The sequence below is a fragment of the Ixodes scapularis genome, unplaced genomic scaffold, assembly GCF_016920785.2.
Source record: "Ixodes scapularis isolate PalLabHiFi unplaced genomic scaffold, ASM1692078v2 PGA_scaffold0__279_contigs__length_252992795, whole genome shotgun sequence".
Classification (NCBI taxonomy): Eukaryota; Metazoa; Arthropoda; class Arachnida; order Ixodida; family Ixodidae; genus Ixodes; species Ixodes scapularis.
The window spans coordinates 224,760,120-224,894,049 of record NW_024609835.1 but is presented as its reverse complement, the minus strand read 5'-3'; the positions used below and the strand labels follow the sequence as shown (position 1 = coordinate 224,894,049).

Here is a 133,930-nt window from a genome sequence, read left to right as displayed (position 1 = left end):
AATACAAAACTTCGCATTAAAATATATCCTTGCGATATCCGAATCAATCCTAAGTCCGTGCAACGCAGGGTCGCTTTTGACTCTTATGTGGAAGCATCCCCGCCTATTGCCGGCGAAAGGCTCACTAAAGTTTTATTGCTCCGTATTTGCCCGGTATGCCTACATAAGAGATCACGCTGAACTCTGAAATCGCCTTCGACTGACTTCAGATGAATGCTTCCGCATCTCAAAATCAATTTACTCGGACCAAGGACAACGAACAAGGCATGCGACAGGCTCAGACCCAGCTGGGACCCACACCGCCTGGGCGGTGTGGGCCCCAGCTGGTCAACTTTTACCTCTTACGTCACGTATTTGGCTAGGTCACGTGGCGATTAGTCACATTTCCATAAAATAGCGTCGGGCCCACTTGGTGTCAGGGGGCTGCTGGGGTTACTTTCTTCTGCGCACCTAGATCCCGGTTTATTTTTCTAGGCCCGTCTACCTCGTGGGATGAACCATAGAATTATGATTAAAAAGAAAAATACATGTTGTTGTGATTTTTCGAAAACTTCGCACACAGCGGTATTGTTGACGGAACACTCTCAAATGTCGGACTTTGAGCAATGGGCTACAATGCGATCCCGTTTAACGCACTACATGTTGCACAGAAGCAAATATCTATAGATTTTTTAGTAATTCTCAAATACTGTTAAGCGGGTGTTTTGCCAGTCTCTTAAATTTTTTAGTGTGTTTTGGACACATTTTCTTATTGCTGTCGCAGCCAAGTTGCCCGCGTTTCAATCTGTGCAAAAAAAAATGCTATAAAAATGCGGTTTGATGTTAAATGGTTTTAGGCGATTTTCTAGCCTTTATTTCATTTTTGTAGAACTATTCATTTACCGTGTTTCTGAAGTACAAATACAAATCATCATGCCTGTTTGTGTCACGGGGCAAACAATAAGAGTACCTTTAGAGCACAAAGAGGGCTTAACAAGTTTACGAAAATGCCCTACCGCGTTCCACGTGGAGGCAACACCTACCATTGCCTCCAAAACACCCCTTTCGAATACATCCCGCCTCCGTGCCTCCGAAAGACATGCCGGATTCGGGCCGTGATTAGCATTGCTCCCCAATATTAATAAGACCCGGGGTTCAAACCCACTTCACGCCCAATGCTGCCTTAGAGCGGCTTTCTAACCTTCATTCTTATTTACAACCCCCCCCCCCCCCCCCCCCCCCCCCCAGGCCAACAAATATCCTCATATTTCGCTGTTGCTTGCTCGATACACGGAACTTGGAGCTGGGTTAGAGAACCTGGTAACTTTTGAAAAAACAAACAATACGGCACAAATATCGCGTACCGCGATAAAATGTTAATTATGTTAAAAAATGCAAGGAATTGGAAAAATTATGCAAAAAAATATTCTTTCTTTTTTACCTTTTGAAAAAAATTCAATTCTTTGGTTTTTATTTTTCACTTCGGGACCTTCAATTTGACATTCTATATGCATCCTCACTGGTAATGTTCCAATTCGTTACAGAATAATCAAACTAACTTATGTCCAATCGCAGGCTTTAGCATCAAAGCGAACCCCTTTTGAGACAGTCAACAAAAATCGGTTTCGCGACGTATTGCGTTACGATTAACTGCAAGAACTTGAGATTGGGCGAGTTGGTTGTTCATGTTTGTCGACGTTTAGCGCACTCAAAAAACTGTCATTCAAGCATTCACACACCCAAAGAACACTCCTTTCACACAACGCTCACTAACAACTTGGTATTTCGTGTTTTACTTTGGGTTCTACTTCTTCAGATTTTAGACGATTTGCAAATAGAAAAAGACGATATAAGAGTAAAAATTCCTGTCTAACGCTTAGGCTAATTCGCGGCTAAATAATTAATCTCTTTTCGTGATAATGTTATCGACGGCGTACTAACACATTTGTCCTCTAGTCGTATGATATTGTCGTCTTCGATGATTTCCCTTGTTAATTGGTTTAGACTTTTGCCCAACACGGTGCTGTTGTTGAAGTGCGCGACACACCCACAATCCCGACTGTGTATCCCCAAGTGGTGGTGAACAACTTTTATTTGCAACCAGCAGTTGGCGGTAGCCCCTCCACACGCAGGTGGTGGTGACTAAGCGCCACGCGGTACGACCCCCTCGGCTATTCCCCTCCCATCAGCCCTCGGCCCCGGGCGTGCCCCTTTTCTCTCCGGGGCGAGAGGAGGAGCCCATCGGACCTCCGCGAGCTCCCTCACCTCCGCCATCATCCCTTGCCCGTTGCCTATCTAGAGCGGTTGTGATCAGCCGGACGGCCCTACGCTGAACCTCTAATTCACAGCTTCGCGCCGCGTCTTCGAACTGCGGGGGAATCGTCGTCTTCTCGCTTGCCTCTCTTGGGTTGAGTTCACAGTCCCACAACAGGTGCGACGCGGTGGCCCTCGACTTCTTGCAAAGTCCACATGTGTCGTCCGCGTAAAGTCCTGGATATATGTGTTTAGCTAGCACCGGTGTTAATAGCGACCCTGTCTGTAATTGTCTAAAAATCACAGCCTCCTCACGTTTTAGCTCGGAATGAGGGGGAAGTATTACTCTCCTTCCTAACCTATACCACTTCACTATTTCGTTATACGTAGTCATGCGGTCCTTCATACTAAACCACTCCACCACTTGAGACTGTCCTGTTTGTCGCCGCCCGGTTGGTGAGTACTCGCGCTGCGACGTTGGCCGTCTCGTTGTGGTTGGGATTACCGTTCACCGACACTTCACTGCCCATGTGGGCCGGGATCCACTTGATCACCACTGCACCATCACGATTACGTCCTGTCGTTGTGGCCGCTCGCAAAATGCGCGCCGCCGCACCACACACCCTACCCTTTGCAAAACTAAGCACTGCTGTCCTGGAATCACTGATCACCGTGTCGCAGCCTGGGTTGGGTACAGCTAGAGCTATGGCCACTTCTTCCGCCTGATGCGAGTTGCGAACTCGGGTGCTGGTTGCAACTCTGGTCGCTCCATTCGATGCGTTCACCACCACCGCCGTGTAGGCCTCTCCTCGGTCCTGGTATTCCGCCGCATCTACGTACACGGCTCTCTCGTCCTGCGCGTAGCTGTTCACAATGGCTCTCGCCCGCGCCGCGCGTCTCCCTGTGTCGTGTATGGGGTTCATGTTTCGCGGTATCGGGTGCACCTGGAGTCTGGTCATCATTTGGCTCGGTATTGGCACCGTGTCCCCCGATGCGACGCCGCTGGGATTGACGCCCAAGTCTTGTAAAATCTTCCTCCCAGTTCTCGTGCCAGAGAGCCGCTCGAGGTGCGCCGTTCTTTGAGCTTCTGCTATTTCTTCTAGGGTGTTGTGCACCCCCAACTCGAGAAGCCTCTGCGTGCTCACGTTGCCCGGTAGTCCGAGAGCTATCTTGTAAACCTTGCGAATGAGAGCGTCTATCTTGTTTCGTTCGGCAGGCGTCCATTTGTGAAAGGCAGCCACATATGCGATGTGGCTGATTGCAAAGGACTGCACGAGTCTGATCATGCTTTCTTCCGTCATACCGGCTTTGCGGTTGGAGGTTCGTCTTAGCAACTTGGTGGTAGACATGACCTTATTGTTGAGCTTGGTGATTGTCGCCCCGTTCACCCTGTTCCTCTCGAAGAGCATTCCCAACACCCTGATCCTGTCAACCTCCGGGACCTTCTGTCCCCCTCTGGTTCGGATCGTGATATTTGGTCGTTCCACCATAATCGGTGCGTCTTTTCTCCGCCTTCCCACACTCTTGAGGGGGATAAGTAACACCTCTGACTTCGCTGGAGAGCACACAAGTCCCGACCCCTCGAGGTGATCCTCAATTGCCAATACGGCTTCTTGCAGCCAATCCTCTATGTGTCCATCACTGCCCTTGCTGACCCATAGCGTGATGTCGTCAGCGTAAATGGTGTGTCTGACGTCTCTAACTTCCTGTAGCCGCTGAGCCACTCCTATCATGACCAAGTTGAAGAGCAGGGGGGAGATTACCGACCCTTGTGGGGTACCGACACTTCCTAGCTCTTTCTCGTCTAGTTCTACGTCGCCCGCACACAGTCTAGTGGTTCTTCCCGTTAAGAAGTCTCTAATGTAGTTGTAGGACAGCCTCCCCATGTCCAATTTAGTAACCTGGGCAAGAATGGCAGAGTGTTCTACCTTGTCGAAGGCACTCTGTAAATCTAGCCCTAGAATGGCCTTATTGTCTCCGGTACTTAGCGGTACGTCTACGATTTCGTGTTTTAACTGGATCATCGCATACTGCGTTGCCAACTTTTTCCGAAAGCCAATGATAGAGTCTGGGTACAAGCCCGAGTCTTCCAGGTATTGCTGCCACTTGCTAAGCAGTACCTGTTCGAGCAGCTTGCCCACGCAAGAGGTAAGCGAGATCGGCCGTAGGTTCTCCACGCTAGGTGGCTTGCCTGGCTTAGGGATCAAGATTGTCTTGGCCGTTTTCCATTGCTTAGGCAACGTGCCTTCTCTCCAGCACTTGTTGAAGTATTTCGTGATGTGCTTAATTGCATCATCGCTTAAGTTCTTGATCGCCTTGTTGGTGATGCGGTCCGGGCCGGCGGCCGACCTGCCGTTTAGCCTTTGCATGGCCGCTCTCACCTCCCACTGCTCGATGTCTCTATCCAGGATCGTGTTGCCATTACCGGTATACTCTGGATGTACTATGCTCGGGGTAGACGGAAGGTATCTCTCGTTTAGTCGCTTATTAACCTCTGCTTCTCCCGCCCAGCTCATGGCTTCGTGCATTATTCTGGCTAACTTGTTGCCCTGGCTGCTCTTGGTGTTGGATTCATCAAGTAGATGCCGGAGCACGTTCCAGCTTTTGCCTATGCTCATCTGACCGTCGGCTTCGTTACATACCTCGTTCCACTGTTGAGTACAGAGAATCTTACAGTGAGCTTCGATGCGTCGATTAAGTTCCACCACCTTCCTCCTTAGCTTCCTCTTTGTACGTCGCCCTGACCATCTGGCCTTAATTGACTGTTTGGCTTCCAGCAATTGTGCTAATTTACTGTCTACCCTCTCTATGTGTTCTTCCGCCTCGACCTCCTTGGTGGTCGCCTCTATCGTCCTGTTGACACAGTTGGTCCACTGATCAATGTCCGTAATCTCTGATTGCGAACTACCCAGCACTTCCTGAAAGGCGTCCCAGTTAGTGATTCTATGTTTTCTCCTTTTCGTGTGACTGCCGGGTCTCGTTATTGGGATTGTCGCCTCGACTATAAAGTGGTCGCTCCCTAAGTCTTGGCCTGTGTTACGCCACCCTACCGCTCCTGTTCGCCCTATCTCCCTCAAGAAAGTGAGATCTGGAGTAGTGTCCCGGGTAACCGATGATGCCGTCCTTGTGGGGTATGCAGGATCCGTGATGAGGCTGAGCCCCGCTTCCAATGCGTCCTGTAGCAGTTCTCTTCCCTTAATATTTGTTCTACTGTATCCCCACGCCTGGTTAGCCGCGTTAAAGTCACCACAGATCATTAACTCATTATCCCCCGCCAGCCTGCATGCTCTGTGAAAGAGCTCTTTGAATCTTCGGTGATGATGATCCGGTTTACTATACCCGTTGACTAAGAAGACACTCTCCTTTTGTCTCTTCTTCCCTACTATAACCTCCACCGAGCAGTGTTCAATAGTGCTTTTACCCATTACCTCGTGCTCTATGAATGTGATGCCTCTGCGTACGAATATACACACTCCCCTGCCTTTCCCTTTGGGCAGCTCGCAGGCGTCCGATGGCTTGTTGAACGCTCGGTAGCCTGTGAGCTTTGGTGTCTCTGTGGCATTGGATTCCTGCAACATGATCACATCCGGTTTCCTGTCCACCGTCTTTTGGTGTTGGTGTAACACTGCTTTCTTCCTTGCATATCCAGACTACTAAGTCCTTCACTGGCGAGGTGGTTGTTGCTGCGCCATGTGTCCCATCCATGATTGCTGAAGTGTAGCTACGATCCTGGCTTCCATACTCTGCATCTGCGTCTGTATTTGGGCTTGTACATGTAGTATCATCTGAGCCACGTTCTTCTCAATTTGTGCCACATTCCTCTCGAGCGATGTGAGTCGTTCCTCTACCTTGTCCAACCTTTCCCCGTGTCTATCTAGAGTCTTCAGTTCTTTAAGGCTTTCGATGGCCCTCCTCTTCGGGGCCGGCTCCGCCGCTCTGTCTGTCCTGGGACCGACCTCTATTTCTGAATCCTCCTCGATCATGATTTCGTTCGTCTTCGCTGCCTGCGCCGGAGACGCCTGCTCTTCCTTGTTCCTAACCAAGGCCGCTAGCTTTTCGTTAATTTCCTTTATTACGTTATCCTGCTCTAGGATCTTCTCTCTTAGTTTCTCGTTCTCATCCCTGAGGGCCTTTATAGCCGCCGAGTCTTCCTGTCTGTTTTTGTCGTGCTGGCTATCTGCGTTAGATTGTCTGCCCCCTAGCCTAGGGGTCCTAATTGTGTTGGGCCAGGAGGTTTCTCCTCTCGGCCGCGAAGCTTCTCTTCGTCGGCTGATACTTCTGCCTCTTCTCTCCATGCTATCCACTCGACGCTGACTGTCCGCCTCCTTCGAGATGTACTATTAGTCCTCTCGATAGCACGCGGTCCCAGCAGCGGGAAGTCTCCTGCTGTTATTTGGCGCTCCGAAGCGTCCGTTTTCTTTTCCCATTGGCGACACTTAACCACATACGGCTGCTTGTACTTGTTCTTGCAATTCCACTCTCCAGTCGGATGAGGTCCCCCGCAAAGCTTACATTTTGGCTGGCATGCGAGCTCGTGCCCCTTTTCCGGGTCTGCCTTCCCACAGCCAAAGCAGAACCTGTTGCCTGGGTTAGGGCAGACGTCCCTTCTGTGTCTTAGTTTGCCACACGCCCTACAGACGTCGAAATGTTTGCGATATAGCCCGCATTTCATCAACACTATTCCGTACTTGATGTAGTGCGGTACCTTGTTACCAGCGAAAAGCGCTATCACTGCGGTGGAGTCTCCGATCCGGTGTGCCTCTACGGCCGTGGGATTATACTTATTGACGATATTTAGGGTAATGTCCTCTGCCGTTTCTTCGATGTTTATGCCTCTCAGAACTCCCTTAACTGTCCCGTCAGGCGCCGTTCTATAAGCGCTGACCTCGTACGTCTTGCCTCCCTCTTCGATTGTCGTCATTCTAGGGTACCGCGTAGCTCGCTGCTCGTCTGGAGTACTGACCACGATGATGTTCTGCTGGGTATTTATGCCGACCGTGTCCTCGCTTGCCTCCTCTCTGGTGATCTTCGCCGCCCTTGTAATCGCCGCCATGGCGGCCGGGCCCCCCATCTTTGCAACGTTAAGTCCACCACGCGGTCTTACTACGATCTTGATGTCCTCCTTCGGCATACTAACTGGCATCCTTGCCCCCTTAGTGATTGCCGACGTAATTTTCTTGACGTAGTTAACCCTAGCTCTGGGTCTAGATTGGCGTTGAGTTGCATCGGACTCACCGCCGGACGTGCCGTTCACGATCACCTTGATCCTCTTGCCCGAGACTTTCCACCCCTCGGTGTCACACGGAAAGATTTTTTTCCCGGGTACCTCGACGAACATACGCCTGTCCACGTTGCCGATTCTAGGCGCCGTCTGCTGCGTCTCCTCTGGCATTGCGGTGGCCGGTTGTTCGACCAGCATCTCGAACATGGCTGCTTTCGGGTTAGACCTAGTGGCCGGCACCGATGGCCGTGCTCGACCTAGGCCTACTTTAGGCTTCGCGGGGTGCCCCCCGCCGCCCCGGGTGAAAGGTCCACGAATTCGGGAAACTTCACGTACCACTTGGGAAAGTCCGGTGTCCTTCGATTGTCCACACCTTCGCGCAACGTGAGAACCAAAATCCGGGTGAAATTGATTAATTGGCACCGCGTAAATTGGCTTTAACTCAGGAGCCGATGTGGAAACGCGTCCGCTCCTCTCGGCGACCGCAGCGCCCTCCCACCCAAGTGGCCAGAGTTAGCGTTTACAATGTTGTTGGAGTGTTCTCGAAGGCGGTCATTTAAACATCGCCCAGTTTGTCCAACATATTGTCTTCCACAGGAAAGGGGAATGAATAGACAACCCCCTCAACGCAAGGCACAAAGTTGGTCCTATGCTTCTTGGAGCAGCAGGTTGCGGGATTTGAGGGTGTGGTGACGTTTTTGCAAAGGCTGGACAGTTTGGTGGGTGCTGAAAACACGATGTCAACATTCACTCTGTTCGCTGTTTTCTTGAGGCCGTGGGAAAAATTGTGTATGTAAGGGACGATGCCTGGTCTTCTTGTCCTGTCTCTGTGTGTTTGTTTGACACAGTACTCTTGCTTCATTTCTTTAAAAAGAGTTTAGACCACTGACACCAATAAGAACACAGGGTACCCTGCTGACTTCAGTCTTGCAATTTGCCCGTCGAAACTCTTTTGTATGGAATACGAGCACAACTTTGCGATTGAGCTCTTAAGGCATGACCGCACTATGCCTCTTTTCACGAGTTTTGAGTGCGCGGAGTTGAAAGGGAGGGGTGGTTTTTTACCTCTGGGTTCATAGAACCAGCAGACGTGGTGAGGTAGCACCACCAGTCGGAGACCCAAGAATCTTAGGGATCCTTCAACTGGCAACTCGTGGGTGATTTCTAGGGGACTGATACAGTCCTTAAATGCCGAGAGGACGTTGTGCACCGAGCTCGAACAATTGTTTTCATCGGTGGCAAAAAAAAATTAAAAAATCGTCCACGTATCTAAACACGCGCACTACTTTTGTTACACATAACCAACTAGCTCAACTAATTCCCCTAGTACTACTTTTGTGCCATCTAACCTCTCTTGTAGAATCCTATAGATATGTGCGAGATGTAGGTCGCTGAGTACAAGTGCAATGCACGAACCTATGCACACCCCTCTCTTTTGCAAGTACGTGTGTCCATCCCAGGCAGCAAAGGTGGATTTAAAATAGATGGTAAGCAATTCCAAAAACTTATTTTGGGGCATGCCTGAGGCATTCTGAAATGCATTAGCACCAAAGGTGTCATTGTTGTCTTCAATACTTTTTAAGAGACGGCCTTGGGGCAATGCAAAGTAGCGTTCCTTAATGTCAATTGAAAAAAACTTGCATCCCTTGGTGTTTTTGTTCTTCTAGGAAGTTGAAGACTTCGAAGGAACTTCGGATTAGGTAGGGGTCGTCTACGGTTAAAAGATTTAGTCTCTCTTGTAGGAATAAGGCAACTGATTTTGCCACGTTCCCCGCTCTGAAACGATGACTCTTATGGCGCATTCACACTGGAAGCGGATCCGCGTTCGCGAAGCGGTCGCGGATGCGATTCGCCAGCGACCACGTTCAGATACACCGAGAGGCGGTTGGCGGTTTTTCGGCGATCACGCGTGATCTTTTGAGACTTGCGTTTGGCAACCCTGTTTTACAATCCAAAATCCACTTTAATTCAAGATCCAAAGCCAAACGTTTGCTATTTTGGCACTCGGAATATTTTTCTCCGGGATGTTCGCGCGCATCACGAGTTCAGGCAGCGAAAAAAGAAGCACAGACCCTCCAAACTCGCCTGCGATTACCTCGACTTCGCTCACAAGCAAAGCCCAGCTAGGCGCGCCTTGGTGACTCAGAACAGGATGCGCCCGACCTTTTCTTCAAAGTGGACCCTTCCCGCATGAATAGCTGACCTTGTTTTCGGGATAGAGGGCCAGTTTTCCCCCCTCGTTGTTCGCTCTTATCATTTTCGAAGTTGTGAGCGGTGGGGTGGACCGTGGTGCGGAGGAATGTGTTCGGTGCTAGCCGGTCGTGGCTTCATTGGTGGCGGACTCTCCTCTCGTCTCTCGCTCGTCGATCGAGTCTACTGTCTGTTTGACATTAAGCTCAAATAAACGCCATATGGATTACCTCTGCGTTGTCTGGTACGTACAATTCATTCTTTGAGTAGATTTTCTTTATTTATTTATTTATTTTAGTAGTAAACGTTACAGGTCGAGCTGGCGAAGGTACTCTGCCCCCTCCGCGGTAGAGCGTTGGCTACGCAATCAAGCTCACGACGTCTCTATCGGCCTTCGTGGTGGTCATGCACGGTGTTGAAAGCTTTCAATAGTTCACGCGACTATCCTAGTGGGTAGAAAAGCTGACATTTCGGTCGTTCAGGGGCGGGTTCCGACGTTCTACAGGCAGAGATTAAGAAGGCAGCGAGCTTGGGCTGTGGCACCCCGAATAATCAACAAACTCTTACCCGAACCAAATCATTGGTGCGAAGCCCGTTAAAATTATCGAATCAATTCTTTTCGCGGCGGATTCAAGTGACGGACGTGAACATCAAGTTTTTCCGTTGATTTGTCGAAAGCTAAGACTACAGCGCCAGGACTACAGCGCCTTCAACGCCTCACCAGCGACAGGTGCCATCTTGTTTCGAAAGTCACTGACGTCACGTCAGCGTCGCGTTGTGATTGGTTGCCGCCTTGCGGTTCGTGAAAGCGGTTGGGAGAAATTGGTCCCGAAGCGGTTGGCGAAAACGCGCTCCAACCGCTCGATCCTAGCCGCTTTGCGGTTGAGAACGCGCGGATCCGCTTCGCGAACGCGGATCCGCTTCCGGTGTGAACGCGCCATTAGGGGGCGGTCAGGCTTGTGGGTTTTTGTACTAAAAATACTTCTAAGGATAACGTTTTGCTGCGGTCAATGTGGGAACAAAGGTTTTTGAGGTCAAGCGATTGGCAAAAGTGCCTTGCGGCTTGTTTTACCTTGCCTAATGCTATCTCGTCATGATTGTTGAAGACGGATTCAATTGCTGCTTTTGCCTTTTCGCTGAATGCATCTTTGCGCATAAGGAAAAAAACCTCCTTCTTTGTCAGCAGGCATGAGTGCTAGGGAATGCTCCTTTAAGTACCGCTCTATTCTCTTTACAGGTAGTGGTTTGACAGGTGGTTTATGTCAAAGGAGTAGGTCCACTCCTTCAGAAGTGCAACGATCAATCTCAGCTTCGGGAGCTTGCCTGGACACTTGTTTCACAATGAAAAGTAGCTCCGGTGGCAATTTTTTAGGCTCCACAGCAAACTTAGGACCGAGACTGAGGACGTGCTGCACAAAATCTGGTACAAAGACTGCAGCTATTGTGTGCACTGGGTTGCACGAGCCTCCCTCTTTTCTAGGGGTGTTGATGCGAAGATGATGTAAAGTAAGTCTCCAGAGATGTTCTGTAGTATGATCCAGTAAGAGGGAAATTTCTCGCTGTCTACGAAAGGGGAAAAACTACTTTTAAGGATAACGCTTTGCTGCGGTCAATGTGGGAACAACGTTTTTAGAGGTCAAGCGATTGGCAAAAGTGGTGGCAAAATCGCCAACGGAGCTACTTTCCATTGTGAGACAAGTGTCCAGGCAAGCTCCCGAAGCTGAGATTGATCGTTGCACTTCTGAAGGAGTGGACCTACTCCTTCGACATAAACCACCTGTCAAACCACTACCTGTAAAGCGAATAGAGCGGTACCTAAAGGAGCATTACCTAGCACTCATGCCTGCTGACAAAGAAGCAGGTTTTTTCCTTATGCGCAAAGATACATTCAGCGAAAAGGCAAAAGCAGCAATTGAATCCGTCTTCAACAATCATGATGAGATAGCATTAAGCAAGGTAAAACAAGCCGCGAGGCACTTTTGCCAATCGCTTGACCTCAACAAATTTTGTTCCCACATTGACCGCAGCAAAACGTTATCCTTAGAAGTATTTTTTAGTGCAAAAACCGACAAGCCTGACTGTCCCCTAAGAGTCATCGTTTCAGAGCGGGGAACGTGGCAAAAATCAGTCGCCTTATTCCTACAAGACAGACTAAATCTTTTAAACCGTAGACGACCCGTACCTAATCCGAAGTTCCTTCGAAGTCTTCAACTTCCTAGAAGAACAAAAACACCAAGAGATGCAAGTTTTTCAATTGACATTAAGGACCTCTACTATGCATTGCCCCAAGACCGTCTCTTAACAAGTATTGAAGACAACATTGACACCTTTGGTGCTAATGCATTTCAGAATGCCTCAGGCATGCCCGAAAATAAGTTTTTGGAATTGCTTACCATCTATTTTAAATCCACCTTTGCTGCCTGGGATGGACACACTTACTTGCAAAAGAGAGGAGTGTGCATAGGTTCGTGCATTGCACCTGCACTCAACGACCTATATCTCGCACATATCGATAGGATTCTACAAGAGAGGTTAGATGGCACAAAAGTAGTGCGCGTGTTTAGATACGTGAACAATTTTTAAAATTTTTTTAGCCACCGATGGAAACAATTGTTCAAGCTCGGTGGATAACGTCCTCTCGGCATTTAAAGACCGCATGAGTCCCCTAGAAATCACCCATGAGTTGCCGGTTGAAGGATCCCTAAGATTCTTGGATCTCCGACTGGTGGTGCTACCTCACCACGTCTGCTGGTTCTATGAACCCAGGGCCGGTTTGCTCATCTTGCGGCTGCGGTCGCGGCTGCGGCCAGGAGGGATTTTTACGTCACGTGACCAGCTCCATGGGGACAAGGAAGTACCTAGCGTCCCTGCCTTATGGCGGAGTGATCCGCATCGCTTCAAGCACAAAAGCCTAATTTCGCTCGCAGAAACTGATTGCAGGGACTTTCATCTGGAATCTAATTGACCGCCCCTTTATACTGTAGGAGCGGCCGGTAAAGTTACGGCCAGGGAGGGTAAATAAGAGCCAAAATGAAGAAGAAATCACAGGAGATAAAAGCGGTAGCAGTATATTTATCTACCTCCGCCGGCGCCAGTGCCTCGCCCCTGCTGCTATGGTCGAGAGGTTTATGCGCCGGTACTTGTCGTCGCGGCGCGAAAGTTCCGGGTTGAAATCGCGCTAGGGACTTCGTTTTTTTTCGTTTTTTTTTTGTATTTTGTGAGCGTCTTACTTTTTAGCTGTGATCCTTTTTAGAAAATCATCCACTTGCGCTACTGCGCCTTACACGGTTTTTTCTGTTAGTCCCACCTGTTCAATCGAAACGTCGGGAAGAAAAAAAAAAGATGAACGCAAGTTAACGCGCTAATACGATCATTTCATTAAATTTGTTGATCCAAAGTCATTTTAGGAGTTTGCATTGGAGTGAGGGACCTAAAATGACTTTGGATCACAAATGGAATTAATTATAATGAATTCCATTTGTTGTTCCAAAGTCATTTTAGGTGTTTGCATTAGAGAGAGGGTTTGCGATGTCGATGTCTCATTCTTTTTTTGCATTCGGTCGTGATCGTCCGCTAATCTAACTAAAATTCAACAAGTAATGTGGTAATATTACAAAACGATTGCCACAACAAAATGTAAAGAGTATAAATATACTTTTTATCGCATTCCATGCAAGTAAAAGTATGATCGCTTTTATTTCGGTTTTACTACTTTCTCAGACGTTTGACTTGCTGCCTTGCCTGTGGGATTTCGCTCAATCAATGTATCCACAGCTGCTAGTCTTTTTTTTTTTTTTTTGCTTGTTTTTTTTTTGTTAATTGTCACAACTGCAGTTTTTATTAGTCCTAAATAGGCGTCTCTTCTCATTGAAAGGAATCGTAGCAAGAGCGTTGCATATTTAAAAACACATAAAACTAGTTGCTGGGGAAAGGATGCTTGTTTAGGCTCCGTTAGTGTGAAAGTCATAGCGATGCTGTTATCTTGGTTTCCGTTTAATGAACATTATGAAAGGATTTTATTAGCGCGTTAACTTGTGTTGATCCTTGTTTTTTCTTCCCGGTGTTTCGATTGAACAGGTGGGACTAACAGAAAAAAACCGTGTAAGGCGCAGTAGTGCAAGTGGATGATTTCCTAAAAAGTATCACAGTTAAAAAGTAAGACACGCGCAAAGTAAAAAAAAAAATAAGTCCCTAGTGCGATTTGAACCCGAGACTTTCACGCCGCGACGACAAGTACCGGCGGTTTAACTTCTCGACCATAGCAGAACTTTTTTTTTTTGGGGGGGGGACGTTTATTTACAGCATGTTTAAAACTATAATTTACATTATTGCGTTCCACTATATACAGGTAGAGCTCTACATTTCCGTTTGATTAGATGGAAGCAATGCGTTACATTATATACATGCAATGCGTTACCTTTTCCTTACATATAAGTAGTGCGTTTCATTCTCGTTACATTATACAATAGAAATTTACAAAACCACAACGCTCATCTCAAAAAGGAAGGTGTCAATGATACTTTTTAGGTCGACTGGTGCTGTCGTCGATTATATAATATCAGGAGAACGACTGAGATTTTTTACGACGCCTTTCCCTTCATCACTTTCATCACAGCGGGCCAATATGCCCTGACCTACTTGAATGGCAATATTTTTAAAATTTACCCAGGATGGCTTTGCGACACCTGCTTCATTATCCACTTTACGCGTTTTCCACAAACTGTAAAGACCTAGAACTACTAAAATGTCTTGAATGGTATCGAGGTGTTGGGCGAAATGCAAGTAGCGAAGATTCGTCTCTTCCACTTCAAAGTATTTTTTCAGCGTCCGTTTGAAAACATCCCAAAAGAATACAGCGTCGACACAAAGAATAAAGGCATGGGTGAACGTTTCGGTAACTTTGCAAAGTCTACAATTAGAGCTATCGTATGTTTCCATCCCGCGTAGGTCAAGCCACTCTTTTACAGTCGTGGTACGAGAGTGAAATCGATAAAAGAAAGTTTTACACTTCGGTGGTATCGGCATTAGTTTAACCCTTTTTAAAACATCCGGTTTGCAATTTAGTGGAGGCCCATAAGGAAAAACACGAAATACAGGATCTGGGAACAATGAAACTAGCAGATGTTTGGTTAGCTACTTTTTAGTGGACGAGGCCAAAAAGGCTTGGTCAAACCTTGTTCTTAGAAATTCCAATGTGACCGCTACTTCCTTATAAAATCATCGTAATGATATTAAAGCACATGTGGTTGTTGAATCATCACCTGGTGTTGCTATATATTTTGATAAGAAGAAATGCTTGCACAATTCTAAAAAAGGATGCTGTTCCTGTGCAAAAAATTTCCATCTGGCAATTAGCTGCCTAACAAAAATATGACCTAAACCAAGTCCTCCATCGTGAATTCCTCGAAACAAGTTTGACCTCCTCATTGGCTCGTATGGTGACCTCCAAATAAACGTAGCCAATATTCTGTTCAACAGATTGACCGTCGTCCTTGAGCAATGTATAACCTGCAGAAGATACATAAGCTTTCACAAGAGGAAAATGTTGCATACAGCAAATCTTCCAAAAGTAGATAGATATCTTAAACTTTACATATTGGCTGCTGTTTTAGCGTTTTTTGTTACTGTGTCCCACATAGGCTTGGGATTGCCCATTGCGCTTAACGGGACTCCTAAGAGCTTTGGCTTCGTTGTCAAATGTAGATGTAGGCTTCGTCCTCAAATGTAGATGGTGTCGATTCCCACTCCCCGCACCACGAGCCACAGCTTTTCTCCTTGTTTACTGACGCAATAGACACGGCACAGTAGTTAGAAACGCATAGCATCGCGTTTTTTATGCTGGGCTTGTTGGAACATACCAGCACAAGGTCGTCAGCGTAGGCAAGAAGCTTGATTTCGCAGCTGTGAAGGCGAATGCCTTGAACCTTGCTATCGTTTATGATGTATCTGCAGAGGGGCTCGAGATAGAGGTCAAAAAGAACTGGTGACATAGGACATCCTTGTCTAACCGAGCGTTGTACTTGTATGGATTTTGTAAGTGCTCCGTTAACAATCAATTTCGTTAAGATTCCAGTATAGCAAAGTTTGATTCCACGCATGACGTTTTCTCCTGCTTGCATATGTGCGAGTACATCGAAAAGAAACGAGTGTTGAACTTGATCGAAGGCTTTAGCCAGATCAAGTTGTAGAATAGCCACTGATTCTTGTGTTCGTTGGCATATCTCTATTATGGACCGGACGATGTGGAGGTTCGTTTTTATATTCCGCCCTTTGATGGAACACGTCTGATGGTCCCCAACCAAAAGCGTTATCGCGCTTTGTAAGCGTCCGGCGAGTACCCTTGCAAACATTTTATAGTCGCCGTTTAGTAAGCTTATTGGTCGATAACCGTCTACTCGTTGACTCTTGTCTAGATCTCTAGACTTCGGTATCAGTACTGTGTGTGCCTTCCGAAACGATGGAGGTAAGCATTCGTGTCGGTATGACTCCTCAAAAACGTTTAAGAGTATGGGTGATAGTTTCTTGCTCCATTTTTTGTAAAAACTGGCCGGTAAACCGTCTGGTCCTGGGGCCTTTCGAGACTTCATTTCTCTTATATTCAGTTCGACTTCAGCCACGTCAATAGGAGTATTTAGAATCTTAGTCATATCTGGTTCAAGTTTTGGTAGCTCTAATACGAGGGAGTCCTTCATTTGGGTTGGTAGAGAACGTGGTCTTGCAGCAAATAAATTCTCGTAGTGCGAAACGAAGGCATCTTCTATTTCCTTTTCATCGTTCAGTGCGCGACCATTTTCGTTTAATGTCATTATTCGTTTCTTCTTGATATATTCTCTCTCCACGTTAAGGAATCTTTTTGTTGGTTGTTCTCCTTCTATTAATCGCAAAGTACGCGTTCTTACACCAGCACCTTCATAGCGTATTTTATCGTGTTCTTTAATTTGTGTTCTTATATTCTTTACTTCATCCTTGAATTTTCCGTGCTCTTGGCACTTTAAACGGTACAGGTAAAGGATGTCATTGTTCAGACGCCTTTGTCTTATTTTTTCATGATACGCAACAATTGATGATATTTCTATTGCTATTTTTCTTATCACCAATTTAAAAGATTCCCATTTTTGACACCAGCCTTCTTTGGTGCATTCAAGTATCTCTGGTGCTGATTGTACACATTTTATAAAGTCATAATTTTCAAGGAGCCTTTCGTTCAGTTTTCAAAGGGACCAAGACGGTTGTTTTCTATTTCTCTGGGGTGTTTTTATACCTACACGCACTTGCACCATGCAGTGATCAGAGAAGAATGCAGGGATAACGTTGTAGTTACTTGGTGCAGTATTAACTGGTCCAGATACATATATTCTATATAAACGTGCATGGGAAGACCCTTGAAAGTGTGTAAAACAGAGTGCGTGATCTGTTGCTGAATCTATCAGGTCGCAGTCTTGAACCAATGCTTTTAAGGCTTCAGCGCTTGGATCTACGATGGTTAGGGATGGAACTCTATCTTTCTTATTTATTACAGAATTGAAGTTCCCAAGCAGAATCACGTTAAATCTTGTGTTGGCGTGAATTCTAGCCTGACAGAAAAGGCTTTCCCTTTGCGCTGCGTTGGTATATGCATACACAACAATTATGCGCCTGGGCTGATGTTGCAAAATAATGTTAGCTACCATTAGACGACCACTGTCAGCCCCTTCGAGAATACTACACATTTTGTACTTTAGATCTTTCTTAAACAGAATTGCACACCCTGCAGAGTAGTCAACAGCAGGGCAGTGAAACAGATCGTAGGAATCCTTCCACAAACTGCATCCCGAAAATAAGGTGTTTTGTTCGGATACTTTTGTTTCCTGCAGGGTAACAATGTCGCTGTCATATTTTTGTACAAAACGAAAAAGTTGGTATTGTTTTTTCCTCGAATTTATTCCCCGCACATTTATGGTGGAAATTGTGAAGGGACTTATCTGGGTGGTCGTGAGGGGATTCCCATACATGCTTTGGGTCGAGTTCGGAAGCTGCCTGGGAGGTTGTTTTTCGGTCTTTAAATTTGGGTTTCACCCGCTGTTCTTTGAGTTCCAGCCGTATTTGCGGCTCGGTGGAGTCCAGGAGAATATTCATGGCTTCCGGTTCTCCCGCCAAATTCTCGCTGGTGTCAACCTTGGCTTTTTTGCAATGGTGCTCTTCCTTCTTGGTCTCTGCCACCTTCGTGTTTTGCAGGGATTGCTTTCTCAGCCCTTTCCCTTTGCTTGAAGTAGCTTCCCTTGGTTCTGGGTGCGGTGTTGAGGAGGTGCTTTCGTTGCACCTTTGTTCCTCCGTTGGGCTTTTGTTGAGGCTGCAGGGAGGGTCGTTGTTCTGGATTGCTGGGTCATCGCCCGTTTGCGTCCGTTCGACTTCCTCATTGAACATTTCCTCCACGTCCATGATATACTCGCTCTGATCAGCGTCCGGTGTTGCGTTTCCCTGGAGCTTTGAGGCGTACGTCACTACACATTCGTCATTTGTGTGACCAAATCTCTAGCACTGCGTGCAGCGAGGAGTGCAACATTGCCGGCGGATGTGCCCGATTCCTTTGCACCTCAGGCAGAGCGGTGGTCTTCCTGGGATGACGACGAGCGTACTGGTCCCGTACACGTTCAAGAGGTGTGGGATTTTGTCCACCGGGAGGTCCTGCTTCAGGACGAGGGTCACTTCTCGGGTTGTTGTTTGGACATCCTCGAGTCCTGAAAATCTCCACGTTTCTCTTCTCATGTCCTTGACAGTCCCGAACGGCTCTAGAACCTTCCTCACTTCGGAGTCTGGCATAGGAATGGGCAGCCACAAAAGCTTCATCTTGATCTCTTCTTTGCATGAATTGATTATTATGCACTTTTTTCCTTTGATAATGAACTCTTTGTAAGCGTTGATCTTGAGCTTTGCTGCAGTATTTCCGAAGGTCACCATCCAGACGTGGCTCATTTGATACTGGCCTAAGCCCAGGACGTCCTTCCGATCAACGATGGAAAATATTGCGTCCTTAAAGTCGCTTGCCTTGTACGGCCTTCCGGTGATGTCAGCATGTAAGAATAGTGAGTTGGTGACGAGCATACCTTGGGGTAGTCTTGGAAGTATAACCTTGTAGTCGGAAGATTCCGATGTCGTCTTGTGAACCCGGCCACCAAATGCCGTCGTACTGCTCCCGATGGAGCTCATCTTTCCACTTGCAGGTGACTTGGCCACCTTACAGTGCCGTTTAGGCGAACAGGGTAACCCGGGAGAGCCCCGGGCCCCCGTTATTGAAATAAATCGCAGACAGGAAGAAAAATGCTTCTACTCACAATCACTTCTTCTTCCTTCCCCCCCCCCCCCCCCCCCCCCCCCCCCCCCCCCCCCCACTACACCGACCATAGCAGAACGCGCGAGGCGCCGGCGCCGGCGGAGGTAGATAAATATGCTGCTACCGCTTTTATCTCGTGTGTCTTTTTCTTTATTTTGGCTCCTGTTTACCCTCCCTGGCCGTAACCTTACCGGCCGCTCCTACAGTATAACGCGGCGGTCAATTGGACTCCAGTTGAAAGTTTCTGCAATCATTTCCGGCGAGCGACATTAGGCTTTTGTGATTGAAGCGATGCGGATCTCTCCGCCATTAGGCAGGGACGCTAGGTACTTCCTTGTCCCCATGAAGCTGGTCACGTGGTGTAAAAATCCCTCTTGGCCGCGGCCGCAGCCGCAGCCGCAAGATGAGCAAACCAGCCCAGGGGTAAAAAACCACTCCTCTCTTTCAACTCCGCGCACTCAAAACTCGTGAAAAGAGGCATAGTGCGGTCATGCCTTAAGAGCTCAATCGCAAAGTCGTGTTCGCATTCCATACAAAAGAGTTTCGACGGGCGAATTGCAAGACTGAAGTCAGCAGGGTACCCTGTGTTCTTACTGGTGTCAGTGGTCGAAACTCTTCTTAAAAAAATGAAGGAAAGAGAACTGTGTCAAACAAACACACAGAGACAGGACAAGAAGACCAGCCATCGTCCCTTACATCCACAATTTTTCCCACGGCCTCAAGAAAACAGCGAACAGAGTGAATGTTGACATCGTGTTTTCAGCACCCACCAAACTGTCCAGACTTTGCAAAAACGTCACCACACCCTCAAATCCCGCAATCTGCTGCTCCAAGACGCATAGGACCAAATTTGTGCCTTGCATTGAGGGGGTTGTCTATTCATTCCCCCTTTTCTGTGGAAGACAATACTTTGGACAAACTGGGCGATGTTTAAATGAACGCCTTCGAGAACACTCAAACAACATTGTAAACGCTAACTCTGGCCACTTGGGGATACACTGTCGGGATTGTGGGTGTGTCGCGCACTTCAACAACAGCACCGTGTTGGGCAAAAGTGTAAACCAATTAACAAGGGAAATCATCGAAGCCCACAATATCATACGACTAGAGGACAAATGTGTTAGTACGCCGTCGATAGCATTATCACGAAAAGAGATTAATTAATTAGCCGCGAATTAGCCTAAGCGTTAGACAGGAATTTTTACTCTTATATCGTCTTTTTCTATCTGCAAATCGTCTAAAATCTGAAGAAGTAGAAGCCGAAGTAAAACACGAAATACAAAGTTGTTAGTGAGCGCTGTGTGAAAGGAGTCTTCTTTGGGTGAGTGAATGCTCGAATGGCAGTTATTCGAGTGCGCTAAACGTCGACAAAGATTAACTGCAGATGTGCGGCTAGGTGGTGGATAAACAAAATATAAACTTACCTCGTAAAAAAGAAAAAAAAAACCTGCATTACTCAGACTGTAGCAGCATTCGTAGACGGTGTCATGACCATGCTCGCCTGGTTGTTATGCGCTGCCGAGAGATAGCGGCAGTATGCCGCGTCTTGACCCATCATCTCCCTATCAAAAATAAGAAGGTATGCATGACTTTAATTCCTGGTTTCCTATTTCTTTTTATAAAACAATTATCGCGTTTACAGAATTGTATATTTGAGACACGCGCGCCGGTGTAGTAAAAAGTATCGTAAGGTCTGCTAAGTTTGGCCCCTGCGCGCTCGACCAGCTCGACGCTTCTGACATCTGTCGGAGGCACGCACAGCTTAAAGTACAGCTGGGCGGGAAAAGACATTACGGATGCTGCCATAGACTGTACGAAAACCGGTAAAGTTCATCCGTTTATATTTTCACCCAAAGAAACACATTTTTGCGGACCGCCCAGGGTGGTTTCGAAGGTTTGGTGCACATAATGTACAGGGAATCCTCAAGAAACCATAACCGTGTTTTTCGGCCCGAATAAATAATCTATGCATTGCAGAAAGCTCGAACAGTGTGAGGATGTGGCGCTAGCGGTTGCGATAGAACTCAAAAATTTGACAAGATTACCTTACCTGCATCAGGTGGTAATGCAGAAAAAACAAACTTCTTTATGAGCCGACGGCACTCTAAACTTTATGTTGTCAAAAGGAGAAATTTCACTGTGGGCGAATGGAGCATCTATTTCAATTAAAAAAATTCAAAGCCGTTTACAACTCCCTGTAACGCCGAATTAGAGCGCAGCTCTTGAGGAGGAATGAGTAGGGAAGGGTATTGAGGAGGGGAGGAGGAGGGAAGCGTATTGAGGGGAGGGTAGACCCTCCTCCTCCACCTCCCCTCATACTCGAATGTGCTCCGGGGGGGTCATGTGACTTAAAGAGAGGGGGGTCACGTGACCTCGGGGGGGGGGGAGGGTCACGTGACCCTGGGGAGGGGTCACGTGATCTCGGGGTGTCATGTGACCTCTGAGGAGTCACGCGACCTCTGGGAGTCACGTGACTTTGGGGGGTCACGTGACCTTGGGGTGACCTTGAACGGGGTCGCGTGACCTTGGGGGATCACGTGACCTCACGGTTACGCCGACGGCGACGGGGACGCCGATGGCGACGCCGCTCAAGCCGGTAACGGGCTTCTAAGGGCTACGCTCTAAAAGAACTTGTCATTTAGAATGAAAACATCCTCTTTCTTTCTGACAACTGTTTTCCACTGATATAAATCCCACAATCGACCAAATTGTCGAGTTTTGTATTGGCAATATTACGGTTAGGTGGACGTCGGCTCCAAGAGAATTTTACAGCGAAGCTGCATATGACTCGTTGGTCGTTTTTTTTTTGTGTGTCGGTCGACATCAAACCTTTGCGTGCGACTTATCATCTATAAAGTTGTTTTGACACTTGTTTCAATAAGAAAACCAGAAGAGTAAAGACCACGTGATAGACGATAAGGCGCGCGCGAGCAGTGATAAGCACGTAGCGCTCTCCGCATGCGTTTTTCGGTAATGACTGTGGTTGCATAAGCTACTGCGTAAACAACAGAGTACAAAGTGTGGAACGACGTCACTAGCCCTACTCACAATTCGAAGCACAACCACCACCCGCATGCGTTTCACGGTAATGATTGCGGTTGCATAAGCTGCCGCGGCAACGGTTGCTTAAGAAGTCTTTCATACATAAAAAAAAAAAAAAAAACGTTTTGGCACAGCGCATTTACTTCCAACCACCTTCACAGCATGAACTGGAGTCTTTATTTTTTTAATTATCTTTTTATGCAGGTAACGTCTTGTTCTCAAACTTTCGCGTTCTTCCACTAGAGCCACATTCTCGCGTGGTTTGAGCTTTTTACGATGAAAGGATTATTTAATCGCGCCAAAACCCACGGTTCTCGTTCTTCGGGAACTCCTGTACAATTTTATTAGACGTTAGTTTGTTTGCACTAACGGCAGACAAAGCACACAATGTATGTACTGTTTCATTCTGGAAGAACCTTAACGTTCTCACTCTGCTCTTTTAATAAATTTTGCAGGTTAACTTGCGATATGAAGACACGACGGAACCAACTGTTCAGTTTCTGCTTACTAGTGTTGAAGTAGCGGTAGGTGCTACCATACTGTGTACTTTCTAAGTATAGCCAATGGCTTGAAAATATTTATTTGAATTTGTTTCCAGGATGACGGCATTTTTATGTATTTTCTGGAAATGATGTTGACTGTCCCTCCTGTTCCTCAAAAAAGTACTTAAACCCAGAGAAAACATTGGAATGAATGGCGTCATTATATGGAAGAGGTCCAGAGGATATTGTCGTCCTTGTCACATCGTAAGGGCAATCTAAATGTTACTTAATGTCTTGTCTCATATGAGAACGTTACCTGCGGCAGGTTTTTTTTTTTTTCATTCTTGATTCCTATGCGTCACGATTCACCGGTGGGTCAACCAATAAAACTGCTCTCTCGCGCCACAAAGAGATAGTTCAGGCGGTCTTGCAGTTGGTGCAGGAGTTGCTATTTGTACAGCATCAACCGGGGGTCACGCGGTGCTCCAGTGACGTCGTTTTTCTGCGTCACGGAATTCTGTTATTCTAAGCAGCTCTTAAAAAATATCGAAAAAAACTCTAACAGAGTATGAAGGCTGTCAAAAAAACTATTACTGTGGAGGGAAGTACCACTTGAGGTACTAATATAAGTAATAAAACGTTGAAATACCCTTAAGAAGTATACTGCGAAAAAGCGCCAATATCGATTTTGTTCTAACAGTCTCGCGCTGTGTATAACACAACATGTAAGCAAGTTCAATACGTGTTTTTTTGTTTCAGAATGGACATGGCGGATATGATATATAAAATGATTAAAAACCACGTAATGGGTGAGCACTAGTTTTTATTATTTGACATGACACATATTTTGCTTATTATTGATGTGTTTCGACAGGACGTTAAACTGTGCATGTCCCTCATCCGCCCAATACTTTTAATCGACAGGTCCTTTGGTTATGAACACTTTTTATACGCTCTGAAGTTAACGTACTGTTGCATTATATGGAAAAAAATAACAACCTAGCCTCAAGTACACATTTACCATTGGCCGGAGTCTGCTAAAAAAAACAACGTTCTCGGCAGTATTAGTAAGAAAAACATTTAAGGGCCCCGACAGACTAGTATTTTCAAGACAAATAACCTTGATCTTCCGGCCGCAGCCATTCGAAGCCGCCTCCCTTGGTTCCTGTAGGGAGGTATATATTTCGTTTCACCCCAGGTCCGGACGCCCCCGCCGCTACGAGCTGGTGGAAAGAATGAAACAGCCTTGTGCTCGTCATATTTTTCGTACGTGTTCCATGATCGCTAGACCAATATCCACGACTGACCAATCAAACAACGTCAAAATCTTGCCTTTTAACGCTGTTTTATCGGTCGCATCAGCTCGTTGTCAGGTTGGTCCGGGATGGTGAGAGGAAAGCTCGGGAGGCTGAGAGAAATGCATGAGTAAAAGATATATTAGTGTCAGGAAGTAAATATTAAAAAAAAGAAGTAGCGTTAGAAAAGCAAAAGAAAAAAAATATTCGACGGTTCAAGCACGTTCGGTAGGCAGTCTAGTCACCCCTGGGGTCGTAGCTCGGGTTGCTGGTGGCCCTAGATGTTAGCCCCCTGATCGGTGGTGAAGTAGTGCGTTCCGCAATGTCGGGAGGGGGTTGGTTATCTCGGGTCCGGGTGCTTTGATCCCGGGACGAAGCCGGTTGCGCTGATGGTCACGGTGCTGAAGCCGGAAGGAAGCCGGCTACGTTGACGTTCAGCTTCCCTGTCGCCTGGACGGAGCTACAGGTGCGTTGATTTTCAGCGCGTTGAAGCCGGGACGAAGCCGGTTACGTTGACCACACTGACGCCGGGTCGGAGCCGGGTAGCGCACCGTTCAAGCAGCCGACCGTCGCAGCTCTTTGTTCAGCTTCGAATTCCTCTCGCACCCGCGATACCGTTCTTCTTTTTCTTCATTTCTCTTTCTTCCTTTGCTTTTTCCAAATCTTGAAACTCGTAGCGCGGGCTGTGTCCAGGCTTAAGGTGAAACGAAGTATGCCTAGACCACGGGTTGCACTCACTTCCTCCTGTATGAGTGCGGCTGACAGGTTCAATCTGAGCTTTAAAAACGTCGCACTCATCTCCCACTATATCAGTAAAATGGGGCACTCTTACTAAAAATGTCCATATTTTTTCTTCAATAATAAAAAGCCGCTTAAATTTTCTGTTTTTCTTTAGGAAAGAAAGGTTGCCCTTTCCTACAAACAGGACAAAAAGGTTTTTTCCTAACCTGCACCTTATTATTGCGACTGTGAATCGAGTGATTGGAGCTCAATCAGGCTTCATGAGAATGCTACGCGTATCTTCGGTCTTGAGACCAAACACTGCACAACTTCAACCGAAAATAGTTATCATTGTGCTAAGCAGCACTAGCTAGAAAAAACGTTAAGCAAGTGGCCCTCCTTCGAACAAGTCGTTGCTTTCATGGAGATAACTCGTGTTTTTCGCGTGCAATAGTTATTCATTTCCGGAACCGACATTCCGCGCGGGTCAGTCATAATTAGCATAGTTATTTTTTTAATTTAACGAGGACGTCCATGAGATGATTTTCTTGCAATAAATTACTCAAGGTGCATCAGAAAAAAAAAATTAGCTAATGCATTCCCGACCGTGTGAAACATATCGGTCAAAGCTGTTCAAGCGTACGTTAGAAACATTCACCGCCACGAGTACACACTCATGCGTCGTGCGGATCATAAAGGACAGCCAAGACTGCCGCACGTAAGACGTAAGTTAACTGATTTTCGGGTTCGATGTTTGTAATATACAGTACATCGGACATATTACAATGACCTTCAGGCAGCGTTTTAATATTCGCAGAATTTACAAGATTTGTTTCCCAAACTTTCACTCTCCAAAAAACTGCGCCTGCCCAATGACAATTATATAGACTTTTTCCTGGGCATGATTTTTAGGCGTAGAAATAGATGAAAATTTGAGGGAATACAATGGCAGAGTGTGAAATAGCTTGCCTGCACAACTAAAATGTGGTCCAAACTGAGTTTACTAAATTTCATTTTTTTTTTTTTTAGGATTGGCGATATCTAGTGGTTTCTGCAGCGTAAATGAACGCGTTGCAATGGTGGAGGATCAACCATACACATACTCTTTCATTCAACTTATTGCGCATGAACTGGGCCATACGTAAGTTTAAAAGAATCTACTGATTACAAATAATAGAATGTTCGAATTCGAGTATCATTGAGTATTCAACATGAATTAAAATAATGATTGCCGCGAACTATACCCGTCCCAACTTTCCTTAGCAGTGTAGTTAAAGCTACTGAGCAGAAGTGTCATATGACCTTGCGACATAATGTAGTTCACTAAAATATTTTACTGGCTCTTATTTCGCAATTATGAACCATTCTTAATTATACGATTCAAGTCCTGTTCAGCAAGAATGCTTCAACTCCCACTTTTCCGGCGCCAAAAAACGGCATACTTCGTTTGGACTTTGCTGTTACGATCTAAAAATGCAAAAACAGGACAGTTCCCTTTTGTTTATCTTCTTGCTGTAACTTCCAGTTAAGTTTATAGGGTCGCAGATATTTTGTTATCTGAATATTTTAAATAATTTAGCGCAGGATTGAATTAGTGCTTCATTCAAACGTCATTTGGGTCGCATCTAAGCAGATATATTCTGCACGCTGCGAGGTTGCTCTCCCGCTTACATTTGTACTGTAAACATGTTCAAAGAACATTTTTCACGACGACCTTTCTAGTTCGCTATGTACGTTGAATTCCCGAGTGTAGACAGATGATTTGTTTCTCAGAACAAAACAAAAATCAAGACTATTTGGTGGGGAACTACTGGCAGAATAGCAGGCACGTAAAAGCACTGTTTTTTTTTTGTTTTTTTTTTTGCATATTGGTTTTAATGCCGCTTATAGTTGTCCTCGAGGATAACCTAAATTTTAACATAAGATCATTCCGGACATATGTGGCTCCTTCACTGCATCCTTAACATATTACTACAATCCCATGTGCGACAACCTCTGTCCGCATCGTTTGACAATCCCACGTCCATATCGCGCGGTGCAATGTGGGGGAACTCCGATGTTTTATGGGAGAGAGAGAGAGAGAGAAGTGACGTAAAAGAAGTATGGGACGTTGTTCTAGTGTTTCATGGGATCTTCCCTCAAGGTCTAAGGATGCGTCATTCACAAATAAAAGAGAAAATTCTTCCAAAATAAAACCTTTGGAGCATCGATGACGGCATTATAATCTGGTATTATCCCTGGATATTTCAATACCTTGCAGGCTTGGAGCTGCTCACGACGGGGATTCCCCTGATACGACAATACCCGGAATGCCGCAAGACATATGCGACGCAAAAGAGGGGTACATCATGGCGCCCAGGGCTCACGGAAAGAACAGCGGACACTTCTCTAATTGCTCTCTAATGCAAATGAGGGCATTTATCAAGTGAGGATACCGTGGAAACTTATAGTTTATACGCTGATTAGACCACTTAAGAGCGCAAGGTTTACTATCGCCCTTTGCTTAACCGCATGCATTTACCGTGCGTTTTAGTTAAACCCATTGCATATTTTCTTGGAGCAAAAGTCGGGGAAAGTGCTAGCTTCATGAATCCCTGCGAGAATTGAATGGTTCATAACAGAAGTTGAAACATATTTCGCGAAATGCAACCCTACTAATATTGCCGCGCGCACAGCTGGCCAAGTAGGCAGCTCTGCCATTTCAGACCTACCAGCACGGTGTCCATGGCCCGTTGAAATTCGGCTGGTGCTGTACAAAGTGCGAACTGCATTACTTTGAACTCGTACAGTGCGTCGGGAGTGTCGAAGGAAGTTTTCTCGCGGTCGCGCTCGTCGACTTCAATCTGCCAGTAGCCACTCATCAGGTTCATCGACGGAAAGGGTCGGGAACGGGGCAGTCTGTCTAAGGTATTCTCGATGCGGGGGAGCGGATAGGCGTCCTTCTTAGTCACAGCGTTCAGTCAACGATAGTCCACGCAGAACCTCAGGGTTCCGTCCTTTCTCTTTACAAGGACGACTGCACTCTAAGAAAAAAAGGAGGAGAAAGGTAGCAACAGCGACTGTTCCTCCTTGTTGCGGACAAGTTGCCCAGAGAAGGGATGAACGGAAGTTCAGATGAATGGAGGAGGTCGAGTTGCTCCTTGTTCAGTTGGCGCAGGGGTAAAATGTCGCGCTACTGACCAAGTGGTCAAAGGTTCGATCCCTAAAAGTGCGTTTTTTTAATGTTTGTAAAGTTTTTTTTATTTTTATTTACCAAAACACACATAACCAAACCCAGACTGATGAAAGGAAAATTAAAGTCCTTATTATTCACCGACGCCAAGGAAAACTAAACAAATATCATTGCTACAAGCTTCATCAGCACGCTGTTTGATAAACAAGATTTGGGCACCCAGGTTGGATCTAAGCCGTTTACGCAGGGGCCAAACGACCAGGTCGGTCCTTTAATCGTTTCTTTGGCTTATGCGTTTTCGACGTTCATAAAGAAAAAAGTGTAATTGTCCGTCATAAACTGCTAAGCTTCGAAACGATGCCGACACTGCTGCTACGTACACTAGGAGGCTGCGATCAGCTGCGATGGCGGCGGGCTTCGGGCTCGACTGCCGGGCCATGACCCTGGCTGCGACCACTGCAACCATCGGTGCAAAGACTACAACTCTGCGACGCTATGAGGACTGCAAGCGAGTTGTGGCCCTTTGAGGTCCTTTGTTCTCGCGACCGCTGTGCAGCGACTGTGATGTGTGGTTTATCCGTGCGTCTTCTGTGCAACGTTTGGTGTTGTCAGCGCATACCGTTTGTCAACCGACCATCACCTTAATACTGTGTTTCCGGAGATGCAGATGGCCGTGCTGCAGTTGTGTACGAAGACGTGAACGGTCGCCGACGTTCTTTGTGTGCATAGGCGCCGGTTCGTTCTTGCTACCCCTTATCGTGTCAACCGACAATCACATTAATTTTGTGTTACTGGAGCTGCAGATAGCAGTGCTGCTGTTGGCCAACGAAGGCGCTAACGGTCGCCGACGTCCCAAGTGTGCAAGGGCGCCCGGAGGTGTTGGTGCAAGGAGGAGTGGAAGTTGCAGCTTTCTGCTTCTGGAAAGGACGCAAGAAAACGAGAGGATTTTCATTTCTACTCCGGCCCCTCTCCTCCCTCCGGGAACACTTCTGCGGGCGCTCATGCCTGTGTGTCGTGGTATCAGGCCAACTTGCTGAAAGCCAGTTGGTAAAAGGCCAATTTGTCGACAAACAACTCTTAAAATAGGGCACTCCATCATAGGCCAATTTTCTGATCCCAACTCGTCGAAAACCTGTTTGTTTGGTACACTCTAAGAAAAAATGGTGGAAAAAGGTAGCAACGGCGCGTCTTCCTCCCTTCTACTGACGCGCCCCCAAGCAGATAAGAGGGGAGGAACGAGACGTTTTCCTCCTTCTCCAGGCAAACGGGAGAAAGCTTTCGCCATCCCGACTCATCTTATTTCGGTTTCGTTTTCCGAGCACATCGCGCACGTTGTTTAATAAATTAATGTTGAGCTGATTGAGCTTCAGCGGCAGCGAAGGCCGCCTGTAATTCTGTCTTCTAGTCCAAACGTGCAAAACATTTCGGTTGCATTCACGTTTTTACCACTAATGTTATCAAACGAGCAAACGAAGCCGCTAGAAACAGCGAAGTTCCGGAGCAGTGCCAGCAGCACTACATACACTGGGTAAAGGGGTGTCCAAAGAGGACACTACAAAACGCACGACTCCGACAAATCGTGAAAATTGAAGCGGACGCGCCCGCTTCAATTTTCACGATTTTTCGGAGTCGTGCGTTTTCTAGTGTCCTGTTTGGACACCCCTTAAGACGGCCGTCTCCGGTTTGCGGGACACACGCGGAACTACAGTAGCGAAACCACGAGTAACTGTGTCGACGTTTTCGACGTTATGGAAATCGCAGGAACTGCGTCCAAGACAGGCAGGTTTTCCTGCCGGCTGCCTGGGTGCCTTCCGTGCTGAGTTCGGTTCTGTTATCCCGTGCCGAGTGCCAACCGGCGTTCAACGTAATTTTGTATTTCTGTGTGTCAGCAACATCGTCAACGTGGTTCTTTATTTCTGTGTGTCAGCAAAATCGTGATGGCAGTGTTGTGGGTTGTGAACAGAAGACTGGAATTATCGCCGATGTGATCATGTGTTCGTGTATCAGTGGTGTAACAACAAGATGAGATAACGTAAACTGTCGGGCATTGATGCCGCTGGTCGGGCCGTGATCGGAGGGTCAATGTCATGTTATGTTCCAAAAGTGTCGTTCTCTCGTGCTGCGATGAAGTCGGCTCTTCCGAAAGTGCAGCGCTTATGGCTGAGTTCTGGAGTTCGTCGATGTGGCCCGCGGCGAAACCTTTCGTAAGGTGCTGCGGCTCTTCTCGGAAACTAGTAACCAGGACCATAGCAGGTTCTTGAAGAACTGTTACTCCTCGTACAACACCGATTCCTCTTTCCAAAAGAAACTGAAAGCTTCTTTCGAGCACAACTTTGCCGCAGGAAGCTTTCTTGATCTCGACGGGTACGAGAACACTCAACCTCGGCGGCAAGTTTACGTGGTTTGCGAGGGCCCGGACCTCGGATGACGTCGCTTGTGTTCCTCCTGTGGTGGAACCGGTTTTCGTAGCGTCAGCCGGTTTGCTCCGAGGCCGACGACTGCGCCATACTCGCCAAGAATGTCCATTCTGAGGATAACATCCTCGCACAATTTTGCAGAACGACGAGCTTCACAGGGCCCGTCTCGCCGTAGATCTCGAAGCGAGAAGTGCATCCCCGACTTGTGTGATGAGATGCCCACCGGCGGTTCATATTTCAAGACCATTTCACGGCGTCATCACTTTTCGAAAACGGCGTGAAAGCCTCCAACTCAAGACGGAGTCATCTGCTCCGGTGTCCAGGAGGGCCGAAGCGTCGCGTCTGTCGACAGTCACGTTGAGGCTGCTGGGCACCTTTGCAGAAGCGTTGCTCCGATGCACGTCGCCGGTCAAGTGGGAGGCCTCAGGAGTTTTCGGAGGCTCTTTACGTCGTCGTTCCACGGCAACTCCACCTCCAGGGGCTGTCGCACTTAGTTTTCCCAGCGCGACAACGGCGACAGGCTCTCACGACGGGGTAGGTGCTTTGGCGAAACTGGACGTTCTGGTGACGGCGACTGGGACTTACGGCGAGGAGCAGGCGGCGGGGGAGACTGAGGTCGTCGAAGATACGCTTCAACAATGGCGTCACTGGTGTCTGCGGCAGCTGGAACGCCTGAGGGCTATTCTTTTCGAAGCGAAAACATCCAAACTAAAAAATGCCGCGGGCAAGACAGGCTAATTTTTTCAGCCACAGGACTATACCTTTTAATGTCAATAAATAAATGAGGCCCATCCGAAACGTGAAATCACAGATAATTCTCGCAGTGTCTGCGTTCCCCTGCAATGCAAACCATCAAATGCTTTTCCACTGAACCCGCAGCTTGCCCTATTAGTTCGGGGTGGGAACTATGACAGGCATCGGCGATTATTTGCTTCAAGCCCATAATGCCCAGAGATTCGGAAACCTAGTCTTTAACTACTAAAAGAAAAATGTCAAGTGGTGTCTAATTAAGCAATCTGGGAGGTCAAGCCTTGTCCATGCTCGTCCAAGTTACCGATCTAGAACTTTTTGTCACCCCAAGTTCTAGCATTAGACGAAAAATGCAGTTATGCTCCTTCGTGCTGAAACCACGCGTGTCGCAGGTCTTGCAATGGCAGGACGCAGGCAAAGTCATCGACAAATTTATTAAGGACATCCACTTTGTACTCTCTCTCAGTGATATCGCCTCTCAGAAAGTAAGGTCCAATAAAATTGTTAAGAAGGATGCCGTACGAGGAGTTGAGAGATCAATGAACCTGATGGCTATCTTCTCCTAACCAACTAGGGTATTGGTCTTACAAGTAATGAGCATTATGAAGGTTCAGTTTCGTCGCGGCAGAATTTTGCTCCATCAGTTCAAATTCCTTCGTTGAAAAATTTCTTGTCTTCATTCGCTTTAATTAGAGCCCCATCTGCATAACTCAAGCCGCTTTTCAAAGTCCGCATCACTGAGGTGCTGTTGTAGGCAACGACGGCACGGACGGAGGTTTTGCTTCCGGAACACATTCCAGACAGAAGTGACGCTCCTGCCGAACTGAGGCGCAATCTCGCGGGTTCTGAACGTGGACTCTCACGTAGGCGAGGACGCCAGTTTCATAATTTTCACTTACGACAGCGGCCTTTCTGCGCCTTCCGTTATGTACACAACCAGTCTTCCGAAAATATTGAGAAGACGCTCGCAAACAGGGCATGTTGGCAACCCGACGATGCAGGAAACGAGCGGCGTACAGCCGTGTGGCCAGTCGGGAATCGCCGCTCATCTCAGCGCATGCCCGGGACATCTCCACTTTTTCGTGATTGAATACTTGAAGCACACCGGGGAAGTCGTTGGAGAACCGCTTTGTGGAACACTGAAGACAGGACAGCTGAGCTAACAATGCCGCCCCTGCGTTCCTTTCAAAAGCAGTGAAAGCAAAGGCAGCAAGAGCAATAGGTAGCTGAAAGCCAAAACGTTGCTCTTGTCATGAGCAGCCCAATTTACGACTTGCCATGATCATGAACGGCCCGAATCCCATACGAAATTGATTTTTTTTCCGTTCGAATTAACTAGCTATTGATACGAACAATACCGATGCGTCTCTAGTGTCCCTTTCACAGGCAAATTAACTTGTCACCTCAAGATTATTCGCTTGCGTCTCAGATATACACTGTTTGACGTCTTCATACTAGTCAAAGAAAAGAAAATGCTTTTCAGTGATGTAGCGCAACAAAAGAAAGCAACTTGTCGATGCCGTTAAAGTGGCTTATCGATTAAGTTCAGAAGCCGGAGAGCACCCAGTGCAAATCAACTCCGGCGCTGTCGCGTAAAGTAATGATGCAAATTTCGTCATTCACACGTGCCCCTCCGGCGTCGAATAAAGGTTGTCCTTCCGGTGGGCATCGCGTGTTTTGTTTCGGTAACGACAGATTTTCAGAACACAATTATACTATGAATACCTTCAATTGCGTGCTCAATCCAGGCATTTTAAAACTCTGATGGCCTTCAACATAGATTTTCTCCATTTCTTCAATATAAATATATGCCCTATATATATAATTAATAAAGAAATTAGCGAATGTTCGTTATTAGTCATTTACGGTGCTTTCCCCTTGAAGATATGTCCCTCTGGCGGTATAACTCACTTGGAAAGACCGCATTGCTTTTCACGGCTTTCGTTTCATTAAAATCTGTAATCGATAAAAAAACTTCCTGCATTGTTCTCCCTGTAGACACAGTAAGAGAATGACAGGGTGCCAAATCGCACGCTCTTTGCTGCAGGGTCAAACCAAAATTTGACAAGCTCCCCCATTCTGCCCTCGCAACTTCCCAGCTAATACAGTCAATCGAAGCGCCAAAGCAAAGTTGTTATTTTTTTGTGTGTGTGTTTAAGTCTGTCGATTGTATAATTTTGCCTAAGATTTTGGGTCATTGCCAGAAAAGACGGGTTGGAAACCCTTCAGCCTGGAACTTCGTTGGTAATAGAACACTCGCCGAAACATGAAAATAAAACCGCGGGAAAGGGTAGTAATCGGCTATCACTTCGGCGCCGCGCAATTGTGTCACGTATCAGTTTATCTCTTCCTCTGCAGTTCCATGACAGCGCAAACTCATAGATTTGTCGAAATATACAGCGCCAGTGAATGAACACAAACGGTTACGCGATTTTCTACAATAAATATTAAGTATAAATAACCAACGACAGATGTTTGATTAATTTCATAATAGTATAGTAAGGAGTCCCTCTGTATTATTAATGGAATAAATGTCATTTCGCTCATGTCTGCTTTCGTTGGTGTTCAGTTCGACTCAGAGTAATTGACGGCATCAATGTACTTGTTTCTAAGCTTTCCTAACACAAAACATTCGGACAATACCTTCTAGCTTTTGAAGTTTTTACCTTTTACTTTTCTTTGTTTATTTTTCCGACGACTGCCTCGCATTGAAGGTCACACCTGTCCTCCTTTTTTAACCGAACAAAAAAAGTAACTACCGAGACAAATGACGTGCGAGCATCATTTAATTGTATTTTCTATAGTTGCGGTTTGTACCTGTATGGCCGGACATTTTTTTTTTTAATCACAGCACTGAGTTGAGAAGGTTAATTGCGGAGGATTCACCGGGAAGATACATCTCTCGACTTTAGTCAATAAGGCGTGCAAGTGAGTCTCCTCTTCGGGCACCTCGTGCGTTTTCTCAGTATTCGCATGCTTCCACGTGCTTTAGTTTATCGCGATATTAACCAATTACTGCGCTCGCTCGTCTGCCTAGTCATCGCACGTTCTCTTGGCGTTTTGAGTGTCACTTTTTGACTGGCGCGCCTGCGTTTGTGTTCCATGGCGTCGAAGGCGCACTTGCTTTCCGTATTCGCATCGTTCAGCGACGGTGTTACCGCGGCCTGAGAATCGCGCCCCTCCTGCCTGATCTGCTTCACTATAAAGGTTCTTGCCTCGATCTTCCTGACGTGAAAAAACGAGGTTTCTAATACTGCTCGTATGTAGAAAGATCTAGAATGACTTACGCGTCGCAGACCCAGCCTCGTTCTGCTGCTCTGCGACGATTCTCCAGATGACGGTAATTTTGATAGGCATCTGTGCGCCCCCTATACGTCGTAAATGGCGAATATAGCGCCCTGTCATTTTTTTTTATTCCAATTTTCCTTTTTCGAGAATAGCGAAACGATAAAAAAATTGTTTTTGCTTATCCTGCGAATAAGCAGCACGCCCATAAGCGTTGAAAAAACAACTGGGCGTCCTGGTCATGTCAGCAGAGATACGATACGATACGATACGAGTTTATTTTCCACCACAGATACATGTGTTGAATGGGAGGGCGGAGAAAAAAAGCTGCAGATGATGCAATTTGACTAAGCTCCGGTCCCCCCTTCAGCAGCTACGACAGAGCACAGCGAGATCTATTTACAAAGTGTGTGAGTATGACATATAATGGACAACATGCAAGGCTAAATGAACAGTTCAAGGATAGCGCTTTTGGACAGATGTACAGCATCAATATTTCTATCAAAGTAGCTAGTCAATAAAACAGGCAAAGTGTAACTTAGTCTCTGTTGACTATAATTGGTCCTACACTTCAGAATCTGCCAAGGCTGGTGATGTCTACAAGAATAAAAGTATGATTTTTCTTTTACATAAGAAAGTTTAAGAAGAATATCTGTGCGGCCAAATGCCGCATATTTATACGCGATGGTGAATCGATAATCATAGACCTGTTGTATATTCAGAATTTTGTATGATTTAAACAATGACTTTGTTGGATGTATGTAGGGAACATTTGCAATTATTCTAATCACTATTTTTGCAGTAAATGTAGTGTGTTTAAATTCGAGAAAGATGTGTTTCCCCAGTCTAGAATACAATAACACAGATGAGAATAAAATATTAAATTATATATGACCATCTTTACAGTTTTGGAAGAATATGTCTGTGTTTATTAATAATTCCCACCATTTTTCCAGTTTAAAGCAGAAATATTTAACATGATTAGTCCAAAGTATGTTTTCCGAAAAACAACTCCAGGAGTTTTATCATTGCTTACAAATTAAATATTTAAAGAACCAAAATAAAGAGGATCGTAAAGTTTATTGCTCGAACCTCGTGGGCGGAATATCACGGCTTTTGTTTTGGATACATTAATATGCAAACAATTCACTTCTGCCCAAGTTTTCAACTTTAAAAGAAACGCATTACATTTATCCCTCAGACCCGCTTCGCATATGCCTGAAAAAAAAATATATATACTTGTATCATCCGCATAGATTAAATATTTATATCCTGAGTCAATGTGCACTATGTCGTTAACATACAGTAAAAAAAGAAGTGGTCCCACAATACTGCCTTCCAGTACTCCTGTCGTAATGTTAAAAAGGGTTGTGCGTTTGCCACTCATTAGAACAAACTGAGAGCGATATTGTAGATATGATTTAATTAAGGCAAGTGGAAGATCAAGAATACCATAAGCAAACAATTTTTCTAGTAAAATCGAGTGGTTAATACAGCCAATAGCTTTGCTAAAGTGTAAAAATATTCCGAGCGTTAATTTTTAGAGCGCAGCTCTTAGGCGCCCGTTTCCGGCTTGAGCGGCATCGGCGTCGCCGTCGCCGTCGCCGTCGGCGCGACCGCGCGGTGCATTATGGGTAAATTTTCCCGAAGGAACCCGAGGTCCTTCGGGAGGACCTCGGGTTCCTTCGGAAGGACCTCGGAAGGACCTCGGGTTCTTTCGGGAGGACCTCGGAAGGACCTCGGGTTCCTTCGGGAGGGCCTCGGGAGGACCTCGGGCTCCTTCGGGAGGACCTCGGGAGGACCTCGGATTCCTTCGGGAGGACCTAGGGGGGGGGGGTCAGGTGACGATGACGTCATCAGTGATGATGACGATGACGATGCGGATGGTGATGACGTCATCAGTGACGTCACTGATGACGTCATCAGTGACGATGACGATGGCGATGCGGATGCCAATGACTTCATCGGCATCCGCATCGTCATCGTCATCATCACTGATGACGTCATCGTCACGTGACCCCCCCCCAGGACCTCGGGTACCTTCGGGAGGACCTCGGAAGCACCTCGGGTTTCTTCGGGAGGACCTCGGGAGGACCTCGGGTTCCTTCGGGAGGGCCTCGGGAGGACCTCGGGCTCCTTCCGGAGGACCTCGGGTTCCTTCGGGAGGACCTAGGGGGGGTCACGTGACGACGACGTCATCAGTGATGATGACGATGACGATGCGGATGCCGATGACGTCATCAGTGACGATGACGATGGCGATGCGGATGCCAATGACTTCATCGGCATCCGCATCGTCATCATCACTGATGACGTCAACGTCACTTGACCCCCCCCCCCCAGGGACCTCAGGTTCCTTCGGGAGGACCCCGGTAGCACCTCGGGTTTCTTCGGGAGGACCTCGGGAGGATTTCGGGTTCCTGCGGGAGGGCCTCGGGAGTACCTCGGGCTCCTTCGGGAGGATTTCGGGAGGACCTCGGGTTCCTTCGGGAGGACCTAGGGGGGGGCACGTGACGATGACGTCATCAGTGACGTCACTGATGACGTCATCAGTGACGATGACGATGGCGATGCGGATGCCAATAACTTCATCGGCATCCGCATCGCCATCGTCATCATCACTGATGACGTCAGTCATAATGAAGATGGCGATGCGGATGCCACTGACTTCATCGGCATCCGCATCGTCATCGTCATCATCACTGATGACGTCATCGTCACGTGACCCCGCCAGGGACCTCGGGTTCCTTCGGGAGGACCTCGGAAGCACCTCGGGTTTCTTCGGGAGGACCTCGGGAAGACCTCGGGTTCCTTCGGGAGGGCCTCGGGAGGACCTCGGGCTCCTTCGGGAGGATTTCGGGAGGACCTCGGGTTCCTTCGGAAGTACCTAGGGGGTCACGTGACGATGACGTCATCAGTGATGATGACGATGCGGATGCCGATGACGTCATCAGTGACGATGACGATGGCGATGCGGATGCCAATGACCTCATCGGCATCCGCATCGCCGTCGTCATCATCACTGATGACGTCAGTCATGATGACAATGGCGATGCGGATGCCAATGACGTAATCGGCATCCGCATTGTCATCGTCATCATCACTGATGACGTCGTCGTCACGTGACCCCCGAGGTCACGTGACCCCCCCCCCCTTCCGGGGTCAACTGATCCCCCCACTACCCTTCCCTCCTCCTCCTCAAGAGCTGCGCTCAAATTCGGCGTTACAGGAAGTTGTAAACGGCTTTCATTTTTTTTTTCTTTAAAGCTTCTGAGTATTTCCTCTTTTTGAACTAATAACGCTGTTTCTGTTGATTGTTTTTTTCCAGAAGCCAAATTGACATTCTGTTATAAGGGAGTGTTTATCACAAAAATTTACGATTCGAGAGAATTCTTTTTAACCCCTTTAAAAACACCAGTAAAATGAATATAGGTCGGTAATTTCGTAATTAATTTTTGTTCGCGCTTTTAAACAAAGCTAAAACTTTCGCAATTTAAATCTTTTCGGGGAATGTGCAGGATTACATGGCAAAATTATAAATAAACATTAGGCATGGATCAATATTATCGATCACATATTTTACAGGTAGAATTTGTAAATCATCCGCATCACGACTGCGACTGTTGCTACGACACATGACAGAGGAATAGACCTCAGCTCCGTCCGTAGGGGAGATAAATAGTGATTGTGATGTTGATAAAACACTTTTTGCGCATTAGAGTTGTAAGTGCTACTACCTATGTTCACGAAGAAATCATTAAATTCGTTCGCCAAGTAATAGCAACTTAAGACTTGTCCGTTCTGTTCTAGGCTTTCAAGCTTATTTGAGCTATATGACGCATTAAAAACACTCTTTAAACGTTTCCACAACAGATCAGCTTTTCTCATGCACTCAGCATCCAATAAGCTAAAGTAATACATCTTTTTTGCTCTTTTAATATCTGTGGTTAATTTACATCTGTACTTTCTAAACTCTTTTAATACATCTTTATCTCGAGTTGTCAGAAATAATTGATGAAGCTGGTATTTCTTACGTTTTTTTTTTTCGTTTTTTTTTTTTTTTTTAAATGTTGATGTCATCCAAGGTTCTCTTCCCTTTCTGGCGAGCTTTACGGCCTTGACCGGAAAGCAGTCGGAATAAGCCTGTTTAAACTTTTCAATAAACTTGTTATACGCACTATTAACGTCAGCACGGGCGAATATATCCTTCCAATCCGTGTTCACTAGCTTCTGTCCAAACATATCTAGTGTGGCTGGTGTAATGTCCTGAATGGTTATTGTAGTTGTTTTATGTTTGCGTGGTTCTCATATTGGTGTCGACTAAAATAAATATGGGCGAATGGTCACTATTGTTTGAATTTATTGCGCCAGCCTTGACCATTTCCAAATCATAATTAGTAAAAAATAAATTGATTAACGTTGATGTGGTCGACGTAGTGCGAGTGGGATGCGTAATACCATTGAAAAAGTTATTTGCCGTTAATAACAACAGGTCAGTAGCGCTTGTGGTATCTTCTAATCAATTTATATTGAAATTTCCACCAAGGAAAAAAGAATATTTGCATTCGTTCGCATCACACAACAGTTTATCTAGAAACGTAAAAACATTCAGCTACATTGCCGCTTGGTGGGCGATATACAGCAGAAAACATGTAAACGTTTTGCTTTACGCATTATATTTCATAATCTTCTGTAACGGTTCTATACTCTCCGACATTTTCAAAGTCATCACTCGCCACTAGCATAGCGACACCACCCACATGCTCAGATAAACGATTTTGGTAAAAATATTGGTATTGGGGTAAAATAAAATACATCCGTTTCATCTCGGTACCAGGTTTCGGTAAGCATTATCACGTCGAATGAGCAGTTAAATAATTTAAAGAGAAGCATAAGATCGTCCGACTTAGATCTAGCTGATCTAACATTTAGGTGAAGGAGTTTCAGAACCTTACATGCGTCCTTACAGATATCTTGTGGTAGAAAGATATTTAATAGTGCCACGTTTGAGTACTAATGTTTGAATCAAATCTAATCAAATCACCACCGTGCAGTTCCTCCTTACCAGATCTTAAGAAGATCATCGCAGAGTTCAATCGATATGATATGCGCGTTTTCTGCTTTACGGGCTAAAATCTTGCCATTTCGTACCTACACGAATGTCCAGCCGATATCGCGTTTCCTAGCGATAGCCTGACCAAGCAGTTTCTTTAGGGCCGGGCACAGATGCTCGTTCACAAAGACAGGCGTGTTATCAGAAAGGCCCAAGTCTTCATTCGTTAACCGTTTTACTCGGGCGCTTGCAAGTACCCTGTCACGCTTTTCCCTACGGATGAACTGCACGATAATGCTTTGTTTCCCGCGTTCTCGAGTGCGGACGCGGTGGCAGATTTCAACGTCCGATTTATCAATCGGTTCGCCGATTACCTACCCTAGCTTACACAATGTTGAAATACGATTTTCGTTCTCGGCCACCGGAATACCTTTGACTTCAACATTGTAGGCGCGAGAGCGTTGTTCCCGGTGTGCGATGCTCGCTTGGTTTGCTCTCATATATGTTTCAAGCGCGAGGCACCTTGCTTGCAGTTCTTCGTTTTGTTTCTTTAGTTCCTTTTTGACTCTAATTCCACTTTCAAGCATTTCCTTGATATATTCGTATTGAGCATTGATGAAGTTCATGCTGGACTTCCTTTCTCTTATATCAGCACGATCACGTATTTCGCTACGAAAGTCTCTCTCTAGTGCTTCTCTCATTAATTTCCATTCAGTCTTCAATTCACCCCGTAACTCAGTGAAAAGTTTCGAGAGGTCTCTTTACATAGTGGTAAATCACACCTTATCACACAAAAAATGGAAGTGCAATTCGAATTGGCAGCAGCGACGGCAATTTAGCCGAAAGGCTTAAATAGTTGATGTGAGGATAAGAAACCAACCTGCAAAGGAGCGCAGTCTTAGAAAGACGAGCCTACTGCCGTCGCAGCTCCCAAGTGATTGATGCGGGGGGGGGGGGGGGGGGGGGGGTGTCTTGATGTGAGGAAAGGCATGGTATAGCTTTGCCAAAAGTGCAAGCGTTGTTCCGCCCTGGGATAGGAGGAGGGGAAAAGATAGGGCTTAGGTGAGGAGGAGGGGAGGCAAAAGAAACCAGCAGCATTCATGTCACAGTGAGCCAGTTAGCGAGCCCGAACTGGGCTGGTGGCACTTAGCGGAAGAGCAGGAGGGGCGTCATATCGGCGGTCGTGGACGACACTATGTGAGTAGTGCGGGCGCTCCAGTCTTTTTGTAAGTCCGGGATGTGATAGGCTGCCGTGCTGCTTTGCCGAAACCCGTCCACCGAACCGTCCGTGTATATGTGTAGGTGCCGAGGGTACCTTGCTGCTAGCTGTTCTTGTGCAGCTGCTTTGAGAACCAGAGGGGGCGTGTTGGCCTTCTTGCGGACGCCGGGTAGGAGTTCGGCTAGCTGCAGGCCTGCCTCCCAAGAGGGTGTAGTGCCGTGCGGGTTGGTTATCTGGGGGCGTTGCCATCCCAGTGCGGCAAGGGTCTTGGTGGCGAGGCTGAGTTTGGATTGAGTTCGGGTCCTGAGCCTTTTGATCAGGGACTGGCCAGGATGAGTCTCCCCTAGACGAATGATCTGCAGCACAAGGCGTTTGAAGGCTTGGAGGTGCAAAGGAAGCGACCGGGCCTCCTCATACACCCTCTCGTTTTTGGCGCTTCTGGGAACGCCTAGCGATGTTCGCAGGCCCGCACAGTGTAGCCGTTCGAGTTTGTCGGGCTGACTGGGGAGGAGGTCCATGTATAGTAAGCTATACATGAGTCGGCTCCCCACCAAAGAAAAATGAAGGGTCAGAATGAATCGTTGAGAGTTGCCCCATTTCTGCGCTCTGACCCGGCGCACAGCGTTTCGGGAAGAGATGGTGGAAGCCGTGACGGCCTTTATCTGGTCGTGCCACTTGCAGCGGTTCTCAAGAGTAATGGGGAGAAAGCGGTGCTTTGATACAAGGCGCAGGGGCTGGGAGTCCAGTTGGAGCTTGATCTCCCGCAACCGGCGGTTCCTTCCTGGGAAGACCATACCCGCTGCCTTGTGACCGGAAATCGAAAGACCTTGGCTCTCGAGGAAGGCCTGGATCTTGTTTATGGCAGATTGCATTATGGCCCTCAAGGTCGGGTGTCGGAAGCCAGAGACCCAGATGCATAAGTCGTCCGCGTACATAGAGAAACCAATCGGGATCCTTGTGTAGGGAAGAGCGGCTGGGAGGCCCGCAATAGCGATGTTAAAGAGTAGAGGCGACAGGACGCTGCCCTGGGGTAGACCACGTTGCACCGGTCTTGACTGGCTGAGTGTGTTGCCCAGTTTGACTTGGATTGACCTGTTCCAAAGGAAACCCTCGAGGAAGCCCTGACCTCTTCCCGTGACACCCCAAGAGGTAAGTTGGGCCAGGACTGATGCCGGTTCCACATTGTCGAATGCAGCCTGGATATCGAAGAATGCCACCACGGAAGACTTACGGCTAGCTACTGCATGCTGCACTGCACTGACAATGTCCAGGACACTGTCTTGTGCGGAGAGACGGGACCCGAACCCAGTTATATTTGACGGGAGTAGGTTGTGTTCCTCCAGCCACCAGATCAAGCGGGCGTGTACCAGCCGCTCGAAGAGCTTGGCAACGCATGAGGTGAGGGACACCGGCCGGTAGGACGATAAGTCTCCTGCTGGTTTGCCACTCTTGAGTACGGGGACCACCCATGCCAGTCGCCAAACCGCTGGAAATTCTGATGAGGCCCAGATATCATTGAACGACGAAAGAAGTTCCTGGAAACGTGAATCTGGCAGGTTCTGTAACATTTGCGTCATGACCCCGTCTGGTCCCGGTGCCCCTCGCCGCTTGGAGGCTCTCAGGGCGGATCTCAGTTCGGATTCCGTAAAAGGGGCATCCATGCAGAACGTGCTTTATCCGCATGGTAGCGCGACTTTGGCTGGGAAACGGCCGCGGCATAGAGAGTGGCAAAGTCTTCGGCCAGGGCCGTTTGTAGCTTTCCCGTTCATAGGGCCAGAGAAGCGAATGGGAGGCTGTACCTTCTTTTCCCGGACAGACTGTCCATAAGCCTCCAGATACGACGGGGTGGTGTGGTTGCATCCACCGAAGAGCAGATCAAATCCCACTGCCACTTGCAGCATTTTTCGGCATAGCGTCGTAGGGCAGCGTCAATCCTGTTAAAGAGGGTCTTAAGGCCTGTTCACACATGCAGCGGAGCGCTACAAGCATAGCGTTGATCTCGCGCTAAGCGCGTGCTCACGGTAGCGTTCACCTGCTTTGTATCGCACCGTCAAAACGGTTGCTCACGGCAGACGATAAGTAGCCGACGACACGTGAGTAGCGCTACATGAGCGCTTCGCTGCATGTGAGAACCGGCCTTTAAAGGTCACGCCACCCTTACGTTGCAGAATACTCTGGGCCCTCCATCTCCCTGCACAGAGGTTTAGTAGGGTCAGGTCGGATGCAGGGAAGGATTTAGGTACGGTTGCCTTGATTGTGGCTTCCTTCGCCTCGTCGCTGATGGCCTCCAGGAGGGGTCGTGTAGATACCCCTAGGTTGTCTCGGAACCGGTCCCAGTGAATGACTGACACCTCGTGGACCCCAGGACGTTGTAGGCCTATGATGTCGATGAAGACTGGGAAGTGATCACTGCCCATGGTGTCGGCTGCAGCCCGCCAAGACAGTGGGATCTCCGGGGAATGGGCTGTGACGTCGATGGCACTGAAAGTGCAGGGTGGCCGGGAAAATTTGGGGAGCCGTCGTTGGCCACAACAAGGTTGTGTTCCTCAAGCTGTTCTGCCAGCATCCTGCCCCTTGTATCTTCTCTGGTGTCACCCCATATAGCGTGATGAGCGTTCCAGTCCCCACAGATCACAACCGGATCGGTGATCCTGGTGCGCAGAGAATCCACTAAGCCGGCGACCTCCGCAGCGCCCCTCCTGGGCGGACATAAATTGAGATAATAGTGAGGCGGCGCCCGGCGATCTCAGCACGCACCGCAGCGAGGTCCCGGTTAACCGTGCAGAGGTCAGAGATATCCACGGCATGGTGAGGGATAGCTTTTTGGATATAAAGTGCAGCGCTGCCGTTTGGAAAGCTTGGTATGGAAGGGTTTTTATAAGCAAAATACCCAGGGATGCTGCGATTTCCTGGGAGACCAGCTTCGCAAAGAGCTAAAATGGGTATCTTCCATTGTTGAAGGTAGAGGGACAACTCTGCCAGTCTGGTCAGCAGTCCTGCACAGTTCCATTGTAGAGCCACAGGGGTCTGTCGTCACCCTCTAGCAGGGGACTGATGCACTGAGGGAGGCATCAGCGGGGCTAAGGGTACCACTGCCGTTCGTGCTTCAGAGCAGCGACCCTATGATGCCCTCGAGAGCTAGGACGGCTTCCAGGAACTTACGGAACGAGAATGTTGGCAGGATGTGGATTAGGTCACGCACGGCGCCAACGATCATGGTTACAATGGACTTGAAAAGATGCGGCGAGAAGGGGGCGGCCGCTTCCATGTGGCCTGAAGGTGGCGGGACAGGCGCGACTTGCCGAGAAGCTTGGGTGTCGCGGCCTTTGGATGGTTTTGAGCTTTTGACAGTTTCTGCGCAGGTCTGTTTTACCGTTGTGCTGGAGGCTGAGAGGCAGGTGCCGGGAGTGGCGTCGGTTTCTTGGCAGGTAGGGGGTGACACTGCCGGTGCATGAGTGTCGGTCGTGGAAAGACGGGCGTCTTCGGGTACATTCTTGTCTGAGGGGGTGCTACCCTGCTCACTGCGTGAATTCTTGTCTGACTTGACTGACGAGGAGTTGCGGGGCGCTTCGCGAGAATCCCGGAACGTTGCGTTGTTTTCTGAGTGGTAACGCGAGATGGCGACCTCCCGACATCGGGCTGGGCAGGACGAGGACGTAGCCTCATGGCTCTGTCGACAGTTGATGCACTTTGGCTCGGGTGATTCGCACCCGCCGTCGTGTGAGGCGCCGCATCGTGCGCATGCCTGGGGACGATTGCAGACCGCGGGTATATGGCCGTAACGCAGGCACCGCCGACACTGCAAGGCTTTTACCTAGAAAGGCAGGACCGGAGTTCGAAGTAGTTCGTAGTGGGGAAAGTCGGGCCGCGTCTTCCCGAGGAAGACAATCTTCCCGAGTTAAGACTTTTCCCCAAGTCGCAGCACGTCCCAGGTCTTGACTAGAGCCCGCATCTGGTTCCGGATGTCAGCGTCGAAAGGGCCGAGTTCCACGTCCCTAATAAGCCCGATGCAGGTGTTCGAGGGATTGGGGAGGAACGCTCGGACAGGAGTGGTGCAGAGTACCTTGAGGTCCAGGAGTACTCCCTTGAGCTTGGGTGTCCGTGCTTCGACCGCGATTAAGTTTCTTGCCTTGTTGACGCGGACTTCTTTGACGGCACCTGGCGCAGCACATTCGACGTATTCTGTAAGCTTGGATGGACTGAGTGACAGAACCGAGTCGGAGGTGGTGGGCGCGAAAAAGCGGTGAACCCCGCTTCAAGTAGCCTGTGGCTAGTAGTCCCGGACGTGCCCGAGCCGCCACTTTTCCGTCGACGCTTTTTGCCTCGCGATTCGGTCCAGTCTTGGGACCCTTCAGAGTCGTCCATATTGGAGATGCCTTCCTTGAACGTGGAGTCGTCCTCCGAAGATTCGGCTACCTCATGAGCTTGTCGGGGAGGCGGACGAGTCCCCGACGGCACGTGCTTCGGCTCCAGGTGGTAGGTGGGCCTGTCAACTTGGGATGAAGTTTGGCCAGCAGACATTCCGCCCTCGGCAAGGGGCTGAGGTTGGCTCTGCACGAGCCCCCCTCGGCGCTTGCTTGCGGTAGACCGGGCGAGGTTCGGCGTCGCCCAGAAGGCCCCAGAAAAAAGGCTGAAGTTCGACGCTCGTACCGGCGAGGTTTTCGGCGTTAGATGTGACAGCAGGAACAAAACAGCGTGCTTCGACAGGACAGCGGACGCAGCTCCTGATGGATGCTGCTACAGTTCCTCTTCTTATAGCGCAGAAGCAAGGCGCGGTACCGTGAAGCAGCCAATTGTTGCGATGCGAACGTCCGAGCCGAGATAAACAGCGGTGGAGCAGCGAAGTCAGTCTTAGCAGAGATAGCTCAGGCGATTCGCGCTGTTCAATATTTAGTAGTGCAAAGCCACAGTTGACTCAGAAAAAAATGGCAGGGAAAACAGCGACTAATGACACGCGTACAACAACCGGCCGAAATTGCCAACGTCCTAAAGACGCTGGCAAGTACGGCCTCTTCGTGCCGCGGTCTTGCTGCTGGTGTGGGTAGATTGACTGACAGTTGCTGAGGCCGTGAGTACGCCTCGTCAATGCTTGTCTGCCAGTCGATCTAACCACACAGGCATCAAGATGGCGGAGCCCAGAGGCCGTCTCGCAAACGTCTATCGAGACCTCTGTTTTTTTCTTATCAGTCTTCTTTTTTTTAAGTGAAAAAAACCAACACATGAACGGATAAAGGCGTCGAAAAAATAGCCGAATCCGACCTGACGCCCCCAGCCGGCGCGTCACGTGATTTAACTGACTAACTAACTAACAAACTTGGCGCCAGGCCATCAAGAACTCACGCGCTTAAAAAAATGAAAGATGTTTACAACTCTCTGTAATGTAGAATTAGAGCGCAGCTGTTGTGGAGGAGGAGGAGGGGAGGATATGCCCCTCCTCCCCGGCCTCCATACCATCCCCTCCTCCTCGCCTGCTGCCCTCCTATATAGCGGGAAATTTTTGCTAAATTTCCGTGCTAAACTTAGCGCCACATTTAGCGGGAATTGGTGGGAAAAGGTTTCCGCTAAATTTAGCGAGGGAATATGTCCGCTAAATTTAGCAGGAAAATTCACCCGCTAAAATTAGCGCAAATTTTTTCCCCTAAATTTAGCGGGAAATTTTTTCGGTGACGCCAGCAACTATGACGCCAGCAATGCAGGACAACACGTGGACGAATGCGGCCGTGCTTCAGCGAATGACAGCATCACATGATTTACGTGAACGCACCGGACGCTTAGGTTGTTTGGTGGCTAGTCAGATTCAGAGCCACCCAGATGTACAGCAAAATAGCCCACACATCGTTCGAATACAACCAATATGCTTGGTATCTTAGCCTCCAAGCCCGCCAGAGTGCACTTCTCGCAACGGCAGTCTCGGGTTTTCCGACCCGTCGTACGAAGCGCCAGCTGCTCACCCTTTTGTATATCATGACCTTTTGCCTCCTTTCTGAAGCGGTGTACGAAATTTCGAACGTTCCCTCCCCGTTGACACACAGTAAACCATCAGCAAGAAAAAAAATGCGTCGAAGTCCACTACATCTGCACATACATTTCCAGGCAAAGAAGCGCTCCCGGTCTTTCGATGTAGACGCTTGATCACCATTCATATTAGTACTAGCCCATGTACATACGTTATTTTAAGCATTTTGAGCCGACATGCAGGCATATAGCATTTCCATCGTCTTCATATTCTGAGTCCTTTGTTTCCCCACATTGCCGACACGGCGGACATGCCGTTACATGGGTGACTAAACTTAAGTCTGATCAGCCCTTTCCGTTTTATTTATTTTACATTGAATTTAACCAGAGATATGATTTAGACTGCTTTTCGTTAGCAAGTACGATTTCTTTAACATCAATTTGTTGCAAACTACTTGAGCACATTTTGTACAGCCAGATAATGCAACGTCTTAGTTACCATAATTTTTTCATAGATTCACAACATGGATTTAGGAGAGGTTATTCTTGTGTCACGCAACTAACCGAGCTCTATCATGATCTTGTCATGTCCGTAGATAAGGGTGAACAGACTGATTGTGTTTTTCTTGATTATAGGAAAGCGTTTGACACAGTGTCGCACTCGTTCTTACTTCACAAATTGAATTGTTTGAGCATAGATATTACCACACCAACAAATGGATTCAGTCATACCTGAGTTCGCGTCAGCAATGTGTAATTTTAAACGGCGAGGCGTCTCATTTTGTTGAAGTTACGTCTGGTGTACCACAGGGGTCGGTTCTGGGGCCATTGTTATTCTTAATATTTATCAATGATATTCATGTCAATGTAACTTCCCAGCTGAGATTATTTGCTGATGATTGCGCTGTGTGTACGCGTATAAAGAACGGGGAGGGTTCCGGACAACTGCAGGCTGACCTAGATCGAATAGAACAATGGTGCGGTGAATGGGGGATGCAACTTAACGTAAAGAAATGTGTTCATGTTAGCTTCACACGTAAAAAAAATAAATTTGACACACAGTATTATTTAAGCAATGAGCTAGTAACGAATGAGAATAAAGTAAAATACCTCGGAGTCATTTTGTCATCCGACTGCACGTGGGATTCGCAGATTGATGATGTCATTATGAGGGCGGGTCGCGCACTGGGCTTTGTCCAAAGAAACCTAAAAAACGCTACACAAAAAATAAAAGAACTAGCATATCTTGCCTATGTAAGGCCACTTCTAGATTACGCATGCACTGTGTGGGACCCTTCCAAAAAAAATCGCATTGATGGCTTGGAAAAAATACAAAATCGTGCCGCACGCTTCGTCCTGGGCCAGTACGATCGTTTTTCCAGTGTAACTAACATGAAACAATCACTAGGATGGGCGTCATTGGATCTTCGGCGAAAAAATTTACGGTTGAAATTTTTATACAACATTTATCATGAAGCTACTGGTATTAATAGCTCATCATACCTCTTAAAACCAAATTATTTTTCCAAACGTAATGATCATGGGCACAAGATACGCGAAAACTGTACTAGGACGGAGCTCTGTAAAAATTCGTTTTTTGTGAGGACGGTCAAGGACTGGAACGCTTTACAGGAATGTATAGTTTGTGCTGCAAATGTTGATATGTTCTTTTCGTTATTATTTGCCCCCTGCAATAATGCCTTCTAGGCGCTGCAGGAGTTCCCTGAATAAAGTACATTGTTAAAGATTACTCTTCTGTTTTTCTGGTGAGGTTTTGGAAAACAAGTTCAATTTACCGGCTGTTTTCCCACAGGCCATGCACAATATGGCAAAGCTCCCTTGAAATCAGGCTGCGAAATTCGTGACTTCGTCTTCAATTATTCCAAGCCGAATGCATTGATTCCTTCAGGTTCCAAGAGCAAGCGTAGTTTCTAGAAACATTCGCCGGTTCGGTCTTGCGGAAAGGAATTTCTCAAAGTAGCGAAATTCAGTGACTTTTATTTCAAAAACTAAGGGGAATTTCACAATGTTCCCGGCATAATTATGAAATAAAACTGCTTGGGTGAATAACTCAAATGTCTTAACCGAAAATGGCGACTTTCGCAGGTTTCTCCCAGAGGCCCACTTGCCCCAACATACTCGCAGGTTCGCGAGTATGTTGATTCTTCCGAAGTGGACACATACAGCGCCTCTTAGCCCTACAAACAAAGTGAGGGTCGCTAATTTCTTTGGGAATCATATAATAAACATATTTCGGTGCATGATTGCAATGTAGTAGGCCAAATACGTTGAATTTTGAAGGTTCTTGGCGGAGGCGCACTTCCCACTAAAAACTTGTAGGTTCGCTCTTCCGGAAGGCGTCTCTCTCGAAGAAGACATCTTCAACGTCTTTTATTTAAACAACCAGGGCTAATCTAAGAATGTTCCAGATAATTTTTTTAATACACTTACTTGAGTGCATCATTCAATTACTGTAGATTGAATGCTTCAAATTCTGAAGGTTCCTGGCAGAGGCGCTTTTCGCCCAAGAAACTCGTAGGTTCGCTCTTTCTGAACAAGATTCTTGCGAAGTAGACACCTTCAACGCCTATTATCTTAACGCCATGTCCAATGTCAGATTGTTCTCAAGGAATCATGCTGCACAACTTTTTGAGTAGATGTTTACTTAATTTTAAACAATAAGTGTTAGCGCTGCAGGTTTCTGTTGGAGCCGCACTTCCCCCGAAAACACTGGCAGGTTCGTTTTTCCTTAACAAGGCTTTTAGAAATAACCCCCTTCTAAGCCTCCTATCTCAACAACGAGAACGAATCTTGAGAATCTCCTATCTTGCACATGCTCCTCGCTTCTGTCTTTTCTTGAACTCAAGTACGTAACATGATTTTGAACTGCCAAACACACCTTCATTGGTCTGTATGGCCAATTGGGAACATGAAAATATTTGAAATACAGTAAGCACTTCGGAACACACGCAAACCGAATTTCACTCAACTTCACTGCCAAGTCCTCTCGAAATATTTCCGTAGTGTATTCCGTTTGAACGCTTTGGTGGCGGTGTCCGTTGGTAAAAACTTCAATCACACTTTCATTAGCTCAGCAAAGCGCACCTGATTTTTCTTTGGGTATATAAATACTTTTTTATTACGCAGTTATGACGAAGATAGAATGCCTTCTTGCCACTTGTTTAATATGCACGAACTCATCTCTGTTACATCACGCCGCGGTGGTGGCGCGTCGGACGCACTTCCGGTCCGGGGCTGTGGGCGGAAGTGCCCATGTGAGACGTGTATTCCTGCGTTGTTTTGAAAGGAACCAGACAAAAACCTGCCTTTTCGTCAAAGTCCTGCGACTGGGGCTGTACCAAAAGTGTCGAGAAAGATTTGAAGGTCGGTTTTCATGCGCTCGGTTCGTCCGAGAACGCGGATATGTGCCGTGAAAAGGGAAAACCAGACGCCGTCGGACCACGATTGCTTGGGCGGGAAGCATTTTGGGTTGAATTCACGGATACTTTTGGCCATCATATTTATTTGTTTTGTTCCAAAATGAGCTCCGGAAAATCGTCAAGTTCTACAGACCACCTGCGGACTACGTTCAGTTCGTCTTCAAGTTCAAACGGCCGCCTGATCGTTCGAACTCTCGTCTGCTCTTTCAAACGTTTCTGCTTGTTGTCTGCTCTTTTAGAGGACACCGGCCCGTAGATCAAACGTGGGCCCGGTACTTGCGATAAGAAGTAAGTGCAGGCCTCAAAAGACTTGAGTTTCAAGGTCGGTAAGCAGGCCGGACGTAAACAGTAGATACAAGATGTTGATCATGGTTACAAGTGGCCATCACCGACTTGTTATGCCTGATTCACTTGGTTAGATTCTGCTTGCGATTTTCAGTATCGACGTCGACATCTGAGCTACGGTTCACGCTTTCGCACTCCGAGCGACGTCGCTACTGAAAATTGCGAGCGAAATCTCATCATGTGAATCAGGCTTTAGCGTACATTCTGCGGCGTCCACGCGGAATGAATCGCCGCATGTCAGATGATTCACGCGAAGTTTTGCGGTGTAACAAGCCTCGGTAATTTCGCCGACGCCGCTCAAGTAGTCAGTCATCGTTAGGAGGACGTAGAATCAACAATTTCAACGCCAAAAAGAGCGCGGGGACTCACACCGACGCCGACAACATCGCATTTCAATGGTTTGTTTATGGGCGACGGCGAGCTTCTTGCCCACACCTCCAGCGCGCATGCGCGGCGCCGGTGGCGTCCGCTAGGGGCGCTCCGGGCGCTCCGGTTTGTTTGTAAACATGAGTTGGTGTATACTGAGGGAAGAAATCCTGGGAGACAGGCTTCAAACGCGCCAAATCGGGACGGAACTGACTGACTTTGACATTTTTTGTGGCCATGGCGACAGTGGATGCGACGCGTTGGGGAATTTTTTAGAGCGCAGCTCTTAGGGGCCCGTTCCCGGCTTGAGCGGCGTCGCCGTCGCCGTCGCCGTCGGCGTAACCAAGGTCATCCCAAGGTCACTTGACCCCCAAGGTCATCCCAAGGTCACGTGAACCCAAGGTCACCCCAAGGTCACGTGACCCCTCCCCAAGGGTCTCGTCACCCCTCCCCCAGGGTCACGTGACCCCCAAGGTCACGTGACACACAAAGTCACGTGGCTCCCCAAGTCACGTGACTTCGGGGTCACGTGACCCCCGATGACGTCATCAGTGACGTCACTGATGACGTCAACGGCATCCGCATCGTCAGCGTCATCGTCACTGATGACGCCATCAGTGACGTCACTGATGACGTCACCGGCATCCGCATCGTCATCGTCATCATCACTGATGACCTCACCGGCATCCGCATCGTCATCGTCATCATCACTGATGACGTCATCAGTGACGTCACTGATGACGTCACCGGCATCCGCATCGTCATCGTCATCATCACTGATGATGTCACCGGCATCCGCATCATCGTCATCATCGCTGATGACGTAATCAGTGACGTCACTGATGACGTCACCGGCATCCGCATCGTCATTGTCATCATCACTGATGACGTCATCAGTGACGTCACTGATGGCGTCATCGGTATCCGCATCGTCATTGTTACTGATGACGTCATCGGCATCGGCATCGTCACGTGACCCCCCTAGGTCACGTGACCCCCACCCAAGATCACTTGACCCCCCCCAGTACCCTTCTCTCCTCCTCCTCAAGAGCTGCGCTCTAATTCGGCGTTACAGGGAGTTGTAAACGGCTTTCACTTTTTTTATTAAACTCTCTTAGCTACAAAGCGTGATCACTCAATGGACGAAGATATATACATATATTTTTTTTTTGTGAAATGAACCCACTAACGACTTTAGTCAAGCGCAATAAGGCCAACTTGTTTCTTTTTTTTTTTACTTTTCCGATACTTATAACTAGGAATTTGACAACATGCATGCTGACACGTTTGTGGAAGGTCTGTGAGGTCTTCCAGGTTTCGACCTCGAGGACTAGTGAGCCCGTATTTATATACTCGAGATTGTACCAGAGTGGAAAAATCAGGAGCTCGCGAAAACGTCGTTTACATAAACGAAATCGCTAAAATGTAAAGTGCACTTCTGGGCAGCATTTGTCATGCTGCAGGAAAGATACATATTCAGAGCGAGAGATGAAGATTTAATTAATCATCTCTCAGAGAAGCTATGAGAATTCACCTATAGGTAAGATGCATTCGAAATTCCATAGAGCACAGTTCCTACTATATATTCCTGCAGTAAGGTAAAAATATAGAATGTTTTTTTTTGTTTTTTTTTTATAACTGTGATAGAACTAAAAAACGGCATAGTGATTTCTATAGAAGTCCTTGTAGGAAATTGCAATTTTTTTAGCAGGATCCTATGAACGAAACATATGGTACTGAGATTTTACTGGACTCATAAATATAGCTTATCTTGAAATTTCCGGGAGAACCTTGCATCAGTCGATTTTTGTCACATATATTCCTTTCTTTCTTTTCTTTTTTACTGTTTGCGTGCATTTTCCGAAAGATGGCGCAATAAGCGATGTCTTCGAATACTTTACTAAGGCATGAAACAAATTTTATCCGAAATGGGTTTATGGCGTCATTTTCATGCGCGATTTCGGACATCTTATAAATTGTAGTGTAGTATTTTTTAATTAATTATATTACGCTCAAATAGCAATATATTGTAGTGAACGATCAGCCCGAAGCGAACGCAGAAGAGCAGATTTTGAGACTGAAGGTTTTAGGACCCGATCTCGTCGGGGCTGCTTGTTCTAACTGAAGTTTTTTTTTTTTTAAATAGTGTAATAAATATTTATGTTGCCTCAACAATACATAAATATTTAATACATTATCTTGAAATACTCCAGTTAGAACAACCAGCCACGACGAGATTGGTTCCTATACCTTTAGTCTCAAAATCTGCTCTTCTTCGTCCGGTTCGGGCTGGCCGTTCAATACAATACTATGCCAATAGCCGCTATTATAAACTCTCCGGGTTTTATAAATGCTCTAAGTCTAAAAGACTGAGTTATGTTGAGAGTTCTATTCATGTGCAAGCCTTTTTTTCATTTTTTTTTTCAGAACATTAAGCGAAGATTGCCAAAAAATTAAATCAACTCCGAAACCTACAATGCCAGATGCAGCTGTGCTTCCGGGGACGAATTTGAATATGACCAGTTACTGCGAGCATAAACATCCAAGCTTTTGTAACATCACCGCACGACAGGTATGACTCCTTATTACAGCTATACCGTAAAATCAGATTGTATACGTTATTAAATAATTGTGAACCTAAATGACGTTATGACACAAGTAAACGAGAAACAAGCTCTGGACTGTGAAGTGCAGGTTCATCTATCTTCGACTCGATATGAAAATCAGACCAGTTGAAACAACTTTTACACATGCATCGCTATTGTGTGGCGCAGACACCCAAATAAATTGCTGATTCTGATCAACTATAGTCCATATCACGATCTAATAGGTATGGCACACCAGATATCCCGCGGTAATAAAACACGAATCTCATCAAAGTTTCTCCTCGCAAGCCTACGCCCTTGGACCTTCTGTTTAGACATTTTATTTGAATGAATGAAACCTTTGGTACTTTTCGTTTTTTTATGTGTTTTTAGCCCCCTTTCTTGAACTATATAGGCCAACTATTGCATACACCGGAGAATTAGACAAAAGAACCGACCGTAATGATACTGTCTTGGTGTTAGGGAGCCTTAGTAGATAACTCTGATTCCTACGTTAATGGTATCCGATAACGATAAAATGCGTGCGTAAATGCGTCGGCGGAGGTATTGTAAACAAAAGTATCGGAAAGATCTAGTAAAACTCCCTATTATGAGCTGGACCACCCATGGAAGTGCAAGCTAAAAGATGTGCCTCCGGGGTGCTAATCCTGAAGCCGACCGCCCAATCGGCACGATAAGAAATACCCCTTGAGCTTTTTCCCAGACTTTTTAAGACCTTAACGTGTGTCTCCGGGACTCTCTGTGCCACTTTTGTGCAGCTCCAGCCCGAACACCGCTGTCCAGCTTATATTGGAGCAACCTGTACATCTTACGGTACTCATAGGATAGATTTAGAGCTTTAAACAGGTACGGAAACGAAATTTTAGCGCTGATCTTTCTGCTTAAATATGGGCTAGGGACAGTCACCATCTCGGAAATATCAATATCGTGCTGTAATATTTAGGATAACTAATTTTAAACCTAATTAAACGATTTCGAATCAACATATGGTGGACGGTGGGAAAGTTCTAGTGATATCACTTGTGGCATAGGAGCACCGCCGTTCTGCGGAAATACGGCGTGCCGGCAGAATTAGCCTAGGCCTGAACGCGTTTGCAAAGCCTTGGCAAAGAAAGCCAAAGCGTAGTTGGCCACAGTGAGCTCGTCCTCGTTGCGGCTCTTTTGCACGACCAAAGCCGCCTGTATACTGTTGCACGACGCGACCCGAGCATGCTTCTGGCACGGCTGGTATTAGTTACTGCGAGTCGCTAGCTGCGAGCCGACGTTAAAAAAGGTACGTTTAAATTACGAGAGTTTCAGCAAGAGCCACGCAAATACATGTTCACACTCGGAGCGGACGTGCGCGTTTGATCGAAGTGCTGGATTCGCTCTGTTAGACCGCGTTTCGGTAAGCGCTTCTGGACCGATTTTTTACGATTGCAACTCGATACTGACGTGACACTCGGCAAAAAAAGGTTGGACCGACATCTCGTAGCTCCCACGAACTACTATAGCTCGACAGTGATGTAGCGTCATGTCAGAATAAAAATGGCATACTAATAACAAAGTGTACATACCATTGGATTCATGGTTTTGCGCAAAAAAGAGACGGACACAAGAGAGAGAAACAAACACGAGTGTTCTCTCTCTTGTGTCCGTCTCTTTTTTGCGCAAAACCATGAATCCAAACGTTCACCAACTCGTTCGACAACAAACTATTTTACTGTACATACCATGTTCCGAAGGTAATCCGTATCACACAAAACAAGGAGGTAAAATCAATGAGAGTCCTTTTTTCACGAGAGCGTTCGTCACGGCTGTCTCGGAAAAAAAGGAGATTGAGATGACAAGGGGAAAAGATTGACCTCTGAAATTTAGTTCAGGGATCAAAGTATTTATCCGGAAGGGTCCACAAGGGTCGCGCGGGCATATTTCGTTCAGCAGGCCAGCCGGTCGTGGGCAGACGGTCTTGGCGAAAGACCGCCGGAGCAACGGTGCACCCAGTCGGTGTTGCTGCTAGGCCTACTATATTCTGCCGAGCTCGCTTGGTCGGTGGGATCGTGGCCGTTGTAGCACTTCTCGGGTGTTTGATACTGCGTTCTTGATCGTCGTGGTCTGTTTCAAGTACTCCTTCCTTTTTTCTTTCTGGTTAAAGTCGGGACGCGCGGGAGAAGAGCACGTAGAGAAGTAAATGTCCGTTGGTCGTCGCTACCAGGTAACTGAGCGACGCTGTCGGCCATGTTGATTTGATCGTAAAAAGTGCGTAAGACAGATTCGGAGCTGTCTTAGGATTCTGTCGTAACCTGCGCAAAATTTACGACAATTTCGTTTCGAAAATACGGGTTTTCTTTCAAATTTGTCGTACGCACTTTTTTCGTCGTAAGTTCGCTTTGAGAATTTGGCCTCAGAACTGGTTTTGTCAGTGGGGTCGTGGTTGCCGACTTGCCGTGGTGCAGCGTGCGTGCAGCCCTTGCACATCTCCAACAGCCACGTTGTCACAGGTCGTAAATCATCGACGCGCCACCAAGTGGCAACGCTTGTAACCACAACATTCACGCTGTAGCGTTTCCCGTCTTGCACAAGTGACGTCACGAATGCGCCCAATGTCCCAAGACGCATGAAGCTCTCCGATGGCTGATTTTTGAGCGCGCGCCCAATCAGGCCCCTCAGGGTGAAAAATATAGCCATCCGTTCAAAATACAAAGGCGCGATTATGATTTACGGATACCATTGATCATATTAAACCTATTTCTGACCGTAATAGGCGTATTTCCAGTTTCGCTTCAGTATCCCTTTGAGGACGCTTCATAAAAATATAGGCACTCCGAGATTGCGGATACATTACTCACTGCATCTTAAGCTGAAATTCTGCTTATTATCGAACTCTTAGGTTTATAACATTTATAAGGCAACTCCATAAAAAATTATTGAAATGAAAGCCTATTCTCCCGTTATTTAAATAACTTGGAATACTCCAGTAGGTCAGTGTCTATTAGGATACAGGTACATCTGCTTGATCGATGTCCCTCCATAAAGAGGAATATCTGTTTTTTTCATAAGCTGCACCAAAACGTGCTACATATTTATTGGACAGTCTAATACATTTCAATATAACGACGATGCAACCAAGAAAGTTAAACCTCATTTCGACATGACTCAACTTTCTGTTCGAAGCTGGAAAGCCGACTTTGAAACGCACTCGCTTGATATCGCACCAAATTTTATCTTATACGTTGAACCTAGCTGGAGAACACTTTAGGTGTAAAATCAACAACTGAATTTTAAAGTTCTGAAAAGTATCAAGAGCTCACTATTGAAACCCATAATCTAATTTACAACCAATGTAATGCTTTTTGCTTTAAACCTAAAAATGTATGAGCACATATACGCCTCCTGCGTTGCCCAGGGGACCCTGCGAAAGGGGATTCCTTGCGGCTAGAGCACTATACAGCTCCTTCGGAGCAGAGTAGTGCAATCGAAGGCGCCATCTCTCGGCGACTAGTGGCGAACCCCCGGAGGTTCCAACTCCGGACACAAACGCATGGGGAACGTGAAAAAATCGTTTTTAGTTTAATATTTCGGGAATGTGCGGAACGACAATTGTTTTTGACATAATAATGAAGCATTTTACAATAATTTGCGCTAAAGTGTGATCCATGTAAGAAAGTAATTCTTTTTTTTTATTTCCTGAGCGACATTAGGCTGCAGACGACGCGACGACGTCGTCCCGTTCACGTGAGCTTCTCCGACCAACCCACAAATTCCATTTCCGCCGCGTAAAAAAAATCGCCTGGATCAAACGCCATTGCCTTAGAAATTGCCTTCTAAAGACCTTAACACGCATAGAATCTTATGAAAACTTTGATAAAGGGTTTAGTGCTTTACCAACATCAGTACTGACTAGTTTCGAAAAGTGTGAACTCAGCGTTTATGTTTTACTCAGCCGTGTCGCGTCTATCTCCATGTGCTGTTCCGTAGGGCGGGCGTCTCCGGGAACCCTGAGTGCCACGTGACTCGCGCCAAGCTGCTCTGTCGGCCATGTTGTTGGCAAAACACGCCGATCCAAGGATTGCGTTACTCTGCTCCTTAATAGCTATATAGCGCAAACCTTAGGACCTGTTTCGCGTAGTGCAAACTTGAGAATCTCAACGGTCATATGTAGAAACGTACCTGCTCTGGTGTTGAACGCGAAGTTACAAAGAAAAATGAAAGAAGCTTACAGATCTCTGTAATGCGAAAGTATAGACATTTTTTGCTTACTCTCGTCCCCCACCACCTGGTAGGCATATGGGGTATAGGTGACGAAAAAATATTAAAGCATTTCAACCTGCAGCTAGTACAAATTAAATGGAATACAAAACGAGAATGGGTCACGGTTACGCTTATACCCAAAATGTCTTCTATTGGCGTGGCGACGGCAAAACAATGCTTTCGCCCGTACTGGAAGTGACGATATTTGAAGGTGGCGTCGCCATTGAGAAATAGGTCTAGAGCGCAGCTCTTGAGGAGGAGGAGGAGAGCGTATGCCCCCCTCCTCCTCCTCTTGCTCCTCTCCCGTCCTCCTCCTCTCCTCTTCCTCCTCCTCCTCATCCTTCCCTCCATCTCCTTTCCTCGTCGTCTTCTTCAGCCGCTGAATTTAGTCATGGGTGACATGACACGAAGTCCTGACGTCATTTTCCCAGTTCAATTTAGAAGCTAAATTAATTTGGTGCTGAGATCACGTAATATCAATTTCTCCGCTGAATTTAGCGGGAAAACTTAACCCGCTAAATTTTGCGGTGAAACTGTGACGTGTCATAATGTAACGCGCACGGTTACGCCGACGCCGACACCACTCAACCCGGAAACGGGCGCCTAAGAGCTGCGGTCTAAAAAAACAGAAAAAACAACACCAGTTCGAAGGTCGTCGAAGCACAGGTTAAAGCTAAGAAGCTACGACGGCGAGCCAAGGCACTACGCTTAACGCGTTCCAAAATAAAAATGAAAAAAAAAGCATCGGGACGACAGATATTGTCTCGTCACCATTTAAAAAAAAAGAGAGCATAAGCTAGTGGTAGCAGCATGAATATGGCCTTTCGTATTGTCTTCCGGAGTTGAATCTCGTCGATTTCGGATATCCGAAAATGGCTTTCCGTTCTTCAGCAAGCCGCAGAAAACAAAAAGCTCACTCAACGCGTCATAAGTAGTGCTAGGCTCAATCAGGCCAGCTCGTACAATTCAAAAAGAGGGCACCACAGTTTGTTCAAAGCATCAGAGCAGGAGACCTATACCTCTAACATTTCCTAATAATTATACGCTTGTTTCATTCGCACAGTGCTGCATACAACGGTAAAGTATCAAACTTGAGCAATGTACGCTTAATTGTAAAATATATGGTTAATTTCTTTTGAAACAGAACAATATAAATCAGTGTAAATTTGAATGCTGCGCTGGAGGCAGAGTTAAGTGCTTGAGGAAACCACTTGGAGATTCACAGTCATGCAGTCAAGCACGGGTAAGTACGGTTCATGCAGCAATCAACAAGAGTTCTATGTTACCTTAGGACAAACGCACTGTTGTCGAACCTTTTGTGTAGATTATGTCACTCGAGTATAATTAGCCAACATTATTTCTTGTCGTACACTCGGTTAAGTAAAAAAAAGAGCGTTGCTTTATTAAAGGGGTCATGAAAAGATGTTGGGTTGGAATGTTCGTAACTTCACAGAGGCTTACTGGTCCTAGTCGGGCCCAAGTATACTCGCACGAACCGCCACTGATTCAGAAGCTTCTTGGTCGCGCACAAATTGCGGACATGAACGGGGACTATTGCTTTCGGTGTTACCTTCGCCAAGCTTTATGACGTCGCCGTAGGAAAGAACGCGAAAAACAGACGTGGACGAAGAAGAAACACACGGGACGAGCGCTGACTGTCGACTAAAATATTTTAATAGGAAAATATGAAAACGACCATTTATTTTTGTTAGCTCGCCCCCCGTCTGCATAACACGAGAAAAGTCATAGCAGCCTGACGGCACGTGTTAAACGCGATAAAAAGTGATACGATGCTAGCCGAAATCTAAAGACGCCACCTCACTATCCAGCAACGCCGAAGACGCAGCCCCCGAAAAGTAAAGAAGAGTATCAGCGCCAATGCAGCAACTGCGCTAAGCGGGAAGGGCGTAACAGAAAGCGTGGTGGCATCCATCGCTTACGTTCACCACGCTTCACACGGGTTAAAGGGAAATGCGGCAAGATACGGAGTGGGTGTTGTTTTTTTCGGCCAAAAACAAGCTGAGCCAGATTTGCCCCGTCATAGAAAGGCGTGTAAGGGGAAAAACCACTGATCTCTATGAATATTGCTAGATCGCGTCTACCCCTCTGCGAATGCGGCCACTGGCGGCCATCTTTTTGGTAGAGTTATATTACCTCTAGCCAATTTACAGCTGCTGCAGCCACTATCATCGATACATGGCAGACGGCGTTGTGGCAGTTGTGGTGGCAGGCTGCCATCAAAATAGCGTGGGTAATATTTCGTGCTTGATTGAAATTGTTTGATGAAACATGTTTTTGAAACCCGGCGGAAAAGTGAACGGTAGCCCGATTTTTGAGGACCCGGTGAAATTTTCACGAAATCGCAGCACCGGGGAAACGCATCACAGCACGTATCGAAAGTCGCATCGAAAGAAGCATCGAAAGCAGACGCCGGTACGAAGTCTGCTTTTGGTGCGAGCTGCGCTGCTTTCCCTCGGTGCTGCGCTTTCGTAGAGCTTTCGACGGGTCCGAAAAGATGAGGCTACCGTTCACGCCGGGTTCCAAGACTCTGCTTCGACGAACAACTTCATTCAAGCACGAAATATCACCCGCGGTACAGGGTACTAGATCCGCGGCTATTTTATGGCAGCCTGTCGCCATCGCGCTGTCCGCCATATTACCTATGATGGCTAGAGAAAATATAACTCTACCAAAAAGATGGCCGACCATGGCCGCATTGCCGTCCACAGGCGAAGCTTCTAAAACGCGATCTTGGAAATAGACATGAGATCAGTGGGAGAAACCGAATAGTCAGTGTTGCACCATAAAGCATAGCAAACAGTTGGTATCACGCACCGTTGGAGCAGTGTATTTCCTATGCACTTTCCCATGCGGGCGGGTGTATATTCGTCAAACGGGGCGCTGTTTGAAGATGCGTGTAAGAGAGCACCAAAGTTAATTCAAGATGGAGATATACTCTCATCTTGTTATGCATTGCCGCGACTGTAAGTGCGAGCCAAGATTGAGTGACACCCAAGTTTTGTTCAAGCACACGGACCAAGTGTCCAAATACCAAATAAAAAGGGCGGGAGGCTCCTGTGTCATCCAAATGTTTTTGGCACTGCTGGATAGTGAGGTGGTGTTTTTGCATTTGTGCTAGCATCATCTCACTTTTTACCGCGTTTACCACGTGTATCACGCTCCTTTAAATTATCTCGTAATACATAGGCCGAGAAGTGGGGGGAGCATACTATTAAAATAATTGGTCGTTTTCATGTCTTTTCCAATTAACATATCTTAGGTGATAGTCAGCGCTCGTCCCGTGTTTCTTCTTCATCCTCGTCTGTTTTTCGCCCTATTTCCTACGATGAAATCCCACCACCTCGCCCAACTATTCATTCTTCTTTATGACGTAAGTTCGGGGATCGAAACAACCCGCCTGATGACAGTCAAGCGCGGGTCATGAATTGGACACGAGAACTGCGTGAGCACTCAAGTTCGGCTCCTAAATATCAATTCCTCGGCCTACACTTGGGTATTGGCTCGTGCCTAACCACTGCGGTTATGAGAATAACTGAACTCTAACAATGCCTCGAGCTCAGCACGCGTTTTCTGTTTTACTTACCCCTGCGGCGTAGCTACGATTTACGTAGACGGCAGAGGATAGGCACCAGGTAACGTTGCTGCTTGCTCTTGCTTCAGATTGAGGGAATGAGCGATGTTCATATGTCTCGAATTTATTTGACGACAGCCATTGCTTGGAGAAAAAAAAACTGAGGCATTTTTATTCGGTTACTGACGTTAAGGAATGATTCTGAGTACTATTCACAACAATAGAAAGTTTCTTTTATGGCCCTTTTAAAGGGCCCATGAAACGAATTTCGGGTTGCGATTAATCAATTTAGATTAGTATTTTACTAATAGCATATAGTTTAGTTCGCCAAAAAAAAAAGAAGGTAGAAAGTCAAAATTCTTGTCTTTCAGTGCGAAAATTTGAAAACACAGAGGGCTATTTCGCACCTCCTTGCATTCGAAAGCTCTCTGCCTTTTCACTGTGTTAGATCCGCGGTACCCAAAGCGCGACACCCGTCCCCAAAGCACGTCACACGACACGGGACCTCACTTCTTCCCTTTACGACTAGGCTGACAGTGCGGTGGGAGCTATGGGCTTGCCGGACAAATCAGCAGCCTCCTTTTCGTCACCTGACCTCATTTTCTGCGGCGTGTGAGTAGGCGCCAGGGACCGTGATCACGCGGTAAAATGTGTGGCTGGCCCAAGGAGCACGTAGCATCCGCAGCACTGTCACCATCGGTGTGAACGGAATGAGGAAAAAAACTTTTGTTCGAGCTTTGAGCGACGGGCTAAATTTCTAGGGGAAGAATGGCGGTTTCCGGGTACACAAACGAGGGTCCGTGCAAATGGGGACTTCCCCCTCTACGTCTTCTTGAACTGTTTGGTACAACGCGCGATTTATGATTTGAGGAGGAAAGCTAAACTGAAAAAAGTTGAAAAATTGTTTCATGACCTCTTTAAAAACCGACGACCAGTTTACGCTTTCAACCTTTCCCGCGCTTCCTCCTCTCCCCTTTCTACTCTGTCCACCCTTGCTTGTTTTGTCCTCCCCCATGGTGAGGAGGATACTCTGCCTTGCAGAATCTCGAGTCTCGTGGTCATTTTTAAGCAGAATTTGAGAATGCTGCAGTCACCGTGGTATATGTATATTAGTTTACCAACTAGTTGCAGGCTGTAAAAACTTCTGGTTTTGCGTATCTGGTCATTCATTTTATCTGTGTACGGTGCAAATAGTATAATTTAGTTTTTTTTTTTCCAACGTAGCTTTTTCATGACATAGGCAAATGCTGCGTCAGTGTTCATTTTAGAGTTGAGCCACAGTTCAGAGCTGAGACACCCACTGCCTGAATCCAAACGGGACCGGCTTTTTATAATAGACCCTTTCTAACATATAGTACGTATTACGTTTGATTCGGAAGTACTGCAAAACCTACGCTCTAGTTCAATTTAGTTCCAGATGACTACCGCTTAAATTGCGCCAGCGTTCCAGTTTGCAAGAGATCCCAGGGGTGCACAACAGACTCGGTTGCAAGCAAACCCATGGTTGTAAACCGACCTTTATTTATTGTGAGAGTTATTCTTGTCGTACAATACTATGCGCAGAATAGAATGGGGAATGAGGATAAAACAAATGATATTCAATATTATCGCCCAATACCGATACCCTCGTTGCGTATTGGGATGCCCTGTTCAAATACGGATTCTTTTGAGGTTTTATGGGGTTCACTGTAAATACTAAACAATCCGGACACGCAGAAGGCATGCCCGGATTGATGCAATAGTAGAAAGCTGGCGCTTTTAAACTAGTGTATGAACACGGCACCACCTAGCTCTATATTTAATGGCACTTTTGTCCAAACAAAACGCTCCTAAAGTACGCACGGCTGCACATGGAACATGTCTTCAAGTGGTGTAGGCAGTTTTATACTTGTAGCGCGAACCCGACTTGGCATTCTTTCGTATTTTACTTCGAAAGGCTACCCACGGCCATCAACATTTACCACTTAGGATAGTTTTGCAGCTGAGCACGTTCCACCACTATAGTAATTTTATGACTGCCATGAAATACTATGAAGAAACCTAAAAAAAAACAGCGGCGGCTGGATTGGGCTCACAAAGTCGATGAATTTACTTAGTGAAGGCCGCTAGATATCTGTTTCCAGCTCAGAAACCGAATATGAACCGAGGCCGCTGGCAGACTCTTCCGTCATAACGCAATATGTCGACATTTCTTTCCTTAGAGCAGACTTATGCCTACCTCAAATACTCTACTCAAGATACAGGATTTCAAGTACTTTTTGAAGTATCTTGATATCTTGGAAATGCTTTTCATCGAGAGTATTTGATATTTTATTTTAATTACAATTCCGAGTATCTTGTACTCATTATCTGAAATACATTTTTGACATTCCACCAATTTCAGAGTTTTTCGGTATGAAGTGCCGTGGGTGTGGTACGAACAAACATGAACATTCTTTTGAGCTACCAAATCCTGTTGTTAGCTCCGCTTAGCTACGGTGACTTTGATTGAGCTCGTGAAAACATCGCTTTTTTGCCGATTGTGACTCATATTTCAGCCCAAAGTTCGTACACTGAAGGTTTTCCCTTCGCCTTCCTACAGACGCTTTTTGTTTCCATAGAGTTCCCCCCCCAAAAAAAATCCCCAAACAAAACGTGTCGTTGTACGGAAATAAAGACGCCACCCTGAGGCACAACGCAGACTGAAAAACTACCTGCAACAACGATGCAGACTTTAGTCTCAAGAAAATAACAAATAAACGAAAATGAGAAGTGGACACCCGCACACACACACACACACAAATACATTTTTATTTTGCTTTTTGTATGTTTGAACTGGCCAGGGGCAAAACGTCGAGGTTTTTTTTTTCTTTTCTTTTTTTTGTAAGTCCGTCACCTATTGCTCTCGTGAACACTGTCTGTAAGCGAGCATCCATAAGGAAACCAACTACGAGCTAGATGACCTCTCCAAATGTCAACAAAGTGTCCCCCAAAGTTGAGTGTCTTTCTGAACGCAATCTAATTGAAGACGGTGCGACCACTGCCGTGGCTATTATGTAGGGTTCTCTTTGTTATCCATTCTCTCATATCCGTATCTCTAGTTCGTATATAGTGAACTCCGCATACAGGGACTATGGATTGTAGTTAAACGATGCGTCTAAGGTGCGCCGCAGGAAGTGATATTCAGCGATGTCACTATTGGCGAAGCGCTCTCACCCGTTTGTCACCCCAACACCTCGATGTTTATCCAACATAAGGCCTGTGCACATACCCAAAGGCTTTGTTGGCATGTTCATGTTGTCCTTTTAATAGAGCGCGGGCCTACGTGTAATGTAAAAATACCAACAATTAGTAAAGTGACGTTAAGTGCCGGATCTCTCCCGTAAACAGTCATCAGACGACGCGAGCTTGACCCACTTGGCTTTTGTGCTGAGCTGGGCACCGTGCATGCTGCATTGTTCATGCAGGCCGGAGCGGTAAGAAACGAGTCCCACCCACCCCTCACCGGAGAACACGAACTCCAGCCGAACTCTGACGCCGCGTTCGGTTAAGACAGCCGAGCGCTGAGTTATTGTATTTGCTGTCGCCATTCATGTAGTTCTAAAGTTAACCGCTTGAGGCGCCACGGTTTGATCTCCTCCCCAATAAAACCGACCTCTTTCTTGTTGTCCCAGAAATGGTTTGTAGCATATGTAAGTGATATTGCCATGCGCGTTGCCCAGCGAGCGCGTGGCCGAATGGTTACCGCGCTTGGCTCTCGCGTAGAGGCTGCGGGTTTGATGCAAGGGAGCGGACTCCTCTTTTAGTTGTTGTTTCAACTTGATATTCTTGCAAGTTCGAGAACCTTGTGGTCTCATCGAGTTACGAATGTTGTACGTGCAGAACTTTTTACGCCAAATGTTCCAGAAACTCACGCGGTATACTCCGAGTGGCGGTCCGGAGTCAGTCACGCCCAGCGCTCGATCCTGCTGTTACACCGACATCGACGCCTGCGACGTTAGCCTTTTTCTATTCTAATTTGGGCACAAGTTCGCTTTATAAAACGTTTAGTTCCTTCAGTTATTCGCCGCCTTATGTTTTGTCATTCGTAACAATATCCTTCTCCTTATAGTTGGACTGCATAAAATTGCCCTACGATACTTTTCTTTTTCTTTTTTCGTTTTGTGTTGTGGCGTGCTAATGAACCATTCTGGTAACCAGGATTTGCTCAGCTGTATGATTGTCGTTATGACTAACGTCGATACAAATTACGCAATGCCGAAGTATCTTCAAAAGTAATTGAAGTACATGTCTAAGTATTTTTACTCTACTCAAGATACTTTACAGCGAAAGTAAGTTGCGTAGTACAGGGTGTCATAAGAGCAAAATTACACAATCTTTTTTACAACAACAATAAACTAGGCATCGCTGAACGCTCATTCTCCGCCCAAAGGTAGCGCTAGAGGTCATAACAAGATGCCGAAATTTCAGCTCGATCCGATAACTAAATCCAATGTTATAATTGATTTTCTGAACATTTTAATGGGCAAATGGCGGCCGACGGAGTTTTTCAACACATGGGGCTCTAAGGCACCAGAAACCATAAACGGGCAAAAATGGGCTCCATTTTCCCATTGAAATTTTCAGAAAATCACATAACTTTTGAATAAGTTATCGAATCAGGCTGAAACTGTGGCATCTGGTTGTGACCTCTAGCTCTACCTTTGGGCTGAAAATGAGCGTTCGGAGATGCCTAGTTTATTTTTGAGGTAGAAAAGACCGTGTAAATTTTTTTTTGTGACACCCTGTATTTTAAATACTTTAGGAACCAGGTATTTAGTAACTTAAATTAAATACTTTTTATCAAGTATTTTGTCCAACACTGGTTTAGGGCACTCCAAATAAAAGTTAAAAAATCCAACATCTGACTCTAAAGAAGTCGTAAGAGCTTACAATTCATAGTGATAAAATAATTTATAACGAAACCCTATTTGATTTTAAACATCCTTATGTGGACACAATAATTATCTCAAAGAAAACAACCTTAAAGGGGTCATGAAACAACATGGGGTTAGAATGTTCCTAACTTTACAGGGGCGTACTGGTGCCAGCCTGGCCAAAGTATACTCGCACGGAACGCCTTTGATTCAGAAGCTTCTTGGTCGCGGTGAAATCGCGAAGGCAAAAGCAAACTATTTCTTTCAGTCTTTTCTTCGCAAAGCTTGATGACGTAATTGTGGATCGAAACCACCCGCCTCACGACAGTCGAACGCGGCTCGTGGATTGGACGCAAGGACTGCGTGAGCACTCGACTTCCGCTCTTAACAATCGATTCCTCGGAGGACACTCGGATAGTGGCTCGTGTCCAACCACTGCGGTGATGAGAATAGTCTAACTCTAACAGTGCCTGGAGCTCAGCACGGGTTTTCTACTGTGTCTGCCCCAGTAAATTGCAATGAATAACGTTGGTGTCATATGATATTCACAAGCCCACGTGGCCACTGGTCTTGGCTCCGAGTTGAGGGGATGAACGAGGCTCATATATTTCTCGAATTTATTTGGCGTCTGCCATTGCTTTGAAAAGAATACTAAGGCAAATTTATTCGGTTATTAACGCTATGGACTGATCCTGAGTTGCGTTTATCGAAAGTCTAAAAATCATTTCATGGCTCCTTTGAGGGTTTCTGTTTAGGGTGTCGTTATTTTGTGAGATGATACCCTAAGTGAATCCTCCTGTATTTCGTCATTTTTCAATACGCCTGTTTAATTTTTGTAACAACAGGGCATAAATTCCGGTATCAACTGCAAATTCAATTGCTGCCTGGCGGGAAACTTCCAGTGTTTTGAGGAAACCGCAGTAGATGGAATGTCCAGCGGTGATGGAATGGTAAGTGCTTTGCACGCAATAAAAGAAAAAAAGAATAAAAAAACGCGGTAGTTTTTTGTATTAAACTTTAAAGGGCAAGTCCGCCTAAAACTCAAAATGAAATAAATTACTGGTATCGCTGCAGTGACACAATATACGACCCGAGCCAAAATATTACATCCGTGGGACGTCGCATTCTTAACTAATTCCGATAATAAAAATGCGACCAGCCGCGAGCCGCTGCTCCTTAGCGGGCGGCCAGCGGGTTGCCGATCGCTAAAGCAACACTGGGCAGTGACGTCAGTATCGTTCTCTTTTTTTCCTCCGGTCCGGGCGTTGCGCGGAGTGCGCTAATTTGAGCAGCTACCACCGCTACTTCGGCTTGTGATTGGAGTGTTTAGCCGTTGCTTTTATCTGTAGCCCGTGTAGCTTCGGTATAGCCTTTTGCTTATTTGCTTGTGAGAACTCCAAGACTCTTTTTAGCGAGCAACTCGGTGCGCCCAAGACTTCCCAGCACGGTTCCTCGAAAGATACCAAGTGCAGCTTGCAGCGCTGAGGGCTGCTTAAACAACCCGCCAAGCAACACGGGGGTGCTTTTTCACAAGTTTCTAATGCACGGGAAATCGGAGAAGGTGTGGGTAAACGCTGTTTGACGAGTGGACTTTGGACTTCGGCTTTTACGCGCCCGAGGAAAAAAGAATGGAAAACCGCATCTCCACGTGGTGAATGATGTTGATTGGGGCACAGCTCTGGTGGTGCTTGTCTGCGTAGACGCTGACCCGCAGCATGCCGAGCCTTTTGTTTTCATCCATGTCACGCTCCGGTCAAATGCTTAAATGCGTATATAACCACGTTCCATACCACATTTTCTTTCTGACTTGGATGAAAACAAACGAAAGGCTCGGCATGCTGCGGCTCACCGTCTATGTAGACAAGCACCACCAGAGCTTCGCCCCAATCAACATCAAGCACCACGTGAAGATGCGGTTGTTTTTTGTTTTTTTTTTGCCCTACTCGAGCACGGCAGGACGTGCTCATGGTCACGTGAGCGCGTGAGCTCACGAGCAGGAGCCCCTGCACCCGACGGCGGGCGGACATAAGGACATGGCTAGCCCCTAAAGGGGTATTCACACGAGGGAGAAATCCCGGGGATTTCTGCCCGGCACGCGCATCCCAGGACGAAAACGTTAGGCTTTGCGATGTGCAAAAGCCTCGCGTTTTCATCTCGTGATGCGCGCGTGCCGGAGAGAAATCCCCGGGATTTCTCCCTCGTGTGAATACCCCTTAAGGAGCTTCGCCCTAAAAACAGACGTGTACAGCCCAGCACACGTGTGTTCGGGCGCCGCAGCCCGTGCCGGAGAGCCTCAAAGCTTCGTGTCTTGGACTGACCCGCAGCGCGAAAGCGAGAGGGCCCCCAGTACTGTACGTCACTGGCAGCGCGGCGTAGAGCAAAGCCGCTCCATCCACGGATCCTTGATGAAAATTTAGGCCTAGCGACGAGTACGGAAGACCGCGCACACGGCGACAGCCGCCGAGTACTGCACCAAACGAGTTCACTCGTTTTCCAGTCGCTAGCTTTTGGGTATACAAGCGACGAGTACGGCATAGCGCAGGTATGGCGCGGCCGCTGAGTACGGCACCGTACGAGTTCACGGCTTTTCCAGTCACTGGCTTTTGGGTATACGCACTAACTCTTGCTACATATGCTGGATAACTACCGCGTATGCAGAATTAAAACGAAATCAGCTTACCTCCTATCTTGAGACGGCTGAGCCCAACAGAGGTAGGTGCCGCTTGGCCTGCGTAGTCGTTGAACGAGAACGATCCTGACGTCACGTCACATAGCGGCTGATTTCCAGTGTTGCCGGAACCTCGAGCGGCTAGTTTCGGTTTTGTCGGCCGCGCCCGAAACAAAACTTTAAGGCGTCGATATCTTTAAAACTACGCATAATAACGAGGAAAAAATTACACCTTGCAATTCAGGGACGCCTCACTGCACTAAAAACAGTCATAATCCCAAAATCGAAAGTATGGACCGGAGTTGCCCTTTAAGACATATCAGTCGCTGTCAACGTTTGCGTCTCATGAATGGTCAATCTTTCGAACTTAGGGCAATGATTTTTTATTTGACATTACACTTAGCCTATGTCATTTGCTGTTACGCAGCCGACTCAACCGCGAAAGGGCGCTCCTCAATTGACTATATGTTTGATATGGTACAGAAACCAAGAAGCGTGTTTTTTCTCCCTCTAAAGTTCGCAATACATTAATGACACTGAATAAGTCACGGTCATTAAACACCAGGCACTTGCTCATTTTTTGTTTACAACCTGTTATAGATAATTCAAACTTCCACTCCGGAAACCGTGTTTCTGCTTTGTTGCCTGCCTCTACGAACTGAGTATTTTACCTTCCATTACGGAACATCCGATCAATGAAAATCCAACCTATCTTTTTCTTCTTTTTTTTTTTCTTTCACTCGTCGGAATCTGAAAAAAATACACAAATTCTCGAAAAAAAAATGTTTTTTTGCTTATTTTTTGTCCAGGTAAGCAAATTACGCCTTACTGAAGGCTTCAACTCCGCGAGATTGTGACGCTAGAGGTTGGAATGCAACGCAAAACGTTGAGAACATGACGTTACCTAAATCAAAAGTATATTTGAGAAAATAAATTATATTCTTAGCCGACGTCCTCCTATGATCAATATGGTTATAACAGGAAATGCCATTACTGAGTCGTGGACGCTTGTGGAATTTATGTGATTGATAAAGAGTTATCAGCAAGAAAGAAAAAAAATATTGTTGACAAGTTTTCTTTCCACTGAAATAAATAATACTGGCGCCCACAATGTCATTTCTTCTTTTGAAAATATTAGGCTTAGGTGGATGTCGGCTCATAGAACAATTTCGTTTTTTATCAATTATCTCGTGATCCGAGTAAAATCACGCTCTTCAACTTTCGTGTTCTATCCCAGCCGCTAACGTTCCAATCTCACAAAGTTTCAGCTTTGTTTGATGTATAATTTTTTTTACGATGCCGGAAAAGCCTGGTTCTCTTTTTTCGGAAATCTTTTGTACTTTTCTGCGATGCACTGGGAGAGTCGATTGTTGAAATCCAAGGAGGGCGCTCTGCAAATGACGATGCAAAAAGTACCTATTAAAACACGCCCCCTCCACCCCCACCCCCCCCCCCCCCCCAAAAAAAAAAAAAGAAAAAGAAAAATAAACAAGTAAAAACAAATTGTGTTTTGGCGTTGAATGGGGTTAAACGTGAATCTCAGTGGTGCAGCCCACTGATTTTTAGTAAAAAGTACATTTTCAGCTGCTGCCACTCACCGGTCTTGCTACGTAGACTGCCGCGATCGACTCTCTAAAGTCCTTTGCGGGCAACTGGACGTTCCATATTTTTCCTAGAAGGCATATTAATTCACCTTCATTTCTGTCACTGCTTTTTTTTATGAAGATTAGTTAGTTTAGTTAAAATTGAAAAAGACACTTGCATGTAACGTGTCGTATATTATGAAGATAGAAGATGATGCATCAACAAAATTATTTAAAAATGTATCGACTTTTTTAAGGCTTACATTTCCCTGGGGATCTAGCTGACAAAGTTATTAATCGAGCACGTCGCAATCCACCGCAAGAGAATTTCTGCTGCTAGTTCGGGTGATATTAGAGCCGATTTAAGCGGAAGCTCCGACGTCACGTTGAACGTTTTCAACTAAACATATCTTCTGAAAGTGGAAAAGGAGCTGAGTCTAAATCCGCAAGTCGTTTCCCCCAAATCAGATTTTGATATAATTTTAATCGTAGCTAGATGATATGATTGAAACCTAAAATAACCTGCAAAATTACTGTTCTGCCAAGTTGTTGTGACGTTAGATGTATAAACATGAGCACATCGGCAGCATGAGCCTGTTTTCGCCCAGCGTTACAAGCAGTCAGAAGGTCGTTTGTGGGAAATAAAGGCCGTCGCGATCATCCGTGGAAAATATTGGACTACAATTCATTGAGCTTGTCTTAGTGAAGCAATCACCAGCAAATATTCTAAGGTTTCCCCCTCGAGATTTTGGACGATTTACCTTTTGCTTTCGATCCGCCGGCATTGACTCCGAGGGGAGCACCCATGGGGTCTCCACTCGCGATTTCCCGACATGTGGAGAGAAATGCCGCTTCCAAGCGCAATGGCATGAAAGGCTTGTTTTTTTTTTTTTGTTTTTTTTTTGTTTTTTTTTTGCCAGCAAGGTGGGAACTGCTTTCTAGACCGACGCGAACACTAAAGGCTCTGTTAAGGCTCTGTTATACTCCGACGTAACGCGCGCGCAGGCGAACGCCGGCCGAAGTCGGCTACGTCACGTCAGTCACGCCGCGCGAGTCAAAAATTCGCCCTCTTTATACTCCGGCGGCCCTGGCGACTCCCGCGGCTCTGCGTCGGTGGGCCGCCGGCGTGGTGCATGCGCAGAATCTGACTACGAGGGCACGTTTCCTGTGAGAGTGCGCCACTTCCGGTTCCTTTTCGTTCCGAATAGCAGACGAAAATTCTGGCGCTTCTTGAGCGCCAAGTACGAGCGATGGCGTGGACGTACCTTGCACGACGAAAACTCGCGCTTGCACTGTTGGTGCACCGCCTGCGCCGCAAGCGTAGGTGGTAAATGTTTATACGCCACATCTTTGACAAGCGCACGGTCTACGGTACTCAAGCTTCCTCGTGTCGTAGAAACACAGGTGAGGACGAATTCCCTCTATCAGCTTCTCGACCCCCGACCGAGTCCGATTCTTTGAACATGGCGCCACACGAAGTGCTCCCGTCGTCTGCTATTGCTCGTATTCGCCGCGCTTCCCGCGCGAGGGCTGCCGAGAGCCAGCGCGTGATGCATCCTGGTCCGGCGTCGCCGGCGCGGCCGGCGCGGGATACGGCATGCTCCACTTTGGCGTCGAGGCGGTCAGGCTGCGTCGAACGCCGCCGGTCGCGCCGGTTACGCCACGACGCCGGAGTATAGACCTTTCCAGCGGCAGTCTCGAACGAAGCGAGCGGGCAAAAAATGCTGAGCCACTGAGCTGTGGACGCATGCGCAACGTCCGATATACCGCAGAGCAGATCAACAGCGGATGCTTGGAAGGCGTTCCACAGCCCAGCAGACAAAGATGGCAGCGCGCAGGAGGCGATTCCTGCAAAGGTCTATAGAGCGTCGGGTTTTCGCCGACGTGACGTCCTGTGACGCGCTCGCGCGCGCGCACGCGTTACGTCGGAGTATAACAGAGCCTTTATACTCCGACGTAACGCGTGCGCGCGTGCGAGCGCGTCACAGCGACGTCACGTCGGCGAAAACCCGACGCTCTATACTCCGGCGTCGTGGCGTAACCGGTGCGACCGGCGGCGTTCGACGCAGCCTGACCGCCTCGACGCCAAAATGGAGCATGCCGTATCCCGCGCCGGCCGCGCCGGCCGCGCCGGACCAGGATGCGTCACGCGCTGGCTCCTGCAGCCCTCGCGGCGAATACGAGCAATAGCAGACGACGGGAGCACCACCCCGTGTGGCGTCATGTTTGAAGAATCGGACGTCTCGGGTCGTCGAGAAGCTGATCGAGGGAATTCGTCCTCACCCGAGTGTCTACGACTCGAGGAAGCCTGACTACCGTAGACCGTGCGCTTGTCAAAGATGTATTGCATGTACATTGACCACCTACGCTTGCGGCGCAGGCGCTGCACCATCAGTGCAAGCCAGAGTTTTTGTCGTGCAAGGTACGTCCACGCAGTAATGTTTCTCGTCGATCGTGGGGTGCTGCGCTGGCTGGAGGGTGGCTTCTTTCCGGTGGCCTCCGTGACGCTCACGACTCGGTGGTTGAGTAAATAAATATATATTTACAAACGAGGAACAACTTTTTACAGGACAGAACAGGAAAATGTCGCGCTGCTGATGCCGCTCGCGGCAACCCAACGCCAACAATAGCGCCTCGGCGCCAAGTCCCTTGCCGCGCACGGCAAGGTCTCTGTCTCGCGAGACAGAGTACGCGGAGCCCTCGGGACCGCGGGAGAATAACGTCTTGCTCCGCGCACGGGCTCGTTCAGACTCAACTTTTTCCAAAAAGAGACACGCCGACATTCCGAAGAGAGGCCGCATCTCCCTCTCTCCGCGGAATCGCCGACATGGCCCAGACAAGGTCGTTTCCCCAATTACCACGGCGGCAAGGGCGACCACCCACTCCCGCCTGAAAGGTTTCGTTTACTTCCCACCCGGGGAAATCTGCTTCCACTTTCGGGAGCTGGCCTCCGCTTGCCGCCAAAGGGAAAGACAAGACATCGGGCGCCTCCGAAGGACGCTTCGGGTGACCTCGCCGCCAATTCCCCGAGCTCTTTCGGCTACGCCCCTTCGGCCATCCCTACACACGCCATCGCTCGAACCCGGCGATCAAGAAGCGCGAGAATTCTCGTCTGCTATTCGAAACGAAAAGGAACCGGAAATGGCGCACTCTCGCAGGAAACTCGCCCTTGTAGCCAGATTCTGCGCATGCGCCGCGCTGGCGGCTCACCAACGTTACTAAAACACTCAGTTGGGAAACTCGCCGTCGAAACCTGGGCCGCTGGCGTCCACCAAAACCGAGCTAAATGCGACAACAGCGCCACTCTTTATCATTTGTCTGTACTGTGGTCACCTTGAGCTTTTTGAAAGCTTGTTTTTGCGTAAAAACAAACGAAAAATACTCTTTTCGTATAAAATTTATTGGAGTTTAGTACCAGAAGAGGGGCGCGTTATGTTTTTAAAATCTTTAATTTGCAGGGTTTGCGGCACAATTAATATTGTTTTTATACAACCATGCCTCAGCGGGCCTTTCAGGTAGCACGTCCCACCCTAGGTGCATTTTAACTTCGATAGCTGAACGCGGCGCGTCTGCCGGGGAGACGGGGATGGCACCCCTGTAACCTCTAGCACTGTATCTGTTCTTAAAGCCAAAATAGAAGTCACGTGCAGTTCCTCGAGTGGCCGCTGCGGGAGAAACGGTGGCGTTGTGTTCGTCATTAGCTCGGTGCTCGGAGACAGTTTGGGGCCACTTTTTGAAAGCTGTCTCTATGGGAGTTTCCCAACTGAGTGTTTCAGTAACGTTGCGGCCCACCGACGCGCGCCGCGGAAGTCGCCAGGACCGCCGGAGTCTAGAGTGGGCGAATTTTTGACGCGCGCGGCGTGACTGACGTGACGTAGCCGACTTCGGCCAGCGTTCTCTTGCGCGCGCGTTACGTCGGAGTATAACAGACAGAGCCTTAAGAGCCAGCGTTCGCGTTGGACTGCTTGGACGCACTTTTGTCACAAAGTCTTCGGATTCGGAAGCCAATAAGATGTCACTTTGCTGCATTTCTTCGAGGTGTTGTTACACCACACAGCCAACCGCCATTTCGCTCCATCGCATGCAGCAAAGTGTCTAAACTAGACGCAATTCGCAACCACAGACGCTCCCTACCAGTAGAACGGACAACGTCATGAAGTAGGGAGCGTCGTCTCTCGGGAACAACATTTGGCGTCACGAACGCTTTCGCTCGTTGCTCACAGGGGAGCGGCAGCAAGCGATTCGGAGGTGTGAATTCAAAATTCATTTTCTCGAAAGAAAATTAATATCTTGATTACGTATTCCTTGGACATACTCATCGGTGGATATCTAGTACACGGTGAAAATTTCATAAAAATCAAATGTCATCAATATTTCGCCGGAGATGCTTTTTAATTTCTCCGCTACGCAGGACATGCCTAGCGGTCAAATAATAAAAACGATAATGGTATATATTTAAGTTTAACCACGAGTTACGACTCAAAACCTTTTGGATATAAAATAGCTATTATGTTATTTATGCTTAATATTAAAAAGGGACCTTTTCACCCAAGCTTACCGCGCTAAAACAAAAATCACAGAAGGCTCAAGCCGGGAGCCCATACTGATCAAATCTATCTTTTGCATACGTTGACATAATTATAAATGGACAAAAAATTAATCAGTCGTTTTATTGTATTGGTCATCTCTGTATGAACCGAGACGTCGACGACGGGCGAATGTTAACTATAGAATTCAGAAAGGACGAATGGTCCATAAAACATTCAACTCCCATTTAATATGATTTTTTTTTTGTTTTTCTTCAGATGTGCTTCAGAAACAAGTGCGTCAAGCAGTGTGACCCCTTCAAAGGAAGAGAGTCGTTCACATTGCCTGAAGAGGAATAAAACGAATAAAGGAGCGGTGGCATCTACCCTGGAAGCAAGAATCGTAGTTATATGCAGGGTTCAAGCTTCCAACTGAATTAACGTCCTAGGCTGTGCCTAAATATTAATATCCTATCAAGTTGTAATATTCAGCGTATATATAACCTTTTTGTCTAAAATAAAATAAAACGTTTTATTGTTTTGTATATTGGTTTCACCGCTGGCTTCGTTCCATTTTTATATTTTTTTTTTTGTATTTCAAAGTGTGTTGCGTAAAAGCGTAAAAGGAAAAAAAAAACTTTTCTCTTTCGGAAATCTTTTTTTTTTTTTTGTTTTTAGAAAGAGCGGTGTGGAGAGTAAGTGCAATTCCAAGATCAGTGCTCCAAAGTACTGAATGATCTTTGGTTTTGAGGGTAAACGCGCTAAAAACAACGGACAAGTAAAAGAAACGAACAACACAGACCGCTTTTACTTCTTTTACTTGTCCATTGTTTTTAGCGCTTTTACCCTCAAAAACAAGGATCACCAACCAGCCCAAGTGCATACCCTTCTACTGAATGATCCGCGACACCTACACTCTCAAAAAAGTTAGTGCGTGTTCTTTCCCGCGGAACACGCGGACAGCCAATCACTGCTGTTTGTGGAATCAGCTCAGCCTATTTATGTGAAAACATGTGTTTCGACCAAAAAGCGAAGTTCGCGATGCAGAAATAAGCAATGCAAGCGTAAAGTTTTGCAATGCTTAATGATACATCGCAGGCGTCGCTTTTCGGTCTAAACATATTGTTGTGGCGGTGCTGCGAATGAGAAGACAACAAAATGCAGGACAGGAAAAAGGCGCGAGCAAAAAGGACGGATGGCGGTGAACGTTGACCGCCGAACACTGCGATTTAAAAAAAAGTCTTGATTTTTTTAACAATTGGTGTCAGAAGGGGGATTTCATCCCACGCCCACATTCGTGGGTTCGAATCTCACTTCTGACACCAATTGTCTAAAATTTTACATTGGACGTAAGTGACGAACACGTCATCTTGTATAGCCAACGTGCAATTTTAGACAACGGCAAGGGACATGCAAACGGCGACGCACTTTCGCGGTGACCTCGCTTGTCTGGCAACTGTCGCCCATGTCTGAAGAGCAAGCTGCGACTTCCATTAGACTGCCGACCGTTGTCGTCTTCCCAAACGACTACGCGCCCTGCGATGGTAGAACGCCAGCAAGACGACCAAGAGCCGACAAACTGGACTGCAGGTGTTCTCCGCGTGCTTCATGAAAACTACAGCAATTTGCAACCTATTCTGGAGTGGAAGTGGGTGGGAGAAGTACCCAACTGGAACGTGATTGCACCATACAACAGCGTGGTGAAAGCATACTGGGCACAATGGGATTCCCTGATTATACAGGATGGATTGCTGTATCGTTGCTGGGAGAGCAAAGACGGAACAAACAGCTCGCTTGAGCTCATTTTACCTCTAGTCCGTGTCGACACCGTCTTGCGTGAACTTTATGACAGCCCTGCTGGCGGTTATCTTGGGATATACAAGACTTTGCAACGAGTTCAAGAAAGGTTATATTGGGTCGGATCAACTCGAGATGTGCGCAAATGGTGTAAAAAGGGCGACCACTGTGCGTCGCATAAAGGATCACCATCACGAAGCCGAGGGAGGGTGGTAACAAACAACGTCAGTGTTCCGTTTGAAAGAGTGGCAATTGATGTTGTAGGTCCACTACCGAGAACGACACAGGGAAATCGGTACGTCATAGTCATTGCTGACTACTTTACCAGATGGCCAGAAACATTTCCAGTACGAACGTATGACGCGGACACTGTAACCAGGATCTTGACGGAAGACGTCGTTCCAAGATACCACTGGAAATTCAATATGATCAGGGTCGGACTTTCGGGTCGCAAGTGTTCAAGGGCATGTGCGAAACACTCGGAATTAGGAAGACGAGAACCACGCCCTTACATTCTCAGTCGAATGGCATGTTAGAAAGGCTCAACCGCTCACTCAAGCAATACCTTTCGCTCTTCGTTGACGAGCACCAGGACAACTGGGACACTTTAATTCCATTCTTTCTACTTTCCTACCGGTCAGCCGTTCACACTGCGACAAGCTACATGCCGGCAACCGGCAATGTTGTTAATGGGCCGGGAACTAAGGCTGCCGACGGAAATCACTTTTGGCACGCCAGTGCTTCCATCGCGTGACACAACACGCAGATCTCTCCACTCGGACTACTCCCGCCACCTATGGATGAAACTGAACTGTGTGCACGATTTTCCACGAAGACATTTGCACCTAAGTAGTGAAAGTGCAAGAACCCGCTACAACCGAAGCTGCTCGGGTCGCATACACCAGCCCGGGGACAAAGTGTGGCTGCAGAAGCCACGCCGCACCAAAGGTCGCTGTCCGAAACTACACCCGAATTGGGAAGGCTCCTACGAAGTTGTGAAGCGACTAAACGACGTCGTGTGCCGGTTTCGGCACCTGCTAAAGTAGTAGGAAATGTGCACCAGCTCACACAGCTGTCACTCAAAGCCGAAGAGGGCGGAGACAAACCCAATCCTACCAATCACATCGCAGGAGGGCGGGGCCAATCCCAATCCGTCGAATCACACAGCAGTTGGGCGGGGCCCCTTCCCCCTCTCCTATCCGAGTGACCAATGACAGGCCATGGGCATGGATGGTCCCGCCCACAGGGCATTAGCCAGGGACCATTGGGAGGTCATCGACGTCCCACCCTCGAGTCACGTACGTGGTATAGGTGTGAGGTCACGTAGCCGATGTTAACACATGCTTAACAAGGTGCTAACAGCCAATATTATCAGTCACATACGCGTGTCAAAAGCGTGGGAAAGACACGTACAGAGATGTCGTCACCACCGCTGTCATGAGAACCACGTGATTTTCCCCGGGTTCGAGTTGCGTCCGACAGGGGGCGCTCACGTGATGTCACACAGGATTCGTGTTGCATCCGACAGAGGGCGCTGCGCAGCGGTCATATGACGGTCACGTGATATTATTTGAATCGCTGCGCGGTAAACGACTTTTATTCGCTAAAAAGGCTCTGCGGCGGCTGGGAATCGACCTCGCTACCTTGTGCACAGCAGCCCGACACTCTACACCCTGCTTCCTAGAGCGCTTAACTCGTCTTAGTTGTCCGTGTGTGCAAATCAGATCACGTGTTGTCCCGCTACTTGGTTTTTGTAATATAGGTAAAATATAGACCCCACAGAATATGAATGCGTCATTATCGCAGGTCATGTGACGATGTCGTTATCCGTATGTCGCGCAAGTCAGATCACGCGTTAAAGCTCTCCTGCTACTTGGTTTATGCAACCTGGTCTTCGACCCGCCAAATTTGGGCGTCATGTGACGGTCCCAAAAGGCACTAGCTGGGTCCCGCTCAATTGGGGGGGGGGGGGGGCGGGGGGGGGGGGAGGGGGGGGGAGGTGACGGTAAAATTTTGGAGCTCGCGGATCGTGATATATCTTGGTCCAGCGTAAAGCTTTAAAGTAGCCCTGCTAAAATTTGGGCCCAGCTCGTAAAACTTTGTAAAGACCCAGCGAATTTCGGGAATAGTGTTCAAACTGTGAAGTGGTCCTCGTTAAAATTGAGTGCCACCTGGTGGTAAAAGCTTCGACCTGCTATAAATTTTGGGCGTCATGTGAAGGTCCCAATTAGCACCAGCTGGGTGCCGCTAAATCGGGGATGAGGTGACGGTAAAAACTTTGGAGCTGGCGGACCGTGTTAATTGTTGGGCCAACGTGAAGCTTTGAAGTGGACCTGCGTAATTTTGCGGGCCAGCGCAAAGTCTCGAAGCTCACAGACCATGCCGGACCGAGTGATTTTGTTCTAATTTTTTGGTTAGACGCCATCTAGTGTTACGGCTTTGAAGAGTTAAATGCTAAAATTGCTGACATCTAGTGGTAAAAGCTTCGACCCGCTAAATTTGGGCGTCATCTGAAGATTCCCTTAGCACCAGCTGGGTGCCGGTAAATTTTTGGCTGGGGTCACGGTAAAACTTTGAAGTCCACAGGCCGTGCTACATCTTCGCCCCAGCGTAAAGCATTCAAGTGGCCCTGCTAAATATTGAGTTCCAGCGTAAACTTTGAAAAGCTCACAGACCGTGCTGGACCCAGTGAATTTCGGGAAAGGCGTCATCTAGGGTTAGAACTTTGAATCGCTCATCGCAAAAATTTCTCACATCTGGTGGTAAAACCTTCGACCCGGTAAATGTGGGCGTTACGTGATGGGTCCTTAGCACATGTGGTTAGCTGTATCCATCTAATTTTCAGAAGTGACGGTAAAATTTTGAAGCTCATGGACCGTGCTAAGTTCAGACCCAGCGCAAAGTTTTGAAGTAGCACTGCCATATTTTAGGGGCTAGCGGTGTGGGTGTGACCTCGCGACATCCTTTGCGAAAAAGGTGAATTGCTTGTATTTCGAAGGCGTGCTCATCCGTATTTTCACGCTCGCGCAAGTCCGGGCTTTGTGCGGATAAGTTGCCAATTCCGCTTGTACATGGTGCGCACCTGAATCCCTTAGCTGGCGTGAACGTTAGCATTATCGCGCGACATCTCCCGCTAATTTTAGCGTCATCTGTCTGCTGAACGGAGCAGTGTTGGAAATGGAACGGAGCGGTGGTCGCATTCATACGCGCTAAAGAAACTGATATGGTGTTGTTGTTTTTTTTTTTTTGTTTTTTTTTCTCGTTCGCTCTTAGAACACGCACACTTATACATTTAGATACGGTGTTTAAATTCAATCTACGCAACAAGGACATCATTGGAAATACTTTACACAAAAAATGTACAACAGAAGCAGTTTCAAGACAAATCCGAGGCAAAAAAAAAAGTTGTGAAACGACATCTCATGAGCAACGCGCGATACAGTCCAAAAATATTTACGAGGTCAGGATCTTCGACGAGGAGAGAGATCGCTAGCTTCCATACACTATCGGACTATAGAAAAAAATGTACAACAATGCAAGATGTTTCAAGACACACCGGCGGCAAAAAGTTTGGGAAATGACATCTCGTGAGCAACGCGGTATACAGTCTAAAAAAATATTTACAATGTCAGGGCGTGCGATGAGGATATGAAGATCGCTTGCTTCCGGAAACGCTCTTTTGGCAGGCGCAGCTTTGTGGGGGATCCTCTCCAGCCTGGACCGACAGATGGTATAGCGAAAGCTGTAAAGAAAATCCGATAGGGCGTGCAAGTTGATCGGCTTTTCTTTTACCCACCGAACGCATTGACATTTTTCCGCCCTTTTTCCAACCAATGTCGGCGAACGCGTTTCTGCCAAGTCATCCTTTAGGTACAACAGCATAACGTTCTACAGAGATTTCTCACCGATGAGGAGGTGACACGAAGTATAAGCTGTTATTCGCTGTCCACATAGTCATCCTCCACACCACTATCGTCATCTGAAAAAAAAAGAAAAGTCGATGAAGCTATCAAGCTGTACATACGTGACTCACCAGTTTCACTGGCAGCAGGTGCTCAGCCGCTATCAGATGATCCCGCACAAATTCTCGCACCTGCTGCGTCGCCTCGGCCGCCTCAGCAGCCTTGCGGGATCCGCCCAACCCAGCCCAAAACTGTAGACTCTGGAAGCGGGCCGGTCAATTGTTGTATAAGGTCAGAGGGTGAAAAATACGATAAAAGCATCCCGCAAAGGGCTGATATGCTCACCGAAGGCAACCGCAAGGATCGCCGACATTTGCATCGCCAAGTATGCAAATGGAAGTGGTCGTATACCTCTCCCGGGATCAACTTCTTCCTCGTCCCAGTTTTCTCCTTCACCCGGGCCGTAGTCATGGAGGAGTTGCGGATTGACAAACGCAATGATCTCCTCCAAAGACCGAGGGTTTCTTTGCCGAAAACGCTCGATGAAGTGAGAATGTACAATATAAAAGACTCGCTGTCCCTCCTCTGCCATCTTTAAAACGACGGGGTAGTTATCGGGCTGCCTTTGGGTAGTGCGACAACAAGTAAGTTTCTACCCCTATTTTATAAAAACCTTCTCCTTAGGTGCAAGACGTGCTTCTTGGAAGTACAGGCAAATGAGATCCAGATAGTTAACGTCGCATGAAGGTGGTTAACGTCTCACACGTCTGCAACAAGCGCCCATCGAGGAAGCGCGCGCGCGGTATATCTCGAAATAGCGACCTTGAAGCGGTTTGACCTGGTTTTCTGCTTCTTTCCAAACACTGTCTCGTTTAGCTGGTTAATCGAAATCGCGCTTTCCTTGCGAATAAAACATTTTGTTTGAGAATGTGGTCATCAAGAGGGAGAAAAATCACCTCGGTCCGGCATCACACCGTTCTTGCACAGCAAGGTCTAAAATCCTAGCCTTCTCCTGGCTAATAGGACTTTTTTTGTTTCGATATCTGAAAAGCCCACTGATACCTAAAAAATTCGTCACTTGATCGTCGAATACTTAAGAATATCGCTTAGCCACTTCGTACCCGTCATGGTTAGTCGTAACCTGTGTTCTCCCGACGACCGACAGCATTATTACAGTGCAGACCCACCGCAAGTTCACCTAGCCTTGGTTCACAATGTGACTCCCTCTCCATGCATTCCGCTTTACGAAAGTGTGTGCGCTCTTCATAATTATATGGCTCAGTACGAGTTACACTTACACCCAAGGGATACAGAGGCGTACGACCTGTCCTCCCTTTTTTAGGCAGCATGCTGAGCATATGTCAAACGTGCTGCGACATTTTGTGACACTCACTGTCGAGCTGGGGTGTCTCCTTCTTGACGACGCCATTGATATGACTGTGCACTTTTTTTTTCTTTCATAGTCAGGTCCAAACCACATTTGTGGATGGTCAGATAAGTAGTTCGATTCAGCGAGTCTGTACTGATATAGCTACCCAATTGGAGCATTTTCAGGAGCAAGGCTCGCTATTTTTTCTTGTCGGGATCAAAGTTGGTACTATTAGCTTGGAACGATTCCTTCCTCCGACCGTCGGTCGCGAAAATTTTTCTCTGCTGAAGCAACTTGCCTCAAAGCAATGCCTCGTCGGCGTCAGTGAGCGTCTTCACGAATCTGAGAGGGACATGTGTTTCGAAAACAATTGTATCTCATTGAATGTGTTTGGTTAGGACAGCGAAAAAGTTTGCTACACGCTGAAGGTAGCTGATGACGATTTGGACCAGCATGTCGATCATCTCCTTGTTGAGAACCTTTTTGTGGACCTTACAAATTTGCGGCACTTTTTTTTTAAGATTACAGACAGAAAGACAGAAAGAAATTAAAGGCCGCCCGCCTCTCGCAACATTTTTTTTTTTTGCATCGTGGTTTGGTTTTAACACGTTCGCAGACACGTTTGAACCTGTTTTTGGGGGTAGCCAGGACATTTACCAACTCATTTGAAACCCGCGGACGCGGGCTGGCTACCCCCAAGAGCAGGTTGAGACGTGTCTGCGTGCGTCTTCAGTGAGCATCTTCACGAATCTGAAAGGGACATGTGCTTTGTGTTTGTTTTTCGCTGTCCTAACAAAACACATTCAATGAGATACAATTGTTTTCGCTCAAACACAAAGCACATGTCCCTTTCAGACTCGTGAAGACTCTCACTGACGCCGACGAGGCATTGCTTTGAGGCAAGTTGCTTCGGCAGAGAAAAATTTTTCTCAACCAACGGTCGGAGGAAGGAATCCTTCCAAGCTAATAGTGCCAACTTTGATCCCGACGAGAGAAAATAGCGAGCCTTGCTCCTGAAAAAGCTCCAACCGGGTAGCTATATCAGTGCAGACTCGCTGAATCGAACTACTGATTTGACCATCCACAAATGTGGGTTGGACCTGACTATGAAAGAAAAAAAAAGTGCACAGTCACATCAATGGCGTCGTCAGAAAGGAGACACCCCAGCTCGACAGTGAGTGTCACAAAATGTCGCAGCACGTTTGACATATGCTCAGCATGCTGTCTAATAAAAGGAGGACAGGTCGTACGCCTCTGTATCCCTTGCGTGTAAGTGTAACTCGTATTGAGCCACATAATTATGAAGAGCGCACACACTTTCGTAAAACGGAATGCACTGTAATAATGCTGTCGGTCGTCGGGAGAACACAGGTTACGAGTAACCATGACGGGTACGAAGTGGCTAAACGATATTCTTAAGTATTCGACGATCAAGTGACGAATTTTCTTGGTATCGGTGAGCTTTTCAGATATCGAAACAAAAAAGTCCTATTAGCCAGGAGAAGGCTAGGATTTTAGCTCTTGCTGTGCAAGAACGGTGTGATGCCGGACCGAGGTGATTTTTCTCCCTTTTGATGACCACATTCTGAAACAAAATGTCTTATTAGCAAGGAAAACGCGATTTCGATTAACCAGCTAAACGAGACAGTGTTTGGAAAGAAGTAAAAAAACATTCAAACCGCTTCAAGGTCGCTATTTCGAGATATACCGCGCACGCGCTTCCTCGATGGGCGCTTGTTGCAGACGTATGAGACGTTAACCACCTTCATGTGACGTTAACTATCTAGATCTCATTTGCATGTACTTCCAAGCAGCACGTCTTGCACCTAAGGAGAAGGTTTGTATAAAATAGGGGTAGAAACTTACTCGCTGTCGCAGTACTCAAAGGCAGCCCGATAACTATTCCGTCGTTTTAAAGATGGCAGAGGAGAAACAGCGAGTCTTTGATATTGTGCATTCTCACCTCATCGAGCGTTTTCGGCAAAGAAACCCTCGGTCTTTGGAGGAGATCATTGCGTTTGTCAATCCGCAACTCCTCCATGACTACGGCTCGGTTGAAGGAGAAAACTGGGACGAGGGAGAAGTTGATCCCGGGAGAGATATTCAACCACTTCTATTTGCATACCTGGCGATGCAAATGTCGGCGATCCTTGCGCTCGCCTTCGGTGAGCACATCTGCCCTTGCGGGATGCTTTTATCGTATTTTTCACCCTCTGACCTTGTACAACAATTGACAGGCCCGCTTCCGGACTTTACAGTTGTGGGCTGGGTTGGGCGGACCTCGCGAGGCTGCCGGGGCGGCCGAGGCGACGCAGCAGGTGCGAGAATTTGTGCGGGATCATCTGATAGCGGCTGAGCACCCGCTGGCCAGTGCGAACTGGGGAGTCACGTATGTACAGCTTGATAGCTTCATCCACTTTTCTTTTTCCTTTTTCAGATGACGATAGTGGTGTGGAGGATGACTATGTGGACAGCGAATAACAGCTGATACTTCGTGTCACCTCCTCATCGGTGAGAAATCCGTGTAGAACGTTATGCTGTTATACCTAAAGGATGACTTGGCAGAAACGCGTTCGCCGACATTGGTTGGAAAAAGGGCGGAAAAATGTCAATGCGTTCGGTGGGTAAAAGAAAAGCCGATCAACTTGCACGCCCTATCGGATTTTCTTTACAGCTTTCGATATGCCATCTGTCGGTCCAGGCTGGAGAGGATCCCCCACAAAGCTGCGCCTGCCAAAAGAGCGTTTCCGGAAGCAAGCGATCTTCGCATCCTCATCGCACGCCGTGACTTTGTTAATATTTTTTTAGACTGTATACCGCGTTGCTCACGAGATGTCATTTCCCAAACTTTTTGCCGCCGGTTGTCTTGAAACATCTTGTATTGTTATACATTTTTTTTTTATAATCCGCTAGTGTACGGAAGCTAGCGACCTCTCTCCTCGTAAAAAATCCTGATTCCGTAAATATTTTTGGACTGTATCGCGCGTTGCTCGTAAGATGTCGTTTCACAACGTTTTTTTTTTTTGTTTTTTTTGTTTTTTGCCTAGGATTTGTCTTGAAACTGCTTCCGTTGTACATTCTTTGTGTAAAGTATTTCCATTGATGTCTTTGTTGCGTAGATTGAATTTAAACGCCTATCTAAATTTATAAGTGTGCGTATTCTAAGAGCGAACGAGAATAAAAAAAATGAAACACCATATCGGTCCCTTCTTTAGCACGTATGGGTGCGACCACGCTCCGTTCCATTTCCAACACTGCTCCGTTCAGCAGACAGATGACGCTAAAATTAGCGAGAGATGCCACGCGCGCGAGAGAGAGAGTTGACGATATCTACCAAGCTGACGCTAAAATTAGCGAGAGATGTCGCGCGATAATGCTAACGTTCACGCCAGCTAAGGGATTCAGGTGCGCACCATGTACAAGCGGAATTGGCAACTTATCCGCACAAAGCTCGTACTTGCGCGAGCGTGAAAATACGGATGAGCACGCCTTAGAAACACAAGTAATTCACCTTTTCCGCAAAAGATGTCGCAAGGTCACACCCACACCCCTAGCCCCCAATATATGGCAGTGCTACTTCAAAACTTTACGCTGGGCCTGAACTTAGCACGGTCCGTGAGCTTCAAAATTTTACCGTCACTTCTCAAAGTTAGATGGATACAGCTAACCACATGTGCTAAGGACCCATCCCGTAACGCCCACATTTACCTGGTCGAAGCTTCTACCACCAGATGCGAGCAATTTTAGCGATGAGCGCTTTAAAGTTCTAACCCTAGATGACGCCTATCCCAAAATTCACTGGTGCCTTTTGGGACCGTCACATGACGCCCAAATCTGGCGGGTCGAAGACCAGGTTGCATAAACCAAGTAGCAGGACAGCTTTAACACGTGATCTGACTTGCGCGACATACGGATAACGACATCGTCACATGACCTGCGATAATGACGCATTCCTATCCTGTGGGGTTTATTTTTTACCTATATTACAAAAGCCTAGTAGCGGGACAACACGTGATCTGATTTGCACACACGGACAACTAAGACGAGTTAAGCGCTCTAGGAAGCAATGTCCCAAGGAGCACATTACGACCGGCTCAAGCTTGAGCCGGACTGGGCTTCCGGTGAAGTTTCACTGGGCCTAGATTGTTTTGCTCCATGGCGCTAGGCATCCCCATCCTGGTATACCAGTCTGGCGACCACCGGCAGTTCCCTGTGTAGCCATGGACTGGCTCACCGCTGGAATTATGGCCTGGGCCAGGCGGGAAGCTCAGTGGTACCCCAAGCTTGGCTCTTTATTGTATAAACAGGATGGGCCAGGTTAGTGTCCGGGTGGTCAGCCAAGCTTGGCTAGACAATAGAAATTCACCATGCAGTTAAACTAGTTTAACTGGTGTTATGACAACCACACGTCGTAAATTAAGAAAATTCAGTTTATTTCCAGAAAGAAATACATACTGCAGCCCGCAAAAATAAACATAAAACATATGTACAATGCAAAAATATTGCCATGATATTATTCATGTGTCCCAGGCGAATGGCGAGATTCTCCACATCTCGTGGAGTGTCGGGGTTCAGGTGGTGGCTAACATAGTACCCCAGGGCATCTGAAATAAGAATAAACATCAGTAATTAGAACCACGGCAGATTTATTTGCACCCGTTTCTTCTAAAACGGTATGTAACAAATGCTACGAATACAAAATATGCACTATCATAAGCTGAATGAGAGGGAATATGGAAGCGTGTGCCAATCGTACATGTGGTGCCAGTCTCGCGGCAATTAAGTATAAACCGCTTGTAAGCGATTTGACGAGCGAAGTGACGAGCTACGACGATCCGCTTCACTGTCGTTCGGTCACTCGCGCGACGCGGCAAACCGCAATAAAACAACTGGAGCGAGCGACCAGGGCGATGAACGACGACTTCTAGAAATCCAAAAACCGAGCTACGCGACAAGCGACCGTTGGAAATCTCCGCCGCTCGTCGCTGACTCTCGTCGCTCGCTTAGTCGCTTACATGCGGTTCAGCCTTTACGCAAAGCAACTTCTAGGAATGAAAAAATCCTGCTGTTGTTACCCCCTTCCTGCCTCTTCAGTCTGTCGTCCGCTATGCAACTCGCAATTGCGAGTTGCATTGCGGACGACAGACTGGGAAGGCAGGAAGGGGGGTAACAACAGCAGAATCCTCCACCACAGTGGCTAACCACTGTGGCAGAGGATTTCTGAAGCTGAATGTATACACTGGCGATTGTATCTTAAAGTTCAATTTACATGCACCTGATTATGAAAATGAATCCAAATGGTCGAGCCTGCTTATCCTGGCTCTATGGCGCAGAGACAGAGACAGCCATTGCCCACGCTGCAAAGAGGACGGAGCGCATTCCGAACACGCCGTTTTGGGATGCAGCCATTTCGCCCGCGAGCGAGTGGAACTCAGGCAGAGGACGTCATCAGCCACACGAACCATCGGCAGAGGCAAACTCAATGCACAGGCAAACTATCTTACAAACACAGCAACTTGTAACTTCCCCAAGCAAAACAGCAGCGCGAACAAAGACCCAAATTCGCGCCACTAACGCCGGATCCGATGTTCTTTTTTTTTTGGGGGGGGGGGGGGGGGGGGGGGGGGGGCGGGGGGGGAGGGGGGGGGTTGGAAGTTTGCCGCCGCCGACTGAAAATTGGCGCTTCGAGCGGACGCGAGGGCCGCGCTGATTGGCCCGCGTGCTGCCTCTCCTGGCACCGTGAGCAGCTCTCCTCTTTCAAGGCATCCGCGCTGCGCGCGGGGACACTGCATCATCTCCAGTCCCGGGCCTCTGGCGCATTCCAGGCGCTTGATTCATCTGGGGGTGCGGGAGTTTTCCCGCGCTTTTCCAACATCACGTGGGAGGCTCCCCGCCTCGGGCACTTGCGCTGGAAGCGGCTTCTCCGTGCAAGCCAGGGTAGATAAAGGCCGCGGTAAAAAGTAAAAAGCAGGAAAGTTATAAAGTTCGAGTTCGACCAATCTCGACAGTTTGATTTCCAATTTGTCCGGAACAATTACACTCCAACCAGTTCATTTCGGGTTTGGCCTGTTCATATCCAAACTGTTTTCAAATAGTTTTATTTTTTCTTTTTCAATGGGGTAAACATGTTCTTTTTTATGTATCTAGCTAAAACAGACTTCTTGCACTGAAACGTCGCTTTCTAGTGCAAGGGCTCGTGCCAGAAAGCACCAAAAATATGTTAACAGAACGTTCATACGAATTTAAAAAAAAATAGTAAAAAAGTTGAACGAACTATAAAGTAACAGTGGCTTTCAGCGGGCATTCTGGGTCCAATGAAAGACGAGCTTGAGCCAAGGAACATTGCATAGCGGCAATTCCCCGCCATTCCTTGTCTCACCCTATCTTCGATCTGGCAACATGCCCGAACACTGGCTGTTGCTTGTATTGAGTGGACCAGGGAATTCCCATAAACCACCATGGAACCTCAAAGCTTGGCAAAGGCATGGCTACCTTGGCCATCTCTGACCGAGGAAAATCAATAGACAGCCAGGCTACATCAAATACTGGCAGCGGCCTGATTACCCTGGCCATCAATGTCCAAGGAAATTGATTGGTCAACCAGGAAAGACGTTCCCTGGTAGTTCCGTGGCTTCTGGGGCAAGGAAAGACTGTGAAACGTTAGGCTGGCATACATACGTAAATGGCTGGGCAGTCGTGGCCAAGCTATCACAGCTAAGTGCCAATCCTGGCCCCAGCTATACAAGGCAAGTGAGCTACCTGGGGTGCTTCTAGCTCAGGTGTAGAGTGTCGGGCTGCTGTGCACAAGGTAGCGAGGTCGATTCCCAGCCGCCGCAGAGCCTTCTTTAGCGAATGAAAGTCGCTTAGCGCGCAGCGATTCAAATAATATCATCACGTGACCGTCATGTGACCGCGCAGCGCCCTCTGTCGGATGCGACACAAACCCGGGGAAAATCGCGTGGTTGTCAGGACAGCGGTGGTGACGACATCTCTGTATGTGTCTTTCCCACGCTTCTGACACGCGTATCTGACTGATAACATCGGCTGTTAACACCTTGTTAAGCATGTGTTAACATCGGCTACGTGACCTCACACCTATACCACGTACGTCACTCCAGGGCGGGACCTCGATGAGTTCCCATTGGTCACTGGCTAATGCCCTGTGGGCGGGACCATCCATCCATGTCCACGGCCTGTCATTGGTCAACCGGATAGGGGAGGGGAAGGGGCCCCGCCCAACTGCTTTGTGATTTGACGGATTGGGTTTGGCCCCGCCCTGCTGCGATGTGATTGGTCGGATCGGGTTTGGCTTCGCCCTCCTGGGCATTGAGTGATAGCTGTGTGAGCTGGTGCACATTTACTACAACTTGCTAAGCCGGAAAGTTCACGTAGTTCATTTTGATCGGCTGGTTCCTTATCAATCCGACTGGATATTTTCGTTTGTACCACGTCGGGGAGAGGTTCATGTGTTGTCGGGGGGCAGTGTTGTGGCGGTGCTGCGAATGAGAAGACGACGAAAAGGAGGACAGGAAGAAGGCGCGAGCAAAAAGGAGGTGGCGGTGAACGCTGACCTCCGAAAGCTAGGATTTTAAAAACAGTCTTTATTGTCTCAATAATATGTTTCGGCATTGCCACTCGCTGAGGTGATTCCGCAAACAGCGGTGATTAGCTGCCCTATAAAATTTAAGAGCCCTAACAAAGACGAGGACAAAAAAAGCAAGGAGAACAGGACGAGCACTTACTTTCAACTTAACATTTATTTAAAAAAACACCTAAAGCAAACAACCTCCGCTAAATAAACGCTTTTTCTGCGAGTTATAGTGTTCAGATTGGCTTGGAAGGGAAACAGGTGTGTAAGGTTGTCCGGTATGTGGACGACTATCTGGCGCCAGATTGATGAGAGTGTGTTAAAAGTGTTTTTTGACAACTTAAATGGCTTAAAGTTCACTCATGAACTCCCGGACGGTCAGGTTTTCCAGTTTGTAGACTAGAGACTGCAGTTCACAGGAAACCATCTGTGTTGGAATTACCACCCACGCTCCAGAAAGGGAACCCTCGCCTACGATTCGGCACATTCCAAAATAGTAAAAAGGGGTATTGCTGCGTCTTGTCTTCAGGCGGCACTTCAGAAGTCTTGCCATCATGTTATTCGTGACAGCTTCAGCCTGCAGGTTAATCGACTTAGAGATGCCGGTTACCCAACTTCACTTTTGCTTGGAGTTGCTGAGACGCTGCTGATAAAGATCGGGGGGCAAGTGTCAGGGTAAAAAAGAAAAAAAAAATAGAGACCTCAGGTCGTCCCCTACTTGCGCAAAATTTCACATAACTTAAAAAAAGGTGGCACAGAGGTTTGATGTGCCGCTTGTGTTTTCGGCGCCATGTAATTTGGCCCAATTATGCCCGCGGATTCAGGAAAAAAAGAACGACGCGCGTTTATGCACTGTCGATCATGCCAAAAGATTTGTAGATTGTAACGTGGGCGTAGTTTACAGAATACCGCACTTGCAATAGAATGTTACCAGTGCTCATAAAAAGTAGTTGCTTGCAGTATTGGCGGGAAATAAAAAAGCTTCTCCCGCAGCGCGAACCCGATCTGTTCGGTGGCGAGCAAGTGCGACTGTTAAACTGTCCAACAGATCCAGGTTAGCAGTCAAAACCCCGCTTTTATGCTTTCGTTTAAATCTCGAAACTGTTTCTCGAAATGTGAGAATCGCGTGATAATAATGAGAGCGTAAAGTAAGCAAGCGTTATCCTTTTTTGTTTAGCACCGTTGTTTTTATTATTCCTATACGAAACGATATTGTTACGTGCCTAGCTCTTCTGCACTTTGCATCAGCTTTCAATCGGGTGTAAACAACCTACTTGAGCGAGAGAAAAAAACCCCGCAAAACAGTATATTTGAGTGATGTTGACTGGACCTCGCCATTGCTCTGCGCGAGCGAAACTACGATGCTAGCCAACATCAAGCTCCCAAAAAATCACAAAAAAAATATTAAATGCTTGCTGATGTTACATACAAATTTGAGCCCTTCATGCCATTGTAAAAAGTGCCATATATTAAGAAAAATTTTAGAAGCCCTGTAAGAGCCGACATCACTAATGTGCGGGTTCTCTTTTTAGGAGCATCAATAGTACAGGAAAGCGCTACGGCTGTTCAAACGTTAGCTATACTGCCTTTAATTTGAAAAGAAAAAAAATACGATCCGAATCTTTACATCGGTTGTTATTAATTTTATTTCCTCGTTGAATACGTAGCAGAACAGAGCAGTCGTGCGGTCACAGCGTGTCGCTTTCACACGCCGCAAACGGCCACAGCGCTCTGCCAGTGGCCTCAAAGATGGGAGAATAAGATCTGTCATGACATTTGTAAAGTTTAGACATGACTGGGGGAAACAAGAGAACACTGCCACATGGTTGGAGCATTGCTCACAAAAAGATGGCAAAGAATTGCTTTATGGAGCCTGTCACAGTACTTGGAAGCTCTGCTAGCCGTGAATTAAGCATGAAAAAAGTGAGAAATCATAAGTGCCAACAATTAGAAGTTATTTTACGCTCCTGCAATGAGGGGCCCAGAAGAACAAAGATTTCAACCTTCTTTGATGTCTAAGTCGAAGCCCATTTGCCCTAGTACTAACATGATGAAGCCTGAAGATGTGTTCTCAACCAGTGGAAGTGTTTTCTTTTACAAGGGATGAAACGTTAGTTTACCATGCTTCTTTAAGAACTTCTGTTTCTTGAGATCAGGTACTATCGCGGCCGGTATGAGCTTAAACGGCACGCGTGGCGCTATCAGCGCCACCTGGCACACTGCTCCGTAAACACTGGCACCAACTGACGCAGAGAAAAAACTCCTCGTGTGCTCGTGCCACAGCGCACTTCCGGCTGTCGGTAGCGAGACGGCGGGTGCGGTATTGAGCGCGAAGGTGACAAGGTCGCACATGGCAGTCTCTATGAATATTAACCAAAATCTGAGTGTGAGCCACTTATTGCAAACTGATTGTTGCTCAAATTGACGCTCTGCACAAAATTGATTAAATCTTGCAAACGGTTTCGTGCATAACTATTGCCACTCAAGAGAACCAAGAATCGCGCTCTAAAACCCAGGGATACGGGCTTCTTTCTATCCCAACACCTGCCTGTTGTCATATGGGATGAGCACTATACCGGCAGGCCGTGCGTCACTGCGGTGTAATGCCTGTTAAACCATTCTCCAGCTAAATTTTTCATTTACAAAGCAGCAGCAGAAATGCCGGTTCTGAGGGCGTGTTGCTAAAGGCTCCAGAAAGGCCGAATCATGCAGCTGTTGGCCAGAATGCGGCATTCAGAACTGTTTATAGACATTGGGTTGCATGATGCACCCATCGTGACGAAGATTGGAATGGCGTAACCAGCATAGGAGTCATTCTGTTTCAGCCCCAGAGTGCGCAAGCATCTGCACAGTGATACGACAAACAGCACCAATAGTCCCGAGCACAAGGTGTCATGGCGTTTCAGCTCATTTTCGCGTAATAGTACCCGATGTTACTCTGCAACCACAGCCTATTATGGCTCGGTCGAGAAAATCGAAAAGTGCAGCTGTAAACAAAGCTACGTCTGTGACAAAAGCCAAAGCGATCTTCAGTAAACGGAGAACAAAAAAGACTAACTAAATTTCTGAATATTGACAACCAGCACGACGACGTTGGAAACAATTGAAAATTGTTTAACTGAGTTACTAAAGGTTGTTTAATACGTACAAACATCACCTTATCCTTTATTAATTAGAGCAATTCCTTGTAGGTGTTAAGTATTGTAACAATCTGTGCAGATGTCCGTGATTAAGACATTTTGCCGTCAGGCCTGTCATTATGATAAGGAATGGTGCCTTTCTTCACATGTAGCAACCTTTATTTATATAGTTCATTTTGTATTCACTGAATGAAGAGATCAAGAAATCAAAGTGGTCAACATGAAGTCATATTGATAGCTGCAAATAAATGGCAGAGTTTGGCGTGCTGGGAGCAAAGAGAAACAACTTACTGCCCATGGCTGCCAGCTTGTCAGGAGTCAGTTCCCTCCTCGCGGCTACTCGCTTCAGCCGCCTGCAGGGCTGCCGCGTCACGGTTTGACACTGCAGGTTTACAGCACCGAAAAACACCCTCGTCGCCTCTTTGCAGAAGATTCAATCTTGAGCTGCATTAAAAATAAAGGAGATTTAATGCTACAAATATCTTTTTGGAGCAGTTGAACCATCTTAGATGGGTGAGTAAAACTTTCAATAATAAGTCCCCAGCGGAAAAAAACGGAATGAATTTTGTCACTGCAGCATTCAAACAGGATTATCGAACCAGGAATCTTACTGTAAACTGTGCATACCATGGAAGCTAGCCAAAATTAAAGATAGTCTCGTTATTACCCCAGTGATTATTTTCTGGATGCACGATTGTAGATTCTGAGTGACATGAAAAAACTGCACTTTCTTGACCAGTTGCAGTCATGTGGTGGACACTGTCCAAGAATATCAAATGCATTATCGCCAGGCCTTCTTGTTCAAATAAGTCCCAATATGGTCACGAATGGCAAATGATGAGGCGGCAAATGACTGAGCAACTAAATGTGGCGAACTTGTGCTCAAAACAAAATAAAAGAAGCTTAGCGTCGCAGGCGTCGATGTCGGTGAAGCTGCATGATCAAAAGCCGGGGCGAGACTAACTGAAGCTCGCCACGCGGAACCGCTTATGTAGACGCGTGGGCTTCTGAAACAATCGGCGTAGAACATTCTAACCCCAAATAAGCAACAGGATTCTCGAATTTACCAGAACGCGACATTGCAGAAACAACAAAAAGGTGTATTAGCGGCCAGGGATCAAACCGCGGTTTTTCGTGTGGGAGGCAAGCACGGTAACCGTCGGGACACGGCAGCACTGCCAACTAGGCCAGCTGCGCGCGTGGTAATATTTCCCAATTTTCAAAACCTGAATGGGTTTTATGGAATTCAGGTTAATATCCTTCTGAAAGCCTGAATACCTGAAAAAGAATGTGCGGTAAACGCACCAGATGGCTAACCCCGCCTAACCCCTTGATGCGTTTGTGTTAGTTTAGTAAGTGGCGTTAGAGTGCCAGCGCACAGCGCCTCTGCAGCACTTGGAAGCAAATGGCACTGTAGCCTTGAAATGAGACACACTTAGAAGTGAGTGGCAGCACAGCATTCACTTGTGGCATGGGCCCCTCGCGTTCATACAATTAAGGCTGAACCGCAAGCAAGTGATTTAGCGTGCGACCAGACGAGCGATGGAGATTTCCCACTGTCGCTCGTTACGCCGCTTGGTTTTTGGATTTGTAGAAAACGTCGCTCGTCGCCTTGATCACTTGCTCCCGTCGCTTTCGTGCGGTTTGCCTCGTTGCGCGGATGACCTTGTGATAACGAAAAGGGTCGCCATTGCTTGTCTCGTCGCTCGCTTTATGGTTGTTGGAGATTGCAAAAATTTGAAGCGTGAATCTTATCAAGGGCTTTGCCCTTGCCGACTCTCAGACTGCTGGGAGAACTTTGGGTTCCAGTGAAATACGACCACAAGATTCCTCACTTTGCTTAGGAACTGGGGAGGAAATCTGAAAAGGAAGGAGAAGGAAGTAGTTGGAAAATCAGTTTAGGTTCTCTTCAAGAAAGTTGTTCGAAGCACCTTGTTTTCTTTTTTTTTTCTACTATTCAATGGTGTTTTCTTTTTTTTTTTTGCAACCTTCACAATAAAGTATCACCAGAGGGCTAACAAATAATCGCAACATATACAGCATTTTGCATAAAAGGTCCGTGTCCCAGTCCAAAAAGAATTCTTTATATTCTTCGCAAGCAACTCATCAACACAAACCCCACTTCTAAAGGCGCACGGCCCGCAATATTTCGAGTAGTTTCCGAGGACGAAAATCGAACTTGAATCCGAAGACCCGCAGTGGAAACAAACGGGGTGCATTACTAGCGCTAGCACGTCACGGGCGCCTAGCAGTCCCAGGTTCCGCAAAACACACCGCAACCCGATTTGCAGAGCTCAAGCCTTTTCCACCGATCCACGAGGTAAAGCTCCCTGATGCACTTGCTAAGTCCGCCTTCCCCCTTCCCACACCTTCGGTAAGACGTTTGCCTCTGGGTGCGTTCCTACGATCAGACTGCTCCCTCTGTGAAAGGTCGGTTCCGGGCCTTCCTTGGCAAAAGCTCGAGGGCCATTCAATGCACAAAGCACGTGTGCGACTATGAGCCACACACGTCCGTTTTCACGCTGTCAGCACACACAAGAACACGTCATAAACGCTCCGAAAAGAAAGGAGTGAAAAAGTAAAACGAATGGACGAGCATTCACCAATTAGACTCAAATCCACAGTTGGCTGGGGACACTTTTTTTTTCAAGGACGGTCTTCCGTGAATATTTTCATCGCTTTGTTTTTCAGTTTTGTTACGATGGCGATGGCGATGAGGCGATGTTCGTTGGTTCGACCATAGTGGTTCTGACGAAACTCATTTGATGCAACGTGAATGTGCTTGTTTTACTCGACTTGCCTTTGAACTTTCAACTGTAAAAATAAACTGTTCTAACATTTATATAATTATTTGCAATAAAGCATGTTGGATTGCATTGTACACTAAATTGGAGCTTGGCCGGCTAAGCATATGGACTTAGCTTCGTTTTATTTTAACATGGCGGCAACCACCGTTGTCCCATGTGCCGTGCTCAACCTATTTGCTGTGCATTGGTTGTCCCGTTATCCACCTCCTGCGATCTGCATCAGCCACAGGCATGCTGTTTAAGTATTGTGTCTAAGTCTTGTGTCTTCTCGGAAGCAAGGCACCCACTAGGGCTGTTTGGACCATAGCTCGGACGTCGTCGGCACCCACGAACCGCGTCCGCGAGCCTCACGTCCTTTGCTTGGATCTTTTACGTTTCCGGCAACAAATACCAAGCCCTGGCTTCATCCCTACAGGACGTAGCTGGTGAAAAACAGTCTATGACAGCGCGGCATCTTTGGAATGCGATTAGTACGATCAGCGGGTCTTAAAACATCAGTCTTCGCTGTGAATGCTTTTTGGTTCTCGTATAACACTAACTCTTAAAACGGGAGTTTGAAGTTGTAGCTTAGCATAGTGGTAACGCCTCTGACTCATACGTCGCGTCGCGAGTTCCATTCCTAAAGGGGGCTTGCTTTTTTTTCAAGTATTTTGTTTTGTCGAGGCATCTAGCATTGTTTACATTTATTTTTCATAATTATCCCTGAAAAAAAAATGTTTTTTGACGAAACATCGCTGAACTAAAGGGTATGGGACTCTTTCCGGAGGTGCATGGGGGTTCAGCGGGGCTTGGGTTGCACGCTAGTTTATAGACCATTCCATTTAGCGCTCTCTGGGCGGCACCATTTTGTTCGACAGCAGCGCCCTCTCCATACAACCGGGAAATTCAGCGGGTTCGGCGGGGTAAAACGAGAGAGAGGGCACGCGCCCGACTCCGCTAGCAGACGACAAACCGGGAGGTTACCGTTCTTCATCTTTGGGCTGTATCGGCGGGCTGTACGGAACATCGAACTCTCGCTCGTGGCTGCCGTTGTGAAGTGGTTCGCGTTCTTAGAATAGTTATGGCTACTCCAAAATCAGCCTAGAGCTCTCTGTTGTTTTATTTCGGTAAATGATCAACTGACATATCTCTTTTCCGTTACTTCAATAGCAGTTGAGTCAGCCGGCAGTACTACCCTCAACTACGCGTGTATTGCGGCAGGAGAGCACGTTTTTATTTATTATTTCAGACATCCACTCATGGTCGCTAAAGGCCTACACCAGTACGAACTCTGTGTAGTGAAAGAGGTGCAACCACCGGATTCGCTTTTCGCCGGGGAGACCGGCCAGTCTGACACAGTTTTCCCTTTTTTCACGCAGATAACAGCGCGATTGGACTCTGTTAGTCTTTTTACCTAGTATAGTAATACACGATAACTGGCATACCAAAATCTGCGCATCTGCGCTTGAAATTTCCTAACTGACGCGATTTTAAACGCAGTTTGTACGCCAGCCGGATGCTAGGTACTGCCCACTCGGCGGAGCAGACGACATCCGGTCAGAGGGGGAAGCAATTGTTTTCCCTTTTTACCCTCTCTGCTATGACCCTAATGGAACGGTCTATTTAAAGCGTTTGTTTTTTGTCCTGGTATATTTCCCGGTATAGACACGGACTGTTGAACCATTTTTGTTTTCAACATCTGGTACGTTTCCTGGTTTATGCAAACTGTTTTTCAGATTCCAGATGTGTTTTTTTTCATACTGTCATAATGCTGTATTTTTTTCGGTAGGGTTTTTTTTATAAAATTTTGTGACGATTCCCTTTTTTACTTATGATATATATTCTTTTATTTTTGTTTCATACAGAAACTACAATTGCAGACATTTTTATTGCGTGCTGCACTTTTGTGTAGATATTTTTTTTACTTTCTTGTTTCTGATTTGCTTCAAATTCTTCAAAATCAGGTGTAATAAAACATTTCCATTATTCGCGAGTCACCTGCATTATCGCTTTAGTTGTGCGTCTTCGCCGGCTATACGAACTGATAAACCGCGACAGCTTTCCCGCTTATCGGTAGAATTACCGGGTAACCGCTGTGACGATCTGATTCACCGGTTTAGCGCACCGAGCAACCGCTTGGCTTTTGTGAAGTTCCGGTGATGGCCGGTACGACCGGAGCCACAGTCCGGTACACCAGATAGGGCCACCGCTATCAAGTTACCGGGAGTCCAGACAACGTATACCGGTCCCGCAATAACTACTCCGGGCTGCCGGTATGATGCTACCGGGCCTCTGGTCTAACTATACCGGACCGGTATGGACCACCACGATCCGATATAACTTCATATGCTTTTTTTTGCTTTGTTTTGTTTTTTAGGAGGGATGCGAAAGCAGGAATGTCCCTCTTCCGCTCTTTTAGTTGTTGTGCGGCGTAGTGGCGTGGAGGGCCACGTTCCGACGGCCGACGGCGGAGCGCGCGCTCTCGTGAATTGGCCCCGCCGTACTCAGCTCGGCCGTGCACCCTCGCCGGAGTTTGCCCGGGCAGGCTGTGCGGCCAGGCGGCCACGCCCGCACCACCGCACCTCGCCGGGCCGCTGCGTGCTCTGCGCCTCCATGGAGAGGGCTTCTCTGGTGGCGTCCCTTTGAAACCACGCCGCACGAGAGCCAATAGGAGCCTCGTTCCTTGATGACGCGCTACAGCCAATGGGTGCCTATCCATCAGATTTCCGCTAAAGACGGCATCCGAAAAGGGGAAGGAGCCGTTTGGCGCGGCTTCAAAGCTGATGATGTCGGTTGGCTTCATGGGAGAGTTAATGCTTTCGAATTAAAAGGACGCCCGAATCGGCCGGACTCGGGGAGAGGTCCTTCCTGTTGGGAAGGCCCTCGAAAAGTCGGCGCGCGCAGTGCGCTGGTCAGGCGGCAGTCCCTGTGGGGAGAGCTTTGCCTTCTTGACTGGTTTATTAAAGAGGAACTCTTGTAGTGGGGGGTGGGGATGCTTAGAGTACACTGCTTCGCGTGGCTGTCGTGTACGTGGTTACGGAAGCAGGGAAGTTAGGATGGAGAAAAGAGGGGAGAGTATAGAGCTAGGCCCGCGGGATTGAGATAGCGTACCGGTGTTGCGCGCTTTTTGTAGATTGGCAACAGAAGGATAACCTGGTATTGATATCACTGGCCGGCGCCACGGTGTAAAAAAAACAACAAAAACATATAGATGATGTTTTTGAATGAGACCTCAGACATGGTTCGACAATGTTCGGAGAAAGTGGGCCTCCATTATTTGGTGTAATCCATCAACGTGCAAGAGAAGTGCAATGAGGTCTGAACTGGAACCCGATTACTCCTTTGAGCTGGTTGTGTTCATTCTGCGCTCGCCAATTGCTGGAGATTTTCAAAGCGATGGCTTTAAAAAAAAAATATAGATTTGAGGAGCTCGTCAGAAAAGCCGGCGCCGACGTCGGTAGCGAACGGGAAAATTCAGGCTTCGTCAATTGGGATGTGACGTCACAACCACGACATCGCGCGTGTCTGAAATGATTTAACATTGTAAAGTCATTCATTTGCCTTAAAGAAGAAATTTAAAGAAGTTTTGATCAGGCCGTATTCGAACCCACGGGCTTTCGGTTACGAGTTGCAGACGCGCAACTCACTAAGTCACGCACTTTTGTTATTAGCCTGGTATTCTACAATGACACATAGCATCATACACTTGTTATATGAAGACACTAAAATACATCAGCTGACTGGCTGTGGCCGGAGTCACTAAAATTCTCTGAGGTTGGAAAGCGCCTCAAGCAGTGTCAACCACTCAGGTTGAGGTTGCTGGCATTGTACAACTCTTTTAGAAAACATGCATTTTCAGCAAAATACTAGTGCGCCGGACGTACATCAACATCCGCATGACGCACGGCCATAAATTGTATAATCCTAGAAGCTTGAGTAAAACATACGATACACTTTCTCCCTTTGCAACAGGTAAAAATTAATTCCGTGAGGTGTTAGTGGCAGGTCTTTCTTTAGGGTCCTTTGAAGGAAATCCAAAAAGAAAACTGCCTCCCATCAGTCTGAAAATGCATGTTCAAATTGTTTCGTTTTTTTTTTTTTTTTACACGATAAGCCGTTTTTTGTCCGTACAAAGGCTAATCCCTTTTCCACCAGCCAAGTTTTAACGGAATGCGTTTGACTATGCAGTTAAAAGAAAAAACGTTTTAGTGCTTGCTAGAACACCCATTTTAGTTCACTCGTTTTAGTACATCCTACCCTGGACCCTAGGCACCGCAGCATTTATTCATGCAAAAGAGTGAAATGAACGTTCCCACGACTACTACTGCATTACGATCAGCTGGTGGACTAGTTGGCTATACATGATGGTAACGTTAGCGCAAATACAAAGAAGGAAGAACGTAAATTAGCGCTCCAGCGTGTCTCTTCATTCTTCCTCCCCTTTCTATACTCTAATTTTACCAAGATACTACTACTGCCCTAGGTTTTCCCTATACAAGGCACGGTACGAGGGAGTTGAAAAAAAAGTAAATCTGTCAGATCTCTCATCAGACATGTTCGCAAACACCTCAGTCAAACATTCAAGCGAGAATCAAATGACTGAAGTTTCATAAGCGCTAATAACTTCTATTAAATATCCGCAAACGCAAGCACGATGCCTTCGCTCGTTGACACAAGCAATTCACACCATAATTCGAACCACAGTACGCAAAACAGGTTCTTTCTGGTCTCGGAGGAAAATAAACCGGTTTACCGACTGTCTTACGAAGAGATGAGTCAGGCCGATACCACCAGCTCTTACTCTAAGAAAAATATTCGTTATACTTTTTCGCTCCCACAGAGAGCTATAAATAAAGACAGCGAAAATGCGGTGTGTACGTTGGATCTTCGCACGCGAACAGTGTAAAACCTGCATCACATACCATACTTAGCAGTAATAAACGTGTTAAAAACGAATGCGAGAGCAAATATTGACAATCGATATCCTCCATACTTCGCCGCTTTTGCACACAAACCCACGGCTTCATCGCGCTAGTATTCATCATTGTCGCGGTAGTGATTCAGTGATACGCCTCGCCAAGGTAATGTGTCGGCAAGTGAATCCGCAGAACCTGTCCATACACTGCCGGCTTTGAAGGTCGATTCCCGGTCAAAAAACTAACACACCTTTTTCCAGTTGACTGCGCTACTTGTGTGTTCACAAAATACCTGTGTTAGTTCAACGTTTTTTCAATACTGTCTTTATCTACACAAACATCGCTGCATTATCCGCGTATGACAACATACAAAACCTCCGTATTCTGTGACCTAAACCCTCGAAAAGAACTGCCACGTATCATACTTAAAAGGGTTCCGGGAAGATACAAAAAAAGCAAAGGTCAAAGGGGACATCCTTCTCGCACAGAAGAAAAAAGACATATATTCTGTCGCACCCGTCTTCACTAAAAAAACGGGTGGCGCAATTCCTCTAGGCCATGCGTAAATCATCGCACAAAACTTACGCGACATTCACGTGCTCTAAAATAGAAAACAATATACTGTTGACGCACGGTCGAAAGCTGTTTATAAATCGAGCTTTAACATTGCCACTCTTCTTTCAATACTATCACAACATTCTAGTTTACTCCCTACGACGTGGACGTTCGTTACAATGTTTTTTCCCCTTGTATCGCATGTCTGGTGTGGGTCGACAATAACGCTTATCAGAATTTGCGAACGCTCAGCTAATACTTTCATCAAAATCTTGTAATCCACGTTTGTCAAACTAATTGGGCAATACGAGCTTACATTATGGAGATTATCGTAATTTTGAAATTTTGGAATAAAAATTATATTCCTACGCAGAAACGAAGGAGGCAGAAAGTTTAGGCGACACGTCTCGGTGAACACACGCAGCAAATACGGGGAAAGCTGATTCGTGAAAACTTTATAAAATTCTGCGCCTAGACCATCAGGACCGGATGACCTTTCAGGTTTTAAGTGTCGACGGCTTGTCTTATTTCACACAATACTACCAGATATTCGATTTTCTTTCTTTATGTCGTCTGTCAGCCTTGGCATTAACTGTACATCCATACTCCGAAAGACATCCTTTTTGGGCGCGCGGTAACAAAAAGTTCGTTATGATAATCCCAAAACGTGAGCTCAATGAAGCCTTTATCACTAGAAAGAACCCATTCTGTGCAAATTTTTTCTTATTTCCTTCCTGCCCCAGTATTTTTGTTCCGCCCCTATCACGCTTTTTGTGGGTATCTTTACGAGTGATAACCGTTTCCATCGCGATCGCAACAGACGGACGAAGTCTCTCGCGGATTGTTTCTCGGTACTGTACTTTTGTATTTTTAGTTCCTTTGCTAAAACAAAGAGCGGTGATTGGCGCTAAGAAGCTCATTGCTGATTGACCAGATTACGAGCCCTGAAAATGCTGCTAGTCTTAATATCAAGACGTGGACTGGCGGGAAAAAGCGTGGTTCGTCTTTGGGGATAGAAGTGCCCGGAGCTGGCCGGGACTCCGCTCGTCATTGCATTGTTTTTGAGTCGCGATGGTATTTTCTGTACGTAGGGCTGTGACCCTAGTTTGCTCGCGGGCCTGAGCTTATTCTAGCCTTCGGGCGTGTTTGCACTGCGGTGCGTGTGCGTGCGCGTGCAGTGCGTCGGGTCGTCCCTGGAAGCAGCGTGAAGATTCCGGACTCCCTGACGACTCCTCTTCATCGACCAGGAACTCCAAGACGGGCTTTGGCAGCGTCTGGACTACAGACAAGACTTTTATTTTATGTTGCAATTGGTTAGGGCCAACGTGTTCGATAAATTTTAGGTTGTCTTATCGAGGGTTGTTCGGGAATGTTTTTTAGCGTTGCTAACCGGGAAGTTAGTGCATGTACTCCCGAGGGTTTTTGGATAGTTCACTAAGTGATTTCTATGTTGTTCCTACTTTGTCGCCGCGCGCCACCGACTGTTTGGTGTTAAGTCTTATTAAATTTGTGTTTTGTCTTAGACCATCTACGTGTCGTCGCCTGGCATTGCACCGGGCGTGGACCTATCCCCTGCCATCGGTCCAACCTAGCACTTCTATTTTTTTTAAAGTAATTTTTGTTGGCCTCGGAGCGGGCTATTATTTTAATTTATTAAAGATTTTCCCCACTTCCCTGACAATATTCTTTTTAACGAAGCTAGCCATATATATCTATAGGGCAAACAGTGAAAAAAAAAAAACTTGTGGCATTTTTTCCGCAGATTGCAATAAAACCTAGGCTCAGTGGTGCTTAAACGTCTGTGAATTTGGTATGATCACGTGACGACTAGTCAAAAGTGCACAAGATGGTGTTGCCCAGCTAACTATCCTGTGCAATTTTAACTCACGTACGGGAGTGCGGTTTATCTTTTCGTCTAGCCCGTTGAACAATGCGAACTATAAAAAATTGACCCAGTTGTACAAAGATGTTTCTGTACAAAAATGTTTGCTGCAAGAGTATAACAGCTGGCGACAGGAAGTCGAAACATGGCAAATATTAAGGAAGTGAGCGCTTTTCTGGAGAGCCTGTTACTTCTCGATCAAATTTGACCAATGACAAAAGTTAAGGAGTGGTCAATAAAGTTAGGCGCCATTATTTTAATGTGGGAATGACATAGGAACTTGGCAACTTGAGTTTTTTTCTGTCCTCGAATCTTGATTTATTTTATATCTAACGTTAGTAGCATTGTAAATAAATGCTAAGACAGGTGCTTGTTCTTTCTTATCGCAATTCGATCTGCATATAACCCATAAACAATTTGTTTTCTTCGGATAAAATTTGTCTCGTGACTCATTCTGGCCCTTGCTGATATACCTATGACCTTTCCTATACTATACTTCTTGTATCATCTTTACTTGTGAATAGTGTTAATAGACAACAAAGTAATATTCAGCGCTGGAAAGAAGTATCTGTAATGTGTTCACTGTTTTGTTTATATAATTTATCGCACAGTATTTAGCTTAAGGTTATTGCATTCATGCGTCTGGAACAATCTACTTTTGTTTACTCTTCTAGGAAGTGCAACCAAACATAAAGCAGCATATCATACACACCATAATGTTGTGATCGCCTCAGGTGTTGAGATGTATAAGTACATATGTATTTCAATATTTTGTGTCCTTTCATCCATTTCAGTGAGACATAGTGTCATCAATGTTACCTTTCGTTACCTTTCCTTCTCTTCACAATATATACAGACCTGTCCTAAATGCCGATGTTAGGCATTACTTCAGGTTGCCCAGCTTCGGAGGAATGCAAGGAGCACTTTTTAGAGAAGAGCCCGTGACAGCCAGTGTGACTAACAGAATTACGGACATCATATTTCAGGGAATGACCAAACACGGCATGTAAGTTGTAGCTTAAATTACATTTTTCACATCTCATCAGAATGTACGCATATTGTTTCGTTATATGTTAGCTATAGCCCTAGTTACTAGTGTTATTAAGCCCTAAATGAACGCAGGAGGCGAGCAGTGGGAAGAAGAGATATAAGGGGCATGTATTTTGTACCTCCTAGGAACGCAAAAAAACAAACGTTCGGTTTGTGCCTGGTCTTTCCCGACCAACGAACTCATAGAACTCAAATTAAGCATTCTGGAAATTCGCAGCACGCCAGGCCTCCCGATGCACTAGTCCAATTTGATGTACGGAATATGAAAAAGGTCCCTCGAAAACACAAAGACGGTCATTTTGGCTGCACTGCCATGAAACCGCATTTTGTGATAACAAAACAGGATGCGTGTCGGCTTATTTGTGTTCCCTCTACTTTGTCTGTTCTGAACGAACGGTACAAAACGGATCACAGCAGTGCATGCCTCTCCATCTCCCTCTCCCTTCCCTCGCTAACAAAACCCGTTTGACGTCTAAGATTATCCTCGAAAATCAAGGATTTAACGTATGAAGCTGCAATTTTGCTTGTAAATGGCCTTTACTAGTACGAGCTGCATATTAACATTTAAAGTGTCAACTCCCGCTTAGAAGTATTTTCCTAAACCTTGTGTACTGTTAGACATTTCCCCAATGTTAAAACAAGCAGTTATTTACGCATTACTTTATTTGTGTCACGAGTTGAAGCTTCAACTTTTAATACCGTACTCGGTCTGGTAGCCAACGTATTATAGAAAAGTTACAACTTTCATTGTCGAGACTGACTTTTAAGGGTACCTTTAGTTGCTATGCGCAGCATACCTGAGACGAGGAATACAAACAGGACATACACGACACCGTCTAGGAGACGATGTCGTGTACGTCCTTTTGATGTTCCTATCTTAGCTTTAAAGTGCCTAACATGCACCAGCTTGCTTGCGCGATCAATCTACTTTCAGTTCTTATTTTAGATTTGCAACCTTTTGGGTAGGACATACCTGAGCCGGCCTGAGCGTACATCGACGTAGCCCTATAATACCACACGCCGCACTGTGCAATGTGGGATTCTCAGGGATCTTTGTGGGATTTTCAGGAAAGCTCTATGCTTCAGGTATGCAACACCTCATAATCGATAAAAAACCGGGAAGCGTTTCTACTTCAGCAGATATGTTGTGGTGAGTTTCTTATATCAAGGAGAGAAAAAAAGAAAATATTGGTATCACTTAGATAAAACAGGGCACAAAATGTTTCATCTGAGTGATGTACCAACTAGCTCAAATTACCACTTTACTACAGAAATATTAGGGTTTTATGTTGCAAAGCAACTGAGGCTATGACCGACGCTTCAATGACTGCTTAGGAAAGAAAGCACCAAGTATTTGAAACTTGCTCTTTACGCTCCGGAACCCGATACCGAACGTCTATACCACATCATACACCAAGGAGAACGCATATGCAACCGAGGTAGCATATACATCCTCTACTTGTACTGGAACAAGAGTAGTTTGCTGCACAATGGATTCAAGCTACTTTTATAATATATGAAATTCGGCCACCATAGAGAAACACGTATTTTTTTTTTCTTACATTGTGCTCTAATTAAGGTATATATATTCTGGGTTTTCTTGGCTTGGTTTTTCTTTTCAGCTATCGAGAAAACAAGTTATATTTAAAGGCTGTGAACCTACTTCTGACGCGGTATACACGCCTCGCTGTTGTGACCGGATATCTCAGCGGTTGTTGAAGATTAGACATATTTGCCACATTATGTGTTATAGTCTAGTTCTCTCTTAGCGAAAACTAACACGTTTGAAATAGGTCAAAATGTATCTCGAATGCATTGTAGGTGTATTTTGTGTATTAAATGTACTAGAAGTATAAAAGAACATATTTTTTTTTTAGTTTACATCCTATTAATACATATATGTAAACGCATACTAAATATACACGTAGTAAAAGCATATTCCAACCCCATCTAAAGTGCACTTATATGCTTACATACCATGTTCGCATACAATAAATAGGTTTCAGATATATGTTGAAAATAATTGAGCTAAAATTTCGCTGTTCGTACACCTCTGCAAAAAGAAATTGATCTACCTAAAAAGGTTGGAAGAGATATATATATATATAACTATATTTAAAAGCAGCGTGACAAGATGCAATTCTCCACATGACAAACGGGATTTCAAAATGGACCGTAATTACATAACACAGTGTAATTATCCCTCAACCTATTACAAACTCCTCGCAAAAATCTCATTCGTATAAGGAATTTTTTGTCCAAAAACCGCATATGATCAAACAAGGTCGTACAAGAACAGAAAAGAACACTATAAGATTGTTTAGAAAGTTATAACAAGCTTCTCATATATACTTTATATTTTAATGCTTTTTAGCTTGTTATAGGCTCTTATATTATCTTATTTTATCACATGTGCCTATAACCCCAAGAACATTCATATACAAATAATATTTTTTAACTAAAAAGTATTCACTCAAACAGTGCAAGTGTTTCGCACGGAAGATACGCTGTCATTTAGAGGTTTGGGTTAATAAATATTTTGACAAACAAGACAACGGACTGGTTTTGTTGATGGTCTAGAAGTATTATTTGCATTCATTTTATTTCGTTCTCGATTACACCACTCGCTGCAAACTTCCGGGTAGCGAAGATGTTTTTTTGTTGTTTTGTTTTTTTTCCACAAACTGCCACTATTCATTAGTTGATGATATATTAAGAGTTGAAAATTGAAGTTATAAGAAGATGTCTAAACATTCGGCTGCCAGCTAAATGAGTAAATTTGCAACCTTGGCTGGAGTTGTGAAACCTTGGTGGAACCTTGGCTGTCAAGAGACGCTGCAAGTATAACGCTGACATGTTGGAAAACTTTTCTGTGAGGTGGACTCTCGGTGTGAAAAAAAATGAAGTAACGCTAAGTTAACATTTTATTAGAGAATAGTGTATCTGATACCAAAATAGTCGCATTATTTTTGGAGTGATATAATGAGAAGTTGATTTTTTTGAAACGTCGCACACTGAAATTTTTTTGTTGCCTCTAATCGTTTTTTCGTTAATGCGGTCCACTCCTGCTTTTTCTGCGACAAAGCCAGTGAGAAATACGTCTTCTAAAGATATGAATGGCACTTGTTCCAACGCACTGTAGAGACGACGCAGAATTCTTCCGCCCAGCACATAGAAGGGTCCAGCTACAAAGGGCGGATATTTGGTTCCCCTGTAATCTTTCTTGGACACGTACCACTTGGAGGACGAATTTCTTATGGGTTGTTCACTTGTGTTTAACTCTCCATAAATGGCGTCTTCACTCTTGTTTTTCATCACTTTCAGGATGTTCCCAACGTTTACGAACGTATCGTCGTCAGACTTGAAAACAAAATTTACTTGCGGGCAGAATTGCAAGATCCATGTCATCATCATTTTCGCCTTTAGTGTTAGATTTTGATAGTGGTCAACATATGTCCCCTGTATAATATCCGCATGCACATATGACTCACTCTGAATGGCGCGCTGAACTTTGTCGTCTTCTGTCCTCCCCAGGAGAAAAGCTGTACGTATATTTGGATGCATCTTCAGTTCAGAGGCCCAAGTTTCACGAATGGCATTCCTTTGGTCGAAGTGCTTAGGAGCAGAGTAGATCAAGACCAAGTAGTCAAGATGCATCGGGGAATTTCCTGTTTTGCATAAATTTGGTGGGTGAAGAATGTAGTCTTCAGCTTCTGGACTTTCATGGTTGTCTGGTATGTGTCTTTCTATATTCCTACTTCGTGCGCGGGAGCCGACCTCAACGATGCTAAAGTTTTTAGCACACTTTCTATTTAGCCAGCTAAGGAGAATAACCCAAAGGAGCACCAGCAGCGTAACGATGACCAGACGTAAGCGTATGTAATAGGTTCTGTGATTCTTCATGGTTCAGTCAGCCTGCAAAAAAAAATCGCACAGTTAACTTGCTTTTTCGTTTGTAGTTCGAAAGAATGATCAGAAGTGCGTAAGTAATCAAATTATTTTGAAGAGCAGGAAGTTACTCAACAGATACAATAATGCGAAGTAATATGTCATTTTGAAAGTATAAAATTGCAGACTGATCTTTCTTTTAAAGGCTTTATAGTTGAAAGCTAGCTAAGATAAAATGAAAACCTTTATTTTGTACCGCCTTGCAATCCATGTAATTCTTAGCTACAATTATGCAAGGCTGAGGCAAGGACGAGTTGGTTGGTTGGTTGGTTGTGTTGTTTGCCAGACGTGACATTTGCCTCACTCACGGTGGCACGTTTCACGGGCCTGGGTTATTGGAGGTTGATGAGGGTGAATGCGGGGAAAGGGAAGAGAAAATATGGTGATGAAAGGGTCCGGGGATGACGAGGTAGTGTTAGCGAAATATTGACTAAACACGTTTCGCGGGCGAAAATAAAAAAAAAAAAAATGATTAGGGTCGTTAAGACGAACTGTCACATATGTTCAAACAATGCTATACACAACAGAACCCCATAGCGCGCACCATCAAGCACAAAATAAATAATGAAAGTACTTATATCCACCTAACTATACTTCGTTTCACCCCACGCGCGAGCGAAGGCAAAGCTGGAAGCGCGAGTGCTGGGGAGAAGCGCTAAAAGCGCTGGTCTCGCGCTCTCAGCCCCGGCCCCGCCCGCAGATAAGGCGAAACGAAGTATAGGCTACCGTTCTGAAGTTTCTTACACGTCACAGTCACAGTCTTGAGAGTAGTTCGCACGCGTCCAAAAAACAAAACACAAGTTTTCTCAGCCGTATGCACGTGGAAGTTGGTCCCTTCGATAATAATGTAGCTTCGAGCGTGAAAGGAATGTCCAACACTCTCAGGCAGTTCAAGAATTCAATTCGTTCGGGTGCGTAGTGTTCGCACTTAAAAAAATATGTGTTCAATTGTCTCTTGTTGGTCACAGTGTTGGCAATTAGGGCTGGCCGCTTTTCCAATCCGGTACAAGTTAACGTTTCTATAAGCGGAATCTGATCTAAGACGGTGAAGAAGGGAAGCAAACTTACGTGTTAAGCCCCGAGTACATGCCAGGGGAGGCGGGTCATGCGCTGCAATTCTTGAAACCGGGTGTCCATACTGCATCCAAGTTTGGATTGCTATTCTTGAGTCAGTCCGGGTCGGAAGCTGTAAAGTATAGCCGAAGGAAGGAGCAGAGCGTTGGAAGCCAGTTGGTCCTCCTTTTCATTGCCAGGAATGCCGACATGGGAAGGTATCCATTGCACTCGAATGTTACAGCCTCGGAAAACAAGTAGACGTCCCAAGTTAAATATCTCACGAGTCATGTTGGCATTAACGCCTCTGCCACTTCGAATGCGTTGCACTGCACACTGTGAGTCCGTTGCGAGCAGCCAGTTTTCTGGTGGCCTTTTCAAGATATAAAGAAGAGCTGCGTGAATTCCACAAAGCTCGGCCGTAGTCGATGAAACAGCGTGATCAAGCCGTCCTGACCAAGAATGGTGTTCTGATGGGATATGGTATGCCGCAGACGCGGAATCGTTAATGAGATTAACAGAGCCATCGGTGAATATGATCTTAAGTGAAGCCTGGCGGGACGCCAGGACGTCTTCCGTCAAGGCGCGGCTGACATGAGCACGGAAATGAAAAAGAAATTTTAGAAGTTACTATTTGTTATTAAAAAGTCCATACCCGAGAGATTACTGCAAGCTGCTTTCTGTTGCAGGAGGATTCAAGGGAGTTTCAGAGCATTATTTTGATGTTAGTAGTGTTTCCTATATCTTATACCAGGGGGTTCCGTTAAAAAACCTTTCATTGTTCAATACTATCCACGCCCGTGTAATATATTAATGGAGACTCTATCGCCCTAGCCGCAACGACAGGCGACGATATAATCACAGTGCTCACAGCCTCTCAGGCAGCGTGTCAGAATTACCTACGGGGACGCATCTCGAAAACAGCGCTTCGCATCCTCAAGACCATCCCCCGGCTCCCCGAAGTACACCTAGTCTGGGTACCCGGACACGAACACCTCGAAGGTAATGAGGCGGCACATGCCGCTGCCCGCGCGCATACACACCGGGCCATTACCCGAGAGGGAACAACCTCACTTGTTGCCCCCACGACCGACCTGCTCATCAACTATGCCGACATACTAGCCCACTACCGTCACGACCGAAGAAAATACCCGGCACCGCACCCAAGATTATCAAGATATGAAGCCACCACCCTCCGAAGACTGCAGACCAACACATATCTCCACAGCACCCTTCTTCACGCCATCTATCCCGCTCAATACCCCGCCACTTGTAATTTTTGTCCTTCTCCCGGCAGCCTTTACCATCAGGTATGGGAATGCCAACGAACCCCGGACCTCACTCCCAAACCCACCCCATCCTACGAGCAGTGGATGGCCTGTCTGACCAGCCCGGACCCTGGGATCCAGCAAGACTTGGTGACAAGGGCCCGGATAGCCAGCCGTAGCCAGGGTATCCCGGACTAAGGATGCCCTCCACCGGGCGGGTGCCCTAACATCTGCACCTGATGCTCGATAAATAAAGGTTTATTCATCATATCCTTCCATAAACGCCTTTTTTACATCCCAAATATTTTAGTGTTTTTTAGTTTTTTTTCTAAGATTGATGCAAGAAGAGCGCTAGCTAGTTCGGTGTCATTTTTTGGTTATGTGCTTGTACGATAAACTATCATTTAGGACAGCAGCCTTGCCTGTATATCTATATAAAATATCACCCTAAAATAAAATTTACGGTTATTGTCAGTTTGCTGCTCCCATTGGGTGTATGAATGGTGGTGTCCTCCTAAATTCACTTGCACCGTGTGCTTACTTGCGAGTAGCTTCACTCACGCAAAAGTTTTCTGATCACCGTATGGCTGTCGAGCTCTAAACACTATCATTTTTAAGGAGTCGCTCGCCGTTTTATTTTGTCATCCTGTCGATGCTAGTCCCCGAGCTGCTGAGCAGATCAGCGGTGCTTAAAACTGCCGTGTCGCAATTTTAATTTTTGTCTGCGATTTTTACAAAAGAAAATTTTAAAACGTCGCTCATAACGTTTGGTTCAGAAAATGCTAACTTTTCACACTTTTTCGTCTGGTCCCAGTGACTGCCGCTAGTTAGGACTGTGTGTTAGGTAACGCCTTGGTAGAATTTTCCAGTTTGAAAAACATTTTTCTTTATAGTCCTGAACCCCCGGAACAACCCACATGTCCATATCCACGGTGGCCTCTATAAACTTCTACGTGAAAGGTTTTATTAATAATGTGAAACACTACACAGTTCTTCATAACAATTAACTTCATAACGTAGCAACTAACTTCATAACAGTTAAAAGATATACCTGACAGGGAATCGGCCTCATAGGAAATGAGTGTTACTTTCGACCTGATAGGTTAAACATCGAATTGAAACTGTTAGCGCATACAAACAATCCAAATACTTTTTTTCTCTTAGAATCGAAACGTATCATTCAGTCATTTTGGCGGGAGTCATCGCTTGAATCACTAACTCAAGCGGGAAGTTTGGCCGCCACTAAATTTCTTTTGAAGCTAAACGCGAAATTATGACAATGTTGCCTTCGCGTTAACAGTGCCAAGCAGTGTACATGTTGTACTCTATACAAGCTCGGGTGAAAGATTGGGTGTGCACTGATTATGCTTTAATTTTGCGGTTCAACGAAAGCAGGCGTGTGGTGTTTTTCTTATGGCAGCAGAAAAGTGGCGGTTAAAGCGACGGATCAGTAGCTGGGCGATAACTAGTGCATGACAGCAGTTTAATAGCAGTGTTGTGCCCATTACCAAAAATAAGTAACGAATTAAGCTAGAAAAAAAGCTAACACATTTTACAACTCTGTTACCATTTTGCAAATGTAACGAAATAGCTCTGTCGTTATTTGCCATTACTAACGGATGTTACTTTTACGTTAGCTAGTCGTTATTTTGTGTTTCACTGTTACTATATGAGAGATTCTAATAATGAACGGCCTCTATAAACTTCGAGAACAATACACTCGTGTTCAGAGTGATTATTTATTTATTTGTACTCTTCACCGCCGCAGCATTACAGTGGAGGAGTTGGGTACATATCGTATTTATAACGTTGGAAACTCACACAAACAGCACAAGCAGACAGGGTTTCTAAACGATGGTGTCGTCTTTCCGGTGACCTGTCGCCGTTCAATGCTGCGATAACCTCGCCACTTGTTAGCTGGGCCAGCGTGTTTATCTCGCCTCGGCAAGGTGTGTAATGTATAACGTCGAACACGTGACGCTTCGAGAACGCGATTCGAGCAAGTGTAATGTGTATCCTCAACACGTTTAGATATTCGAGCTTGTTTCTCTGGCCTCGGAAGAATGTGTAATATACATCCTCGGACACGTGACGCTCCGCGAGCGCGATTCGGAGAATTGAACCTTGCCCATCGCACCTGCCTGGGAAGAAGAAACCGCTCTAAAAAGAACGACGGGATTCACGCCACGTGACCAACGCAAATATATATATATATATATATATATACCTCTTCATGTAATCAAAGCTAATACGGTAAAATAGACGTTATTTTGTTCCTTCAAAAATCAGCGTCGCATTTCCAATTAACGACACATAAACACCCGGCCACCGTTGACATACTTGCTTTTTTCAAAGTGTGAGAACGTCAACACCTTCAAACTTGGAGTTTTTCTTTTCTGTTGCTGACAGAACGAGAATTCATTTGTTTAAAGAGAAGGATGTGACCAACTGGAGTAGCTAGGGACGAAGAGCCAAAATCTTTCGAGCGGCGGCAGACTATTGCCTTCTGGGCAGATGTGTCTTTCCAGCAAGACGGCTGCTCAGGGTACGGCGACGGTGATCTTAGCAGCTTTTATACAAATTTGCACCAAAGACACTTAGGCGTTCCGCGCAGCGATAATCTCGCATCTTTTCGGGCCCCGTCGGGGAAACATTAAAAGTGTCTTCCGAAGGGGTTTGAAGTGACGCCACTTATACGTAGCTTTCTTGGGGTTTCTTTGTCACTTTTACGTAGTGTATATATTAAAAATGATTTTGTCTTCAAACAATCATGTGGGCATTTTAATCAAAAGTAACGGGTCAAGGGCAACGTAATTTGATAGGACATACAGTAAAATGATAACGGCATTACTTTACTCGTTACACATTTGACAATCTAACGAATAGTTTAGTACGTTAGTAAAAAATGAAAGTCGTTTACAACTCCCTGTAACGCCGAATTAGAGCGCAGCTCTTGAGGAGGAGGAGGAGGAGGGAAGAGTACGAGGGGGGTCATGTGACCTCGGGGGCAGCCTTGTACACGTTACATAAAAATAGTAAGGAATTACATTTACAATTACTCAAGGCTAAATTGTAATTTATTACAATTACAATTACTCCGTCATAAAAGTAATTGACCGTTACCCCAAAAAGTAATCCGTTACTTTCGTGGCGTTACTTTCAACAATATTGTCTTCAGTTAAGAAACAAAGGGGATCCCGTTATTCAAGTTCTTATTATTGCAACCTGTATCATTTAATGAAACTGAGTACTTTGGGGGGGGGGGGGGGGGGGAGCAACAGCTGACTTTCGAAAGTGTCGTCAGACATTTTGCGTTATTTCTTACTCAGTATGCGAACTGCTTCGCTGAACGCCATTTGAACTCTGGCACTAAGTGGGAGTGCCCTATTGTTCCTCACGAATGTTTTATGCTTTGCATTGGGCTTCTGCAGCGAAACAATGGGAGTACTATTGACTTCGAAGATAGAGCAAAGCTTCGTCATTGTAGCCAGCGCCTGATATTCGAGAGTTTAAGTAGATCGCTCCGATACCTCCGATACCACCGATAACAATGTGATGAATGCGAAAAGGCGGCGGTGGAGTATCGGGTATCCTTCTCGGAGTCATCAGACCGATCTACTAAAATTCTCCATATTCGAAATCGCGAAGCAGTAGAAGTCATCATACACCTAGCCAAAACTAGGATAAGAATTGAATTATGTCCATCTTACTATACCGGCCCATTTTGCCAGATAATAGCAAAACATAGTTGTAACAGTAAGGTGATAATTAAATAATAAATAAGGTTTGGCTTGATAATCTTCTTTTGGTTCTAACATGTCGAGTCTCGGTTGAGATGTTGGTGAATAAAAAAAAGTTTCCAGTATATAATCATAAGTAGTAAAAAAAAAGTACGCTCATAACAACAATTAATTAGAACGTCAATTAAAACAAGCAAATGTAAGCGTACGTTTGCCGTGCGTACCTTTTTCGATGCCGTTCAAAAACGCACGGAGCACGAACAGACTGCTGTTTACTCCGGTGTTCTCCAGATAGACGTCCGCTGATGTCACAGCTAGGCAGCGAAGGGCAGAGTACTAAGTAATCCCCGCTATGGCCACACTCACGAGTTTCCCTCTCTCCTCAAGAACAGAATATTGCCGCGCGCCAAGTAGGCAGCGCGGCCCTAGCCTAACGGTTATCGCGCTTGCCTCCCACGCGAAGGGCCAGGGTTCGATTCCTGGCCGCGGCTATGCATTTTTGTTAAAACTGTAATGTGATGTTCTGGTGAAATCGAGAACCGTCTAGCTGATTCGAGGTCAGAATTTTCTACGCGTCGAACCTTCTACGTCGAATGCTACAGAAGCCAAAGTGTGTACAAAAGCGGCTCCGCAGGCAAGCCGGAGTCAGGCAAGCCGGAGTCATTCGACGTAGAAGGTTCGACGCGTAGAAAATTCTGACCTCGAATCAGCTAGACGGTTCTCGATTTCACCAGAACATCACATTACAGTGTTAACAAAAATGCATAGCCGCGGCCAGGAATCGAACCCTGGCCCTTCGCGTGGGAGGCAAGCGCGATAACCGTTAGGCTAGGGCCGCGCTGCCTACTTGGCGCGCGGCATTACTCCCCCCTTAAAAAGTGCACCGCCCCGATGCATTTCAAAACAAAACAAAGCACATAAAAAGAACGGTAAAATAAAGAGCCACTTGAAACACATAAGATTCACAGTCCTATCGAGCGTAGTACGGCTTCAGGCGCACGACGTGGACGACTTCAGGTCGTGGTGGGCGGCGTGATGATGTTCTTGTTCCGTCGGGCATCACCTCGTAGTTCAGCTCGCCGAGGCGACGAAGTACCTTGTATGGTCCAAAGTACCGTTTCAGCAGTTTCTCACTGAGGCCGCGGCGACAGATGGGCGTCCACACCCACACCCTGCCTCCGGGCTGGAAGTGAACGTCCCTGCGACGAAGGTTGTAGCGGCCCGCGTCGACGCGTTGCTGGTCTTGAATCATGAGTCGGGCGAGCTGGCGGACTTCTTCGGCACGTTGAGCAACCGCCTGGGCGTCGTCGCTCTCATTGTCAGATGGCTCATGGGGCAGCATTGCGTCCAGCATGGTCGTTACCTTCCGACCATGTACCAGCTGGAAAGGGGTGAATCCAGTGGTCTCCTGAACCGCCGTATTGTAGGCAAACGTAACGTAGGGCAACACCTCGTCCCACGTGTTGTGCTCTACGTCGACGTACATAGAGATCATATCGGCGATTGTCTTGTTGAGTCGTTCGGTCAGCCCGTTGGTCTGCGGGTGGTTTGCAGTGGTTCGACGATGGCCGGTGCCACTGAGACGAAGGATCTCTTGCGTCAGCTGGGCCATGAACGAAGATCCGCGATCTGTAATCAGAACTTCGGGTGCGCCGTGCCGGAGGACGATGGACTCAATGAAAAACTTGGCGACTTCCACAGCAGTCCCTGAAGGAAGAGCTTTCGTTTCGGCGTACCGCGTGAGATAATCTGTGGCGACGATGATCCAGCGGTTCCCCGACGTCGAAGGCGGAAAAGGACCAAGTAGATCCATTCCGATCTGCTGGAAGGGTGTAGTTGGAGGAGAAATGGGCTGCAGAAGTCCGGCCGGCCTCGTCGGTGGTTTCTTGCGTCGCTGGCACTCGTGGCATGATCGTGTGTATTGGTGGACGGTCTTGGGGAGCTTCGGCCAGTAATACTTTTCACGAATGCGGGCCATTGTCCGGCTCTAACCAAGGTGTCCGGATGTCGGGTCGTCGTGGCAGGCTTGGAAGATCTCCTCTCGAAGGTCACTCGGGATTACCAGCAACCACGGTGTGTTGTTGTCGCCGAAGTTCTCTTTGTAGAGTACACCTTGTCGGATGGCGAAGGTCGGCAGTACTCGTGAGAAGACACGTGGCACGGTACTCCTGCCCCCTTCCAGGTGCTCGATTAATGCGCGCAGCTCAGGATCGTCCCGTTGACGTCGTGCCATATCGTCGGTGTTCACTGCTCCTAGGAAGCACTCGTCGTCATTGTCGTCGCTGCAGCCGGAAGGGGTTTCGACGGGGGCTCTGGAGAGGCAGTCGGCGTCGCTGTGCTTGCGGCCTGACTTGTAGACCACTGTCATGTTGAACTCTTGTAGTCGAAGACTCCATCGAGCGAGGCGTCCTGACGGGTCCTTCAGGTTCGCAAGCCAGCAGAGCGAGTGGTGGTCCGTGACTACACGGAACGGGCTCCCGTACAAGTACGGACGAAACTTCGTTATTGCCCAGACGACCGCAAGGGATTCTTTCTCAGTCATGGAGTAATTTTTTTCCGCCTTGGACAATGTCCGACTTGCGTAGGCGATGACTCGCTCGATGCCTTCTTGCACTTGGACTAGTACTGCGCCCAGTCCCGCGTTACTTGCGTCCGTGTGAATTTCTGTTTCCGCATCCTGGTCAAAATGTCCAAGCACAGGAGGAGTCTGGAGTCGTCGTTTCAGTTCGTCGAATGCCTGCTGTTGCTCCTCGGCCCATTCGAACTTCTCGGCGTCCTTCGTGAGATTCGTAAGTGGTGCGGAAATCTTTGCGAAATCTCGAACGAAGCGTCGATAATAGGCACAAAGTCCAAGGAATCTTCGCACGGCCTTCTTATCTGTCGGCGCTGGAAATGCCGCGACGGCGCGAGTCTTCTCGGGGTCTGGGCGGACGCCTTCGTTACTAACCACGTGGCCAAGGAACTTCAGTTCGTCATAGGCGAACCGGCACTTTGACGGCTTGAGTGTGAGTCCGGCGGTCTGAATGGCTTGAAGAACAGCTCGGAGTCGTCTCAAGTGCTCGTCGAAGTCAGCTGAAAATACTACGACGTCGTCAAGGTAGACGAGACAACTCTGCCACTTCAGCCCTGCCAGTACGGTGTCCATGACACGCTGGAAAGTTGCTGGCGCCGTGCATAGTCCGAAGGGCATCACCTTGAACTCGTACAGTCCATCCGGCGTGACGAAGGCTGTCTTCTCTCGGTCCCGTTCGTCGACCTCGATTTGCCAGTAGCCGCTCTTCAGGTCCATCGATGAAAAGTGTCGAGAGTGGCGCAGCCGGTCTAGAGTGTCGTCGATGCGGGGGAGTGGGTAGACGTCTTTCTTCGTAACCGTGTTGAGCTGCCGGTAGTCCACGCAGAACCGAAGAGTTCCGTCCTTCTTCTTAACCAGCACGACTGGAGAGGCCCATGGACTGCTTGAAGCTTGGATGATGTCGTCATTCAGCATCTCTTGAACTTGCTGATGGATCACCTCCCTTTCCTTGGCGGAGACTCTGTACGGCGATCGATGCACAGGGCGCGCGTCGTCCTCGGTAACGATGCGGTGTTTGGCAACCGCCGTCTGGCGCACCTTCGACGACGTCGCAAAGCAGTCGCGGTATTCGGCGAGGAGGTTAACCAGCTGACGCCGTTTAGGGTCCGGAAGCTTAGGGTCAATGTCGAGCTGCGCTGGCGACGTACGGTCTTGCTGGGGCGGCGAGGATTTGTCAGTAATCGCGGTGATTTCGGCGGGGTTTCGGAGTTTCTCGACGTGGCCCACGGCTGCACCTTTTGTGAGGTGTTGCGTTTCGTTTCGGAAGTTCGTCACGAGGGCCACAGTCCGCCCATCCTGAAGTTCAGCTACTCCCCTTGCGACGCCTATGCCTCTTCCCAGGAGCAATTGGAGGCTTCCCTCGAGGAGAACTTCGCCACAGGAAGCTTCATCGATCCCGACAAGTACGAAAACACTCGACCGCGGTGGTAGGTTTACGTGGTTTGCGAAGACTCGGACCGTGGGTGACGTCGCTTGGGGTTCCTCCGCTGGTGGAGCAGGTTTTCGTAGCGTCAGCCGGTTTGTTCCGAGGTCGATGACGGCGCCATACTCGCAGAGGAAGTCCATTCCGAGGATAACGTCCCTCGAACAGTCTTGCAGAACGACGAACTTGACAGGCCACGTTTCACCGTGGATCTCGACGCGACCAGTGCATCTCCCGACTGGTGTGATGAGATGTCCTCCGGCGGTTCGTATTTGGGGTCCTTCCCACGGCGTCATGACTTTTCGAAGGCGGCGGGAGAGCCTCCCACTCAAGACTGAGTAGTCTGCTCCGGTGTCCACGAGTGCCGATGCGTCGTCGCCGTCGATGACGACGTTTAGGTTGTTGGACACCGTTGCAGGGGCGTCGTAGCGATGCGTGGCGTCGGGAGAGTGGGAGCGCTCCGGCGTTCTTGGAGGCTCTCTACACGGGTGGTCTTCGGCAACGGCACCTCCAGGCGTTGCCGCACTTAGTTTTCCCGACGAGATAGGGGGGACAGGCTGTCACGGCGCGACCGACGGAAAGGCGACGCGGAACGTCGGGGGGATGGAGAACGGGAACCTCGTGGTGCGGTGGGCGCTGGTGACGGAGGGCGACGGAGGTATTCCTCGATGTCCCTTGGTCGTTCTCCAAAACGAGGTCGACGGTCGTTTGGAGCGAATCCTCGCAGGCCGAGCTGGCGGTAGGGGCACCTCCGGTAAACGTGGTCAGCCTCCCCGCAGTGGAAGCACACCGGGCGTCCGTCATCCGTGCGCCACACGTCGGTCTTTCGAAGTCCACGCTGCTCTTGGCGCGGCGCGTACTGCGGCGAAGAGACTTCTCGTTGGGGTGCAGATGGGTACTGCCGAGCAATAGGAGGCTGCGGACGACGAACAACGGCAGCATAGGTCACAGCTGGTGGTTCCGGTGCGGCGTCGGCGAGAACGTCTGGCTGGAGCGCTTGCTGGACCTCTTCTCGAACAATCTCGGCGATCGAGAGCGAAGCTGGACGTTCGGTGGCAGGTATCAGCTTCTTCAGTTCTTCACGGACGATGTCCCGGACTATTTCTCGGATCCCTGGAATATTGGGGCTGAGGGCGCAGCTTGACGGCGTGGGTGCAGCGACGGCAGGGGCTCGATGAAAGTGAGCGGCTCGTGCTTGCAGGGCCCGTTCAATGTTGGTCGCCTCTGTTACAAACGTCTCGACGGGGGTCGGCGGGTTGCGGACGAGGCCTCCGAAGATGTCATCTCGTACGCCTCGCATCAGGATCCGCAACTTCTTTTCGTCGGTGGCTTCAGGGTCGGCGCGAGTGACCAGGCGCAGGACATCCTCGACGAAACTGGTGATGGTCTCGTTTGCGCCCTGGGTTCTCATTCGAAGAGGGTCCTCGGCCCTCTCCCGTCGATACTGGTTAGTGAAAGTTCGCCTCAACTCATTCTTGCAGGCGGTCCACGAGATCAATGATGTCTCCCGATTCTCGAACCAGTGCCTGGCCGTTCCTTCGAGCGCGAAGTAAAGGTTCTGCAGGCGCTGGTCGTCCGTCCATCGGTTGTGCTAGGCCACCCGCTCGTATTGTTGAAGCCAGTCCTCGACGTCTTCGTGGGCGTCCCCGTGGAATGGCGTCGGAGTCCGGGGTGCGACTGGTAGGTAGATGAAGGCAGGAGCGGCCGGGGTCTGTGACTGCTGGCCGTCCATCGTCGGCTTCGTCGGCTGCTTGGTCCTGGGTGGCAGAAGTCCGTATTCCGGGTGTAGACCTTGGGTGCGGCGACTGGTCCGAGTTTCAGGTTCCGCGTCGAGTGGTCTTCTCACCGGGCTCGGAATCGGGCTTGCACTGCGGGCGCTGGGAGGGGAACGCTGCACGGGCATGCGCTACCCCGCACCTCCACCAAAATATCACGGGTGGTGACCAAAATAAAAGGAAATAAACGGGAAGAACTAAACGTTTAATGTGGCGAACTTGTGCCAAAAAAATAAAGGGAGAACAAAGATAATAACAGAGCGTCGCGGGCGTCGAAGTCGGCGTAGCAGCACAGTCGAACGCTGGAGCGAAGACTGACTCCGGCTTGCCTGCGGAGCCGCTTTTGTACACACGTTGGCTTCTGGAGCATTCGACGTAGAAGGTTCGACGCGTAGAAAATTCTGACCTCGAATCAGCTAGACGGTTCTCGATTTCACCAGAACATCACATTACAGTGTTAACAAAAATGCAGAGCCGCGGCCAGGAATCGAACCCTGGCCCTTCGCGTGGGAGGCAAGCGCGATAACCGTTAGGCTAGGGCCGCGCTGCCTACATGGCGCGCGGCAATATCAAGTTTACGTTAGACATTAATATGTTTAATTTGTGAAAATATCTGCTTGAGATAAGATGCGTCCTACTGGGGTAAAAACAGGAAGAAAAAGAACGCTGACTCGCAAGAAGTGTGACTGAAGACGCAGATAAGCTGGCGGGCATTCACAAATAAAGTGGGCCAACCCTAGAAGTTGGACTACAAAAAAGTAAGTAGCTTTTAAAACAGGGCCAAATAAGGTGAAAGAAACCGGAAAAAGACATCCTGTTTTCTAAGAGGAGATGATAACTGTGCAGCAACGAACGAGGATACTTGTGACAATAACACCTTCACATATTATCACGTCTCTTTTAGCAGATTTTAGGGTAGACGGAGCGTTGTCTCGTGTTGTGGCATTACGAAAATGGTCGTAGTGACTATAACCGAGAAGGACATTGTTAGTAATTGTCTGTGCGCTTACCTCCTCGAGCTTCTCGAAGAGACACACAATAACTTGGTGTCCTCCTCTCCCCGTCTTCGATCGCAAAGAAAAAAACAAAGGGACTAAAAATGCGGATGTAACTCGCACCTCCCCCCCCCCTTTTTTTTTTGAGAAATGCTTATTTGGACTTTTTGACATTGTTTTTATGTTCTAAAAAAAAGATTCAGGGGCTTGGTTTTACAAAAAAAAAGGCTTTGCGGAACTGAAGAGTGCCAAGCCTCCCTTTGCGCAGGTAAATTCGCGTGACAGTGTCCCTGCGCCTCGACTTTACCAAAATAAAAAACAAAAACAAAAAAATGTCCTTAGAAGGAGGGTTGTTCCTGTAAAAAAATGTAACGGATTACAAGGAATCCGTTACGTAAAAAATGTGAGGGAATTAGTTTAAAATTACTCTAGAAAATATGTAATTATTCTGTTACTAAATTACTCATAAATGTAAGGGATTACAAGTAATTTCGTTACTTGTAACGGATTACGTACAAGTCTGCTCGGGGGGCGGTCACATGACCTCAGGGGGCGGTCACATGACCTCGGGGCGTCACGTGACCTCGGGGCGTCACGTGATGGGAGGTCACGTGACCTAGGGGGGTCACGTGACCTCGAGTGGGGCACGTGACCTTGGGGGCGTCGCCGGTTTGCATGCAACCCGACGACTCCGCCGGGGTTATACAACGCGGGTTGCATGCAACCTGAGTTCCATGCAACGAGCGGTTACGCCAACGGCGACGGCGACGCCACTCAAGCCGGACACGGGCGCCTAAGATCTGCGCTCTAAAGTCTAACGCGTTGCCAGTAACGTCGCTACTTGTAACGCGTTAGTTTCCACACTGCTTAACAGGAACCTGCGCTGCGGGGAAAGCTACTCGCCGCTCACGCTGAGATGTGAATTCTGGTGTTGGTTAGTCGGCTGTTGCCAGCCGGTCGCGACACTGCTACGACCAAAAAGTGAGTTTGAACTTAAAGGGATACTGTGGCTCTTTGCCATGGTGCCCAATTTGCCTGAAAATTTGTTAAACAAACCAACACACATCACTGAAATAATATCGCAAATATGATGTCAAAATTATTTTTGGCTGTTTCACACTTCAGATTCTTGTTACGGATAAAAAAGGGTGCGGGATGGCCAATAAACGACGCTTTTCGTGCACAAAATAATCCTCCTGAATTAAGCTATCATTTCAAACTCTTTGTTCGCGTTCCGCCCATTGAAAAGCACGGGGGAAGCGCCGCAGCACGCACCTCGTATCGCTGCGCCGCACTGTTCTTCCGCAGCATTAATGCAGACTGCTTTCATCGCCGCCAACAGGGAAACGAACACCGAATGACCTTATGCAGATGGTGCGTGTGTCACTGGGGAACGTGTTAACCCGCTCCCCCCCCCCCCTGCGTTCACGCTGCCTCACGGTTACAGTCCGCACTTTTGCTCTTTACAACTAATAAACTAATAAACTTTGGCTAGCAGAGGGCCTTCGGAAAATGGCGTCAGCTGTTGCAGGCTTCACGCGGCGGTACCGCGCATGCTTCCATTCGTTAGGGGTTGGTTGCCATGCTGACGGCAAAGCTAGCAGACGGCCTTTATGCTGCGGAAGAACACGGCGGCGCAGCGGTACGAGGTGCGTGCTGAGGCCCTTCCCACGTGCTTCTTAATGGGCAGAACGCGAACAAAAAGAGTTTGAAATAAGGACTTAACGGAGAAGGCTGGTTTCCTGCAGAATTTCATAATTTGGCAAGCCTTACGGCATGCTTTTAGACCAAAGTTTCGAGATAGCTTTTTTTTTAATTTTTTTTTTCGACAGCATGGGTACAAAGTATGAATGTGCCTATTCTTTTTTCGAAGTCATCGAATTTACAATTTGGGTGCCTTGCAGCACCACACCCGGCGGTACTACCGTAGCCTGGTCTGTTAGGGCTTGCGTCTGCGGCAGGATGGATTGTGCCGTTGGGGCTTGCGGCTGTGGTAGGATGGGTTGTTCCGTTGGGATTGGAGGCTGTTGGCAATGGGTTGAACAGTTGGAGCTTGCGGCTGTCCAAGTGTTTATGTCAATTAGGAACTACTGTCTCTGAAACACTTCGTTTAGACGGCTGTAGCCAACACGAAGTCTGTCTGTCACTGTTGGTTTTTTATAGAAAAGGGTTCCCAGAAATGAAGCCTTCAATAAAATAGTTGCTCGTGTGTAAAACGACGCTCTCTAACCAAGCCTGGTGGTTTTAAGCGGTTTCACGGTAAGCCAGATAACCATTTATTCATTTCACCACGTGGAAAAGGGATGCTAAAGCCGTAGTGGAGTATTAGGTGTTTTGAGAAAGGGAATAGAAAGTGTATTTTATCCAACCCAGAGTGAGTGTAAGGTTGTGTTTGCTCTGCAAGTTTGTATTTGTGTTCTTACAAACGTCTTAGTAATTTTGTGCATGTTTGTATTTTAAATAGTCCTGCTGTGAACACATACTGACAGTACACCACACAAAAGGTGTTACAGCTAGCAGTTTGTGGGCACTAAAGAAAAATAAAAGATTACTATTTGTCTTATTATTGACCATTTTAATCCTTCCGGAATTTTTTCTGTTCTTAAACATCCATCAACTAATGCGAGAAGGAGTATCGTTAGCTTTGCGAAATTGTACCGTAGATCTCCAATTTGCAGGTACACTTGCTACTGACATGTAAGTGACAATATGACGGATATCATGCTCATTTACTTCTGGTAGATATGCCAAATTTATACAGTCAATTCGGACGATCGGTTTGTGATTTACAGGCGCCACCATATTTTGCTTTAGGGCTTATAGGATACTAATGAAGCTGCGGCTGAATGATTTCTGCAAGTTCCGCATAGTTAAATAATCCAGGAAAGTTCTTTCTTATTGCATCGTCAGTGTTATTTTTTTTTTCTGTCTATCAACGCATTCCCAAGATTCTATATTTCCCTTGAATATTTTGCAGAACTAAATGTACTTTTATAATGATTTTTTTTTGCTTATCTAATTTTGGCTGTTTTTCTATTCCTTAGCACGGGAGATTTGTTTCTTGAAATGACAACTCTGGTTCGTTTTGCATATTTCCCATAACTTGTTCTTTGAATAGCATAGCTCTAGCAATTCTTCTTTAATCCACACATTTTCTTGTTTCCTTTGCTTCGGTTTTATTTTAAGAGATACTTTATATATCTCCGTACATTTAATTACGAGTAAGTTCTAAGCTGTAACATAATCGTAAACTAATAAAGAATTTCATTAATACATACTGATGACACGGTATATTTTTATCATCCAAAACAGTTCTAAACATTTTGTGGTTTGACATTAACATTTCTAGAGCTTTCAATCAACATTGCTAGTGTTGTTAAATAATGATCTGCTACCTTCTGTTTAATTACAGCCGGCAGTAATGTTGTATTGCTAATCCTTGTTACTATGTGGCCTATGCATGACGTAGTGACTGTACTGTCATAATATTATTTTCGTGTATAATCTCGTATCCCGTTCTGTAGCCCGAAAGACAAAAGTGTGTCTAAATAGTCGGTAATTCCACATTTAGTCTCGTTTAATACATCTATGATAAAGTGGCCTGGCCAAAATAATGTGCGGGTTGATATCAAATTGCCGTAGTAATGTCGCGAATGCATGAAACAACATTTTTATATCAGAACTAGGTGGCCGATAAACTGCGCATACAATGTAAGCAATACATGGTTTGTGAAAAAAAAAATTGCGCAAACTTCTGCATGATCAAAAGAAAAGTTAAATATTTCCGACAAACAAGTATCATTTACAAACATCATCGAACCCCCCCCTTTTTTTTTCCCCTTCTCTGCAGAGACAATACAAATCAAAACGAAGAAAACTATATTATGAACACGTTTTCTCTAGAATATTTATTTCACTTAATATCAGTACGTCCAGACACGACAGTTTCCCGTATCACGGAATCAATAATTCCTCCCAGTGCTTACGTAACCTTCGAACGTTCACGTGCATCAGACTGAACTTTAGAAAGCCACAATCGTTTTCCGTTTGTCGTTGTACAATAAGGCTTTACCTTTCTTCAATGGTGACGAAACTGCCCCCCATTTCTGCGTTGCCTTAGCCAACTCTCTTTCGCACTCAATGCGAAGAGCACCGGAGCCTTCATTTTGCCTCACAAATATTTTTGCCTTTTTGCACCCGCATGAACTTTGCTTTCGCGCATTCCCTAGTAGAGCACAGCATGTTTTCAGTGTTTATGTTGGGTTTTCGTTGATATGAACCTTCTCATTTCGCAAGGTCATGCGCTTCGCCATCCAGAGGTCACTTGATCTCGTTTGCACAAACGTCACCAGGATTGGCGCTGTTTTTTCTTCCCTCGCCCTAAGGCGGTCAGTGGCCTCAGCATTCTCAGGGGCAAGCTGCGGCAGATCGAGCTGATCAGCTAAGTTATGTACAACTTCTAACACAATGTTGTTAGGTCGCTGGGCGACACCGTAAATTTCAATGTTCTTTTTTTTACGGCGGCAGTATTGCTCTGCGCTGTCTGCCACTGTCTTTAGATTTCTAAATTACTTATCCTGCCTGGCTACTCTAGCCTCCAGTTCACCCGCCCTCATTTTAGCTTTTTATTGTAGCGCTCCGATCGTCCAGTCGCTTAAGAGGTTAGTCGTACTTCTCTGACAGGTTGTTCCCTGATGCCTCAATTACTTCGATCGTTTTTCCGTGCGCATCTAGCTTCGACATACCTTCCTCGTCTTTAGTACTTTGCATCGCGAGAAATTTTTCAACTCCTTGCATCCTCTTAAAGATGTCATTTAGTCTTTTGTTGATATCTTTTTTTGTGGACAGCAGCTTGTCTAGATTGGAATCAGGCGAGTCACTCGAAATTGTCATTCTCGCTTTTGCAGGGCGGCATTCATCAGACGTGTGAGACAGACGGATAGCATGAGGTTTACATGTGTTATATTGCCACATTTTAACGCCTTTTAACGACATTGCCGCCAGAGACTTTTCCGTAACGCCGAAGAACATCCCAGTATGGTATTGGTTGACGCACTTTGAGTACTTTAGACAAATACCTTCGGCTGGCAAAGATTTTATACATGCAATACATCTGTTTGCTCCCGCCTGTCACAGTTCAATCAGGCTGCAAACACTAAGCGCAGACCAGCGAAATGCAAAACCCGTCGACTCATAACTAAAGTAGTGGGTCAAACTCAAAACCAAGCTTACCTAAAACCGAAAAAGGTGCTGCTTAGCTCTTGATATGAGGCCTTCTGCTGGTCTGCTCCGCGCTGCTCCGCGCTTGGCAGTTATGTAAGGGGCGAAACAGGCTCTCGATTCATAGCAGGTAACCTTAGCGCTTGAGCCGCTGCCTGCTGTGGCTTGCCTAAGTTCCAGATGCCGAGCTGCCGATGACAAGGCGGCGAGGCGATGTTGTTTCCTCTCCTTGCGCAACGTGCTTGTACGCAATGCCGAAGGGCTGCGGCCGTGGAGAATCATCTTTAATCCAGCTGCAGAAGATCGTCGCCTTAGCGCTTGCGCCGTGGCCTTCTGTGTCTTGCCGAACTTTCAGGTGTTGGGCTGCCGATGACAAGGCGCCGAAGCGATTATGTTTCCTTTCATTATTGTGCTAGGCGCTCCTGCGCAAAGCCGAAGGGCTGCGGCCGTGGAGAATCAGTTTGAATCCAGCTGCCAAAAATCGTCGCTTAAAACTGACAAACAAGATGCTGCTTGGCTCTTGGCATGAGGAATTCCGCTGGACTCACTAAACTTCTTTACTCCTTTACACACATCCCTCACCCCTTCGTATTTATTAATGTTCAATATAGCCTTGCATTTTATAGTGGCCGAATTTATTTTATTATTACCAATTTTATGTATCTTATATTCCTTTGTGTATTTTCCTTCGTTAATCCTCCCTCACCGATACTTGTACCTGTCTGCCATTTCTGTTTTTAAGCTCCGTGTACTTAAAGGGTCTCTCTTGATGTCATTAAAACCTAATTCCCGATTTTATTCCACCAATTATGTACCCGAGAGCGTCGCCTTCCTCGGTAGACCTGATAGTTTCTGCCTCACCGATTTTTTGTTTTGTTTTTTCTCCTTCTGTAAATGGTACATAAGAATCTAATTTACTTTGCTCAAGCTTTATCTAGATTCCTTTAATATATATCACGAAAAGTAAAGGCGACAGGGGGCATTCCTGCCTAAGCCCCCGCATTCCTGATGCTGCGTCTGTGGTTTCAGCCTATACACGTTTGCAAGTCCGGTCTCAGGGCGCCGCCATCTTCCTCAGTGGGGTGCGCTCTCGGGAGCGGCCATAATCCGATTACGACGCCTTAGCAAGGCTTCGTAATCGGATTATGACTGGTCCAAGCGCACCCCAGACAGGCAAGATGGCAGCGCCCTGAAGCCGGACTTGCAAACGTGTATATACCGTAGTGATTGTATTGTTCATATACGTATTTAGTAACAACCTCTCCAATGTCATATTTAAACCTGATTCCTTGAGTTCTTTCCGTGTAATTTTTTGTTATTTACATTGCCGTAATGCCTGTACGTCCAAACTTGTGACGGTCTTTGGTTTATTTGCGTTATTTAAATAAAGTACATATTGTGACAGCGTACAAATTATCCTATATTCTCATATTCTTACGAAAACCATTCTGGAGATCACCCAACATTTCTTCTGTTTGTGCCGATTCTAATCAGTACTACTCTTCCCTCTACCAAATGCGTAGCTAGTTTGTATTGGACAGAATTTACCGTTACGTGACGGTAGGATTTGACGTGGTTTCTGTCGCCTTTACCTTTGAACAGCAACCCCATCAAGCTTTGTCGCCATGTCCGCGGAACCTTTTTTCCAACAATATTTTTTTCTCATTGTGTACTGCAGCTTAAGTTTAGTTGTGTTTCCCCCAAAATGTTAACTAGTTTCATTTTAATGCCCTCGTTCTGTTTTGATTTCTGCAGTACCCTACACTGCCTTGTTGGCCAACACTGCTATCTATCTTTTAGACGATTTTTCGACGCTCTAGGTGTCAATAAAAAAATGTCCTCAATTGTGATATTTGTATATTTGCATAAATCTTCTGCCTCTGCCTCAGTCCCATCACCAGTAGTTAATCTGTACTGACGAATCTCTCCTTTCCAGTGAGCGAACGTACGTAGCTCGAAAACTTTTGGCTGCATTCCTATTTTTCCGGTTAATTTCTTTTGTCTTTTTCATTTCGTCTCATAATATATTTCTAAGTTAAAACGCATGTCGTTGATATTTTATTTTTTTCTTCAGAAAGTTCTCTCGTTTGTCCTGAATTTTCTCTGCTAAAGCCCTCCCCCTCCCCTCCCCCCCCCCCTTTTTTTTAGTTCGTCTATGCTGCCTTCATACCTAATGTCTTCGATTTGTGCCTGGATTTTTATGTTGCTTCGCGTGTTTCACCGTCTGTTCTTAAATCTGGCTTGGTTTAGCTCCAACTCTATTGTGAATATTTCAACTATTTAATTTTACTGACATTCTTTTTCTGTTTATGGGGATATTCTGCCCTTAACTTGTATTGATAGTCTTTATGCTGTGTGTCAGAAAAACCTGTTCTCAGCTTGCTTCTTTTTTTTTTAGTTCTCGCTGCATTCTACCAATATCAACCTTAATTCTCTTATGGCAATTTTCTAAGCTTTTAATTCCTTCGTCGTCTGTTCTCTTATACCCACTCGGTTATACAATTTGTGGAATGGTATAAATAGTTTATTGTCGACTCAGAGTTGTTCCTCTCCCATGCTACTTTCCCCTTACCTTTGATTTGTGATTTCACTTGTACTAGAACTAAGGTTTCGCCTAGCCCATATAGCATGCTTCCTGTCGCCATTCGTGGAACTATGAAATTCCTTCAAAGCTGCGTACATATTCCCTACCAAATAAACCTCATTGTCATTTCCAATTTCCTTGATTTTTTATGCATCTTATCTAGTTGCATTTTCCTATCTCGAATTATTTGTTTTTGGCAATTATACTAATACCAAAATATTTTACACCACCCAATACTGCCTTTAATCCACAAATGTTCACTATATTTCCCCTTGACTCTCCCCCACCTTGTCCTTGTGCAGATGAACCTACACCTCCACTTCTTGTTCATTTCTGGTGTATTCTGTCCAGGACCACTAAGGCACAACAGGTGTTTTTTTTTTCAAATCTCCGAGACATGTCTCCGAGACCCCGCATACCACCGGTCTCGAGCTCATGCGAGAGTAAGGTTCAAATAGCCTACCCCCGAAAGGTTGAAGACCAACAAGGTGGGAGAGGGGGAGGCAATGTTGTGTTGTTTTTTTTTTGGGGGGGGGGGGGACAAAAAAAATAAAAAAGCAGCAGCGGTGTGTCGCGTTGCAAAGATGCTGACTGTCCCAGAGACAGCCTAGTGATTTCATAGGACATCATTCCTGCGCTTTCGCCTTTTTGTAAGTTCACCGTTTTGACATCATTAGCTTTCATTTGCATATACGACTACTTTGAATGCACCCTGATGTTCTAAAATTTAATACACCAACGTTCTGGCAGTTTTCAATGCAACGAAGCAAGCACACATTCCTTGTCCTGTAGCGCCAATGTCTTAACAGCCATAAAAATATCTCTTCATATGGCAGTTTTCGCTATCCTGACAATTTTTATAGCAGCATTATAATATAATACTTGTATTTTAAATGCATTTTTTGACGGCCTGAAGCCAGAGCTCAGCTTTATTGTTGGCAGTTGCTCTTGATGAGCGAGAGTTCGTGCAACCAATGTGCCTTTTTGAGTAAAGAGCTTGCACTTTTAGCCCTGTAGTGATATTTCCGTTACGGTTAATTTAAATAAGAAGCGGCTGAGAAGCAAATAATTAGACGAAGCAATACTCAGCCACACAATCTCCCCTACCCCCCACTCCCAGGAAAAAAAACAGTGCAAAATCAAAGGTGAGGGGAAAGTAGCATGGGAGAGGGACAACTCTGAGTCGACAATAGACTATTGTATACCATCCCACAAATTGTATAACAGAGTGGGTATATATATCAGTAGAGCTCCTTTTGAGCTGATTTGAATCGACGAAATAAAGCGCTTATTTATGGCGCATGTAGCGCTTGAGGCAGGGGAACGGGAGCTCGCAACCTCGGGTTCTTTGCGCGCTTCGTCCCAGAGAGTCGTCGGCCACGTGTGTGAGACCGCTGCGGTTTACTGTCAACTTGTTTCAGTTGATCCTCAATTGTTTCCTTATTTCACCCTATTTCGGCCACCTTGCATGTATGTAAACCCTACATTCCGCTGCATTTTTAGTTTTTTCCAGGTAATCTTAGTCCTACCCTTCCTTGTTGCCTTGTCACTAGTTAGACTCGAGACATTCTCGCGATTTTGCGGGCTCGTAAAAAGCCGTGGCCCGTAGAACATCCGTGACCAATTAAAAGATCCCTCGCCCATAGGTACGCTGTAATGCATGTCATTCCAGATGATGGGCTCGTTCACTCCAGTCTCATAGGTATCCTGGTTGACATCTATCAGGTCGTACCTAAGGGTCTCCCTCATCTTCCGTACACTCATTTTCGCTTCGTTGATCTGTCACGCCTTCCCGGACTTCTGGGATGGTGTCTCTTTCTCCGGCCTTCTGGGATGGTGCACTTCGAGACGGCCTGGGGCTTGGCCACTCCCACCTCAGTCTGCTTTTTCAGATGCCACACCTTCAATTTTAGCACATCATTAACCGCTGCAAGCACAACCAAGCTCATCTTCTTCCTGTTGTCCCAGATATTTGTCTTGACAATTTTAGCGATTACATCGCTAAAACTCCTGCCTGGCATGTCTTCCATCTGCGTCTTCTCATAACATCCCGCCGTCTATAAGACAGCCACTGTGCGTATTGACACAATCGAGCTACCAACCACACAAACCATTCTGCATTTCGACTCCATTTCCCCTTCTACCTTGCCCTTTCTTAAGTCTGCTGTGGCCACTGTCCGTCTTCCCGTATCCCCACTACTTTTAACTTCCTGGATGAACATCGGGATTTGCTTTTTTGTTGCGGCAATCGTCATGACTACCATTACTCCTCCCTCCTACATCTCCTGGTTGAGGGAGACACCATACGTCACCACTTGCGCTGTCCGCACTCAGCTTTATCCCCTTTCACATACCCACCGTCGGATTCTTTGTGTTTTAGCCCTCCCAGCCCCGTTTGGACCACATCCCGCTTCGTTCCTTCTGTTGTTTCACGTGAATTTATCTCCTCAACCCGCACTTCCAACTGTCTTGCGAAGCTTTGCCGTCAGGCTCTCCTTCAGCTCCCTGATCCGGCCTTCATCGCCGCCCTGCACTCTTGTTCTATACCCAGTTCCTTTACCAGCTGATCGATCCTCCCTCCGTACTTTTGGCTGAGTTCCCCTTGGATTTTTCTTTCACACAGATCCTGAAACACAATTTCCTCTGGAGTCACCCCCCCCCTTCCGAAACGAGGTTTAATCTGAGAAACACCATTGCCAAGAAACGTCGCGACGCACCTCCACTTCGCCTTCTTCCTCATCATTCTGCCCGACGGTCTGCCATGAATATTATGTCAGCATATATCAGTCCTGGTACTATATGTTTTACATTTCTCTCTCCTTCAATATAACTCACATCATACCTACTTTGCCTGTTCTGTTATTTGTTCATTTCCTTGAGCTATATCGTGAAAAACAGGGATCACATTGGGCATCAGTGCCTAAGCTCTCTCCTTATTACTGCAGGGGTCTGTAGTTTCTGCTTGTTATAGCTTTAATATTGTCTGTGTATACCTATTAAAGAAACGTAACCAGATCCGCACATAAATTATAACGCTCCAACTAACCCTAGAGTTCATCGTGGCTAGTAATATCGGAAGCTCTCTTGATATAAGGGTAATAGCGCAGGTTGAACGTACACCAGGTAGGGGGGGGGGGGGGGGCCTACCTGGTGTACGTTCATACCTATAAAACGGAAAGGCAAGGGAATAAAACAAAGAGATAACTTCGTTGTGCTTTTTCTTTTCCCGGAATTGTTTACCTTTTCCTGCGGCTCTTTCGATGTTCAAATAAGATAACCGTTAAGGGCACTCGCTGTTCATTGCTATTTCTATATGTTGAGTGATGTCGAATAGGTTATCTTCTCTATTCTTCTATTTTTTTTATAAATCATTTTAGAGCTCGCCTAGAATTGGCACAACTTCTGCCGCCGTTCTAGTGACTACGACCGTTTGCATCATGTTACAACAGGAGGGGACGCTCCGTTTTGCGCTAAAATAAAATTCAACGCGGAAATTGACTGAAAACGGTACGGCAATAACTCGTATGCTGCTCCAAAGACAATAAAACTCTTCTAAATCTTCTTGGACACGAATGGTTATTTGATTTTGACGTGCTTTTCACGTAGCGTTCTAAAAACTCCCCTACTGCCAACCTTTTTCGTGTCTTAGCATTTTGGGACCTAAATCAAAAATGTGATGTGCCTTTTCCCTTCAGCTAATCTGTTTAAAATTGAAGTTACTGCTATCCTGTGGTACGAATTAATGTTCTCTCTTTTTTGTGCCTTAATATTGTAATCAAATTTTGTTTAGTTTTCAAACTTTCGGTACCTCTCCCCATATAATCATTCGGTTAATCATATGTCGTAACTTCAATCTGCTTGTTTTTTCTACCTTCTTTATGAGCCCCATAGGTATGTCGCCCGGGCCTGTCGTTGTACCTACTTAAAGCTTACTTTCTGCCTGGACCTATTATCTTGTAGTCGCCTCCATTGTTATGCTATTCTGCTCCTTCTGAACCCTGCTGCTGTCAGTGCTCTACTCTAGCTGTGAAAACGGCTCTCCCGTTGTCTGCTAATATATTTTCGTGCCCTTTACCTTGTACATTATCCTTGCTTGTGTCGTCAATAAGATATGAAACACCTCTCTATTTTTACCGTGCCTTCTAGTGTGCTCCCAGCTTCCTTTTTTGCCCCAGTTTTAGCTTCTTATTTATATCGATCATCCACTGCACCCCTGCACTTCCGCTATTGGCTTGTATTAAAGTTTATGCTGCCCGTTTCCTCTTTTGAAAGGTCTCATTCTGACGCTACCCTAGCTGACAAGGCCCCACTTTCTCTCCTTTGCCCAATCGTGCTCTGATGGCTCTTGGCGTCGCAATATGTTCCTTTATTTTTTTTTCGCTTATGTCGCGCAGTGACTTGGTTACCACAGCCATAAGGAGGGCCAAAGGAGCGCTCCCGCGTTGCAGGGTTGCAACATTTATGGCGCGAAATGAATATTCCTTAAAAAGTATGTAACTACTTTCTACAAAATGTTCGCAAATAGTAGTATATAGAGGGCCTATAGATATCCACACAAAAACTGTGCACTTTTTTAATCCCGGTTTATAACTTTTTGGACGTTTTCTTCTGTACACTTTTTTGTAACATAACGTGAAGTGATGGAACATAAATTATATAGCAAACCAAAGTATATTCTATCAACATGTTAATGTCCCTTTCTTTCTGTAAATAATTGGCCAGTTTGTTTCCAGGCAAGTAAAAATAAGTGTTTATGCTCTTTCTTTTTGCTTTGCACTCGACATTCATGCAGACCTGCAAAAGATGCCCAGCAAAAGGAATTAGGTTAAAGGTACATGGCCTGAAATCTAATTGAGCTATTGTTGCAGGATTAAAATTGTAACAGGGAAAATTTACATATTCTAGATACGTGGCTAAACTACATTGCAGTTACTTGTGATATATCGCAAGAATAATGTCTATGTTTTGTGATCCCGCCGTTCAGTTCCCAAAATATTTTTATTTAAAACCCGTAATTTTATTAAGCTACTTAGAAGAGGCTCCACTTCGGTGTCGTCAAATACATGACTGAATAAAACTTCTTCGAAAATGCGTTTAATTGTCAGCGCAAATCCATACACTACATCAGAGATGGGCAAAATACATGCAAATATGTATCGAAATACAAATACAAAATACTTCGTCAAAAATGTATTTAATTACAAATCTAATTACATTTCCAAAAAAGCATTTAAATACAAGATACAAATACAACCAAATGTATTTGGTCTCCTCCAAATACTTTTCCAGATACATTCCTCAAAATTTGCGTCAGCGACTTTAGGGCACCTGCAACGGGTTTCTGGGTATCTCATTTTAAGTTTGCATCGCACACTCGGGAGTTAGTGTGCGAGGCTATAGTAACGTAATAGAAATATAATCACAAAAAAAATGTTATCAGCTTGGACGTCATAGGTGAAAAAAGTACAGAGCTTCAAGCAGCGTTTTTGTCGATTACATTTTGGTATACAACCAACAAAGAACCGAGACGACCAAGACGCCCAGCACTAGCGAGAAAATTTTTTATTGTTGCAATTCGTATCAGTTACGAAAATCTGGACGACCCGCCCATTTAAAATATTCCAGACAAAAATATGGATGGAAATCAGGCTGGAAAGCATCACAAGTTGTCACAGGCACTTATTTAGTCAGTCTGCCTGTGAACGTCGATTTCGTCACTATTCGTGCCCTGGACTAGCACCGTAATCGCAAAGTCACTAAACGCTTGTGCTTG

At 46.6% G+C, this 133,930-nt stretch overlaps 1 protein-coding gene and 1 pseudogene across 1 annotated transcript; one reads left to right on the top strand and one right to left on the bottom strand.

Moving 5' to 3' along the window:
* The first annotated feature begins 13,946 nt into the window (after nucleotides 1-13,946).
* LOC120839134 lies at nucleotides 13,947-74,954 on the top strand (annotated as a pseudogene).
* Nucleotides 74,955-106,495: 31,541 nt separating this feature from the next.
* LOC8042201 (beta-1,3-galactosyltransferase 5-like) lies at nucleotides 106,496-108,656 on the bottom strand. Its single transcript, XM_042286698.1, has 2 exons — nucleotides 108,596-108,656; nucleotides 106,496-107,494 (listed from the first exon to the last, which is right to left on the bottom strand). The coding sequence occupies exon 2, from the start codon at nucleotides 107,480-107,482 to the stop codon at nucleotides 106,496-106,498; it is 987 nt and encodes a 328-aa protein (XP_042142632.1). The 5' UTR covers nucleotides 107,483-107,494; nucleotides 108,596-108,656.
* Between the last annotated feature and the right edge of the window lie 25,274 nt (nucleotides 108,657-133,930).

Excerpts from the sequence above, each read along its gene's own strand:
- LOC8042201 (XM_042286698.1), bottom strand. The coding sequence starts at position 107,482 with ATGAAGAATCACAGAACCTATTACATACGCTTACGTCTGGTCATCGTT.